The sequence below is a fragment of the Equus przewalskii genome, chromosome 31 (assembly GCF_037783145.1).
Source record: "Equus przewalskii isolate Varuska chromosome 31, EquPr2, whole genome shotgun sequence".
Taxonomy (NCBI): Eukaryota; Metazoa; Chordata; class Mammalia; order Perissodactyla; family Equidae; genus Equus; species Equus przewalskii.
The window spans coordinates 22351017-22495195 of NC_091861.1; the positions used below are offsets into that span (position 1 = coordinate 22351017).

Consider the following 144179-nt stretch of genomic DNA (forward strand, 5'->3'; position numbering starts at 1 on the left):
CAAATATTAACATATTCACTGCTCATAACAATCATATGAGGTAGATACTATTATTATCATTCCCATATTACAGATGAGGAAAATGAAGCGTAGAGCAATTAAGGAACGTATCCAAGACTGCACAGCTGAGTGGGCCGGAGTCTATCTTAGGCTAATTGAGTAGCAGCTGAGCATAATGGTTAACTAACGCCATTCCCGGCATATTCACTCATTCCGATGGTTAATCAGTCTTGGGTTTCTAAGCAATTTATAAGGGATGATGCAGAAGACTATTTAAAAGAACCAATAGCATCTGCATAATTTAGAAGAGAATTGAGAGCGATAAAACTGTCAGTGCCCTCTCCTGGGATGATTATGCAAGGCAGAGAAACTCAATTGCGTCCAATCAAACCTCAAACTCAATCTGTAGTGTGGAGTTTTCGTTAGGAGTGGTGAAGGCAGAAATACACATTCGATTTTTATACAAGGTTTTCGTATAAGAAATTAATGACATTAAAATAAAAAATTTAAGCAGCGCATTTTAAACCCTGTGTTCTGATTACTTTCCTCCTTATGATTTAACATTGGATATTTCTAGATCACTTACCAAGGAATGGAGTCTGTAACCTTGCAACATGCCAGCTGGCCTGGGGAGATCCCACCTGGAATTAATATTTTTCTGATATCGTTTATAAACATCTAAACTGTGGCATTTAATCTAAATGGAGCCTATGACATTTACCTTCATATACATAAACAGATTTAATGAATAAAGTAATATGAAGGAATTTACTATATGATGAACATACCATTTTAGATCAACGAGGAAAGGAGAAATTATTCAATAAATGGGACTGGGATAATTGGTTAGCCTCAAGTAATACAGGTAGGATCTCTAATTCTACACAGCCAAATATATTTTATATTTAACCACAGTTTTCCAAATGGCATCCTAGAACTTAGTATATAAAAAAATGGAGTTTGACCTGGTCCCCGGGATTCAACTCAGCGACATAGGTTATCCTATCATATTTTCTAATTAGGGTCATACAGCAAGTGGTTCCCGATCTAGGGTCTCTGATACTCTAGGCTTCTTGGAGAAAATATCATGCAAATGTGAGCTGAAAGGGTGGTAAGACCAACAGCTGTAGCACGTGGGTCCCAGCAGTCTCTCAGTGGGCGTGTTGACTAAGGTGGTGCTGAGGGAAGGGCCTGGATGGGGCATCAGAGGCCGTCCTCCAGGGATGGGGTGGAGCAAGCCAGGCATCAGGCTCATCAGGTGCACTGCTCAGTTTTAACCCCTCTCCGTTTATTATGACCAGTGGTCTGGATTGGTGGTGAATGACCACTGCTGTGATACCAGAAGTAAAACAGTGACGCTCAAAGTAACGTAGTAACCAGCACAGTTATTTGGGCATGGATGGAGACAGATTGTTAAAAGGTCTACATATGAGCTTGAGAAATTCTGGCAGAGTCAGCAGGCTCCCTAAGAGGGGGATTTTTCATGGATTATTCTTGTAAAGAATTCCCCCAAAAGTTCTCGACACTCTCCTTATTTGGTCATTGTGATTGGGTATTGAAGGAAACGTGATTTCATTTTGCCTTGCAGGATTGTATAATGACTAAGAGTAAAGCGTTTAGAGATGAATTGGAATTAAATTGAAGCTTCACCTCTTACTAGCCATGTGTCTCTAAGTTTCCTAAACTTTTGGAAATATTTAAAAATTTGGATCCTTGTTTAGTTAAATGTCCAGCCCTTCTCCTGTTACAAATGTGAATCATCTCAATAGTGTAGTCTTATCCTTTTCTCTTGCCATTCACTAGAGGAAACAGAATTCTGATATTTCTTTGAAGATCAAGGAGTCCATGACCCTGTTTATGACAAGATAAGAAACTGGTCATCTCAGTGCCACCTGAGGGCTTATGTTTAGTTGTTGTCCTTGTCCTGCCTGGACTCCCCCTTTGTCCACACCAATCTTGTTGGGATGCTAATCTTGGCTCCAAGCAGGCATAGGCACTGCCTCTTCCAATGATTGCAGAAGTCCACACCTGTTCTGTCTCTTATGACTTGTTCCCACCTGTCTCCACTAGGCTAGTCCATGGACCCCTCCCTGTCCCCACCAGAAACATTGTAATCCTTCCCATAATCTGGGTTCTTCCTGGACCTTGACACCATGGATCCCTTCCTCCTCTCAGTCCTCTGCCTTTCCTTGTAATATCAAGATTCATCATGGGTCAGGGTGACTGACCGTAGAGACATCAATTTCCCTTCAACGGCAAACATCATCATCATTTAACCCAATGGCTAAATCGTTAACTGTGGTACATCTGGGTACAAAACTTGGTAAGTGTGGGATTTTCAGTCTCATCCATGATTACCTTGTTATACTCAAATAATCACCTTCATTTGCTTATTAAACGTGAGATGCAGTGTGATGAGTTTATGTGCATGATGCCTATTCTCCTGCACGGGCGCTATTGTTGCTCCCATTTTAAAAGGGGGGTGGGGAACTGAGGCTCATAACTTCAGTACCTTGCCTAAGATCACACATCTATAAATATCAGGGGGAGAATTCGAATCAAGGTAATTGTTACTTCAAAATAAATGCACTTTTACTTATTATTTTTCTCACTTAAGATTAGGATACACTTTGGAGTTTTTTTTAATATCAAGCACTTATAAAAGCTTTACTCAACTTAAGTAGCAATCAATCGTTAGTTTCTTGTTTTACAGTCAGAGAAATTGAACTGAAAGTCACTAGCTAGGTTTACTTGACCAAATGACTTTCATTTTATTCTTTTAAATTATTTTATTGAGTTCACATTGGTTTACAACATTGTGTAAATTTCAGGTGTACTGCTTGGATTATTTTAACTGACCTTGTTGATTAAATAGAAAAAATAAATAGTAAACAAGTCTGGTTGTGAGAAAACTTGATTTTCTTTAGATTGATTAATCAAATCCAGTTAAAGGGACCCAGTCTTACAAGAAGAGCTTTAGTTTAAGAGAATGTCTCAAATTTGATCAGCATTAAATAATCTGAAAACGTTTTCAAATATGATAATATGCCAAAATCATATTTGTCCTATGTACATCAAAAGATTTTTCTCCTGCAATTATTAACACCTTATTCTAAGTATTTGTGTATGAGTTGTACGTGCCTTCCTCTGAAATACGTAAAGATGTTTTCACTCTAAGTGTATCCTGAATAAATCTGTAATGAATTGTTACAAACATATTTGATATTTTACATTATTTTTTACATTAATTTTACAGTATGTTCCTAATGAGAAATTTAAAAAATCTTTTGACCTTTAAGACTGCTGAGTGTAACAAAATGAGTGCCTTTGAATTTTAAATCAGGTTCAAAGGAATGGAACAAAGTTACATTTGTCACAGTTGAAAATATTCCAAAGTAATCTCTTCTGATTTATGGACACAAATCTCCCTGGAGATTTTGTAAATCAAAGTAACGCTCAGAGTGTTCACGTTTACTTTTGGGTTTCTGATTCAGATTTGTGAGATTTGTAATGTCACAATTTGACAACTTTTGTTTTGACCTCTCATCACAGAAGATATTCTGATTTGGTATGTGCCTTTCGATACGTGTCTACTCTAGTAAGTGGACAATTTATATGATCCGTGAAGCAAGGGCAAATACCTGCATGAAAGTAAGAAAAGAAGATATTTAAAAATTATATCCTAATACTCTGGCAACCAAATTTTGATCATCAAATGCCTACTTTTTTTTTTTTTTTTTTTGGTGAGGAAGATTGTCAATGAGCTAACATCAGTGCCAATCTTCCTGTATTTCATGTGGGATGCTGCCACAGTGTGGCTTGATGAGCCATGCTAGATCTGTGCCCAGGATCTGAACCTGTGAACCCCAGGCTGCTGAAGCAGAGTGCATGAACTTAACCACTACACCGCTGGGCTGGCCCCCATTTAGGTATTTTTTTTTTTTTTTTTTTTTTGGTGAGGAAGATTAGCCCTGAGCTAACATTTGCTGCCAATCTCTTTTTGCTGAGGAATACTGGCCCAGAGCTAACATCTGTGCCCATCTTCCTCTATTTTATATGTGGGACTCCTGCTGCAGCACAGCTTGAGGACTGGTATGTAGGTCTGCACCAGGGATCCAAACCTGTGAACCCTGGGCCGCCGAAGCAGAGCACACGAACTTAACCACTATGCCACCAGGCCAGCCCGGGGATTTTTTTTAAAGGTGGTTGATGCTTTTCCCCGTGTAGACCTGCTAGGAAGGGCGCTAATCCTTTTTATTCCCCCGTCATTGCTCTGTGGCCCAGTTTCATTAGTTTAAAGCAGAGATTAGCAGGAGTTTGCTGTTGTTGTCATCATTTGATTTTTCTGTCTTATAGTTCAGCATGTTTAGAGCCCACTTAGAACATTTGTAAGTATATTAATCTTTCTTCAGGTCCCAGAACATGATGAATATGAAAACAGGTTGAATGCAAAGAAATATGTGCTGTACTTGGGCAAATGTGAACAAACGCCATCAGGATGTACAAGAATAAGCTCTAAGCCAAACAACGGCTAAGCAGGTGACTTCCCTGAGACTTACGATCTTTAAAGGAAGTAAAGTCCATCAGAGAGTTCCATTATATGCTAATAAGATGCACATGCATGGCATCTGGACCCAGGATGGGAATGGAATAACTCTGATGCCAGTGAAAATATTGAACTTGGTTATGACTTTCCCAAACCTATGGGTGAGATTTTCTGCCATACGTACTACATGTACTTTTTGGTTATTTAAGAAAATTTCCTGAGTTGTGTCAAAAGCCAAACTTGATCTTGGTTTTCCTCTCAGGTAGCAGGAGTCCCTTCAGTAAAGTGACTTGTTGACCACAGTGTCCACCCCTCTCCTTCCTACAACATGGAAGTGGGAGATACAGAAGAAAGTTGCACCTTAACAGATGTTAACCACCAGTGGTTCTCAGTGAGGGTTAGTTCCATGGTCCCCTGCTCAGAATGTCTCTGCTACACTGAGCTTAAAACCTCCACGTTGGTTACTCCTTGGAATTAAAGCTTTGAAAGACCGTGTTCAGCTGCAAAGGACATTACACTCAGAGGGGTGACATTTAAAGCGACTCTAAGCCATTACCTCTTCATATGAAGTTTGTCAGATTGGCTGCTATGACTAGCACGGCCTTGGGCCGATGAAATGAGGAGTGGAACATTTTAATGGGAAAGGCACCGGTTTATAACCACAGTTTCCTATCACTCCAGGTCTTTCACTTTCCTACTCATCTAAACTTATTTTTCAACCACTTCTAATTTTCCAGTTTCTTCACACATTCACCCTCTTTTAGAACTAGGCTTCCATGGGCCAGCCGCGTGGCCGAGTGGTTAAGTTCACACGCTCCAGCTTCAGTGGCCCTGGGTTTGGCAGGTTTGCATCCTGGGCACAGACATGGCACCGCTCATCAGGCCAGGTTGAGGCAGCGTCCCACATGCTACAACTAGAAGGACCCACAACTAAAATATACAATTGGGTACTAGGGGGATTTGGGGGAAAAAAGCAATAAAAATAAATAAAAAAATAAAACTAGGCCTCCAAATTCTTCTAGCCACCATTTTCTTTCTTATTCTGCTGGGACTCTCCCCAAAAACACTCAAAAATACCCTCAACTCCTGCACTCTGTGGTCCTTCCATTTTATCCAAATTGCACATTTTCAATCAAACATCTGCCTTCTACTACTTCATTTGGATTCCTCTAAACTTTTTGAGACAATTCCCCCAAATGCGTGGCTATATATATATAATTTGTGGTTTCCAATCTCATTGGGACTCTTGGGCCCACTCAGCAATCCCCATAATTTTGTGGTCAGCTGGCTCTGCTGTTGTCTATGGAGACCATTCCAACTTTAATCACTTTTCTCGTTGTCCCTATCCCAACTCTTCCATCACTGCATGTTCTTGAACTTCATAAAGAACTTCTTCAATCACCTTGATTTATTTCACTTCAACCTCCAAATCTATCTATATTTGCTCCCATCTTTACCTCCTCTATTCAGTTTTTTTGGAAAAGCGTCCTTCTCCTACTGCCTAAGAAAAATCTCTTCACTTACATTCTTGTTCATATGCCCATCTATATCCTTGAAGATTTTTGTTCCACAAATTATCTAGTCTTTCATACATTTTCAAACTGTCTTTACCTGTTGGGTTTTCTTTCCGAGTGCCTGGAGTAGCTACCAGCCAAATACAGAGCTCCTCACAGCTGCCCAACTCTAGTCATCAACCCATTGCCCTCCTTCCCTTCCAATCAATACTTGAAAAGAGAGTTTGTGTCATCCTCTGCAATTTTCAGTGTCCATTTCAATAACTGTAATTTGGTGTCTCCTTTTATTACTGCATTAAAATTGCTCTTGCAGTGTCAATAGTGACTTGCTCATAGCCACTTCTTGGTCCTTGTCTTACTTGACCTCTTCATGGCATCTGGCCTTAGGGTCAAGCTCTTCCTACCAAGATGGATTTTATTTTACAAGCCATTCGTGATCCTTTAGTTAATGCTCAACCATCCAGCCAGTGAGGAACCTGGTAAAAATACTCAATTCTTTTCTCTTCATTACCACCAAAATTCAGTGAGATCCTAGGTGTTGCTGGCTGTACCCTGATAAAAAGCCTTTCACGTATGTCTCCTGTTCATCACCAATATTACTTTCTTAGGTAAAAATACTGCCATCCTTTTTATTTGCTTACCAAATTATTCTAGCAACTAGTCTTCTACTTGAAAAATGAAAAGGATCTGACCTCTAGTTGTATCATCCTCTAAATGCACACTGATCTTTTGAAAATGCCAACCTAATCATGTTTATTTCTAATTTAAGCCACTAATATTGCTTATGTGGTGGTTCCCAAATATTGGTCCAATGACCTTCTTTGAGGTAGACACTATGGATTGTCTAGCAGCAATATCTTACATTTTTATTATATCAGAACCCTGATTTTATTCATTTATTTTATCCAGATATTGAGTACTTATGTATTTATTTCATAGAAGCCCATGTCCTCCTCAGAAAGAAGGGATGAATATTGGTTAGCAGTCATGACAAATTCATTGCCCTTGACAGTGACTGTATTAAAAGTATGTAATGAAGTTTTGGATAATGAAACATGAGGAGGGGCACCTCTGTGATAATTTTTCTTGCCCAACAGAAGAGAGATACAGAGAAGAAAAAGGATTTCTTTTATTGGATGTTGTTGTATAAAGATATGAACCCATCTCAGAACACAGAGGTGGAGTAGCTGACAGACAGTAACATACAAAGCAGAAAAACAGAAATAATCTGAATCCTTGTTGACATCATTGAACAATTAAATTATTCAGCAACAGAGCTATTCTACCTTGAGACTACTTAATATATAAGAGAATACATCTTTTTAAGCTTCTTCTTGTTAAGTTTTCTCTTGCCTGCAGCCCCAAGCATCCTAACTGATAAAATTTATATCAGAGTTACCTGGAAGCTTGTTAAAATTGTTTACCCCGGGGTGATTCTGTTTCAGTAAGTTTGGAGATGAGGCTCAGCCATCTGTATATGTAGTAATTTTCACAGGAACTGTTGATGAGCAGTCAGTTTGGAAACCACTATTGGAAAAACTCCTCTCTAAAATATTTTGTATGGTTAATACCTTTTAAGATATGATCCTTGCCTACCTGGCTATCCTTCCTCACGCCATTGTTCACTGCTCCATAAAATGTATCTGCCTTCAAGTTATGTTGAGCTACTGAAAATTCATCCCTTTTTTCATCCTCTAACTTCTTCTGGAAACTCATTTTCCTCTTCTCTCATTTGGCAAACTTTGACTCATTTTTAAAGTCTCAGCATGAGCTTTTTTATGTCTGTGATTTCTTCCCTATTACACCCAAGTGCAGTTGATAACTCTGTTTTTATGTGACTCTTTTACCCAGTAACAGTATTTTTATTATTGCGTGTATGACACCATAGCCTAATTGTGTTTACACGCTGTATTTGCTATTAGGTTCAGAGTTCGTTGGCGGGGGGGTGGGGGAGTGGGTGATGTTCTATTTAATTTGGCTTTCTTTTAGTTCTAGTAAATTAATTGCATCGAGAGGTACTCATTAAAAGTTTGTGGGGTGGAATTAAATCAAAGAAGAAACCAGAGCCCCTTCTACATGTCAAGGAATGTGTTAGGAAACAGTGGTGAAATGACACCTTAGCAAATCCTTGGCAACCAGGAAATAGCTGGAAGACATCTTATCCTTTGATTAACCTATGCTCATGAAAAAGCAAAGGCGAAAACTATTTTTAGATACAACAGGATAAAAATATTACTATGATGATACATAGATATATTATATACATATATGTATATAAAATCACTCTAGGAAAGATTGACTTGGTTATTATTTCTTTTTATCTCTCTTCTTTGTTTGCTGAGGAAGATTCACCCTGAGCTAACATCTGTTGCCAATCTTCCTCTTTTCGCTTTAGGTAGATTCACCCTGAGCTAAAATCTGTGCCAATCTTCCTCTATTTTATATGTGGGTCGCTACCACAACATGGCTGCCAATAAGTGGTGTAGGTCTGCACTCAGGAACCAAAACCGGACCACCAAAGCGGAGTGTGCCAAAGGTAAACACTAGGCCATGGGGTTGACTCTTCAAATTTCATTTTTATCTGAAATTAACAGCTGAGAGCTTTTAGGAAAACATACTACTGTGTTGTCCATTTATGGTAGTATAGTGGACAAGTTATCCTGACCAACTTTTCCTCCAAAACACCTAAAGTTATAGAAAAACTATAAAAAATACATTGTTAAATGCATCAATGGGCTGCCAAGAATGTAAGAAATATACAGAACCCAGGAAAATATTAAGTCAATTAGGGAACCTAGAGTGGTAGGCAGAGCATAGAAGCCAGTTTTAGCCTCGAAGGTATTTAACAAATCTGGTGAAATTGAAATTCACTCTTCCTGATTCTCAGGGGTAGCAAGACAAGAGAGAAAGGCAAGTGCCCACTCAAGGACAAAACTCTAACAAGAGACCCTCTGTGAGAGACAGAATAATGACCCCACTCAAAGATATCCACGTCCTTATTCCTGGAATCTCTGGCGATGTTATGATATATGGTAAAGTGAGATTAACGTTGTTAATTAGCTGACCTTGAAATAATTATAAATTAAAATTATCCTGGATCATTCAGGAGGGCCCAGTGTAGTCAAAACGTCCTTAAAAGTGGTAGAGGGAGGCAGAAGCGTCATGGTCAGAGTAATGCAATGTGAGAAAGACTTGACCAGCCATTGCTGGCTTCCAGATGAGGGGAGAGGACCAGGAGCTGAAGACTGTGGGCAGCTGGAGAGGACAGAGAAATGAATTTCCCCATAGAGGCTCCAGAAAGGAACTTGGCATTGGTGATGTGGTTATTCTAACTGGGTGAGATCCATTTCAGAATTCACAGCTCTAGAACTGTAAGATAATAAATTTGTGTTGTTTTAGGCCACTCCATTTCCAGTAATTAGTTACAACTGCCATAGGAAACTAATATACCCTCCTTGACCCCAACCCCAATTAGGGCTTCAATATCAAGCATTTCTTCAAGTTAAAAATGAACTAGAATTATGCCAGCTCACTTAATGTTGGCAATCAATGAATGAGAATAATCATCTCCTCATTTATTTGGTAGCCGGCTCCCCGACCCTCAATAATGAATTCGTGCTACCTGGGGAGCTGGCACTAAAGCCTTGAAACCAACAAGTTAATTTTAATTGGATGTGCCATTGTGTGGCAGAAGTGAATGCATATCCTCTGAGGGAAAAGCCACCTTTAACTAAGTCTCAGAACCTCAAGCATAAAGTTCTAAGAACTAGGAGCTCACTATCAAATATCACAAAATAAACACACAAAAAACCAGATGACCATGCGTAGGAGTGAGCAGAGAGAGCTGGAGAAAGAATTAGACCCAGAAAGTACCGCATTATAGGAGTTATAAGATATAGAATACAAAATAAGTGGGTTAAAATATTAGAAGACGTAGGAGAAGATGTGGAATTCTGAGGATGAACAAGATGATATAAAATTAGTAGACAGATTTGAAGGAAAAAACCCAAATTGTCAGTATAGAGAAGTATATTGAAACGATGTAATTGAAATGAAAACTCAGTGAGGGGGCCAGCCCCGTGGCCAAGTGGCTAAGTTAACGCACTCCGCTTCAGTGGCCTGGGGCTTCACCAGTTTGGATCCTGGGCGTGGACATGGCACCACTCATCAGGCCATGCTGTGGTAGGCATCCCACATAGCACAACCAGAGGCACTCACAACTAGAATACACAACTATGTATGGGGGTGCTTTGGGGAGAAGAAGAAGAAGAAAAAAAAGAAGATTGGCAACAGATGTTAGCTCAGGTGCCAGTCCTTGGGGGAAAAAACCCCAAAACTCAGTGAGTTAGGTTAAGAGTAGCTTATGAGAGAACTGGTGAACTGAAAGAAAGATTTAAAGAATGATTCTATGATTCAGCACAGAGAAATCATGGAATGAAAATATTAAAGAAATGTTAAGATAAGTGGAAGAGAGAATAAGAAAGTTTAATTACGTCTGCAGCATGGTATGTAGTACAAAAAACTGCTGCCAACTTAGAATATACAAGGCAGTGTGATAAGTTTTGTAATAGGTACGAAGACACTCAAGACTTGCTTTCAGAGAACTTTCATAAGGACTACAATACAATTTGATATAACATCTGAGAGCACCATTACTTGGAAAGAGACTTGTAATTGAGGTAGCAATGTCTTCAACTGATTCAATATGAAGGATAAAATTTTATTGGGAGGCCAGCCCGGTGGCGTAGTGGTTAATTCGCGTGCTCCACTTCTGGGGCCTGGGGTTCACATGTTCAGATGCTGGGCGCAGACCTAGCACTGCTGGTCAAGCCATGCTGTGGCAGCATCCCACATAAAATAGAGGAAGACTGGCACAGATGTTAGCTCAGTGATAATCTTCCTCAAGCAAAAAGAGGAAGATTGGCAACAGGTGTTAGCTCAGGGCCAATCCTCCTCCTCACACACACACACACACACACATAAATATACTGGGTTTAAAATATCATTTATCAGTACATTTATCAACACATAAGTTGTGTATATGCCAAGAAATTTTCTCATCTATTATTTTTTTGTGTGTTTTTGGCCACTTTGCTCTTATTTCTGTACTCTCAAAAACGGTGGGAAGCACAAAGGGAAGTGATAAAACTTGTATAGCCATTATATGCTTAATTGCATAAGATATTGACTTTACTGACCAAAGCTGAGTATTTGAATTACACATTTATCTACGCTCTCCATGCTATTTGGTTTTTTTGTTATGTGTGAAAGTTGGAACACTACTAAAAATTTTGTACTCATTATCACTTTTGAAATATTCTTGGGACTATTGATTCAGTTACAAAGAAAAACTTATAAATATAGCTCCTCTAACTAGTTCAAGATTAATATGATTTGTACAATTTGGTTTTCATAGTAATTTGTAGGTATGAAGACGCATTGTCAGGCAGAGGATGATAAAGTCTATATTCCGAGTACATTCAGCCAGCTCAATAGAATTTCAGTGGGCTGTGTTTTCTATCCATCAGAATCTGTCTGCATGATATTATTGTTGCATATTGGATTCGGACCAGATTTTCAAATTTGTCCCTCACGTAATTAAAAAGACTCGTCAGGTCCTTCCAAGATAACACAGAGAAGGCTGCCTGTTCTTGATGGTCTCTTCCGACTTACAATGTGTTGCACAGGGTGCTCCTTTCACAGCATTGTGCGTTCCCTGACCACCCTCCCTCTCAGAATCTAAAATGAATGAGATGCTTTGCTTGCCCTCCCATAGCTGCTTCGGAGCGGTCCTTGCACACCCTTCACAAAGCATCGCAATTACTTGCTTATTTGTCTCTGTAACTAAACTGTGGGTGCTCAGTGACAGGAGTTATTTTTCTTCGACCTCCCTAGCGCTTGGTCAGTAAACTGGTACATCTTATGACTTATTTCCTAATACTTAAACCGGCTTTATTTAAAAATATTATCCTGAGAATTAAAATTCGGTAAAGCTTTAATTTGGGAAAAAGTATAAGCACCAGATGAGAGTAGTTTTCTAAGTAACAAAAATGAGAAATAACTCAGTTACTTTTTTTTTTTTTTTTGAGGAAGATTAGCCCTGAGCTAACATCTGTGCCCATCTTCCTCTACTTCATATGTGGGACGACTGCCACAGCATGGCTTGACAAGGGGTGCATAGGTGTGCACCCAGGATTCCAACTGGCAAACCTCAGGCCAGAAGTGGAACTTGCGAACTTAACCACTGCGCCACCAGGCCGGTCCCCCAGAAAGAGGTAAGAATGTCTCAAAGTTTTGGCTGTGGTCCTGGATGTTTAGTAGCAGATTTGTTTGAAGGTTGAAGCAATCCTGAAGCTCACACACTATTGTTTTTAGGATAAAGAGGTGATGTTGGAAAATTCAGGGCGTTGAGAGGAAAAAGAAGAAAACCCCTCCTTATTACTTGTGTATTGTATTGCAGTCACATGCCTGGCGACAACCTTTTGGTGAACCATGGACCGCATATACAACAGTGGTCCCATAAGATTAGCACCATATAGCCCAGGCACGTAGTAGGTTGTACCATCTAGGTGTATGTAAGTATGCTCCGTGATGTTCACACAACGATGAAATTGCCTGACGACACACTTCTCAGAATGTGTCCCTGTCGTTAAGCGACTCATGACTATTATGACACACCCTGCTTCACCTGCACCATACTTCCGGTGTTGAAGTTTGCTTTGTGTGCTATGAATATAGCTATACTTTATTTCTTAAGATTAGCGCCTGCATGGTTTATCTTTTCCATCCTTTTCATCATGTCCTTATATTTAAGTATGTCTCGTAAATAGCAGATAATTGTAAACAGCAATCTAATAATCTCCATACTTTAATTGGAATGTTTAATCTATTTACATTTAATATGATAAATAGATTTGGATTTAAGTCCACACTCTTCCTGTTTGTTCTCTGCTTGTGTCGTTTATTCTCTGTTTCTTCCTGCCTCCTTTTCTCCCTCCCTTGGGATTAATTGGATATGCTCCTATTTCACGTTATCCCTCCATTGGCTCTTTTGCTATTCATTTTTGTATTATATTCTTAGTGGTTACGCAGGAGATTAAATACTTATCTCAATCCACTTTGAATTATTATTCTACTTTACAATCACCATAAAAACCATGCAGCACTCCCATTCCTATTCTTTGAGCTATTGTTGGCATATTGTTACTCCTACACGTGCTGTATGTACCACGATATATTATCGCACTTGTTTCACACAGTCAATATTCTTCTAAATAAACTTTTAAAATAATATTTTATGTTTTCTCACTTACTATCCCTTTCTGGTTCTCTTTATTCCATTTTGCCATCTGGGCTCTTATCTTGGATCATTTCCTTTTGACAGAAGAACATTCTGTAGGGTTTCTAACAGTGGAGTTTTCTCGAGGCAAATTATACCAGCTTTTATTTGTCTGAAAGTTTCTTTAATTGCTCTCATATTTGAAAGATATTTTCATTGGGCACAGAATGCAAGATGAACATTTCTTTTTTCTTTCAGCATTTTAAAGTTGTAAATCTTTGATCTTTTAGCTGTATTCTTTCACCCTGAACATAATGTGACCCACCAGCTGCTCTTAAGTTCCATTATTTTTGGTTTTAAAACTATGATATGCCCATGGGTTTGTTGTTGTTGTTTGCTTTGTCCTACAAAGGGTTCACTGAGTTTCTTGAACATATGGGTTCATGAATTTCTTTAATTTTAGAAAATTGGAAATATCATGGCTGGACTCTTTCTCAGGCTCTGTCTGTCCTCTCAGTCTGGGGCTCCAATATAAACGTCTGTTGGAGATAATATAAATATTTCTCATTCCATGGATCTCCGAGGCCCTGGTTCTGTTTTTTTCCTGTGCTTCTATTTGAATAATTTCTATCAGGCCCTCTTTGCGTTCACTACTCCTTTCTTCATTGTAGCTAGTCTGTTGTAAACCCATGCGATGATTTCCTTATTTCAAATATGCAGTTTTTCTTAGCTCTAGAATTCCTTTTCGGGTATTTTTTAGGTTTTATAGTTTTAGAATTTGTGGAATTCTTACCTTTTAATACGCTTTGAAAAATATTTACTCAAAGTTACACAAACACACACACATAATTGTCTGCTAAATCCAACATCTGGGTCTGAATCTGGGTCATTCTTGGATCCACTTCTGTTAGCAGTTTTTTCTTTTGATTATGGGTCAGATTTGTCTATGCCTTCATAGGTCTCATAAATTTTTATTGTATGCTATTGAGTGTATAAAAAAGAACAATGGAGACTGAAGCAGATAACATTGCCTTTCAGAAAGATCTTGTACTTTCCTTGCCAGCTAGCTAGGGTGAGGGTTTGGTCTTTTTGATCTAATGAGGAGTTGAATTGCATCTGGGCTGGATTAATGACTATCAGTTCAGCTCTGGTCTCAGATGTCTTTGGGGTGGGAGCAGGCTGCTTCCATTTGCACCGTTAGATGGTAAGCTCTTCCTCTGCCCAGCCTTTCTATTAGGTTCCAGCAATGTCACTTATTCTACAAATTTTCTCTGGGGTAAAATTAGTGGACAAGAGGACAAGCTCTGTATTTGGGACTCCTTCAGATTTGTATCCATCATACCAGCAAATGCATGGCTATGAAAATTTTGCTAGTTCTTCCTTTTACCAGCAAAACTTTTTTGCTGAAAGAAGGCTAACTCTTTCTCAGTGTGCCTCGGAATTAGCTAATATTCCATGCTTAAAAGTGGCTACTTTTAAGAGAGAGCTCATCCCTTTCTGGTTTTCTTTATACCCACAGTTCTTCAGTGGAGTTGAAGAAATATATAATATTTTATTTTACCCACTGTTTTCTCAGAGTGAAGGCTGAAGTGATGCTCTTTTATGAACTCCTACATCCTAGCTAAAAACAGAACATTCAATGTAATATTTAAAAAGTTAGCCTAAATTGGGAAAACACTGACATTTCTGTTAATTAGTTCAAGAAACTTCAATGATCACTAACCATACCAAGCATTTTTCTAGATTCATGGAATATATCAATGAACAAAATTTGTAGTTATTGATCCCCTCAAATACCTATGATCCATACATTCTAGTGGACCAAAATGTTGAGTATTGAAATAGCCACTCAAATAGCATGTTTAAATTGTTTGGCCCTGGGGCAAAACTATTTTCTTTTTATAACTTTCACAATGGATCTGCAATATTCTGTTACTTGCTGTGATGTTTTTTTAAAATGCTCATTTAACCAGAAATTGTGTTATTCTTAAATGAACAATGTCAGTGCTGATCAAAATTCCTAAGCCACGAATTCTCTTATTCAAATAATATTTGTTACTAGAAGTTTAATATTTAAAGAAATAAAGGTGAGCTGCCCTGCTTATAGTGGGTCCCGGGGATCTGAATCCTCATGTGTTTAGGTTCCCTTTTCTGCCCTCCAATTCTTCCTGCCTCAAGGCTGCCTCTGAAGTAGGTCCAAGATTTCCCTCTCTCCCCGGGCGATCTGAAGAGCGCAAGCTGAAAACCATTTAAGTAGATCATCCATGCAGGTAAGGGATTTTTCTGTTTCCTTTTTTATGGCCATTTTCTTCAAATTTCTGAGACAAATTAAATGCTTAGATGAAGTTAATGGTTGGTTTGAAATTAACTGCTGGTATATCTATTGGTGATACAGAGTTATTTAATAGTTCTTTGGGGTTTTCTTCAAGCTCTACTTCAGTGAATTACAGAATCTCCAGAGTTGGAAATAGCCTTAGAGATAATTTACATAACCTCCTACTCAATGAAAGGCTGCTTTCTACAGCATCCCTGACAGATGGTCCTTTAGCTTCTGCTTGAGCACTTCCCATCATTAGAGTTCATTACTCTCTGAAACTATTTCATCTTGAATAGCTCTAATTATTAGAAATTTCTTTCTTATACCGATTCCAAACATACATCATGATGATTGCCAATAATTGATAAAATTATTCTCCCAATTTCCTTAACCTCTTCCCCGTCTGACCCGATTTATATATTTTCCTTCTTAAGATACTTATATGCTTCAATGTGCATTTTACTATCACAGCACTTCTTTATTCTCAGTGGGGAATTGTGAAGAATGCATTGAATTCAACAAATATACATGAGGAATCAGTGTACAGGTAGATTATTGTGAGGGCCACCATAGGAAGATTTCTTAGAAACTCAGGATCCAGCAAATCTGATACCCTGGACCCCTGAGAGGTTCCTAGCTCAGATCCTTAGAGTGGGCTTCCTTTCAGATTAGTCTTATGATTTTTCGTTTCTTCTTCCTTGTGTGTGTGTCTGTGTAAGGGAGATGGTCTGCTACATACAATACTTAAATAATAAATTATTCACTAAATAAATAGTATTAGCGTAAATTGTTAGCTGCTATGTTAATCTTTCTTATCCATATTTTTAATGGGGATGAAGGGAGGGAGGGACATGGAAAATATCCTGCCGAACTTCCATTTATAACTGTATTTACTACATTGTAAATAGTTAAGGAAAGCGAATCCTTCTAAATCCTCAGAAAAGTTTTCTTTATGCTTATATAGTCATCTAAAGAGAAATGAAATATCTAAAGGTTAGATAGTTATCCATGCTGGTGGTAGCAAAAGATAAAACATGCCATAAAAAATCCAGAGACATCTGACCATTTTTTAAGATTTCATCATGTGGAATGCCCTCCTCATTCACCTTGAACTATCCAAAGTCTAACTGTTGCCTATGAATCTATGCAAGCCAAAATAGTCCTTAATACTTTTCTTGACTATCATAATTTCCAATGAGCTGAGCTTCCCGAACTCCCATGTTTATAGTCCAAAAACATTTATTGAGTAACTAACGGTTTTCTAGGCATTGTGTCAAGTACTACCAATAAAAAGATGAAAACACAGTCTTCAGACAGCTTAAGTTCAGAAGGGCACGCTAACAAGGCAATCAAAAATTGAAAAATAGTATGGAACGTGCTAGAATAGCACAGGGCTATTTGTAAAGAGATAAGGGGCACTTAGCTTTTTCTCCATGTGTTTTGACAGTTACAGAGCGATCTAGTGCTGTGGTGCCAGGGAAGAAGTCTTGCATCTGGAAGTGGATGTTTTCTCATTGCATTGTAACCGTTTATTTTTATGTCTATTTCAACATGCTGTTGCTAGCAGTAGATTAGTGATAATAGTGATTAGAGATTCCCCACTCCCCCAAATAGGAATACAATTCGTAGATTGTCTTTTTATCTTTGGAAGTCTACAAACTATGTTTGCAAATGTATTAAGCGTTGGATATGCTGTAGAAAAGATAACCTTTGAGGTCCCTTCCAAAAATAAGCAACTATAATTTTTTGACTCTATATTATACCAGAATTATCTGTTACTCTTTCTAGTATTTGATTCACATTACCCTACCCTCTAGAGATTTTCGTAAGTTATAGTGAAGGATCATTCTTTGGGCCAACTTTTCCCAGCTTTGAATATAGTTCAGTTGTTCTATCTTTAAATGGTTTACATTTTGGTTTATGACCATGATGATTTTTCCCTTTCTTGTTGATATTTGTGCTTCTCAAATGTTTGTAATAGGTTATTACAATTTTAGACGTCTTTTATCCGTCATATCGAAGGATTTAGTCTGATGTATGAATCACTCATCCTTCCCAAAGTCATTTCGCTGTGTCTCTGAAATTCCTCCATGTCTTTCCAACTTCCTGGTTTTGAGGTGCCCAGCTGAATGTATTTCAGCTCATTTACACATACCAGGTATTTTGCATATTCCCTTCTGCCCTGGACTTGTTTGATGTGGTTATATTCGGTCCTGTGCTGCAGAAAACATTATGTAGTTGCCCAGTCAATATCCACAAGTAGACTCACATTTCTGAGACAGAGGGTGCCAAACAAATCCTTTACTTACAACAAATCCCAAGTTAATATTATAAAACCAAGTAGTATCCAATATAAGAAATTTAAAAATTAATTTATAGCCACCAGCTAACTCATGCATAATCAAATCATTATACAGAAATGTTTTATGTTATATTCACTGGAATTCTCAAGCAAGCTTTGATGAAATCAAACTGTATTTCCATAAATATGTGTGGTACTCATTTGACCAAATGAGAAATGCAAGTTCAGCTCAAATATATTTTTTCCTTATAGCATGATCTCTACTCCGGAAAGCCCCTTCAACAACAGATTTAAAATTTAAACCATGTTTGCCAACATTTGGGATTCCCCAAAGCTTGGATTAATTACCAAATGCTCCTGCAAACTCAGCAGCAACAGCACCCTGAGCTCCACAGACCTTATTTTGTACAGAATTGGCATGTTTTTGCACTTTGTGAACTCTCTGTAGACTTCATATTCACAGCATTCTGGCTACATCATGAAAAGTTCATTTTGCAATAATTAAATGTGAGTCTAGGTCCATAATCAACAAACTATAAGAAAGTGTTGGAAATTATCAAGCAAATTTGACCAATATAAATGAATTGCATAATTAATTTATATGACTTTGTTTAAAGGGAATTTAATTCATAATTAGATTTGCTCATTCACTCAATCTCATAATAATTAACATCGACTAATGTTCATAATAGCAAACATTTATTACTTCCTAGGAGTTGAGGAGTGTATCCTTTGCTGAGGGTATGGCAATGGTTAAGATGTGGTTCCAATACCTATGAAGCTCATATTTGTTGACAGCACCATGCAAATGTTAGGTTCTGGAACAGAGGCTTCCACAAGTTGCTAAAGGAGAATGGAGGAGGGGACACACATTTTTCTGAAGAGCCAGGCAGCTCAGGGAACATTTAACAGAGAGTCAAGATTGGAGCTGATATTCAAGAATAATTGTAGGCCTAGAAGGTTAGAGACGAGAGTATGGAAAGGGAAGCAAGAGAGGGAGAAAAAGGGACAACCAAAGTGCCCGGTGGTCTGAGAGAGGTTGGTATAGTCATCAATTGTAGCTAATGTGGTATGATTAGAGTTGAGAGTTTATATTGGAAAGTGCTAAGAGTTGAGACTAGGGCAGGATTCAGATAATACAAGACTTTTAAGTTCATGCTAAGAAGATTAACATTTTTATTTGATATGCATCTGATTCAGTGACATATTTTTCAAGTATAATTGTCTCCTTAGTGGATGGCAAGCTACCTACCTTTTCTCTCTTTCTGTCCACTCTGCCTTCCATCCCTCTTACTCCCTCTCCTGTCCTCTCCTTTTTCCCTCCCCTCCTTCTTCTGCTCCCTTCTGTCCTTTCTGTCTCTCCTCCTACTCTCTCTTCCCTTCTCCCCCTCTTCCTAATTTTCTCCTGCCTTAATGGATTAATTTACATTGCTTTGATTTTTTTCTATAAAGACCGCTATTTAAAAAGTATTTTAAACATTCAACGTTATGCCAACATGCCTTTTGAATTTACTTGACAGCTTCAAGTATTTTTGAACCTATAAAGTTTAAAATAAAAGCTAGTCGTGTAGCCATAGGAAAATATGAGGCTCTCCACCTATAACTAAAACAGAATGGAAGCAGGTCATCCGTCCAAACTGGTCATTTGAAAATATGGAAATAAGAATGACTTTTTTTTATTAAAGCGCTGTTTTTTCCCTGATTTTAGGCAAACAACTTAACAAAACTTCAAATAGAAATAGAATACATGACTGTTTCATATTCTTCCAGCATACTTTCCTATTAAATGCTTATTTTGGTGCTAAATATTTTGCTTTCTGATGGTTCTCTGAGATTCAAATTTAATGTACTACGGACTCACTGACTATTTTATAACTATCCAGAAGTGTTCTTGAAAAGAATTGTATTTCTGTATTGTACGAGGTTTACACAGGAATTTTTATATTGTTTGGATGGAAGATTATTCCACTAAAGGGTTGAAAAGTTAGAGTGATTTCTGTTAGAATTAAATCAATATGGGTTTAAAGATGGTCTCAAATACTCAGTGAGGATTTAATGGGAAGTTTGGAAGAGAAAACTTCAAGGCTGGAGAAGGTGAATATTATGGCAGGGAAACTAAGATTTTTTTTTTGAAAGATCGCATGAATTTCAATTATTTGTTATGAACTCATTTATTTAATTCTGCCTTCTTATTCAACTTGATGTCAGATTTTATACAGATAAATGCCATTGTGCTCTTGTTATCCAACAACCATTTATTTGTATGATACCTCTGCTCTGATTACTATCTCTGAGTCTTAGAGCAGGTTCCTTAGCAAGTTTGAACCCAGATATTTGATTTCCAAAGCCTCTAATGAAGTTGCCTGTTAATGCGACAACAGTGCCTGATAGGAACCAGATAATGTCTAAATATTGATTGTGATGTCTGTCACAGCTTTTGAAGAACTTCTATTTAATTTAGTTTAAAGAAATGAGGAGTTAGAAACTGCCAGATGAAGTGAGTGCATTTAATTTTTTAAACATAATTCAGCATATTTATGTGTAATATTAAAGAATGAGAGCTTAAGAAAATTATAGTCATATTATGAATGGTGTTGAATTGTAAAGCCATTGCTATTATACTCATATCATATGTGCTTTGAGCATTCTACATTTTTTATAATAGATTTTTTTTTTGAGGGATGTCAGCAAGATGGCAGAATAGTTTTCTGCCATTATCTACCCATACAACATTGATTTTATCAACCACTCATGGGTGAGGATACCTTTGTGGGAGTCCAGTGGAGAAATGATAGCACATTGTTGGAGCAAATACCCAAGAATAGACACATGGAATAGGGTAAGAAGAACAGTTTCACTTTACCTGCATCAACCGTCTTCCAAGGCAGCAAAGCTCAGTGCCAAGAGACCCTCCTTGACCCACGATACCTACAATGGGAGAAAGTGAGAGCATAGTGAGTGAGTGCCTTCCAGCTGTGCAGAACACTGCCCAAGAAGCCTACTTTTCTCATCCCACTCAGAATCCTGAGGTAATTGGCATGCTTGAGAGGTGAAGTGAGGCTGGGAGCCTAGCAAACAGGGCTTGGAACTCATCAGAGGGCTGTAGAAGCATCACGGCCATCATCAAGAAGCCTACCCATGAGCCATTTGGGACACTTCTCCTGTGTCCAACTGGCCCATGGGCAACCCCAATGCCTTATGTGCTTCACCCCCTCCTGCCTCATGGCTGGCTCCACACACATCTCTGCAGATGGGGAGAGCAAGACTTTGCAGATGGCTTGCGAGCTTGTGCAGAAAGCCTGCCTGAATCTGCAGGGTTGGGAGAAAACACACAAACTTGAGTATTTTAGGGAACTACCCTAGGGAAATCAAATGGGTGGCTCTCAATGTTTGGTCTGGCTTTGCAGAGCTGAGAGGTGGCATGCAATCTTAAGAATTCCCCCGCAAGAGGGGACAAGAGGTGTAGAGGAGGTCAGAAATGACTGAGGAGGGAGATGACACACATGGAAGGGAAGGCAACGTGAAGATGGAGGCAGAGATTGGAGTGATGGCCACAGATCAAGAATTTTGGCAGCAAGTAGAAGCTGGAAGAGGCAAGGAATGGATTCTTCCCTATAGCTTCCTGAAGACATGTGGCCTTGCCAACACTCCAGAGGAGAGTGGCTCTTGATTTTGGCCCACTGAACCTGATGTTGAACTTCTGGCCTGAAGCCTCTGAGAGAATAAATTTCTGTTTCTTAAGCCCCCCCCAAAAAAGATTTTTTTTTAAGAATCAGTGATGATGGGCTGGCCTCGTGACGCAGCAGTGAAGTTCACTTGTTCTGCTTTGGCCTCCCGGGGTTCCCCGGTTCAGATCCTGGGTGCAGACATGGCACCACTTGGCAAGCCATGCTGTGGTAGGCGTCCCACATATAAAGTAGAGGAAGATGGGCACGGATGTTAGCTCAGGGACAGTCTTCCTCAGCAAAAAGAGGAGGATTGGCAGCACATGTTAACTCACGGCTAATCTTCCTCAAAAAAAAAAAAAAAAGAATCAATGTTGAGTGAACAGACATAAGCCTTATAAGCATAGTTGTCTTGATGTCTGAATACATTCATTAGCCAATTTCTATTAAGCAATTACTAGCTCTACCCTTAGATTTCTAGATTCATGTAATTTATAGTGGTATATTGGCCTAAATAAATTAAAAGTACATTGAGCATCACTGGTATACACTGATATTGAAAGTTTCACTTCATCCAAAGACACCATTAGAAAGTAAAAAGGGGAGGCTGGCCTGGAGGCATAGTGGTCAAATTCACACGCTCCACTTTGGTGGCCTGGGGCTCACAGATTCAGATCCTGGGTGTGGACCTATGCACTGCTCATCAAGCCATGCTGTGGAGGCATCTCATATACAAAGTGGAGGAAGATGGGCATGAACGTTATCTCAGGGACCATCTCCCTCAAGCAAAAATAGGAAGATTGGCCACAGATGTTAGCTCAGGGCCAATCTTCCTCACACACACACAAAAAAAAGTAAAAAGGAGAAGTCATATAATAGGTTCATATTCCAAAATTATTAAGAATTATTATAATTCATTATTAAAAAAACACTCCTATAGACTGGGATAAAAATTACTTTATCAGAGGGCTGGCCCCATGGCCTAATGGTTAAATTCGTGTGCTCCACTTCTGTGGCCCGAGTTTGTGGGTTCAGATCCCCATCCCCAGTGTGGACCTACACTGCTTGTCAGCCATGCTGTGGCAGTGACCCACATACAAAATGGAGGAAGACTGGCACAGGTGTTAGCTCAGGGCTAATCTTGCTGAAGTAAAAAGAGGAAGATTGGCAACAGATGTTAGGTCAGGGGGAATCTTCCTCAGGAAAAAAAATTAGTGTCAGGATTTGGAGGTTGTTATAACAGAAATAATGAAAGTATGGATCATTGGCTTACCTGAAGCAATACATGTATCAGAGGCTTGAGTGGTGTTGACTCGTGTCATTCAGTGGCAAATCATACAGTAAAATAGTTACCTCTGGTGATATGGGAGGCAAGTCATGGACAAAATGAATTTCTGGCTTTGGGGGAGAGGTTAAAGAACAGAATATTATTTGTTCATCTTGTGTGCTGTTGGCCGTGTTTAACATAGTATCATAAGAAAGAGATAAATGTAGAAAGAATGCGCTAATTTGCAAACAAGAACTAAAAGAAATATAGAACATTCAGAAATGGGGCTCAAAAAGGCAAGTGCTTCTTAAACTCAAATGGCAGGAGACTATGAGAAACACTTGAGAAAACTCTGAGCGACCTTCAGTTGTTAAAGCTCAGCCTTTTGCCAAAGACCAAATTGAGAGTATGGTTTCCACACCTGTTGTTAATTATCCTCAATAGATTATTGAGCCTCAAGGCAAAGTTCAACTTAAGACAACGGGCCCAAACAAAAGTTCTTAATGACGTAAAACGAATTAAGGACAAACGCTCAAGGTTGTGGTTCGTCTACTGAAACCAAAAAGATCAACGTGCATGACCACTCATTTGAGAGGGCATGAAGGCAAGAGAGCAAAGAAATAGAGCAGTTTGGGGATCTATGTCCAAGAACCAGAATTCTGAGTTTGGTTATAGGCGCGGGGAGAAGATTGGCATTAGGTAGAAATGAAGCCTGTTAAATGCTTGAAAGAATTGTGCTTCGAAAAAGAAGGAGGATTCTGTGACTAAGACTTCAAATGATGCTTGGAGCCCCCAAGTATTTCCTACACATTCTTAAAAATATCCCTTTTTTATTACTATTCAAGAAAGCCTGTCTCAGATGCTTAGTTAGGGCATATACAGAAATGAAGTGCAAGTCTGGCTGTTCTCCAGTTTGACAATTTTCACAACCAAGTTAAGAAATTGGGTAATCAAATAGGAAGAGACGTAACTGTAAGGAAGTTGTAAGATACAAGAACTAGACTAGAGATCTGTGGTGTTATCTTTATGCCCCAATATATAGCTCTGTGTTCTTGGCCCAGCAATCTGATCTTTCTGTGTCACTTTGTTCTTTAACGGCAAAAATGCAGTAATAGTAAACCAATTAACCATTTTAGAATTTTGCTTTCAGAATAGAATGAGAGGAGTATTCTTTGAAAATGTTGCAGAGTGATATAAAGACAAATGAAGTCATACAGGAAATCAGAGGTCTGTGGCCTCTGTCAAGCTGACACATAATGTAGCTCTTCCTTCATCCCTAATTGACAGAATTTGCTGAGCTCATTAGCATAGCCACTGTTTTGATCCTATAATATAGGTGCACCTGATTATTTTACCATTTGGATTCTGAACATTTAGATAAACATCCTTTTTTTTTTTTTTTCTGGATAGCTTCCAGATCGAATGGGTTTTAACACCCAAGGTAGACAGAAAAACATGAGACCATTGTCTTTCCAGATTATATTAAATTTTAGTTGTGGCAGGTCAAATAAGTAGTTCAGAATAAAAGTGAAATTTTAAAAACGAGAGGTTCTTTTCTGGAGATAAAAATCTAAGGAAGGCTTGATGGTGCGTGTTCCCATTTAAAGAGAATTTACATTCTGAGCACAGCAAATGGTAATTGTTTTAAACCACAGACAAGTGAAGCATACGATGTGAATGTGTGTATTTACCCCGGTGCCCCATGAGTGCTTTCTAGGGCTCTCGCTAAGGTCGAAACCACTCTCCTCAATGCCGTGTCAATTAAAACCGTCCACATGTCGAAGTGCATTTAGGCCTTTGTTCAGTTACTCTGAACAATGTGAAATGCGTGAAACAGTCAGTAGTCTGCAATAGTCTGAACGGGGTGGGAGGGGATTTTCCAAGTTTGGTTTATTATTCAAAACAGAAGCTACGTTGTCTTGACAAATTTAAAACAGCAACAAAATTTGTTTCTCGCCCATGCCATACGCATGTATGAGCTGGCCTGGGGTTCTGCTCAATTTCATCATAGCCCTCACGCTGGGATCCAGAATAATGTATCAGGGGCTATGCGAATATTGGTGGTAAGTATAGCTGAGGGAGAAAAGAAATTGTCAAAGCATGTGCTGGCTATTAAAACGTCTGCTAGGAAGTGACACACAGTCCTTTCCTTTCTGCCCCCCTTTCTGTGACCACAACAACTTAACAGCCATGTCTGAGATATGCAGCACAGAAAGTTTAAGCCTCCTGCAGGCAGGAGAACCAATAAAGTGTAATTTGTTCAACCCATTTGGCTGCCTAGGATGCAGACTAGTCACTTACATTTCAAATGCCGACTTCTGTAAATATCTATTTTTCAAGTATGCATAAGCAGCTACGGCTGTTTTCCCCGAGTCCTAAACTTACTCAGCATTTAGCAAAATTTTGCGTTACTAAGTTAAAAAGAAAAACCAGCGTTGCAACAATCCATGGACTAAAATGTAGTCTTGTTCATACATAATTTTTGTGCTGCTGCCCTTCATTCTTGTGGCCTCCTTATAGTTCACGAGGCATACTGATTATGTAACAGAAAGTTCTGTGGGTGGTAAGGGGGCTTCTCATCTCTGCCAACAGCTGGTGCCATTAAAAGTGCTCACCTGTCAACACTCATGCTGTCTTGGCCAGGAGTGGAGTCCCTACAGCATTGGCTGGCAGGCAATGCCACTTTGGGATAGCTTGAATTATCGTTAGAGAGCTGCTGTATGAAAGATGAAAATAAGAAAGAGACTTAGGATGTCAGTGTGTGAAAATAAGTATGGGTTTTATTGAACTTCAACATCTGAGAAGCAAAGACAGTTTTTACATATTTTTATACATTTTCATTCCATGTTCAGTACATACCTACATGTTCACTAATTTTATATAATCACTAGAGACGGAAACTTGTATCAACAGCAAATGACTCCTTTAAATTTAATATTTTAAAAATGTAATGGTTTTTATCTTGAATCCCACTTTAGCTAATATTGTATTCACATTCTGCTTTCTTTGTATTTATATGTTTTGGGCATACTTTACACATTTTTGATCTTCCGTAAATTTTTATCATTGGTTTTTCTTGTAAATAGCATATATTTTTAAACTTATTGGGGAAGCTTGGTCTTTTAGAAAGGGAATTAGAGCAATTTATATTTATTTAAAGAAATGGAGAGTGATGTCAGCAAGATGACAAAATAAGATGTCCCCACTCATATCCCTCCTCAACAAAAATAATTTGGCAACCATCCATGGACCAAAGTGCCTTTGTGGGGGCTTTGGGATCCAGGTAGGGGACTGTGAAACCCCAGGGCTGTCCAAGACCGAGGAGAGTCCTTTTGAGAAGGCAGGCCTGCACCAAGGCAGCTGACACACTGAACATGGTCCTGGCTACATGGAACTGGCTTCAAATCCCTGTGGACTAGGCTATAGCCCCATTTGGCAGGATACAAAATCAACATACAAAAATCAGTTGTAGGGTCGGCCCAGTGGCACAGCAGTTAAGTTTGCATGTTCTGCTTCGGCAGCCTGGGGTTCACTGTTTCAGATCCCAGGTGTGGACCTACACACCACTTATCAAGCCATGCTGTAGCAGGCATCCCACATATAAAGTAGAGGAAGATGGGCCTGAATGTTAGCTCAGGGCCAGTCTTTCTCAGCAGCAAAAAGAGGAAGATTGGCAGCAGATGTTAGCTCAGGGCTAATCTTCATAAAAAAAAATCAGTTGTATTTCTGTACAGTAACAATGAACTATCTGAAAGAGAAATAAAGAAATCAATCCTATTTACAATAGCATTAAAAACAGTAAAATACTGGGGCTGGCCCATGGCTTAGTGATTAAATTCAGTGTGCTACACTTCAGCAGCCTGGATTTGGTTCTCAGGCATGGACCTACACCACTCATTGGCAGCCATGCTGTGGTGGTGACCCACATATGAAATAGAGGAAGATTGGCACAGATGTTAGCTCAGGGCGAATCTTCCTCAGCAAAAAAGCAAAAACCAACACAACAACCAGAAAAGTCCAATAAAATACTTAGGAATATAAATTTAACCAAGAAGGTGAAAGATCTGTATGTTGAAAACAATGAGACTTTAATGATAGAAATTGAAGAAGATATAAATAAATGGAGAGATATTCTTCATTCATGGATAGAAAGAGTTAATATTGTCAAAATGTCCATACTACCCAAAGCAATCTATAGATTTAGTGCAGTCTCTATCAAAATTTCAAGAGAATTTTTACAGAAATAGAAAAAAAAATCCAAAAATTCGCATGGAACCACAAAAGACCCTGAAAAGCTGAGGCAATCTTCAAAAGGAAGAACAAAGCTGGAGGCAACACATTTTGATTTCAAACTGTACTACAGAGTTATAATAATCAAAACAGCATGGTGCTGGCATAAAAACAGACACTGAGCAATGAAATGGAATCAAGAACCCAGAAATAAACACACATTTTTGACAAGCGAGCCAAAAATATTCAATGGAGGAAGGATAGTCTCCTCAATGTATGGTGTTGGGATAACTAGATATTGACATACGTAAGCACATTTGGACCCCGATCTTACACCACTCAAAAATTAACTCAAAATGTTTAAGGACTTAAATGTAAGATCTGAAACCATAAAACTAATAGAAGAAAACATAGGAAAAAAGCAGATTTACATTGGTCTTGGAAATAATTTCTTGGATATGACACTAAAAGCAAAGGTAACAAAAGCAAAAATGCACAAGTGGGACTATGTTGAATGAAAAGCTTCTGCACAGCAAAGGGAACAATCAATGAGATGAAAAGGCAACCCACAGAATGAGAGAAAATATTTTCAAATCATACACTTATAATAGTTTAATATCTGAAATATACAAGGAACATACACAGCTCAATAGCAAAAAATCCCAATAATTTTATTAAAAAATGGATACAACACCAGAATAGAGATTTTTCCAAAGATGATATTCAAATGGCAAAGAGGCACATGAAGAGGTGCTCAACATCACTAGTCATCAGGGAAATGCAAATCAAGACCACAATGAGAGATCACTTCACACCTATTAGAATGGCTATCATCAAAAAAACAAGAGATAACAAGTGTTAATGAGGATGTGGAGAAAAGAGAACTCTTGCATACTGCTGGTGGAAATGTAAATTGGTACATCCACTGTGGAAAACAGTAGGGAGTTTTCTGAAAAAATTAAAAATAGAAATATCATATGATCTAGCAATCTTCATATTCTGGGTATATAACCAAATGAAATGAAATCACTGGCTCAAAGAGATGTCTATACTCCCATGTTCATTGGAGCATTATTTGCAATAACTAATATGGAAATAACCTGAGTGTTGGTTGACTGATGAATGTATAAAGAAAATGTGGTATATATATACACCATGGAATATTATTCAGCAATGAGAAATAAGGAAATCCTGCCATTTGTGACAACATGGATGGACTTAGAGGGCAATGTGCTTAGACAGAGAAATCAGACAGAGAAAGACAAATACTGTATGGTCTCATTTGTATGTACAACCTTAAAAAAAACAAAAACAAAAAAGACAGAAACAGAGAGTAGATTGGTGGTTGCCAGGGTCAGGGGGCTAAGTGATCACAGAGGACAAACTTCCAGTTATACAGTAAACGAGTTATGAGGGTCTAATGTAAAGCACAGTGAATATAGTTAACAAAACCCATGGCGATATCACAACTAGAAAGACTAACAACTAAAATATACAACTATCTACTTAAGGGATTTGGGGAGAAAAAGCAGAAAAAAAGACCCAAACAACAACAACAAAAAAAACCCATGGCAGAGTGATTAAGTTTGCGTGTTCAGCTTCAGCAGAGCGGAGTTCACCGATTCGGATGCTGGGCGAGGACATAGCAATGCTCCTCAAGCCATGCTGAGGTGGTGTCCCACACAGAGGAACCAGAAGAACCTACAGCTAGGGTATACAACTACGTGCTGGGGGGCTTTCAGGAGAAAGAAAGAGAGGGAGATTGGCAACAGATGTTAGCTCAGGGCCAATCTTAAAAAAAAGAAGCAAAAAACTGTATGGCATGCTTGAAAGTTGCTAAGAGAGTAAATCTTAAATGTTATCACCACATGCCCCAAAAATGAATCTATGTGAGATTTTAGAAAACAAAATTCACCTGAGTAAATTTTAGAGATCTTATTGGCTTTATTCAACGATTCATGAATCAGGCAGCATCCAATCTAGCAGATAAGAAAGAGCTCCTAAAAGCTGTACAAAATGAGTTTTCCAGGCAGCAGGGAGCAAGATTAAGGAAGTTATACTCTGCAAAACAGTTTGTTATTTATTGCAAAGTTACGTTCTTTTAGGTGATGACAGGGGTCTATCAGGCAGATTACCTAACTAGTGTTGATCAGATGATTCCTGGTTGGCTTGTTTAAGATTCCCTTTCTGGGTGCTGGCCCGCAGTGGTTAAGTTCGTACATTCTGCTTCTCGGAGACCCAGGGTTTGCCGGTTCGGATCCCAGGTACAGACATGGCACTGCTTGCCAAAAAGCCATGCTGTGGTAGGTGTCCCACGTATAAAGTAGAGGAAGATGGGCATGGATGTTAGCTCAGGGCCAATCTTCCTCAGCAAAAAAAGGAGGATTGGCAGCAGTTAGCTCAGAGCTGATCTTCCTTAAAAAAAAAAAAAAAGAAAAAAAAAGATTCCACTTCTGGGAGAGCTGAAGCTGCAATTAAGTTAAGTCTTGGTTTGGCGATGTGGGGCTCAGCATAAGTGACTCCATTTTGGGCCTTTTGTCTTGTTTTTAACAGAGGTAAGAGACGTGTTACCTAACCTTATTGTGGTAATCATTTCACAATATAAATGTATATTAAATCATCATGTTGTACTCTTTAAACTTACACAATTTTATATGTCAAATGATCAAAATAAAGCTGGAAAAACAGAAACAAAATGTTTTTGGCATTAATTCTATCATAACAATCAATAATTGATATATTTCACGGCTCCTTCTTTCATTTTCTCTATTGTCCTTTATAAACTATGTTTATTTTTTTATTTAATAATTATTTCAAAGTTATATTTTTTAAAGATAAATTATGTTGTAGAAAAATTTAAATATTCTGAAATTACATTCGCTGCTTCCTTAGCATTTCCCATCTTAGATTTTCCCACTATTGGTAATTCCATCCTTCTAATTGTTCTAAAACTTGGCATAAACTTGGTGCATTCTATGACATCTCTCTTTTGTTTACACAGCACATCCAATCTGTAATGCGTTCTTGTTGGCTTTAATTTTATATTTAATGCAAAATCCAACTACTTTTTGACACTTCCACTGTTAGGATCTTGGTCCGGGCCACTGGCATCTCTTGTTGTGTCATTGCAACACCTCCTGACTTCTCTCCCTATGTCTACCTTTATCCCCCTGAGCTGATCGCAATGTTAGGATCTAGAGAAGTTTTTCTCATTTCTGTTAATTTACCTCACTTTTCTGCTCAAATCACCCAATGACTCTCCATTTCCTTAAAGTCCAATACTTACAGCGGCCTGCAAAGCCTCATGGGAACTCCATGCCTCTCATTTCCCTCTGGGCTTTTCCTGGGTACTATTCTTTCTCGTGGTCACTCTGCTCCAGCCAGGCTTTTGCACAGGCTGTTCCTTCTGCCTTCAGTGATGTTACTTCTGGAAACTTCATGGTTCATGCTTCACTGCCTTCAAGTGTTTACTGGGTTGCTCACCACCATCTCTGGGAGCTTGATTTTACCTGCAACTTGCGTGCTCTCCCCTCCCCTCTTCCAAACCCAGGCACTCCTCTTCACCTGTATCTCTTTATCCCCATATCATTTTTATCTTCAAATGCGCTTCTAATGCACATAGTTTAATATGTGATACATTTCATGTTTATTGTTGTCTACATTTGAAATTCTATGAAGGAAGGAATATTTACTGTTTCCTTTTCTCTGATATAGTCCAAGTACCTAGAACATTTTCTGGCATAGAATAGGTGTTCATTAAATATTTGTTGAATGAATGGATGAAAGGTCCTAGCCATTCAGTAGAGCAAAAATAAGAAATAAGGAGTATAAAGATTGGAAGAAAAGAAATATTTCTTATAAAAGATATATAGATGGTCTCTGACATGCTGTTTCAACTTATGATTTTTCAACTTTGCGGTGGTGTAAAAGCGATATGCATTCAGAAGAAACTGTGCTTTGACTTTTAATCTTGTCCTGGGCTAATGATGTGTGATCCAATATTCTCTTGTTGCGAATACAACCTCTCTCACAATCCCAGTAGAACTGTGTAACTTGACAAGCTTTTTCTAATGTACATATGTATATGAAAAGGTTAATAGTCATCAAGACGGTTGAAGAAAAACAACATAGGAAGACTTTCTCTGGTAGGTGTCAAGGCTTATTCTGAATTTGTTATAATTAAGACAGTGTAACATTGTAACATTGGCACAGACTACAAGAACAAAATACGAAACTCACAATCAGATCTACTAATATATGGACAGATTCACAGGTGACAAAGATGAATCACAGGTCATTGGAGTTTTGGACAGATGCCTGAATAAATGGTGCTGGCACAACTGAGTAACAATATGGAAAAAAATTTCAGCCTTACCTCAATACTACCACACATAAAAAGTATGCCTAAACAAATTAAAGAATAAAATATAAAGGTAAACCTTTAATGCTCTTAGGAAGAAATAGGGGAAAATATTATCATGACTTCACGGAAGTGGAGTAATTCTTAAAGAAGCAAACCAAAAAAGATCGAAAGACGTAAAGAGTACTATGTTTGACTGCATTAAACTAAAACTTTCATTTAGCACAAGCCACTATTAAAAAGTAACTGACAAATCATTCTATCCAAAATATACAATGAACTCCTACAGATCAATCAAAGAGTTAAGAAAAAATTTAAATGGAGAAACTGAATAGATCATATTAATTTTGATTGTTTATTTCAATGAAATTGCTTGTTTGACTACATCTGTTTTCTTCTGCGATGATTTGGTTCACTGAATATCCAAGGACAAAGAATGTGTCACCTTATCTTTATCTCCTAAATTTTTTCTAATTCCAATTCAATAGTTTATTAATCTCAATCCAGATATCATTCATTCTCGCAGATTCAAATTTGATAAAGCTGTGTGTTTACCAAAAACTAAGTATTAAACACATTGACGTACAAATAAACTTCGGTGAAGGGGTGGCAAAACAATATAAAGTGACTCATTATCAAGTATTTTTGAATTTAAGAAATTTTCTATTAATAAGAAATAATAAACTTACTCATTAAAATTATTAATATTATTTATGGAAGTTTAACACATTGCTCTAGCTCTGTTATTTTCCCAAGTAGAGAATATTAGGCAGGACCATTATTTACTGGTAATTCAAAGTAAATCGATTCATATTAAGGCTTTAGGAGATTGTTTTTACTTTATTTTCCTTTTCCTTTTAAAATGTTTGATTGCTTTTTGTTGTGAAATATGTAAATAAGAATATATATAATGTATATGTTGAGGTTAAATATTAATAAGTGAAAAATATGTACCTACATCCAACACAATATATTATTTAGATTTGCAAGTTTTTAACTTTATTTGTCAAATCATATTTTTTCTTCTATAACCTGTTTGCTAAGAATTACGTTGTTGGGAATCATCTAGTTATCCATACAGCCATAGTTCATTCATTTCTTTTTTCTTTTTCTTTTTCTTTTTTTTTTACTAGAATACATTTTAATGCCAAATGTTGGGTTATCTCCGGGTGGGGATTACAGGTGATTTTTTATTTTCTTCTTTTTATTTAATTCTAGCTTTAACATTTTTATAATGAACATATGTTAAGAAACAGAAATTGTTAATAAAAATGATCAAAGTTTTTTTAAGAAATGATGATATAATTAAAAATTTTTTTCTATGTATGATCTATCATGTCATTTATTTTGCCATTCTCCTTTTGAAATGTGAGTACCCTGAAAGATAGGCGATATTAATTAACACGTAATTTTTACGTGTTTTGGTTGTTAAGGATTTCTTTTAACAACTGAAACTCTTTTTCTAGTTATCAGGACCTTTTTTTGTTGTTTTTAAAGAGCTTTACTGAGATATCTTTGGCATGTAAACACTGTAAATATTTAAGGGGTACAGCTTGATGTTTTGATGTATGTAATCATTGTGAAAAGATCACCACAATCAAGCTAATTAACATATCTATCACCTCTACATAGTTACCATTTTGTGCTTGTGTGTTGAGACTTAAGATCTATCATATTTGCAAATTTCAAGTATACAATAACATATTGTTATCTATCCTCACCATGCTGTACATTACATCTTTATAACATGTTCAGCTTGCATAACTGAAACTTTGCAACCTTTGACCAACATCACCCCATTTCCCCCTCCCTCAGCCTCTGGCAGCCATCATTCTACTCTGCTTCTATGAGTTTGACTATTTTAGATTTCAAAAAGTGAGATCATGCAGTATTTCTCTTCTTGTGTCTTGCTAATTTCCCTTAGCATAATGTCCCATAGCTCCATGCATGTTGTTGCAAATGGCAGGATTTCTTTCTTTTTAAAGACTGGATAATATTCCATTGGTTGGAGATATATATATATATATATATATATATATATATATACATCCGTCTACCTACCTACTGACCTACCTGTCTGTCTATCTGTATCTCAGATTTTTTTAATCCGTTCATCCATCAATGGACACATTGGTTGTTTTCACAACTTGGCTAGTGTGAATAATGCTGCAGTGAACATGAGGGTACAGATATATCTCCAAGATACTCATTTCAATTATTTTGGATGTATATTCAGAAGTGAAGTTGCTGGATCATATGGTAGTTCTAATTTTAATTTTTGGAGGAATCTCCATACTGTTTCTATAGCACTGTACCAATTTACACCCCCACCAGTAGTGTACTGGGTTCCCTTTTCTCCATATCCTTGTCAATATTTGTTGTCTTTTGTCCTTTTGATGATAGCTGTCCTTATTTGGTGTGAGGTGACATCTCATTGTGATGTTGATTTGCATTTCTCTGATGAATAGAGATATTGAGCACCTTTATATATATACACCTGTTAGCCATTTGAATTTCTTCTTTTGAAAGTGTCTATTTAGGTCTTTTTCCCAGTTATTTTTACTAAGGCAATTTTTTAAGAGAAGTTTTGGCTTTACAGCATGATCAAGGGGAAGCAATAGAGGTTTCTCACAGATGCTCTGCCCACATACATGCATAGCCCCCTCCATTATCACCATCCCCGAGCAGAGTGGTACATTCATTACAATTGGTAAAGTTCACCCAAAGTCCATACTGAACATTATGGTTCACTCATCTACTCAATGTACACATTCTATGGGTTTGCACAAATGTATAATGACCATGCGTCCATCATTATGGTATCATACAGTGTTTTTTCACTGCCTTAAAGATCCTCTGTACTCTGTCTGTTCATTCCACCTCCACCCCAAACCTCTGACAACCACTGATCTTTTTATTGTCTCTATAGCTTTCCCTTTTCCAGAATGTCATGTCATTGGAATCATATAGTATGTAGCCTTTTTGCATTGGCTTCTTTCACTAGTAAGATGCATTTAAGATTCCTCCATGTGTTTTCATGGCTTGATAACTCATTTCATTTTAGCATTGACAATATCCCATTGTATGGATGCACCACACTTGATTTATCCGTTCATCTACTGAAGGACCTCTTGGTTGCTTCCAAATTTTGGCAGTTATGAATAAAGCTAATATAAATGTTTGTGTGTGAGTTTTTGTGTGGACCTAACTTTTTGGCTCTTTGGGATCACTGCCAGGTAGTGTGATTGCTGGAGTGTATGGTAAGAGTATGTTTAGAGAGCCAGACCACCGGTAGTGGTCAAGCCAGTTGCATCAGTGCTGGATCTCAGTGCTGGGTGCCTATGGTCGTACTTGCTGGGGCTTTTCTGGCCCAGGGAAGGGAGTTGTGCTGGCTCAGGCAGCTGGAATCTGTGAAGGCAGAAACTGTGGCACCCTTGGTGGTGAAAGCTTCAGGGGATCTGCAGCAGATGCCATGGCTGTTGGTTTACTCAGTGGATAAAGCTGCTGGGGGCCTCTGCAAGCAGAATGCTGGTGTCCACAACCGTGAACACTGCGAAGTCCTTGGTGGTGAACATTGCAGGGGGTCTGTGGTGGCTGTGAGGACTGTTCTGGCCCACAGTGGGGAAGGCTGCTGTGGTCCCCTGCAGAGCAGGCCGCTGGAGCCAGTGGTATTACACACCATGTGGCTAATGTTAATAGCCCTGCCCTCCTCTTTGATCCTAGCTGTCTCCCCATGCCTCAGCTATGCCGACCTCCCCAGTGACCTGGATAGATGGGCTGAAACTGCACCCGGTTCTCCAGGCAGCGGCTAGAAAGGCTGTGGGAGCTGGATGCTCACTGTGTTTTCCTTTTCCCCTTTGAGGAGACCTCATGGGTCTAGGAAATCCCTCTGGCACTGAGCTGTGCAGGCCCGGGGGATAGGCTGATGCAGATGAAATGGAACTCTTCTTCCTACCTTTTCTTTGTGGTTCTTCCTGTTTTTTTTCCTCACTGTGTTTCTGTAGCTCCTTGACTGGACTCCAGAGTTCTCTCAGAGCTATTTTTGTTCATGGATAGTGTCCAACTGTTTTTTTGTGGAGGGTGAGGGCTAAATGACCTATTCCACCATCTTGCTAACATCACCCAGTAGAACTTTCTTAGTTCATTCATTTTCAGCGCTATAGAGTATGCCAGAATTTGATTATAACTACAATTATTCATCTATTCTACTGTGACAGACATTTCCCTTTTTATATTTATTTAACTTTTGCTTTTATGAACAATACAGCTATGACTATTCTCTTGCCTGTCTCCTGGTGCTCATATAGAAAATTTTCCTTAGGGGATTCTTCTGCTGGCCTAGCTCAGGAACTCTCCTGTGGTTGGAGTCTTTTGACTGCTCAGTTGGGTCTGGAGAGTTGAGGATGGCCTCATGTAATCTGTCTGGCAATTGGCTGGGGCAAATCTGTTATCCTCCGCATGGCTTCTCTTCTTCCGGTAGGCTAGACTGAGCTTTTGCAAAGCAAGGTAATCTCAGGGTTCTAAGAAGTTAAGAGCAAAAGGTACAAGGCCTGCTAAGTTCTAGGCTCTGTAATTCTCACATGTTCTGTTGGTCAAAGTTAGGCAAAAGACCAGTCTGGATTTAAGAGGTGGGAATGTAGATATCACCTCTTGTAGCCATGTTTCCAATCCAGTGTAGTCCTCTCTCCAGCCAAAACAATTGTTTCAGTTATCTATTGCTACATAATAAACCACTTCAAAGTGAATAAAATAACAAGGATTTACTATTTCCTATGATTCTTGTGGTTGGCAACGTGCTCAGTTTTCCTGCCTTTTTAGCTTGAGACTACTTACGAGGCTGCAGTCATATGTTGTCCCGAGTGGACCTGGGGGATCCATGAAGACCTCACAACCTTCTGGCAGTGGGAGCTGGCTGTTGCCTGGGGCAGCGTGCATCTTCTCTGGGTGGCACTTCATCCTTCAGTAAACTAGATTAGGATTTTTCACACCATTGTGGTCTCAGAGTTCCAAGAAAGGGAGGGCAGAAGCCACAAAGACTATAACAACCTACCTTAGCAACCCATCCAACATCACTTCCAACAGATTAGTGGTCAAAGTGAAAGACGAATCCAACCCAGTTTCAAGAGGTGGGGGAATAAGCTTCTATTGGTAGGAGGAGTGACACCTATCCTGGAGATATTTTCAATCTACCATAGCTTGGAGGGCTGTTTGTTTTAAAGACTGCTTTGTCTGATATTAATAAAGTACATCTACTTTATTAAAAAAATTTTTGGTTAATCTTTTCCTGATCTTGTTGTGATCATTTAAATTTCAATCTTTCCTTTTCCTTCTGCTTTAAATAGCATATGGTTTAGCTTTTACAAACCATCTGAAAACACATTTGCTTAGTCACCTTTTCTTTATTACATTTAAAAAAATTAATATTTTTAAACTCTCTTTATTATTTTTTCCCGTGAACTAGTTTGAATGTGGGAACATTAATTTTATTCTCATGTTATGAGATGCACTATATCTCTGTTGCTGAGATTCACCAGTACTCCTAATCTGTCACTGGAATGGACAGAATGGCAGGATAAATGTCAATTTTGTTCTGAGATTCAGCCAACATCTTTGCTAGCAGAAAGTACAGAAAAACGTAGATAAGCATATGCTCAGGGAGCATTACAGAATTTCTCTTTTATCTAGGAAATAGTACCACTAAAAATTTTTGTTTGATGTTGACTGGCATTTATTGTTTCCCAGAAAGACGCATACTACTTTAATGCTATCCTCAATACTCTCTTCAATGGGAAATAATACTATCCTCAATAGAAATTTCCAAATTTCTGAAAGTTAATTTTATTGTGTTATACTTGATGACTAAACATCAGATTTTCTCATACTATAAGAAAGTTTTCAATGATATAAAATATCCTTGTTTAAAAAGTAATTTCTCCTTGATTTCTTTAAAGTAATTTTTACCTGGAATAGCTCTTCAATATTTATTTGACTAGTTTAAAATAAAGTCTTACTTTTGAGGTTGAATATATTTTTGCCCTTATTTCCTGCTACATTTTAAATTTTGCCAGGAATTTTAAGCAAACTATTTTCTAAGGTATTTATAAGATATTGAGCAACATGTTATTTTTATGATCAGAAATATTTTTGAATGTTTTTTGTCCTAATTTTCTTAAATTAAACTCATCTTCCTTAATTTATAGCAGTGAGTAAGCTAAAGTAAACAATTGTGGTTGCAAAGCTGAATCTGTGAGCACAGAACTGTCACAAAGTCATCTCATTTAGCAGGGAAATTAACTGAATAACATTTGTACCATAGACACTAACAAAATACCAGGGCAGAACGGCAGACTGGAGATCATAATTTGGTATTTCCTCTTGAATATTATTGAAAAAAATTGCCTGGAATTTTTTTCGCAAAATACACTTGAATATGTTCTTTTGTTAGATATTAGTCAGTAATAACAGTGAAGTCTTATTTAATGCGTGGACACAAGAAGACCATATATCATGGAGGAATGGCTGAAATAAAGTCAACACTTTATTTTTTGAGGACGCATTTGGGGTGGGTGAACAGATTTGTGGGTCGACTTTGGACAAGGCACAGCAGAGTAAAGGGAGTTTATCTTTTTTGGAGAAGTTCAGACTTAGGAGTGATTGACTAAAACTGAGATCCAGTAGTTGCTCATTTTCCTTCCTCTTGGAGACTTGAGAGGTATTAAAGCCAAACCTTTGGCTTTGGCCTCTCCAGGAGAGAGGACCATATAGAGAAAAGGGACCTAGGTAATCCAGCCCCTCCAGCTCTCACCAGAGAGCTCCTTACACGGCTCCGCCCCTTGTCTGTTGCCTACCAGGTGCTTGGAGCTTCATCAATCAGCCACCAGCTGACCACTAAGCAGCATGGTGAAGGCAAAGGGGTCCCTGCCCATTTGACCATGGTTAATTCATAAATCAATTAATCTGCTCAAGTACTTGAGAGTTGACAGTATTTACACACCTCCGTTATTCCTTTAGGCTCACAAAGAGCCTTATTAAAATGTTGCTCTAATAAACACCACCCTCGCTAGCTTCAAAAATACATCCACGAGAGCCAACTTCATTATCAGCAAACTCCAGGCTTTGCCTGAGCCCCCGGCGCAGGTGACAATTTGATTTTTAAGTGGCTTACTGATACTTTGCATTGATGTAGCACCATTCAAACCAAATCTCAAAGTGCTCTACAAAACATTAATTAATGACAGCTCATAGCATCCCATGGAGGATGGCGCATTTTACAGCTACCCTTCTAGAGACGGAATTTCCAGGGGTTAAGAGGCTTGATAAAAGTCACACTTCAAAAGCAGTTGGGAAGCTATGAAGTGAGTTCAGAATTTGAAACTATCAATTTCTAGCACTATCAACCAGGTCTCATTTCCTCTTTCTGTATGTTAATAACCCAAATAATCAGCATGTTGTTTTTGAGATTTTTAAAGCAAAAGTAGCATAAGTCAGAAAGTAAAAAGGTCAGTGCTTTGGAAAGGCTTTCTAAATGGGTCTGACAAGGGCTGTAACTTTCTACAGAAATAGCTGAATTTTTAAAATGGGGGTGTTTACTGTAAAAGACACCAACTATTTGAAAACTGCATTGTTGGGAGAGGATAAGGTTAAATTTGGCAAATTGGCATTGAATATCAATTTAAAAGTTCAAAACTAATATTTGCAGATATCTAGTTGTAACTAATCTTTAAAGAGCATGAATAATACAGTGGTTAAGACCACAGGTTTTGGAGTTAAATAGAATCAAATATGTCTTTAGGTGCTGCCGTTTAATTGCTATGAGACTTGGAGAGAATTGCTGAATCCGTCTGAACTTCAGTTTCTCCATCTGTATAAATGGAGACTGGATCTAACTCAGTTAAAACATACAGAAATGGGGCTGGCCCATGTGGCTTAGTGGTTAAGTTCAGGGCGCTCTACTTTGGCAGCCCAGGATTCGCAGGTTTGGATCCCTGGCTCGGACCCACACCGCTCATCAGCCATGCTGTGGCAGCGACCCACATGTAGAGTGGAGGAAGATTGGCACAGATGTTAGCTCAGGGCTAATCTTCCACATACAGAAACACACACATATACACACACTCATAGATGTATGAAGAAGAATGTCAGGTTCTTATCACAAATGTATTCCACATCTTTGAGTTGTGAATTAGAAAAATCAACTGCAGTCTTTGCCTCTCCAGATTTAATTTTTTAAAATGTGTTATCCATGTAAATAGTATAAAATTTAAAATTGACAAAGAGTACAATTGAAATCTCTCTTCCTTATTCCCAAGCTACTTAGATATCCTCCAAAGGAACTTCAAAATTTCTTAAGTATGTTTCCAAATTTAGCTATAAATTTGCAGACGTATTTTATTTATACACTTGCTCATACAACAAAATTGTTATATCTAATACATATTGTTCTAAAGTTTGATTGTCACTTAATATTATATATCAGAAATCCTTTCATATTAGTATATTTACTGCTATTCTTTCTTTCTTTCTTTCTTTCTTTTTGAGGAAGATTAGCCCTGAGCTAACATCTGCCACCAGTCCTCCCCATTTTGCTGAGGAAAGTTGGCCCTGAGCTAACATCCGTGCCCATCTTCCTCTACTCTATATGTGGGATGCCTGCCACGGCATGGCTTGACAAGTGGTGTGTAGGTCTGCACCCAGGATCAGAACCAGCGAACCCCAGGCCTCCAACGTGGAATGTGCGAACATAACTGCTGTGCCACTGGGCTGGCCCTTTATTGCCATTCTTTTAAATAGCTGTATATTATTTCTTTTTAATGAATAGTGCATTCACCAGTACCACATTGATGGGCAGTAAGTTTTTTTCCCTAGTCCTTTCCTATTGTAACTAGCTTGGAATGAATATCTTTGTATATATTTCATGTTGTATGTATGCAAGTATATATATATAATGTAGCAAAATTGCTATGTCAAAGTGTGTGTATTTTAAATTTTGACAGGTATTGCTGAATTGCATTATATAGAGGTTGTCAAATTTGACAGTCACACCTGTTTCTCCTTACCTCTGCCTGTACTGTACGCTATCACATTTTTTGACATGTGCCAATCTTATATGCATAAATGTGTTTCATTAATTAGAATGCAGAATAAAAAATATTAAAATTTGGAGACACATGCAGATAAACAAGAATATCACCACCAAGAAAAATAACTTCTTTTGATGCTTAATTTTGACTATTTTGTGTGTAAAGCTTAAAAACTTAAACATATCACCTGCCCAATATCATCACATGAATTTGGAGCCATGTTGGTTTATTTTAGAGGTAAATATAGTTTTCGAAAACCTCATCAATTTTTAAATACTTTTTTTCTAAAGGTTTAATGATATTTATGTATCATCAGACTGTTTAACTAATTATCCCTCAGCTATTAAAATGTCCCCAGTTTCTTAAAGAAGATTAAACATTAGCCTAAAGTATATTGTCAGTATTTATATTTGAGAGATTTGGTGCAAAGTTTTGAAGACTTTGTTGAATTTTTACAGGAAGGAAAGTTGGTTCTCAAGGGTTGTGTGTTTATTTGTATTTGAGTATTTGTTGAAAAGCAAATTATTTTTCACTTTGCCACGAATGCAAATACAACTGGAACACAGCGTGTGTGTGTGCGTGTACATGTGTGCAGTGAGCACTGTTTACCTTATTATATTCTAGGCTTTCTAATTGAAATAGTAGAAAAGATGTTCACCAATGTCACCTTTGTTTTCATGAGACAGCATTTTAATTTAACATTTTTATTCTAACAGATTGGAGCTGACATTTGTGAAATTGATGACTGTTTTACTTGTACATGAGATGAAAGTTTTAAGCAACTATTACTATAATTCTTTGACCTCAGTTATGCTGATAGTTCTAACATGTTGTTCTTTATAGCCAAGATAAGCTCTATAATTGAATCACTCCCCTACTTTTTTTTTTATAGTGGAGAGCTCCCATTTTTTCGTTTGTACCTCTATTGATAAGAGAAGCTTCATATGAACACACGGAGGTGGGGGTGGCATATGCAAGGGGGATGGGTGGTGACGCTCACAGTGGCCTACACATGGATGAGGTTTCTCTAACTCATTTAACTCTTACGTTATATTCCTTATTATCTCCTTGTTGTAAATACGTTTCCACTCACATCGTTGCATGAATTGATGCTCCAGCATTAAGTGCCACGTTTGTTGGGTGACTTCTCGTGTCCTTGCCACATAGAAGCCCGTTACACGGTTTGAGAAGGGTTAGAGTATGTTAGGCGAGTTAAATGGACAATTCACTGGATGATTTAACTGAGTTAGCCAAAGCCTTTTCGGGTATAGAGCTAACATGTGTTTTTCCTACTCAATCACTGAATCAAACACAATTGATTTGATTTAAAAATAGATTTTAAACCCAATATGGCATTCAGTCTGTTCCATTATACTTTGGGTCAAATTTTGCACATTAATATGGAGAAAAAAGCAAAATATCTAACCAATTTGCCTAGGTATTTGCCTTAACTAGTTCTTTATACTGGTTTTGCAAGGTCATTTATTGTGATGATCACAAGGGTTTGCCCTTCCCAGGTTTTGTACTTCTTTGAATGAGAGGAGTTTTATCTCATAACAGAAAGTAGACTCTCCTTGAAGACAACCACTGCTTGTTTGGATTTTGACTCCCCAAAGCCTGAGTTCTGAGAGAAAAGGGTGGAAGCAGCTAGGCAGACAGGAGAGAGGAATCCACAGTTTCGTTCTGTGGTTCTGGGTCAGTGACTAATTTGATGAGGTGAAGGGGAGAAGGCCTTACAATATACCCAAGGCTGCAATACTCTCGGCTCCAGGATCCTCAGACTCCCTGCACATTACTCTGGCCAGTTTAGCAGAGGAATACTGAAGTCAGAGCAATTCTGCGGAACCTGCGACCTTGGATAGTGGGTATAACTGCAATCACCAGTTGAAAGGCAGTGAAGGGAACTCCCAGGTGTTTTGGTCACCTGTAACATCTCTGGAATAATTAACACTCCCTGAAGGCATATTAACATTACTGTGAACTTTAAAAAATCTTAGTGCTTGGGCTTGCCCCCCTGAGATTCTGATTAATCAGCCTGGGTGAGCAGATCATGTGTATGTGGGCAGATATGTGCATATATACAAACACACATGCATGTCTACACACACATATATGTGTACATCCATATGTATATATATCCCAGGTAACTCTAATGATGGTCCTCACAGCAGCTTTTGCGATGGGTTTTATCACTTCCTTTGCTCACAGTTCTCAAACTTTAGGATGCATTAATTACCTGGAGGGCTTTTAAAAACAGTTTTGTTGACCCTCTTGCAGAGTTTCCCTTTCAGCAGATCAGGGTAAGCCTGAGAATTTGCATTTTTAACAAGTTCCCAGGTAATGCTGATGTTACAGGTTGGAGACTACACTTTGAGAACTGCATGTACGGAAGATCAAAGGAGCTCTTAGACTTGAAGGGAAATGATGACCCTTCCAAGCTCATACAGCTAAAAGAGCTGGCGCTTGAAACTAACACTCTAATTTTAAGTCCACCGATATATTTTTTTAATAGACTACTGTGTTAAACTTTATAAATTACTTTTGTATCTATTATCTCAAATGACGCTTGAAAGAACAGGGCTGACAGGGGCTGTTATCCTGTAATCATGAAGAAATTTAAGCTCAGGTAACTGTTGTGACTTCCACATGGCCACTTAGCAAGTAAACAAAAGAGAATAGAAATTAATCAAGATACCTATCTTTAAAGCCCATGATTTCCCATTATTCCAATCTAATCAGCTAAAATGAAATTATCTCATACTTTAGGGACTTTCTTTTTTTATTTTTATGACACACAATTTTGTATTAACTAAATTCTAATTTAATAGGTGTGACATGGTATTATTAGAAATACTTCTATGACTAAAATTTACAACAATATTTAGGATAAATATTTTGTCTTAATTTCAGATTCTGAATTATTAGAATAAACTATGCAAAATCTTCCCATATCCTGGAAATATGTTTATTTGAAAGATTTCCACCTTCTGAAATGTCTCTTGTTTGTGATAAGTTGATTGGAGGTATAAGGATTGCCTAATTTATTTAAAACATGGATTCTGCTTTTGAAATATCAATATGTAGATAAGTATTGGTATTTTTTAGGTTATTGTATATTTTCTTCTAAACATTCAAAGTATTCATATCATATAGAAGAGATGCTGAAAGACCATCAGGTCAGGAGGTAAATTTTTAATTATTGGGTGTTTTTCTCTTTTTCCCTAGATTTAGTAGAACAAATGGAGTGTTATTCCTTTGAAAGACTCTTTCATTGCAATGTCTGCCTAAGGCTTCATCTTTCTAAATACACTTTAAAATGCCCTTTTGTCCCTTTCAAGGGACTCTGTCTCTTTGCCAACATCTGCAGAATGCTTCAATGAAAATTGTCCAGTGGTTATTCAGACTTCTTCATCTGTGGAGAAACTGCCAGGAACTCAGCCAGACTGACTAACAGCTGCTTCTTTAACATCATCAAAAGGGAGCCACATCAGTGTATATTTTCACACACGTACACACACGATTGTGGATCTAGAAAGGTGATTATATTTTGATGACCCACAAGAAATATTTCTGGAAATAAAGTTTGAGCTAGCTACATATTTTATACAAAATCTTTTTTAACATTTACAACGTAAATGGATACTATATTGCCCAAAACAAAAATACCAGCGACAAATCAACCACACACTCAATAAGATAACAAATACCCCATTAAAAGGCTTGCAAACTCTGTAAGTGCAGGCTTTTGTGAAAGAGAGAGCAGAATAATTTTAACAAGATAGAAACACAAATATTTTAATTTGAACTAGATGGTGGTCATTTTTAATGTTGAATAATTGTTGTTATTATTTTCAACCACAAAGAAATAGCTGAATTTTCTTTAAGACCTAACTATGCTTCTGATATGCATTCATTCTATCTGGAGCTTAAATAATTCTCTCTAACCATTAATACCTTGTAGCCTAAACAATATCAAACTTAGAATAATATTCCCTACCTACAATGAGGTACCAGGGTGGGAAAAGCATGACCCTCACTATTGTAGTGATAAAGTAGATTAGCTTCCCAGTTGAGCCATCCTACAAGCTGAGTCATGAACTTACAGGGTCAATGACACCACTCACTCTCTCCAGCTATGTCTGTGTGGCTTGTTCTTCCATATGTTTTCTCTTCTATTTTCTATGGCATATAGACCCCTGTATCCCTCGTGACTTCATGTAGTCATCTTGTCATCTCCCTATTTAGATTGTCAGCCTCTTAGGTGACAGACTTCATTGCACATTCTTTGCACTATGCCAAATCTAAGAGATTCTTGGCACATAATAAACAACCAACAAGTGGGTAAGACAGTGTTCTGTTTTATTAGTATGGTCTGGAAAGTGACCGTGGCTTGCAAAAGAGTAAGCTCAGTAGTAGAAAGCATCAGGATTCTGTGAGAATATGGGTCAAATGTCTGCACATTTTTAATAATGTGTGAAATAAAATTTTATTTTAGAGTGAGATGGCTAAATCTGTGCAACAGGCAACTATTATTTGCTGTAGTTAGAGTGCCTTTATTTCAATTATTTTGCCACAAAGAAAACAAGATTACTAATTAGGGAAGTATCCTGTACAATGTTTCAAACTTACAAAATATTCTATTTAAAATTGATTAGTTTCGTAATTTTTCATTGATTGGAGCATTCATTTGAAATAACAAGCTTTCTAGGAATTTCTTATTTTCATCAGAGTAAAGAACTCAACCAGAGGCCTCCAAATGAAATTACTAATGAGCCTATCAACAAATTATCCTAATTGACCACTTATCTGTGGCAGCTGAGAATTAAAAGAAAAATTATCTGAGGACAATAGATGTGATTTGCAAAATCACTAGAACTGACAAATTCTGAGGCCTTCTCGCTAGGTTCCCTTTTTAGGCTAAGTTGTATTTATTTTGCTGTTATTATTTGAGACATCTTTCTCTCTAAAGCCCATGAAACTAATTTCTTTCTTTATTTCATTCTTCCTTCCTTTTTTCCTCCCTCCCTAACCTGAACAATACCAACTTTTGAATAATATTCCATTTCTACAGTGAGGTGCCTCATGAGAAATGCTAAGAAAGGCCCTAACTATTGTAATGATAGGGTAGACTGACTTCCCAGGACTAACTGGTAATTAGCCGATTTCTCCTTCCATCCATCCATCCCTCCCTCCCTCCCTCCTTCCATCCTTCCATTCTTCCATCCTTTCTTCCTTTTCCAAATTATTCTGATCCTCTGTCCAGGAGAAGAGAATTGTCTCTTTACTCATCCTTAGCTCTTGCATTAATAGGCCCAAATTTTTAATTTTTCAGTTTTCTTTGGAGTCACTTTAAGGGAAAGGAGATCACAGATATTGATCCAAATGACCTACTTAGTAGTTTGGAATGAGGAATGTTTAGCTAAACTTTGGGAAGAGTCCAATTCTCTACGCGGGATTCCTCTCATTCAGTCATCTCAAAGTGTGGTCCCCAGACCAGCATCATCATTGTCACCCGGGAACTTGTTAGAAATACAACTTCTGGGCCCTCAACCCAGAGCTACTGATTCAGAAACTCTGGGCATGGGACCCAGGAATCTGTTTTCACAAGCCCTCCAGGTGATGCTAAATGTGTGCTCAAGCTTAGAACCTAGTAATTTTCTCTTGGCAGAATAAAGCACCTGGAAGTCCTTATTCTAAGACTTCTACTGTTTTTCTCAACATCACAAAAAATGGCAAAAGTATGGTGAAAATACAGTAAGCATGGCTGGTCATAGAGGAAAACTAAATAATACAATTTTGCCAGTTCAGGTCAGTCTCTTCCATTTTGTTCCACAAGATGCTTACGGCTGATTCTACTCATCCTCTAACAAAACTAAAAATAATGTGTTGCTGGATTAATTAGAGTCTGATGGCACTCAACATTTATTACAGAGCACAAAACAATATTCAAATAATTTATGCTTCTATAAAGTTATCTTTGGATTCTAGTGTGAAAAAGTTTGAGAAGGGAAGCAACATGGCAGAAATTTTTCTAATCCTTAGGTAATTGTTGCTAGAGGGGGAAATATATGCAAGCATTTCCAAATTGCATTGAAATATGAACACCGTTTCTTTTTTCCCCCAGTACATTTCTGTAGTTATTTCTCCAAATTCCCTTTCTGTCATGGACTGTTCTTTGATTTGCAAACATGTATTATGTACAGCCAAGAAGAAAGGCTTTCAGAAATTGTTGATTCTAACAAACAGACTTCAAAGTTCTTAACATATGGTTGTTGTTGATTGAATTTATCTAGCACAACAAGAAACTAAGATAAAATTTCATTCAGCAAAGAAGAATGGAAGCATCGCATTATGGAAAGCCATTAGCTAGAGCTCTAAAATATCAAGTAACATGAGACATGCAAATAACAACAATATAATTAAACTGTCAAATGTGATAGAGAAATTTATGTGAAAATGCATGTAGCCTCAATATTCTTTACTTCTTTTCCCCCTGTTTGGAAGGCAACATCAGAACAGTTACTTCTGAGAATATTTATTACCTGTCAAGAGGAAAGACTAGAGACTATATGGCTATGTATCTCTGAAAGAAAATGTTCATTTCAAAGCACCATTGATGTAAATATTGCCTCTTTTCTATTTTGTGGAATGGGTTGTTAGGCTAACATGTTTACTTGTGTTAAAAACATAATTATCTAAAAACCACTGGCAATAAAAACACCAGTGCATTTTTGTAATAGAATTATAGGTACAGGATCATCTTTAATAGAGGAGACATAAGTCTTAATACAATAATTGCTTTTTGTGTGAAGAAAGAATAGCACAATAACAACAAAAAAATGCTTAAGAAGAAGTTTGACGTTGTCATTGAGAGGTGGTGTTAAGAGATTCTTGCAGAGAAATATTGCTATTTCTGCTAAGCTGTGCAAAAATTGGGACATGTCAATCTTTAGTGTCTTAGATACACATGCATTCTTACACACACATACACACACACACACGAAACGTTTCCTCTCATTGGTTCTCATTTGGTAGTATATATGTACACTGAGAATATTCTATATATGAAGTGGGAAAATATCTCTGCAAACAAATGAAACAACTTCAATAAAAATGACCAAATTACATCATTCATAACCAAACTAATGTGACAGGGAATGTGAATGTTCTGAAAAGAAGGACTTATTCCTCATGAATGGGAGTTAACTATTGTTTATCCAAGGAAAGAGATGAGTGTCAAAGATGAAAAAGGGGCAGTTTGAATAGCTATAGATGTAGGAGAGAGAAAAAGGATGTGAACATCTGTGATTATGTTGTTTATCTAAAAATAGAAAAGTCTTGTATGGATCTGAGAGAAAATTGCAGTGTAGCAAACCATCAACTGTTTTTACGGAATGAGTGCAAAATCTGTAGTTTCAATTTCTTCACTAATAAAAACTAAATAATAGCTACTTTTACAAGGTATTGTGAAGAATAAGTAAGATGTTTTATATACGATATGTGATATGATTTCATATGATCTGAAAGTGCACATGTGAAGTCTATCATCTCCAAGCTTTAGAAGAAAACATTTCTCAGTATTTCTAGGTATGCGAAATGTCCCCAGTGCAATGGTATGACAAGTGCCCAGTAGATGGGCTTGTTTTAGTTCTGTGTCTGTTACATGCCAGAGGCATTTACTCAGATCACATATATACATGGATTCTACTTAAATGATCAATGATGCTGCACAGTTTCCAGAAGTAATAGCGTGTGTTTATTTTTTCACAAAGACTGATGATGTAAAAAAAAATAAAGGGCAGGAAGGAAGTGAGGGAGAAAGGAATTTCATTGCTCCACCACACCATGATTAAAAGGAAAACCTGGGGCCGGCCTGGTGGCACAGCGGGTAAGTTCGCATGTTCCGCTCCTCGGCAGCCCGGGGTTCGCCGGTTCGGATTGGACATGGCACCGCTTGGCAAGCCATGCTGTGGCAGGCATCCCACATACGAAGTAGAGGAAGATGGGCACAGATGTTAGCTCAGGGACAGTCTTCCTCAGCAAAAAGAGGAGGATTGGCAGCAGTTAGCTCAGGGCTAATCTTCCTCAAAAAAATAAAAATAAAAAGATTAAAAAGAAAACCCCACTGGGACCAGCCTGGTGGTGCAGTGGTTAAGTTTGCACACCCTGCTTGAGTGGCCCAGGGTTCACCAGTTTGGATCCCAGGTTCAGACCTAGGCAACTCTTATCAAGCCATGCTGTGGCAGGCATTCCACATATAAACAGAGGAAGATGGGCATGGATGTTAGCTCAGGGCCAATCTTCCTCAGCAAAAAGAGGAGGATTGGTGGTGAATGTTATCTCCGGGCCAGTCTTCCTCAGCAAAAAGAGGATTGATGGCAGATGTTAGCTCAGGACTGATCTTCCTCAAAAAAAAAAAAAAAAAGAAAACAATGTGGATGATCTCCAGATGTTGGGCCTATTTAGCTTATTCAAACTCCGGAGTCATCTTAGCCTCCTTTATACCCAATCTCCATTGAATTTCCCTCACACCCCATCTCCATTCCTTAATAATCCTGCCTAAAAACCACCCAAAACACAAAAGCTTAATACAACACACTTGGTCATGAGTGCTTTTGTGAAAGTAATTTCTTGTGGCTCCAATTGGTGCGTCTTTTTATTTCTCCCAGGAAAGCTGTCACTGATTCTCTTCTCTCAGGGACATTGTCACTGAACACACCTTTATTACAAAGGAGGGGATAAGAATCTTTGTGGTGTACTTTTCCATATTTTTCACGAATTTCATATTGACTTTATTCTAATCAACACACAGTTGCCATATGTGAGAGGACTGAGAATCAGGATAAGGGACCAGAATCTGAATAGGTACCTTCAGCCAGCTGAGTAAATTCATGTCCTGATAATTCACTCAACAGCTCACAGATGTACAGCTTCCCCTCGCTACACGAGGAAGAGGAGGGGAAGCTCAGATCCTCTGAATAAAGTGTGTGGCTGCGTGCACGTATGCTCATCCCACTATCGCCATTCCCATGGGGCACACAAATGTAAAGAAAGAATGATTTAGGGGCTGGCCCCGTGGCCGAGTGGTTAAGTTCGCGCGCTCCGCTGCAGGCGGGCCAGTGTTTCGTCAGTTCGAATCCTGGGCGCCGACATGGCACTGCTCATCAGACCATGATGAGGCAGCGTCCCACATGCCACAACTAGAAGAACCCACAACGAAGAATACACAACTATGTACCGGGGGGCTTTGGGGAGAAAAAGGAAAAAATAAAATCTTTAAAAAAAAAAAAAAAGAAAGAATGATTTAACTTACCCACCCAAATAGGTCTTATAATTACTCTTCATATTTACTGTGATCTGTGGCTCAGCACTTTAGAGTCATAGCAGAGTGATTTTGGGGCTTTTATAGGATTCCAGATCCTTACCACTTACTATACACATATTTTCAATGCCAGTAGGACAGACAGCTAAAAACCTTGCCTAAATGCTAATTTGAAGAGGTCTGTTAATTTAGGTTTGTATATTCTTAAAACTCTCTTTTGAAACTGAAATTTTAATGTACTTATAAAATGTATTACATTTCCCTTCAGGGTAATATAAAACCAGTAAGACCCAGGTAATGAGCCTCCAGCAATTAATGGCATTCGTAGAGGTTTTTTGAAATGTATGTTGGGTGATAATGTTCCATCTCCCACAGTTCCAGTATTAAGCCTGAAACTAATAGTACTGTTGAAATGAAATCCACAAAAAAATAACAGGATTCTTAGAATTTTTGGACAGTGTATTTGACATTTTAGGGAGGAAATGTTAAGTTGACTTACAAGAAGTCAATCCCTTTTCTCTACTCTGTTCATTTTGTTTGTCTTCTAAGTGAGCCAAGATCAATAGGATCACTATGTTCATCTAATTCAAATCCGAGATATTGACCTGCAAATAGATAATTCCATTATCCTCATGGGCCTGGCTATACTGTTGGTGTCATTGGTACTCACTGAGCCTCCTCTGGATGTCTACTGAAAGGTTGTGACAGCCTGTGTTCAGCTCCGTGAGGGTTTACTAAATTCCTCCCACCATGGCCAGATAGACTGCACAGGAAGGTGTAGTAATAAACTCAGTGTTGCTGAGCAACGTGAAAGAAAGGGTTACAAACTCCGGGATGATGTCGGAGCTACGCAGAGCGCTCACTGCAGCAGACAAGATCAGATAGCACTCCTGGTTTGGGTTCATACACAATTTTCCAAACAGCAGGCTTTTGTTCTCAGCGCTTCAGTTCTCACAGGCCTGTGAACTCTTCATCAAGACGGGAAGTCCCATCTTCTTGCTCTCTCTGAAAATGCGAAAATCTTTTGAAGCTGAGTTTGCTTGTAGTGGATGAAAATAGTAAGGTAGAGAAGTAAAGGAATTTAGTCGTGTTCTTTGCAAAATATTATGTAAAGAGTTATTAGAGGGATTGCTTTGCTAGTTGATGGGTCTTAGGAGACCACTGGAAGATTTTATAAAAATGACCAAAGTTAAGCTTGAGGAAAGATAGCAATAACCCATTAGGTAAATCACATAATTCTATAACGAACTTTCACGGAACAAGAGAAGGTTTTTCACCCCGTATGTGTTTCCATTCTGGAAGATCACCTTGATGTTGGCTCTTAAAAAAAAACAGGGGCCAGCCTGGTGGCATAATGGTTAAGTTAGCGTGCTCTGCTTTGGCAGCCCAGGGTTTGCTGGTTTGGATCCCCGGTGTTGACCTACACACCCTCATTGGGCCATGTTGTGGCGGCATCCCACATACAAAATGGAGGAAGATTGGCACAGATGTTAGCTAAGCGACAACCTTCCTCACCAAAACAAAAGGAAAACAAAAACCAATTTCCAGGGAAATCTAACTACACCGAGATAATACTTATGGCCTGAACAGCAAGAAGAGCAAAATGTGTCTTTCCAAATTTATTTTCAGGTCCTAGTTTCCTGTGGTTTCTTTCGGCAGCCTGCAGATCAAAACCTCTACTCACACCAAATTTGAAATCATGAAAGTGGTGGATATACCCTTCTCACACATTTCTCAACACCAAATTCAGTATGTATTAAACATTAATTCTCTTTATGCAGAGATACTGGAATTTTGTGTTTTAGATTACAGATTTAGAAACAGTAAATTTACTGGCTTGTCCCCTTAATGAATCAAACGATTATTTTCATTTCTCTAATTTGAGGGGTGCCTCCAAGGAAATGTAGCTGATTATAAGAAGGACACAAAGCTTCTAAACTTCAAGAGTAATGCATTTTTATGTATTTTAAATTCACAATTATTGTTCTAATCTCAAATCTTAAATATACTGCTGTTTCCGTAAGTATTTTTTGTGGGACTATGTAAGGGACTTTTTGCTATCGACTACTTGGCAACTATTTACAGTTTATGTGACCTGGATATAGTTCTGTATCCTTCTGTGAAATTTTTTTTCACAGAGGGATTATAGAACTGCTTACTTGACCTGGGTTATTGTGAGGATTTGTAAAATAATTCATGCGAAGTACATTCGCAAAATGTATTCAGTATGCTATCAAGAATTTAGCTTTTACTAGCATTTATATTGCACTTTATACTCATAAATTTGTCCATAAATATTTTTGATCTTCTCAATGGCTTTATGAAGTGGACAAGACTGAATATACTTATCCTCATTTGAGAGTGTAAGAACTGTTTAGTTTCTTTGTTTTTAGAGGAGATGAGTAATGTTATAAAAAGAGATTCAATAAAAGAAGAGTCAGCAACATTACAGGATTTTCAAGGTTATAGAATTAATTAGTGACAAACATAGGGCAAACCTTAGGGCGCCTTGAGTTTCACTCTAACTTTTTACTCTACCACCATCCTTTCTAGAAAGACGCTACTCAATGGATATAACTGTGTTTCATCCTAAAACCATAAGAAAGGTTTTGTAACTGTAAGTGAATTTTGATAAAACTTTGTGACAAAAAATTCTCACTTTTATACTTTGATCCCAATAAGTACTTGAAAATACTTTTGGACTAAATCTCCTTAATTGAGCATTAATGATTATCTTTTAGGTGAGTGGAGAAAAACACAAAAGTTTCTTGATTGACTATAAATTAGTCAAGATCATATTCCCAACTTACCTATAAACAATTTTTTCCTCAATCTATTGGGGCTGGCCCGGTGGTGTAGTGGTTAGGTTTATGAGCTCTGCTTTGGCGGCTCGGAGTTTGGATGCTGGGTGTGGACCAGCATCAAGCCATGCTGTGGCAGGCATCCCACATATAAAGTAGACGAAGATGGGCATGGATGTTAGCTCAGGGCCAGTCTTCCTCAGCAAAAGGAGGAGGATTGGCAGCAGATATTAGTTCAGGGCTAATCTTCCTCAAAAAGAGAAAACTTTTAATCAGTTCACCTAAAGGAAGTCAGTTCTTCCCAGTATGGACAAATTTCAATGATAAATCATATCTTATTATGGTTCCTGTGTTCTTAAATAGCATACAACTTTACAGTGCACAGGCAAGGATTGGGTGCTAATGTCGTATGAAACGACAAACCTAACATGAAACCCATAAAGCACAGATTCTTTTTAATCTCTTTTTTGATTGCAGGGCAGAGGATTTCCTTCATTTTCTGGCAGGTCACTCAGTGTAACACGGAAGCTCTACAGATCGCTCACTAGAAGAGCAAGATCAGTAACCCAGTCGGTTGATCTGAGTTACCCATTTTGCTGGCTACTCTTCTGTGCAGCGTCCATAGCACCTGGGACATATAAAATAGGAAATGGCAAAGATATGCACCAAACAAGACACAGTCCCAGTTTAAAATAGGCATCTCACGCTAGGCAGAAATTCCGCCCAAAGTAAAGATGGCTAGAGGTCCAGCCTAGTGGTGCAGCGGTTAAGTTTGCACGTTCTGCTTCATCTGCCCGGAGTTCACCGGTTTGGAAGCCGGGTGTGGACCTTTGCACTGCTTGTCCAGCCATGCTGGGGTAGGCGTCCCACATATAAAGTAGAGGAAGGTGGGCACAGATGTCAGCTCAGGGCCAGTCTTCCTCAGCAAAAAGAGGAGGATTGGCAGCAGATGTTAGCTCAGAGCTAATCTTCCTCAAAAGAAAAAAAAAAAGTGAAGATGGCTCGTGCATGACAGAGGATTCATGAAAAAGTAGAATATAAAGTGTTTTAAGAGTGTCCTAAAGGAATTTCAACAATTGCATTTATAAACCAGCAGGATATGTCATGTATAGATAGAAAATAGTTTCATTCATTTTCTTTTGGTCCATTTAAATCCATTCTGTGACTAATTATTTTTATTCCGTTGGGCAGACTCAATGCATTTGTGTGTGTGTGTGTGCACACACATGCACGTGTGAGCATGTGTGCGGGGGAGTGTAATTCACTCACAGATAATCAACAATTCTCTGGTTACTTGCAGTTCTATAAAAAAAATTTCCCAGTTTAGTAATTATGATATAAGTTTCAGTAGAAGAGTAGACTTCTTACTTCATTTAAAGTTAGGATCTTCCCTCTGCCCCCTCTTGCGGGCTGGAATCCTCTAGTGGGAAAGCACAGCATGGTAGACTCCCTTCCCATGTTCCTATGTGCCATTTCTACTGCTCTGTCCCCAGTGCATCAGGCTACTTGAGACTCCTCCAGGATTCCGAACGAGGAAAGGGAAGAGATACAAGAGGCAAGGAATGGTCTCCATCAGCTTGAGTCAATCTACCATTGGTTGGTTTTTCCTGGTTATGGCGAGTATTGATTCTTTTTCTTCTCCCTCCTCCCTCTCCAAAAAGACATCTTTTCTGGAGATCTCATGTCTGCAGTTCATTTGGGACAGTTACTTTGGATCTGGTTCTTCTGGTGTCTTAAGATATGTCCCTCAGCCTTGGGACACCTGGTAGGACTTCTCCAGCTTCTCTCTTCTGAGGTGTGCTTTTCCGTCAAGCCAGCCCTCTTGAGTGTGATGAAAGATAGTATCAGGTCAGTTTGTTCTCTCTCTTTCTGGCCTTCACTTTCTTACAGCGTATATACAAAACATGCATTATTTTGCTCCTGAAAATTCTGGAGGAATAAAGACTTTCCTTTTCATCTGTCCACTATGAGAGAAACTGGCTTGTGGCAATCATCATTTTTTGCAAAGTCTCCGTTATAAAACTTTTCCTTTTTTTGATCTCAGCAGTATTTAAGAAATAGAAGAAAAGTTCATTTTGCAGGCAGCCATTTGGAAGGACTAAAGCTTTGTGTATTAGGAAAGAAAATAGAAATCTTTTCTAGTATGAAAGTTTCCATTATTAGGTTATCTGAAAAATAAATTTTTCTCTTCACTGTAGAAGAGAGCCAGGAATTTTATGGTTCCCTTTACAATTATATAATCCCTCATGTTCCAGACCTTCAGTTCCAAAGAATAAAATGCGCCAACTGTCTTTCATTGAGTGTTCTCAGTAGTATTGTCTGTTTCATTCATGTCACTGCTCACAGGAGAAAAAGGTTATTCTGTCAATGAGACCTGGTGCCTTGTGTGCTCCCAAGGTGAAGTGGGCTGTGCTTTAAGACATGTCCACCAGGGTTCCAGCTAGGCTGAATTTGGTTATATGAGATGGTATGCAAGGCAGGAAAAGAATATTCAACAGATCTCATTTAAGTAAACACTGGAAACTGGAGAGAATGATCCTTAAATTGTGCCATCCAAAAATATTCTCCTAAGCAAAAGCACAAATTTGGAGAGTCCTTTGTGTTTTGAGTTAAAAGATTAAGAATATATTAACGAATTGTGACTTTTTTCTCTCCACTGAACACCAGTGAAGTAGTTAATCAGGAGTCTGAAGGAGGAGGTGTAGCATGACCAATAACAGGTCTATGAATATCTGGACTCTGGTAGGTCTGGGTTTCAATTCTAGCTCAGCTACATACAAACTGAGCAACACACCTAAGCTATTTGAGCCTTATCTATCTTGTTTATAAGACAAGTGGAATAAGATTAATTCATTAGGTTGTGGTGAAAATGAGTTAAGACAAACGGAAAATTTTTGGAATACAGTAAGCACTTAACAAGTGACAGCTATCATCATTATCATCATTATTTTCAAAGTTCACCAAGAATAAGATTGAGTCATGTCTTTTATGACTATCCATCTATCTGTCTATCCATGCATCCATCTATCTATCATGTCCAATGCTGACAATAATTAATATTCAACTCTAATGGTATAGAAATATTTAGAGACTAGAGGCCAAGCACTAGTTTGAATTGTATTTGTGTAATCTCAAGCTATAAAAATATTAAAGAACATTGAACAATAGTTTAAATACATAGTTAGGATTTTTTTTGGAAAATACATAATTATGATTTTTTTTGGAAAATAATAACAGAAAGAACAATTGTATTACATGCTATAAGGACTTGAAAACTGGATATTTGGCAAACAAATTTCAAAGTTTAAAGAAAATTTTCCCCTGAATTAGTGTCAGTTTTTCTGTGTGGAGACTTCACTCCTTTTTTCCTTCTCCTTGAGAGGTCTTAGTGACCAGAAGTAACTGGTCATTAACCACATTCCTGCTCTGTTGATTTCCAGTCCTGAAAACAGCAACTTCAGTAAAATGAAGACAAACCCAAGATTTTACTGAAGATTAGCCTTGTTCTTTGACTAATTCTGATTAGACTTCACACACATTTCTTTCCATTGTACAAAGGTTTTTGAGTAATATAGGTTTAAGAAAAATTTGTTAATAAACTTTTAAGATAATAGCTGTAGTCTTAGATACTAAAAGCGGAAACAAGAAATAATGGTCTATTTGACTGGTCTCTTTAATCAAACACACTCATAGTTTATAATCAAAATCAGTAACATTATTTTGGGGGAACAGAATTCAGTTTCCGAAAGCTTGATAATAATGGATTCAGCAGGAGGACTAAAGCAAAAATTAATGATCCCAATCCGAGACACGAAGAACTTATACTGAACCTTAGTGGAATTGGTCGTGAAATAATTCTATACAGAAGAAACTTGTCGGACCATTTGGCTATAATTATCTTTTGATCATAAAAATATTGAGTAGATTTGCTCCCTTAAACATATTTAATTAAAGTGAGAAAGAACACACAGATGTGCTATGATTACACTGAGAATATATGAATTCAGTTATCCAATTTATTTTAGATAATGTTTTCGTTGAGGATTACTTGCCCAAAGGGTGAGACCCAAGCAGTTGAAAAGTTTAGAACTTTAATGATTTTCTGAAAATGTTTTCACACAATCTAGGTGGGATGACGCATAGAGAGTTAATGTTGTGAAAGACAGTTAGTGATGGATTCTGTTCTCAGAATGACTCTCATGTTGACCAGTGAAATAAAGAGGCTAGATTATGGATGGTTCATTTGGAAAAATAAGAAAAACAAATCACCATGAGTATGAGATAAAAAAGGATTGAGGACTCTACGAAAAGAGGAGAAAAGTGCACCCCTGCCCCAAGACAGGGTCAGATATAACTGAGTCTCAGGTTGGAAGAGGAAGAGAAGGAATTTGGAACAGAGTTTTTGAAGAAGCAAGTGGGTTAACTGCTTCCTCTGCCTCAGATAATTCCTGGAGCAGGTGGCAGGCAAGAGAAGGGAGGAAATAGAAATCATTTATGTTGGGGAGACTGGGGGAGTATAAGATCCTGGGACTTTGCTTCCTGGCTAGAGTTTGAAGACAGAAGCCTTGCAGATATGTCCAGCAACTCTAACACAAGGAGAAAGAGCAGTTTGGAATCATAATGTTTTTGAGCAGTTTCCCTCGGGAATGAGAATGGTATGGATTAGACGTGAACGTTCTGTGAGCCCAAATCATGAGGAGGATGGCAGAAGCAAGAGGATGGACAAATCAGATGTGTGCTATCTGTGTAAGCACAGCCAAAACATCAAAGCGATGGCTTTATTGAGGGGTCTGTGAGAAGTCTAAAGGTGTGACTACTGAAATGCTTGTCATCCACCAGAGCCAGCACTAGATACCAAGAGAATGGACTACAAGTGTCATCAGCTGGGGATTATACCAGGAAACAACTGTGGACTGTGTGAGACTCACAGTAACCCCCACTCCATCGTGCGTGATGGTCGATAAACCTCACCTCCCAACTTTGAGAGAAGGAAGAGAATGCTTGAATTGAGCAATGATGAAATTTGCCTTTTTTTTTTAATAATCCTAAATGAGCTTTTTATCAAGAAAACAAACAACTAAGAAACACTTAATTTTTCACGACTGACCTGAATTCCATACAGAGAGATGGAGACAGGATCATTTCTGAATTCTGTGGACAGCTGTAACTGAAAACCACACCTACTGCCCATATTTTGATCTCAGAAAGAATTGGAGCAGAGAGAAAGAAAAAGCAAACAGATAAACAAAAAAACAAAACAAAATAAACAAGCAAGCAAAAAAAATCCCTATTGTTATAGATACTAAAACTGACTTTGTTAGCTGCATCTGTATTAATCATCTTAACACATAATTCAGAGCAGTATTCTGTCTTTCCTTGCTGTGTTTATAGTTTCAGTTATGTGAAACTCTAATCGAAACCAAATCCTATACCTTAATTTGTTTGTAATATGGAAGCGAAAAAAGAGAATAATGTATATTTCCTTTTTACAAAAACTACTAGTAATAAAATTAGGAAGAGAATGAGCTAGTGAAAAGATTTATTTGAGAAAATATTCTTCATATTTCAAAATTCCATTGGACTTATGCTAAATATTTTGAAAGTAATATATTGATAATAAATCCTGGTTTTAATTTCTGAATTTATGTGCGTATGCAAAGCTACGGAAGTTCATATATATGGCTCTCTATATGAATACATGTATATGAAGATCAATTAATTTTTTAAAGTCTGTTATGATACGTTGCATTTATGTTTTGCCTTCATAGGCTTGGCTCAATTTTTACTAATATTCTCTTGAGGCTTTATAATTTTCTATCAATAAAGTCAAAATCTAATGTATACTAATACAATGAAATTAACATAACCATTTTTTAATAAATCTATATGAGAATTTGAATTCTATGGTAATCTTTTTTTAAGTAAAGGTAATAAATTAGTTATTTATGTGTCTTTTTATGCTAAAATTTTCATCATATGACCCTAGATTAGTTGCCTTAATATTCACAGCTCCTATATTTTGCTATTACTCAGTTTATGAAGCTTTAAAGCAGCTTAGAATTTTCTTAAACCATTCTTCACTTGGGATCCATCCCTCATTTCCCACATTTGTCTATTAATGTGCAGCCTTTCCAGTATAGTAAGATCTTGGGAAATTCACACCTAAGTGTCTTCTTTTCTTTCTTTCTCTCACTGAATATAAAAAGCTTTCTGAAATTTTCCACTTAAATAGGTAGCTAAATTAAGTCCAGAGCTGTTGAAATGTTGATGATGACTTAAAAAATAGATACTTATATCCAAAATTCTTCTTTCCTGTGTCCTATGTACAGAAAATTAGTAAAATCAACATATCTAACTTTAGCAAGTCCATTTACAAAATTTCAACTTGTAAGATTTGAATAACCAAAATCTGTTCCTAAAGCACATTGTCCAAGTTAGTGCTTTTCTCCCTGTCAGCCTTTTTTCCTTCTTCCTGATGCCAGAGAAGAGAACTCTCATTACTTGTCACTATCAATCATTCAAATATGATTTTAAAATCTCTTTGCCTGTGTTATTCTTTTGCTCAGTGGTATCCAAATAGACTTTTCCAGTAGCAGGAATATATGTTCCTGTGGTTGAAATCTGACCTAATGCATACTGAAAATTCATCAAAAGTGTAAAGAAATACAGACTGGAGAGTTGTGTTTTATAAAGGCATCCTAGGGAAGTAGATGAGAAAAGGCTTGGCTTTTGTATGAGTGGTGTCGTACTCTAAGGTCGTGCCCGAGAACTCTTCCAGTTTTGGCTTGACTCTCCTCTGTCTAGAACATTTAGGTACCTCTCTGCTTTTAGAGCACGTTAAGGGCAGGGGACATTTTAGTCATTTTGTGCTTGGCTCTTAACGGTTGTTACATAAATGTTGAGTGATGGCCGAACAGACTCTTGAATGTGGGGAGGCAGAGCAATTACCAGAGGGTCAGGATCCAGGAGTGCTTTGAGAGCTGGTTCACCTGGAGTGCACCGAGATTTGGTCCCGGAAGACAGAGCTCTCTGTCATTTTGCTTGAGGTCAGCACTGGTTTTAGAGATGAACAGTAGAATGCTCCCATTGAATGAGAGTGTTTATACCTGGCTAGACTATTATTGTGTGGTATTTCAATTACAACCTATGACCTTACTCAATAATGATGATAATCCCTAATTTACAAAGGAGAAAATGAAATCATGAGACTTGCACATAGTCTTGGTGGTGGAAAGGTCTTTCAGACTGTCTTCATTCTTCTTCCATGGTGTGGTGCTTCCAATTGTGGAAGTTCCCTCACTAAGTGATGGGAGACCTCTCTGTCTTGGGGAAGATGCTTAACAACACTGATGCTAATAACATAATTACTTATAGGAGTTCTACACTGCTTACTATTTATAAATAATGTTTGCAAACTTTTCACATACATTATCTTAAATTATATAATAACTCTATGAGGTAGACAGGACAGGTGATACAATTTTATATGTAACAAAAATTAGGTTGCAAATTATTAACAGAAATGACCAACCTTATATGCTGATAGTAGAAGATATTGGACTCAAGCTAATTTTCCAGCTCTAAATTCAGTGCTCCTTCTAGGATACCAAGATAATTAAAGTAATTAAAGTGTAACTATTAATTGTAGGCTATTAATTAAGTGTTCTCATCCTGCAAATCATCTCCTAGGATGGTCCTGTGCATGATTCCTGATTTGATGTTTGATTTCTTTCCTGACCTCCCCCTCTCCTTCCTTGGAAATATTCTGTCATGTGGATCAGTAGCTTGGCTAATGTCCATTAATAGGAGGCATCTATTAGAATACTTATTGAATTTCAATTTTTTTGCTTGAATGAGGATTTATGCTTTCTAAAGTCAAATGCCTTTCTGTGAGTCGAGACAATTGCCAAGGTTTACAAAAACGTACCCACTATACTTTTAAGACCTAAGCTACTTGACAGAAATGAGTGACTGTAATTCACTTGAGAACTCTTAGGAAAAGGTGATTAGAGGTGACACAAAACATAAGTGGGGTCTCATTATTTGTAGTTGTTTCCTATATACAGCCATTAACCTTTAGCGCATTGGTACAGAAGTGTGTTATGTAAATAGAAAGGAAAAAAGTGAAATAGAATCAGAAAAGGTTAGAAGTGAAGTATTCATATATACATGTTTTGTTGAAAGACTACTATATGACAGGCTGTGGTGTTAGATAATCATTTGTGCTTTATCCTATCTTTAAAACACAGATACCTTAATATTTTACAAATGATAAAATCAAATCCCATTGAAGGTATATGACTTTCCCAAGACACTCTAGATGGTGTTGCAACTGTTATCCAAACCTGGGGCTTCTGAATTGCAAGACTACTTTATTTTTGTTACGTTGTATTTTATCATGTAATGGGAAGATATAATAGTTCATTTTTCTGTTATTCCCCCAGCATTTTGGGACAATTTGTGAATCTGAATATTTCCCTCTTCCCTCCTCTTCTTAAGCATAAGCTCTTATCTGTTCTTTATCTCGTGTGTGAGAGTTAAGATGCCTGAGTGAGGAGAGGTTTGCATTCCTGTGTATTTTTCGCTATACACTGTTCGTGATATTTCATAAGACTGCATTCTTATAAAACTAAATTATGCTGATAGAGGAAAACAAATTTATTTTGTCTCTTGCAGAAGAATATACAGTAAATACTGATGAAATTACTAGACCTGTCATCTGGCTGCTGAGGAAATATGTGAGAGATGCACGCTATTTTCTCTCTGAAAGTAGCATTTCTCATTGATTTATGGTTAAGTACATCACTAATAGGCAGCTGCCAAATAAAAACACCTGAGTTGATAATTTAAGAAAATATTCAGAGCGAAAATAAAGTCACTGAAGCTTCACAATTAATGTAGTCATGGCTGGATACATTTAAAGTAGAGAACATCACACGTTTGGTTGTTTTACTTGAGATCATGCTGGGCGCATGGTACCGACTGAACTCTACACCAGTGAAATAGAGGCTTCTGGGAGAAAGACATTTCACACCTGAATAGCTTTTTGCAAATTGAAATTGGTGTTTCTCTCTGTCAGAGAATTCTGGTCCTGAAGGTTTATCCTTGCCAAAAATATCCCCTAAATGATTTTGTATCTTGATTTTGAGTTCAGCTTCCTACAGAGATTTTAGGGCTGCATTTGCATTAAATTATTTATTTTCTTAATCTTATTCTTTTAACATTTAGAAAAATTCTGAAGCCAATACCACAGAACATTTTGGGGTTTTTTTTCCGATGAACGGAGGAGAAACGCTTCTGCTTGCTGGTGATCAGCAAGAAGAGGCCCTCCCCTTGTAATTCTTAGCTTGAAGAATTTATTTGAGTATTTCTGCTTCTATTCTTTAGGAAATATTTCCAGCAAACTTGCTGCCCTTAATAGCACTTTGCGTAGGTAATCACCGACATTACCATAGAAGCTAACATTAAATTTGTAGCAGTAAACAAATTGATCATTCTTATACAAGTACTTTTGGTCTGTTAAAAGTCTCTTGCAAGTATTCTGAACTTGAAATCTAAGCTATGCTTTACTGGGAAGAACGATGGGAGAATAATTTATAACATAATTAAGGCCTCAAAACTAGTTTAAATAAAAATGAAAAGAATTTTGGACTCTGATCTTCATCTGCAAAATTACTTCAGCAGCCAGAAGGTCATTTTCTTGGGATTTCTTTCTAGCAGTGGAAGGGGCGAGGGAAGAAAGAAGCAATGGAGAAAGACTATATGTTAATTAGTGAGAATGGTTAGAAAAGTGCTCACTGTATGCAAAATCTTAGTGCTAATAAGCACTTCATGATCTGGCTTTTGTCCCAAATTTCTTTATGAAATGATAGCACTGTGGTATGTAGAAATTGAATCTTAAATTATTTTGTGGCAAAAAATACCCTCCCTCTCATTGTTTTTGTACACTTCCAGAGCCTTTAAACTTTAAAGACTTGTGCTCCAGCTCTCTCATGATCCTTTGTGCCCCGTCTCATCTCAAATCTCTGTTAAGGACCATTTCTGTGTGTTGGCTCTTTCCTTCGTTCCGTTATGATCATTTGATGTGACTTAGTGACTAGTCTAATAAAGATAATTATGCGATAATGTGTTATTATGTAAGATAACCTTTCTAATATAATAGTAATTTTGAAGTTTTAGCAATAATCAGTTAGCGGAAACTCAGGCTATGGGTTTTCTCCTTGTCTCTTAAAGCACACCAGGTAGATGAGGTAAATGAGGATTTTGTATAAGCAATCTTGCATTTTAAAAATATTAGTAAACATAAATAATAGCACATTATGGGGGCAAAATTCAAAACAAACAAAATTATATATTGACAAACTTTCCCCTCCTTTTGGGTAACTGCTCCTCACAACACTTTCTTTAGACTACTCCATCTTCTTCTATAGTCTGGGCCTTTGGTGTTGTCCCTTGATCAAAGCCAGTTATTCTGGACTGTCCCACATAGACCTTCTTTTGTCCTCAGCCACCCTGCCCCCTTCAAGTTCATGGTCTGACTGCTACCATATTCCAAGGCAATGTGAAAAGACTTGTCAGGCATGCAGAGCCTGTCATGATCTTATGCAATCAGATCCATGCAGATCAAAGCAGGAGCGCAGGACTTGGCGAGAGTTAGAGACTGGTAGGTGATGTTTATTATAAAAATTACAGTGATGCCTTTAAAAGTGATAGTGCAGTTAAGGTAATTCAATATCAGTTGGGTTGGTGAAAGGCAAGGGTTATGCAAGCAGGGACAGTCATAGTAATGAAGAGGTCTTTTCTGTACCATTTTAATACCCTGGGAGTACATCCTTTATAGCACTTCACTCTACTGCAGGATAACTACTGGATCGCTTGTCTATCTCCTTCAAAAGACAGTGAATTCCTTGAGTTCGTGGACTGTGTCTTTGGTCTTTGTATTCCTAGTGCTTATCGCATAACATTGTCAAGTAAATACATGCATGTTCCATGGTTACAAAGGAATTATTGTTTAAAAGCTTTCTCTGCTGGAAAAATTCTTTCGTTCTGGGCTCTTCAGAGCCATTCATTGGTCCACTTCCTGGAAACTTGACTTACGTCAGTAAGTCTCAAGCATTCCTAGTTTATATATCATCAATCATACTATGTGTGTGTTGGAGATGAGGAAGTCTGGGAGAAAAAGGGTCTCAAATCACATTTGTCTAATAAGTTCAAACCAGAGATAGAAACTAAGATTTGTCTAGAGTTTGGTTTCCCTGTTCTTCTATAGTCAGGTAATACTTGGTATTAATTAACTTTCTGCGTAAAAATGGTTAGAATGCGGAATTGGAAGTAGGAGGAATGAGTATATTCTGATAATCTGCTGGAATTAGATTCAAGAGTCAAGATATGATCTGTCAGGGTGACCCCTATATTCCTGTACTTGTTCCCACTCCAGTGACTCAGTTCTCTGGACTCCCAATCTCATTCACTTAGGACCAGGTCACTCATGTCTTTTAAAGTAAAAATTTTGTTACTTTCAACACATCCTTCTAAGTTTAAGATCGAGACAATTTCTTTTTTGTATTTTTTATTTCTAGCAACAGATAGTACCTGAAATGTAATTCAATGGCCATAAGGGAATTGCAGAGGCCTTTCAGAGGATCTTCTCATCTCAAGTTAGTATTGACTTTCTTGTGCAATTTAGTACAGTTACACTAAAAGAATTCAGTTCTGGAGAAAGAGGGACTAGGGCCTGAGGTTTAAACTCTTCTGGGTCAGTGCTTTTGGGATAACAAAAAAGAGCTCTTTTGGGTCAGGGCTGTTTATATTAAACTATGTAGTTCTGTCATCTCTCTACCTCTTTACCTTTTTATAAGGAAAACCATATCACGATTAGTGGTGGGAGAAAAGAAAACAAAATATAATGATCAATCAATTTTGAATATTTAAGAAACTGAGTGATGAGGATAACAGGCAAAATATTAATATATTAAAATTCCTTAATGAAATTGAATTCTGATTTTTTTTTTCTCCTGCTGAGGAAGATTTGCCCTGAGCTAAGATGTATTGCCAATCTCCCTCTTTTTGCTTGAAGAAGATTGTCACTGAGCTAACATCTGTGCCAATCTTCCTCTATTTTATGTGGGATGCACCCACAGCACGGCTTGACAAGCAATGCTAGGTCTGTGCCCAGGGTCCAAACCTGCAAACCCTGGGCCGCTGAAGCAGAGAGAGCAATCTTAATCACTGTGCCATCAGGCCAGCCCTCCAATCTCCCTCTTTTTGTTTGAGGAAGATTCACCCTGAAAAACGTCAGTGCCAATATTCCTCTATTTTGTGTATGGGTCTCCACCACAGCATGGCCGCCAATGTGTGGTGTAGCTCCATGCCTGGGAACTGATCCCTGGCCGCCAAAGCAGAGCATGTCAAACTTAACCACTAGGCAATGGGACCAACCCCCTGATTTTTAAAAAATTTATAAAATTGAATTTATTTGTCCTACTTACCAGAAATTAGAAGAACTTCACAAGGAGATTATAACTTTAGGGTGTGATTGAATATTTTCTAACATATCTCCTTGAGATACAATCTTGGATGAGGACGTTTATATTAGATTTCCTGCAAAGTCCCTGCTTTCCCATAATAATGCTACTGTGCTGCTTCTGTAAGATTGATGTAAGAACTATGTTATTTATGTAAGAACTATGATTGAATAGGAACTAAATTCATAGTTAATGTATTTTGATTAAGGATATGCCTTCCTAACTAATTTACAATCTTCCGTGCCTGAGTTCTCACAAACACATAGGTACGTTTTCATATGCTTTTTGACTCACTGGGGATTTAAGCAGAAAAGACCATTCATGGCCTCTGAAAACATTATTTTTTGTTTAATCGACATGTTGAGTACTACATTTGTTGTCAGCTCTACAGAGTAAAATGGAGGGGTGGTTCTGCCAAAAATGTAAAATGATTAAAGAAAATTTTAAATGAGCCTATAATTTTGGCTTTATCAGGGAAAGCAAAACTTCAGACTTATGTGTCGGGGGGAAAAACATACTTAAATAAAGTTTCTCACTTTACAAATCACTGAATATCAGATTTTTCCAGGAGATGTAAAAGATACTTTATCTAAATGCTTTGGGTATTGGAGCAAAGAATGATTGAAAGGGAGAGTTTTATTCAACTTCCTACAATATGTTGGTGCCCTGGGAGACTTTTCTATTTAGAGGAGAATCCATTAAAATATATCTGGATGGAAGGCCAAAGGGGAAGCGGAGGTAACTAAAAATCCATTTCTCGTGATTTTTGCATTCAGAAGGCTGCTCTTTTTTTCTGCTCTCTTCCTTCTTCTCTTGCAATTGTTTTTAACTTTCAATCTGTTCATTCCATTCATTGCAACTACTCTAGGTCTGCCAGCTTGTTAAAATCATATTGACTACCTTACAGGAAGACCCTTTCGTATCGTCGCAAAATTAGAGTTTCATGAGATCCACAAATTGTGTCTCTCTGTAGAAAATATTATCACATGGTAAGATCTGAGTTTATAGATAATTGATAGGTTATTTTCTCCTCTTCTATTCACTTTTTTATTTGCTGACCAGTGATCGTGCTCTAAACATTTCCCATTTAGTACCATAACTTTCCATCTTTAAAAAATTTATGTGTTAGAAGAATTCTGGTGATTTGTGCTTTAAAAAAAAATCACTGTCTTTTTTTTTAAATGGCGTATAAAGCATGAAATATTGAATACCTAGTTAAGTTAAATTTATAATTAAATCTCTTGAGATTTTCCTATTATATTTGCATGCCTACTGTATGATACACGAATATAAAATGTCTGTGATTAAAATAGGTAACTTAATATTGAAAGTATGTCTGTGTGTTTTTTAAAATAATTTTAGGAAATAAGATACTAAGTATTGCAGATGTGTTTACACATACATACACACACACACACACACACCCCCCTTTGGTTTTGCTGATGTTTTCGCTGTCCCTTATGCTTCACTCACATGTGGAATTTTCCTCTCGCCTTTAGTTATCACTTGTTGTCCCTGATTAGGCTATGAGCTTATCAAGGGTAAGGATCTTGTGCTATTCCGAGGTTATCACCAATGCTTAGCAGTCTAGCTGGAACATAGTAGGAGGTAAATAAACGCCAAAGGGAAGAATGGATTTGCACTCCTGTGTAGATTGAACATAGCAGATCCTGCAAGTGGCTTGCAGAGCACGCATGGATGGGTAAGTGAGCAAAGGGCTTGAGTTATGCAAGGGGAATCTGATCTTCTGCAAGAATGATGGCTGTGATACCCCATTTTTCCAGGGCAGCTTTTGTGAATTTCTATTACTCAGTGCCAGATATCAAATGTCCTGAGTGACAGGGATGCTGCAGTGGTATTTAATAGAACAGTCCTGTATCATGCTTGGACATTCTGTAGCTACTTGATATATTTCCAGAGACACTTTTCTGCTTAATTAGCTGCATTGGATTCTGTTGTTTGCAAATGTGAGCACTAATCCATAATCTGAAAAAATGCAATAATCTGATTACAGCCCATCTGTAGATCACCCTTAACTATGAATTATTTTAGTTTATTGCAAGATGTGGAAGATGATAGAAATGTATGTGAATGAGTGTGATTTAGTTTTCCATAAATTTGACATCAACCAAGTTTTAGTTCTAAAGTACATACATACAGTTATGTTGATACTCATTCAAGGTATTTTCATCACAGAGTATAAATAGAAATCCCTTATATTGTGCTGCATTTTCAACATTTCTTAGGTGCTTTCACATGTTATTTCATGTGATAATTATAATAACCCTAAAAAGAGTAGGTATTGCCCTTGACTTCCAAGCTAATCAGAGGAAAATTCAGGCCTCCACATAGGTGTCTCATTCTTAATTCATGCTCTGTCTAAAGGTTACTCTCTGCGCACTTATTTAAGCTATAGTTGGCCTTAAGTATGCAGACAACCTTATGGAATTGACATCTCCTCCTGTTTCTACTTTTATTTAAGGGTCAGAAATATTGAGTCTCTGGGTATTTTCAGCTTGAATGACAGGTAACCTGTATAAATTGACTAAATTATTAACTAGATGTGTCAAGTCATTATCTCTAATATGTGGAAGCTGCAAGAGCACTAGATATTGCTCAAATCTATTTAGTTTTCAGTATATTCCTTGAAAATTAAAAATACATTATCTAATTATTTTCACTTAGATCATCTTATTTTAAAGCATCAGAAAAATGATTTTTAAATCTTGTTTGTTTGTAAAGTCTCAGAAAAGGACTGAATTCATTTCCCACAAGCAGTGTCTTTAAGAGAGATGATGATATGACATAAAACCTTCATTAATAAGATTTACACTCATCGTTGCTACAAAATCATGATAATAAGATACAGGTATGGTAGTAGAATTCTGTGCGTACCTGTGCATTATGCTATTCCATAATAATTTGACAAACGCTTTTCCCAAATTCTAAGCTCTAATTTTGCAAAAATGTTTCTGTAACTTATATGTATACTGTGTAAACAAACAAAAATCTAGAAAATAGAATGTGGCCAGATGTCAGATTTTGGTAATACTTAGTGGTCTTGTGTATATTCATAAAGTCAAGAGGTATTTTTATGACTAATTCAGGCAATGTTTGGAAAGCCTACCAATGATTACTCTTTATTTCTCAAAATTTCACATTTAAACCTTCAACTTTGACCTGAGTGGTATTATTTTCAGAAAAAAACATTTGGTGATGCTGAAGTCATATGTATAAATTTCTAGATTATGCTTCTGAATAATTAGTTTCCCAGGTTAGTGGGGGGCATTCAGAAACACATTAATATTCTCATGTCACTAAGATGTAAATGATACATAGTCATGATAATTTCATAAATGCTGCCCCAGGGTGTTCAAGGAGCTAAGGCCATCCAGACAGTAATTAATTACATCCCAAAGAATGTGAAATATTTCGCTTGATTATAAACTATATTTTAAAATGTAATTACTTCTGGGAAACTATATGGAAAAATACACCATTGATTAAAAAACACCTAAAGTCAGACATCCTGAATTGTCATCATGTTAAACAATTTTGAAAAAAATCTGCAAACATTGGCCCTGAATTTGTTATTGTTTATGTGAGTCTAATCTTTTTCAGAGACTTGTCTAAATTTTTAATGGCTAACACAAGAATTTTCATGTTTACACACAGTCATATGCAACACAGGCGATATAGGAAAGAGGATTGGTTTACTCAGGTGAATTCTGGTTAGATTACACCATCGTTTGGCTGTTTCTGAGCATTAAGAGGAAGGGTGATGGTCCATTGCAAATTTTAATTTTTGAAATGTTCTATTGTACCTCATTTCTAAAGAAGTGAATTAAGGGCTTATACCATATGACAGAAGTTAAAGCCCCCTGTAACTAGAGTGGGAGAGGCATTTCAAAGATGTTGCTGAAACTATATTGGCCGTTTTATTGTAGAGCAATCTTTTATCACTCTGTTTTAGTGAAATATCATACTCTCAATTAGATTGATTCTTTAGTGATGAACACCACCAAAACAAACAAAATAATGTTCACTGGCTCATGACATGAATAGTAGACAGTGTCCTCTGGCACAGGAATGGTAATGTGGGTCATTGCTTACTCTATTAGTTGTATGGAAACAGGCAAACAAGATAAAGCTGAAGGGGTTGTTTCTCTCCTGGGTAGATGAACTAGGGGTAGAATACTATTAATGTTTTTAGGATCGTCATAATTCCTGGGCTTCCCTGTTCACCTCTTCTCCCCTCATTCTGTCATATACCTAAAACTCATCCACATCTCTTACATGGGCCACTGATTTCTAAAAATTAATAGTTAAATATGTATTTAGCTCCTTTGGTTAAAACCTTTGTTATTTCTTACTAAGTGGATATCATTGGCAAAAAGTAACACATTTTCTCTATTAGGCATTTTTATCCTCACTTTCGCCAGGATGTTAGAGGCTTAAGAGATTGAGACAGGAGGCCCATGTTTCTGAGATGGCAACAAATGTTCCTGGAAAAATCAGTGTGAAGGATTTGGGGTTGAGGAAGAGAGAAAATGAAGAAGAAATATTGTGAGTGACAGAGACATAATTCACAAGTCAGCCCAGGGCTGTCCAGGAGGGAAGAATGTCTGTGTATTCACTATGGAGTAAATGAGAACATCCCACCTGACACACCTATTTCAAAGAATATTTAGATTCAAATTGCTTAATACAACAAGACTAGGAGAAGTGTAGAAAAGAAAAGGGAAAATAAGCAAATTAAAAGGATTCTTTTTTAGGGAAAATCTCATTAGCTTATTTATTGGCCCTCAGAGGAAGTAATAAAAGCATATAAAAAGTAGAATTAAGGGGCTGGCCCCGTGGCCAAGTGGTTAGGTTCGCTTGCTCCGCTGCAGGCGGCCCAATGTTTCGTTGGTTCGAATCCTGGGTGTGGACGTGGCACTGCTCATCGGGCCACGCTGAGGCGGCGTCCCACATGCCACAACTAGAAGGACCCACAACGAAGAATATACAACTATGTACCGGGGGTCTTTGGGGAGAAAAAGGAAAAAAATAAAATCTTTAAAAAAAAAAAAAAGTAGAATTAAGATGGAAAATATAAGACAATGATAAGAAGAAACTTTTCCAAATAAACAGTCAAGTATTTTATTCAATGCTTGTCATTCCTTATAATACTTGTATATCCTTTCAAAATTTAAGGATCTGGTGAAAAAGGAAATAATAATCAATATAGCTAAGAACTTTTGACTCCTTGAGGTATCTTAAGAAAGACTGACTCCTTGATACATTCTAAAAGAATCTGATCTACGTCCTTGCCTTCTGTTTTTGTACTATCTTTTAATGAATTCATTGTAAATCCACAAGGTTGCTGAGACCCAATTATATTTGTCAAAGAAAAATGGTAGCTAAATTATTCATTGCTATTCACCTATGCTTTTTCTTTTGCAACTCCTGAATCCTTTCTAACCTTTGAATATATTCTCTCTGATTTCATTAACTTTTAACTTTCCTGTTATGTTTAGGCGGTTCTATAGTTGCTTCTGTGAGATAATTCTTTGAATGTAGGGAATATGTGTTGAAAGATTAATGTTCAGTGAGTAACAAGATTTATTGTACATGATAAATTATTTCAGAATTAAGACAACTGGAAAGAGCATGTTAGTGGAGAAAAGCAGTACTAGTTGAACAGAGAGATTTCTTTAAATAGCTATCTCTTGATCACAAAAATTGATTAGTTTGATAGAGACTTTAATGAAACCAGCCAAACTGATGGACAGGTGAATAAATGGATGCTGTGAGCATCAGAGAAGCCAATAATCCTTAAAGGTGACAAGACTTGTTATTATTTAGAATTTCTTAACCTTCTTTGGCACCATTGATGTTTAACATGATTTTTTTTTACTGATTACTTGTTATATGCTCTTTCTTGTTAGGTTTCTCATTTAAAGATGAAAACATGAACATTTTTGTGGAATACAGTAATAAAGCTACCTCTCTGTTTCTTAGACATCTTAAATTTTAAGGCTACATATAAAGTTATATTCCACCTGTTCTTCTTAAAATAAAAGAATATGTTGAAAATGTACTTAGTAAGGACTAATTACCTTCAAGAGTGTAGTAAGTAATTCAAGCAAGCAATGATATCAAATAAGCAATTCTGCAACTTTTGCAAGTATGATTAACGTGGTAAGAGTAGGCATATTTGAAGCTGACTATATCATCTCCTTTTCTCAAGCCTTTGCTGTGATTATTTTTAATGTCACCCGAAATTCACTTGGCTCGCTATTCTACCAGTTCAAGAATAAGTTTGAAAGTGTTTAATAAAGTTTCTTACTTTAGATCTCTCAGGAATACGTACTAATTAGATTTGTGTCTGGAAAAAAAGCAGCAGAAAATGCTTTAAGGCATCACAAAATAATGAGTGCGCTTTTCCTATTTGAAAAGCAACATATTTGAAATATTAGACAATGATCCATTGGCATGAAAAAGTAAAGGCACCCTCAAAATGACCATTTTATAGCCAAACTGATTGCTTTTAGGAGAGCAGATTCATCTTGTTGTTAGGTTAGAAATGTGAATTATTCTTCCCAAGTCAGTTTTTGTCTCCGAATGTTGCAAGTAACTGATTTCAAGAAGTTTATATATAGCCCTAGGCTGAGAGTTATAGCCAAAGGATTTGGACTTAAAATTTAAAGAGATTCAACACTGATTTCTTTGAGAGACTCATACAATATCTACAGGACCAGGAATTACTATTAATTAAGGGATAATCAAATTATTGGATTTCCATATATAACTGTGATATACAAACCCTTTTGAATATCAAAACAGACTTTACTCTAAAAGAAGCAAATTAATCCTCATTTTATCCTATGATTTTAAAAATCCAGTTAGATTAAAGAAGTGTTTATTACATTCCATGTATGGACTAAGCACTGTGTAAATCTTATTCATTAATTCAGTCAACAAATATGTATTAAAAGCCTACCAGTTAGTCGTAGGCATTCTGTCCACGCTGAGAATATAACAGTAAACAAACTAGACAATGTTTAGAATTTATGATGCCTAAGTAAAAAAGAGCAATTCGAAATTATGATAAATATTTTAAAGGAAATGGAAAGGATGACGAGAGATGAACAGGGGTTTAAGAGAAAATTTCCTTAGGATATTGTATTTCAGCTGAGATGGGAAAGATGAGAAACAAGACACAACATGGGAACAAGCATTCTAGAAGGCATAATGTGTGAAGGGGCCTTAAGTATCTGAAACAAAGTCAGGGTGATGGAAGGACATGAGCAGAATGGCCAGAATGGGATTTGAGGGGTGGGCAGGGGCCAGCTACTGCAGGGTTCAGACCTATTAATACCAGACCTTACTACACAATCATCTTCTCTACATCTCCCCCTTATATAGCCCATGGGCCCCTTAAGCTCAAAATGTCTGAAACTAAACTAAATATTGCCATTCTCCTCCTCCTTTGTTCTTTATACCTGATGTACCTGAGTGTCTCGGCCCAAGGCATTTTTGCAAGTTCTATCCTATGCTATGAGTTCTCTCTGTTCTACTTCTTTAGAATCTCTGGACTCTGTCCTCTGCTTACTCCATCCTCTTTCATCACAGTGATTTAGAATGCAACAGTCTCTATTTTTTGGTCACCTTGTGGAGGGCAGAATCAAACTCCCAAACTCAAACTTTGGTTTGAATGTAGATGCTGATGATATCACATATGTGCCAAGAGGGTATGAAAAGGGTTATAACTCACGTATTGAGGCTTTCTGAGGACAGCAGGGCAGGTTCCCAAGTAGGTACAAAAATGGCTTCAGAGGGCAGTGAAAGGAGACTGCCTTGGGTTTCATTGTCCTCAGGGGGTGGGACAGGGGCAGGGGTTCCCATGCAGGAGGCCAGGATTTCTTGCATGATGGAACTCTTTCTTTCTGGCACCAAGAGAATGACCATGGGTTTTATCAGCTTCCTGAGACAGAAGGGAAAGAGGAAAAGGTGGGACTTGAAAGTTTTCAGTGATCAAACAGCAAAAATAGAGTCAGACACTTTCTTACACTGGTCCTCGTGACTCAGTATTGATTTCCTCAATCTATTCCCATACTTCGACCTAAGTGACTATTCTAAAATTTAGATTATTTCATGTTTCTTCTTTGCTCTAACTCTGTTGTCATGAACAAAAGTCCAGATTTCTTAATGTGCCCTATGAGGCCCATCATTGCTTGTGTTCTGCTTCCATTTTCAGTTTCTCTCACTATTCCCATCCCCATGCTCCATTTTCCAGCCACACTGGATTAGCTGAAGCATCTTGATGCGTCTTGCTTTCACACTTCTGGACTTTTGTATGTATTGTTCCTAATGCCTGAAAGGCTGTTCTCTGTTCTGGGCCCACATACTTCTTTTGAATTTCTTAATTTCAGGTTTATTGAGGTATAATTTACATAAAATAAAAATTTCAACCTTTTTAAGTGTACCGTTCAATGAAATCTGACAAATGTGTAGAGTAACAAAACTAACACTATCAAGATACAGATGGTCTTGCCCAATGCAGAATGTTCTTTTATGCCCCTTTGCAGTCAAGATGCTCCCCTTTTCCAATCCACTACCGATCTGACTTGTGTCCCTCTAGTTTTGAATTTTCCACCATGTCTTATGAATGGAATTATAAGGTAGGTAGTGCTTTGTTTCAAACTTTTTTCACTTAGCATCATGCTTTTGAGACTCATCAGCATGCTGATTTTTAAAAATTTTTCCTTATTTAATTAATTGTTTAATGAGGTCCCATTGGTTTATAACATTATATAAATTTCAGGTGTACATCACCATATATCAATTTCTGTGTAGACTTCATCTATTTACCACTCAAAGTCTAATTGCCATCGTCACTGCACGCATGTGCCCCTTTAACCCTTTCACCCTCCTCTCTCCCCCATATTTGAATATATCAATAGTTTGTTCCTTTTTATTGCTGAATAAGTATTATGGTATGGATATACCACAATGTGTTTATCCATTGGCCAGCTGGTCAACATATGTATTAATTCCAGTTTAGGTCAATTATAAATAAATTTGCTATAAACATTGCTATACAGTCTTTCTATGTAGATATAAGTTTTCATTTTCTTAGATAGGTATGTAGGAATGGGATTGCGCATTCCATGGTAAGAATATGTTTAACTTTATAAGAAATTGCAAAACTTTTCAAAATGGTTGTATCATTTTAAATTCTGACCAGCAATGTGTGAAATCTCCACTTGCTCAAATCCTTGTATTGATATTGCTAGCTTTTTAAAAGACGTTTATCCATTCTAGTGGGCATATAGTTTGTCTTATTGTGTTTTTTAAATGACTAATGATGAGGAGCATCACTTCATGTGTTTATTTGCCACTCATATATCTTCTTTGATGAAACAGCTGTTCAAATATTTTTGGCCATAATTTTAATTGGGTTAGTGGTCTTATTATTATTGAATTGAATTGTCAGGGTTCTTTATATCCTTGGAAAGATCTTTTGGATGGCGTAGGTGTTTTGCAAATCTTTTCTCCCTGTCTGAGGCAGATAACTTTTGTTGTCAGTCTTTGCCCAGCAGCAGTGGTCCTGGGGGTTCCACCCCAGCATCAGAAAGCTTTTGATTCTACCCCTCCATAAGAGGCAGTGGGTTATTCTCTGCGACCACAGAAATGGGTTTTCCTGTCTGTTGCCCAGTGGGTTATTGTTTTTGCTTTGTATGCAAGAAGGAACCATGAAATGTTGGGGATTTGGTGTTTTTGTACCACGGAAGGAAGGAGATACTCTTAGGTCTTCTGTCCTGTCTCCTGCCTTTCTCGCGAGCATCAGTGAAGCCCTTAGAGAGAGCTGGGGAATGAGTGCAGACACCTCCTATGTCTTGGATTCTTGAGAATTCTAAATTCTCCCTCCAGCCTAAACTTGGCTTTTATAAATTTGTCCACAATTAGTCTTTTTCTTCTTCCCTGATTACGTGGTGACTGTTTCATCCTCCTTGACTGTCCCAAAGGTAAAACAGTTCATATATGTTCTCTCTCCTCAGAGGGCCTTGCTGTCTTTTGGAATTTGGTTTCCAAGTTGCTTTGGTCTTGCATTCTTGGTCTCATACTGTAGATTTTTTTGATGGCTTACAACACAAAAGTCTCAGTGGTGATGGAAGAGAGGTGAGCTGAGCAGATTATGTTACTCAAGAACTCCTGTGGTTGTAGGTGGGTAGGGGTATATCATGAAAGGAAATATAGGTTGTTTTTGTCTGTGTAGACATCTTGATGCATATATATATATATATTATCTTTTTTTGAGAAAGATTAGCCCTGAGCTAACATGCGCAACCAATCCTCCTCTTTTTGCTGAGGAAGTTTGGCCCTGAGATAACATCTGTGCCCATCTTCCTCCATGTTATATGTGGGATGCCTGCCACAGCATGGCTTGATAAGTGGTGCATAGGTCCGTGTCCAGGAGCTGAACCAGTGAACCCTGGGCTGCTGAAGCAGAACACATGAACTTAATCACTGTGGCACTGGGCTGGCCCCTTGATGATATTTTTATATACTGCTAATAAAAGAGTGAGACTATTTATAAAGGTCTTTGTATAAGGCCAAATCTCTGTGTTATACCCTGGTAAATTCAGTATTTTAAATTCTAAATCAAAAGTTTATTAAAAAATATATTCATAGTTCACTTGCTACTCATTTAAACTCCAACATCTGAAAGCTAAGAAAAATAAAAGGCCCAGTGGAACACTTTGTTCTATAGATGTCTCAGGAGTTTAGTTGTTATTGCACTAACCAAATAAATTTAAACTGAAAATTGAATCTCCAAATTACATTTATATTGCATCATATTTATTAAATTTATACTTAGTAAATGGCATATGTATATAATTATAGTCATAAATTCATTAAATTGATATATAGAGTTAATTTCTCACTGAAGTCTGGTAAAAATAAATGTAATCTAATTACTGAATCAAAGTTTATTAAAAAATTCATCAACAGTTCACCTCCACTCTTTCCTCATGATATACAATCTTGAATCTCTGTGACTTCTTAGAATTCAGTCAGTTATTAAAATGTCTGATAATTTGAATGGCTTTGAGGGATTTCTCTCTGATCAGCCTCAAATCAGTAGTTAGCTTCAAGTATATTTTGCTGCTGTCCATCCAAATCTGTTTTTTGTTTACAAAGATGAAAAGATCAAATAGAATATATAAACTTAGACACAGAGAAAAAGACTAATCAAATGTGAGTTAACACGTTTGACCTGGAAGAGAACACAGATTATAATTTGTTTCTGAAAAGAAAAAGATAATAGCCAAAGCAGCTATATAACACTCTAAACTTAAAAGGTAGGTTATAAGGACCACCATGGAAACCTCTTGTCATTCCAACAACTATCTTCTTCTTCCAGGATCTCTCATCCTTTATGGATGGAACGTATGGGCACCACGTGAGCAGCAGGCGGCTACATGTTGTTGTCACAAGCTATTCTCCACCCTTCCCAGTTCTCCTGGACTTGTGTTGGACTCCTGGACTGTAATTCCCTTGGTTTCTCCATGACGGCATTGGCAGATGATTGAATGTGGGCCAGGCCACATTTGCTTTGATAGACTTCAATTCTCTACAATAGTTCAGGAGTATTCAGTTTTACTGAAAACTTGGTGAATAATTTTTAAAAGTTGCAACCTAGGAGTGGAAGATTTGTCCAGACTGTATATTACATATAAGAGTAGTTCAAGCAAAAGCATGTTATAACTAATAAGCGTGTATAAAAGCACGTATATTACATATAAGAGTAGTTCAAATGAAAGGCGTGTTAAGTCCTTCGTAGGTTGTACCCCTCATAGGCATCTGCTAATTAAGTCTCATTTCTCCTCAAGTTTTTCCCTCACTTGATCCAGGAGAAAAACCCTATCCTCAGCTTTTGGCCTTGGGCTAGGATCCATTTTATTTCTTCTTCCCAGCCACCAGTGTTATGTGTTCTGAGGTCAAGATGGCTCAGTTTACCTACTCTGTAGTCATGGGGTAGGGAATGGGAAGAAGGGAAGAAGAACATGGGAGGATGAGTGAGGGAACACTGGCTGCAGCAGAACCATCTACAGTGAGGTGTAGCACTCCACACCGAAAGAACATTCCAGGGTGGGCTTTGTTATGCCAAGTTTTATTTCCTTCAACATCTACGATATACCACTGCAAGGTAGAGGGTAAACATTCTTCCTGATTCAAGTGGAACCAATTTAGTTACACAAACACACTGATCCACAAACACAACTGCCTATCCCCACCACCACCCCTACACACAAATGCACACATCTCCAAAAGAAAACACTAATTGTCCTTAAGCAGACAATCTTGATCAGTAGGTTCTAGTTGAGATAAGCACAACACTGCTAATAGACAAAATAATTTTGTGTGGTATGAACAATATTTTAATTCTATTTTATTAGTTATATACCTGTTATAGATTTTTTCTCTTTTTCCAGCTTTATTGAGATATAATTGACATACAACATTGTATAAGTTTCAAGTATACAATGTGATGATTTGATACACATATGTTTTGCGAAATGATTATCACAGATAAGGCCCTGGGGGGGTCTTTCACTTATATATACTGTCTTCCATTCCAAATTAGTTCTGTGTTTCTTATCTAACCGAGAATCTATCCTCTAAATGTACTCCGGTGTGTAGGAATGGAGCACAGTGAGGCAGCCAAACAGGAGCTGTGCTCAGGCGACGTCTTGTGGTGTGTTTGTGTGGTCTGGGCAATGAGAGGTGTGCCCATTTGAAGGAGAAAGATCCTCACTTTAGCCATGAACTCAGGCACGCAAAGAGTTCAGTGGTTTGGTAATTGGTGGTGGGGGGGGGGTGCATAGGAGTGCAGGAAAAGATCAGAGAAACATCAGATGTGTGATGCAAATCCACTAATTCCTCTAGGTTAGATTGCTAGTTAAGATCAAAATTTTAAAGTCAAATACTTTTAGTAATATAGGACTATCTACCATATCTTCAATGAAACAAATATAAATGTACTGCCGATTATAAACAACTGCATTCTTCTCATTGAAACAATTATTTTCTTTTAAGAATTTGCTTTATTACTTTAATTTTTAATTTAAGCTTTTCAAATGGAATAACATTAGTTCTTCTCTGTGTATTTATATTTATGGTTATGTTCTATTTATCGTAAGTGCTACCAGCTTTCCCTTTGTGATAGAATGTTTAATTTGTCTTAAATAAATTTGTTCAAATGTAAAAGTTATTTGAATAAAAATATTAATTAAATAATGTAAGCGAATCAAGATATGACAAAATTATGAAGGTCGTTTGAGAATTATATCAACTTGAAAAACATTGGCTTTAGGGGGAGAAAGGTTTAACTGCGAGGTAGTCTGAGTAGAATTCTACACACACTTGGAAGAGCCCATCACCTGGTTCTGCAGGCCAGGCCTTTACCAGGCATCCCGGGCCTCTCTGGGTTAGACATGGGGCCCATTTCAGAGGCATCCACCCACTGGAGTGCTCACAAGAGTCTGCACAGTTCGCACATAACCATTTCTCTGTACCTTGGGTCAAATTTCATTTCTAGCTAGGTGTCTTCAAACTATTCTTCCAAAGGATTTCGGGAGGAAAAGTCATTGGATAAACTGTGCATTTTCCTTGGAAAAGTCTGCCTTTTAGAACAGAAAGAGTCAACTTGGAAACGAAACCACTTTGGGTTTGAGTTTCAGAATTCTAGTTTTAAGTCAGCTATGGGGGAACTTGAGCAAGATTCTCAAATTTTCTGTGCTTCCTTTGTGCAAAATTAGAACAGTGATTCCAAAGGAAGTTATGAGTATTAAATGAGAAGCTACATGTATATGCATGTGTGAGATATACATACAGATACATAGCCTCTGACCTGAAGAACAAAGGGGTTGTTGATCTGTTATAGTCATCTTCATGAAAATGGGCTTGAAATTCAGCCTGAGTGAAAGAAAGAAGAGATTCCCTCTTCTTTTGATTCTTTACGAAGAGGGTCAAATGGAATAATCATTAAGTTTCTTTCAGTATGGAAATGTTGACCTTACTATTCTTAAGGTTGAATATGAACTAAGAAAAAGGAAAACATGATATGACAGAAATCCTTGCCAGAGAGAAACAATACGTGGAGAGCTCATTGCTTTCTAGCCAGGTGGATTCAAGGAAAGGGTAAAGTAGCAATACTGAGTGGAAGCAGGCAGAAATACATATGACACATGTCTAAGCCAAAGTTCTTTGAATGGGGGCTGGGAAGTGAGGATCTTCAGTAACTTGAGGGGAAATCCGGAAGAAAGGGATTATGATGCTGTCTGTGTGGCACACTGGGAGGAGGCCACAGATGTGTTCTTTATCAGTTTGAGTTTGGTAATATAGCAGTGGTGTCCAGGTAGATGAAACAGAGACAGTTTTCCTGCTTTCCTGTGACCAGCATATGTTGGACAGGAGATGCAGTTTCCCGTGCATCATTAAGCAGCTACAGAGGTGCTGGAGTCAGGACAAAGAGGCTGCCTTGCTTGCTTGACTTTATGACTTTATGGGAGGCAAATGCCATGTGTGATGCACTCTACTGGGGTGGGCTTAGCTCACATCTAAAAGGACAGGTAGTAGGACCATAACGCCTTCACTGTCATTATTTCTGGGACTAGACAAAGACAACCTTTTAACAGGAGCAACTGAGATTCCAGAAAGTACTCAAGAATTCAAAATTCACTCTTTCCCACTGCTTAGGGTTATGTAAGTGACCCTCCCCCCATACATTCAGATGCCACGTCTAAGAAGGTTAGGAAGAAGGGAAGCAAGTCAGAGAAACTGAGTAGTTACAAAAATAAAAGTCTTTTTTTTTTTTAAAAGAAAGTATCTAAAATAGCACTGAGAAAGCATTGAACTTTGAATTGACTGACTCACAGCATAGACTATTTAAGTGTGAAGATACCGAGATAATATTAATTGGCAAACTTAAGTTTCTGTTCTTCTAAAAATGGTTGTGAGCAAAAGATCAGATCAGTTATGGAAAAATACAGATGCTACGTTTTCTCGGCAAATCTGAACAATAGTATTATCAAATTTTGACCACACCTCACATATATCACAGTGCTAGATTTATAATAAACTGCTAATTTCCTTTACCCTATACAATGCTTAAAGAGACAAATGAAGGTATTCTAATAAGAAGCTCATATGTCCACAGCACAAGTTATAAAGCCATGCCCCTTATATATCCTTCTTATAGTATTGTTTCAGTGCATAAGAATAAGATTTTATAAATTGAAGAAATAATAAAACAGGTCTTAACAGTTCCTCTGTAAATTTCAAATGCCGATAGACCTTACTCGCTGACAAGCAATCCTACCGTGTTTTTCTGGTTATTTCTGGGGAAAGACTTAACTCCTTCCTGTGGAAATGAAGCTGGGAGGATATGAAGTCTCTCCTGTAATCTCTCACCCATGTAGAGAGAATAATCTGAAAATGGGGCATCCATGATAAGAAACAGGAAAATCACGTCCTGGTGACATTTTCTTTGAGCCACTGATCAAGCTGTGTTTAAAGCCAGTCCTGTTGCTAGAATTTTCAGTTATGTGAAATAATATATTCTCTTTGTCGATAAACTGGTTTAGGGTAGGTATTTTTAAATCTTTATCTCAAGCAAAACTCACTGATAACAGCAACAACAACTATGGACAGAGTAAAGGGTCTGCAGTGGTGGTTTTAGGAAGATGCCGAAATTGAAAAGATTACATGGCCTTAAGGATGGTATTTCCCCAAAGCATCCTTATGGCAGGATGCAACCTTTATGGTGTACCTCCAGGAAGGGAACCTAGGGGATCTGGACATTAGTCCTGTCCCCTATCATCTCATCTAGATTTATACACATTTTATGGAGTATTGAAGTTCATAATTTTAAAAGAATCAATGAATGACATTTGGTGAAATTTACAGAAATTAAGCAGCCTGGGTTTCGCTCACTTACTTCAGTTTGCCAAAAAATAAAAGCATAAACATCCCCATTCACTCTAACATTAATAATGTTTTAATTTCTTGCATACTTTTCATTAAAAAACTATCGTTTTCCTTTTAGTTCCATTGTTTTCAATCCTTTTTTATTTCTTATTCTTCCTAACCTGGCCTGCAAAAAGCACTTAGCTAAGAGATTTATTCTGTGTTTGTTTGAGAACATTCTGAGACTAGTTACAAGCAATCACTCTTGAAAGAAGTGGAGAGAGCAGCCATATGCTAAACATTCAGTATTTCCCCATTAAGGAAGGGAACAGAATGGCATTTCAAAGTCCTTCATTCTTTCTTCCATCTCAGCGTTATGTGCTTCCATCCTAGGAGATTTAATGAGAATGCTAATTCAAGAGAATGCTTCCAATTAAGCAGTTGAAGACAAAAAAGCAATACAAAACACTTAAACTCTTTTTAAAGTCAACTTTCATTTCTGCACTTCTTACTCTATACTTTTTTCCTTAGGCTACTTTATGAACGCCCATGGCTTCACTCGTCACTGACAACTGATTATAAAATTATTTCTCTAGCCCAGTGTTCTCCTCTAAATCCCAAACGTATTTGGCCAGCCACTAATTTTATCTCTTCTTTTAAATGTTTTAAAAGTAATGCAGACCAGGAATGTCCGAAGTTGAAGTGATTTCCATCCTCTTCCCATGACTGACTCTCTCCATTTATTTCTGTTCAGGAAACTGAGGGATATCTGTGTTACAACCCCGTGTTTAATCCATCTTAGCTCAAGTTTACCACCTATATATCTCACAAATCTGTTCAGTTCTCTCTGTTCTCAGGGTAGCTAGTGATCTGTTCAAAATACACATCTAAGCATGTCACTACCATCCCCTCACCCCACACATACTATGTTTGAAATAGTCAATGTCATGGCAATGTTACCAGGACAAAGGTCACTGTCCTTAAAATTGCCTAAAAAATGCTTCATGGTCTAAACTTGCTCTGTCCAATATGGTGGCCACAAGCCATATTGTTTTGAAATAGGCCTAGTCCAAATTGAGATGTGCTGTAAGCATAAAGTAGATGCTGAATTTTAGAGACTTTGTATGAAAAAAGAAAGTATATAAAATACACCAGTAATAGTTTTTATACTGATTACATGTTAAAATGATAGTATTTTGGAAACATTAATTTCCAAACCTAAAAGGTACAAATATCCTGTAAAATACTGCATGCTATAACCTCAGGTGTCATATGCCTATAACTTGTTTTAATTCGATTTATTTTCCCACCAGCAAATAATTTTGTGATGATCTGAGGTCATTCATCCAGATAGCAAAAACTAGCACTAAGATTCATATATCTAAATATTGGGCTTAGAACAGGAATTTTTTTCCTGACTTGCAATTTCACTTTTAAAATGAAACTTTTTCCTCCTAAATATCAAGTCCTTCTTTTTCTTAAGGATGGATGCCATGAGGTGTTGTACAATTGCTCTCTTGAATCTTTCACATTCTGTTTAGATATGCGGGTGTATATTTTAGTTCATTTAGGTGTTTTCCTTTTATTGCTCTCAACCATTTTATGTGTCAACCAGAAAAAGGCAAAACAATAGAAAAATGAACAAGCGATGCAAACAGGCGATTTTTAGAGTGGAAAACCAAATTTCTAACTATGATGAAGAGGTGCTCAAATATATACTCATTTAGAGAATTGCAAATTAAGACAACAAAGTCATATTACTTTACAGCCATCAGATTAGCAAACATTATAAAGCAGAACAATATTAAATGTTGGAAAAGATGCTAGAACGTAGGAATCCTCATGTATCCTCTTGGGGATGTAGACTAGAATAGTCATTCTAGAGAGTTAGCTGCCAGAAGTTAGTCAAATTAAGTGCATGCACACTCTATGACCAGCAATCGTGCTCCTGGGTATATAGGTGAGGGAAATTCCCACACAGAGGCATACAGGAAACTCACAGGAGGATTGTTATCCCAGCATTAGCCTTAGAAGCAGGAAGTTGTGGGCAACCATGGTGTCTATTGCTGGTGGTGTTGATAAATACAATGTTGTGGATGCACACTTTGGAAGCAATTGACTGAAATACACAAAATAACACGGACCTGTCTTAAAAACATAGTGCTTTACGAAAGAAGAAAGAAAGGTAGTAAAGTCTATGGCACAAATCCCATTTATGCAAGTTAAATATACACAAAACAATACACATGAAATAATACAGTGTTTTAGAAGGAGAATACAATGTTCAGAATAATAAAAAGGTATGCCCAAAAGAATTTAGACTAGTTGTCTAAGGGGGTAAAGGAATAAATAGGGGGAATTAGGACCAAAAGTGAAACAAATTCAATGAGAGAGGGGCTATCTAGCACAGTCAGTGATGACAGTATGCCATGAACAAAAGAGAATAATTAACTGAACCTGTAAATCATGTTTAAAAAGTGACAGCAAACTAAATGGGATTTAGAAGATCAACTTCAGGAGTCATTTCCTTGCCCTTGAACAAAAATAAGTAAACAAACAAGCAAATATTTAATAAGAAAATAGTCTTTTATTATTAACTGAAAAGATAGATTCTGGAGGATATACCCTGAAAAATTTGCCTAACTAATAAGGCAAGAAATGAAAGATTTGGAAGAGTTCCTTAATCAAGGAATTACAAGAGAAATTGTTTCTGAGATAACCCGCAAATGATCTTATTAGTTGATAAAAACAATTAATGCAGATACAGACACAGACAGACTCTTGTAAATTTTCTGATTTCCAAGAACATCATAAGAATAAAGAATCTTACTACAATAGAAAATAGAATCACCTCAGCTGCTGGCTTTTCTTCTGCAATGTTGGAAACCAGAAAATCGTTTTCAAATGACATAATTACAAGGAGAATACATGATATTCCTCAAATTCTCAAGAGAAGCGAATGTAAGACAATTTAGAAATGCACAGGTTGAGAATTTTCACCATGTATACCTTTGGTGAAAAATACTCAAAGAAGTACTCCTGCCAAATGAAAATTGAAACAAAAGTGTAGAAAAAAATTACCTGAATAAAACAAAGAACTGATTAATTCTTTTTTCTTTTGCTGAGGAAGATTTGCCCTGAGCTAACATCTGTGCCAGTCTTCCTCTATTTCGTGTGTCGGTTGCCACCATAGCATGGCCGTTGATGAGTGGCATAGGTCTATGCCCGGGAACTGAACATGGGTTGCTGAAGCAGCATGCACTGAACTTAACCACTAGGCCACGTGGCCAGCCCCAGAAAAGATTAATTTCTAACTGACAAAAATCCTTGAAATTGTGACCCAGAGAAAAAGAGAGAGGTGAAAAGTGTACAGTATTAGTTATGAAAGGAAAGATGGAATCACAGATGGCATAAATAGGATGGTGTGTCTGCTCCCCTTGCATAAGAATGCGAGGAGGCACTGAATAGGGAGCTGAGTCTCTCCTCCATGGGGTTTAGGACGGTTCTGGGACAATGGTTTCCCTTTGCTGCTTTGCTGGGAGAGTGGCATTTTGCCTGCTTCTAGGCCTGCGGACCCCAAGGATGAGGCCCACAGCGCCCCCTTCTCAACCATGTTGCTTCTGCTTAGACTACTCCAGAAGCTGGACCTGAAACCTAATGATCAGACAAAATAAAATTGCAGAACTCCTGAAGGAACCCAGTAATTAGAGAGAGGGAAAAAGAATATTCAAGGTAGAGACAGCCCTTAGCAAAGTGGTCCTCCTGGAACAGATACAGGACTCAAACTTAAAAATGAAGAATTAAAAAACAATTTAAGAATTAAAGCACAAAAAATGGCTTCCTAGAAGCAGCAAGCATAATTTTCAAACTAATAACAACAAAAAGCCAAGTTGAGGTCCAAATTAGGGACATTGAAAATCATGTAAGAGGAGTGTCAATATCATTAGTCATTAGGGAAATGCAAATTAAAATCACAATGAGATACCCCTACACACGTACTAGAATGGCTAAATTAAAAAGATTGTACCAAGTGTTGATAAAGATGTGGAGAAACTGGAACTTCCTAACACTGCTGGTGGGGATGTAAAATGATACAGACACTGTGGAAAGCAGCTTGGCGATTTCTCAAAAGTCAAGCATGCACTTGCTGTATAGACAGTGGAGAAGGCACACCTGTTTCTTAAATACCTCAGTCAGGAAGTAACATATCACTTCCGTTTACATTCTATTGGTGAAAACTAATCACATGTGAGGCAAGTGAGCCACCTATGCACAAAATTTAAGGCTGCACTCACTCTCAGGATTCCATAAGTGCAAGGTCAGCATTAGCAAGACCTTGAGAATGAGTGCATCCTTAAATTTTGCCTCACCCTCGTTGTCCTTGCCCTGCACAGCGCCATATCTGAATGCAAGAGGGACTGGGAAATGTAGTTCCCAACTAGCCAGCTTCCTCCCAGTGACAGTGCCCCACTGTGGAAGGAGAGCATAAAGTTTCATGAATAGCTTGCTTTCTCTGCCATTCCCAATAGTTAGAGAGGTCTTTAAAGCAGGGTCTATGTATTACTCACTGTCTTATCCCCAGGACCGAGGATAGTGACCACTGAAAGAAAAAAACATTATTTCCAGGGAAAAGAGAGAAAAATAGAGAGAGAGGAACAGTGGACGGGGAGACTTTTCTCTATCATTGTGACAACAAAATGACTGAAATATATTAAAATTATTCAATGATAAAAATAAATACGTTACATGTATAAAAACACTCTTTCTAAATTATTTCATTTGATTCTTACAAAAATCTCAACAGGAAGAAAAGGCAAACATTTTAGCATAATTTTACAAATAGGAAAATTGAGATCTACTGCAGGAAAGTCATTCTTCTGTCAGAATCTATGATTGTCAATTTAAATTCCTTCGTGTGATTTACTATGTCTATATAATTATGTTTTTGAGCAATTACAGTAGTCACTTTATTTTTTCTATACTATAGTTGCTGACAGGTAGCCCAATCTTTTGACTAAAAATTATTTTTTATGCCTGAAAATGCAGCTATTAAATATTTTGAAAATGACATTATGTTTATCGTGAAATAAGTTTATTGTAAAATAACTTTTCAGTAATAGGCTTTTGTTTTTATTGTCATCACATTTAGTATTTCTCCAGGTACTACATTCCTTCACTTTTCCTCAAATATAAAAAAAAAATTGATTCTAATTTTACTTGATGGTTATAATTTAGATAATTAGATGTAGCATTTACATAACAATTATTTTAGTTCTACCATTTAAGTATGCACCTTCCTTTAGTGTTTTATAGATGTAGAAATGTATTCATTTAAAAGAGAATTGGTAGGTTTCCTGGCATTGTGGTCAAATGTATTCCATTTATTCTGCATCAAAGATGACCCCAAACCTGTTATGTATCAGAACATCCCTGTGTCTCTTTTAGTCATATCGATTTTAACATGAGGGCTTTCATTTGTTTGCATTATGCTTGTTTCCTCTTGGTTTAGAATAATAAGCATGCTGGGAAAATGTGCACATGCATATATTATGAAAAATGTGCGATATAGACCTCATGATTAGAAATACACTATCTACATCATCTATGTTTGGGTTTATGTCGCTTTTCATACAAAATCCTTTACCAGTGATTTGAAATCTTTCTTCTACTAGCAACTTTTGTACACTGTGGGGAATTTAATTGTTATTGTCTTCTCCGGTAATTTATTCATCAGTGGGAGACATTCTTCTAAGGATCTTGATTGAAAGCCTGCCTATTTTCTTAGCTGGAGTCTAGTAACTAAAATGTGTTTGTGGAGTAGCTTAGGGAGAGACTAACAGGAGTGGCATTTTAGAAAACACTTGGGAAAGGAAGTGATTTCATGAGCCCTTAGCTGTGGACTACGTGCTTCACCGTATAAATAATTGTTTATGATTGAACCGCTGCAGTGGAAGGAAGCAAAAATTTTGAATATACACATTAGCTTTAAAACATATTCTGCCACACAGGACATTTTCACAGAGATTTTTGCTGTGACTACACATTAAAATGATATGCATTTGTGTGTGTATGTGTGTGTGTGCATGGACATATATATGTATATAGATAATGCATAATTACAGAGTAGACTTCTATATATTTATACATATGTATATGAGAAAAGACATTTTGTTAGGTGCTATACAGATATGTAAAGAGATAAAAAATACACTGCTTATAAGAAGTTTACAAGCTAAATAACAGAATATACATATAACCAAGTGGTTAATAACAGTGTAAGGCACTTTAGGATAAGTGTTGAATTTGTGGTATGAACACAAATTGTGCAAGAAGAAGCCTTAAGAAAGCAGAGTTCACTGTAGGGTAAAGCGATTTGAAGGGAGGCTGGATTAGGTCTGAAAGGATGCCCAGCACATGGGAAATAAGAAAGAAGCAACATAGTGGTCTTGGAATGAGCGTGGGGTAGGAATGCCGGGGACCAACGACCTCAGGCAACATGAGTGAAGCTCCGTGGCTAGAGCAAGAGTTTTACATATGTTGTAGAGGCGAGCTGTGGACATGCTGTGGTCCAGTATAGTACCATCTAAATTCGAATGTCAGAAAATCAGATAACCATAACACTCTCCTCTCATCCACGGTTCCTTAAGTACACCACTGGGGCAACATGAAAGCCAGCTGTGGATCACAGCACCTATTCCAGATTTTTCTCTGGCAAACCTATGTGCTTTGTGGTTAAATGGTTTCCCCAGGTCTCATGTCCTTCTTAGCTTTGCTCTGTGCTCTAGATTTGGTGTTCTCATCTTGGCCTTTGCCACCACTGGTGATTGATTTTAAATCCTTCTCTGACTTACTCACGTCTGCTTCCTGCATGGTCTGAGTGAGAGGAAACCTTGCTGGCCCTGGGCTCACAGATTCTTCACTAACTGGTTCCACTGGCAGGGGATCCATAATACCAGACACACAAGTGATGGCCCCTTCAGTCTCCTGTGTCTATAACTATAATCTAAGTAACCAGATGAGTAAGGAATTAGGCACCCCCCTCCCCATTCAAGCTTTATTTCTGTGTTTATTTTTAAAAGACAAAGGATGAAGCATAGAAGAATCGTTTGCCATTTTTTAATGCCAGTCCAGAGGCATCCTTGGTGTCTATTTTATTTTCCATTCTCTCATTTTCTGTTCCTCCAAACTATATTGCTGACAGGACTGCTGACTCACCGGAGCTCGTGTTTTCTGCCTGCTCCCATTCCAAGCCATTTCACAAATCATCACCTCTCTCCAAAGAGCTTTCTCAATCTTCTTTCCAAAAATATGTCACTACTCCTCCAAGAACTTACTGATCTTCCTTTTTCTTTCTGACAGTTTCTAAAAACCTGTCCAAAAAAGTTTGACTAACACTTCATTCATTCCAGCAAAGACTTTCACTAATGCCTTGCCAAACTCCCACAGTGCCCTCTCCTATGCCCTTTTCCAATCTGAAGTTTATCCATTTATCCAGCTTCCATCCCAGTTCACATCTATCTTTATGGACCCGACCACTCCAGCCGGAAGTGATCCCTCTCCTGAACGCTTGTAAAATTTATTGTCTGAATAATTCATCCGGCAATGAATCGTCTTCTTCCTTGTGACATCTCTTTTATAATTGTCTGGTACTGTTATTTAAACATTTTGATTTTTTTTTGTCTCTTCACATGATTATGTATTCTGTTTCCTCACAAAACAGCATTTGTATATTTTATATTCTCCACAGTTGCTGGCTCACAGCATTGAAATGTAGGCATTTAGTAAATATCTATTGATTTGAGTTGATTTCCATCTTATTAAAACTTGAACAAAGGCATTCCCATCATTTTGCACTTTTTTTTTTTATTTTACTTAAGGACTAAGAGTGATTAATTTGGTCTCTCAAAGTGCTCTTTCTACTTGAATCTATCCCATCTACAGATGGCCCGATTCTGAAGAAAGTGACATCAATGAATGCAAGTTTAGAACACTAACATTAGCAAAGTTTCTCAGAGTAGCTGGATCATGTAACAAGGTAAAGAGAGGTGAGAAGATAGTTGTGAAGTCATATGATTAATAATTTAATGAAAATCCACTTGAAAAAATACCTATGCAAAAAGGATCCAGCAGACATTTAAAAGTATCAATGATTAAAGGGAGTAAAGATTATAACATTCAGAGTTGCACAATTGCTGTGACAGCTAATAGAGTTAAGCTTTTATAATATGGATGAAGAACAAAGCCAAGACTGGTCATTGCAATGTTTTTTCATATTGGACAAAGGACAGCCAGTCACAGAGGTGTTGTAGACATGGTCTATATCAAATCTAGCATAACATCGAGTATGACGTTGAGATGAATGGGGAGAACGACAGCAGTTAGGTGGTTTCATAATAGGTGATAAACTGTACCCAAAATGCTCGCTGATGAATCAGTGCCAGCCTGGATAGAGGATTCTGGAGACTTTGTATAAGTCTCCTTCACAGTCTTTGTACTTATGAACGTTCATTCATTGAATTGGGCATCCTGAAAGAGAGGTAGTAGTTATCCAGAAGCAAGGAGATATCGAAAATATGGGTCTGGGGCAGTCAGATATAGTGCAGCTGTTGGATTCACTCACTAGGCCCAGAGTTTGCCAGTTCAGATCCCAGGCATGGACCTACCCACTGCTTATCAAGCCATGCTGTGGAAGGCCTCCCACATATGAAATAGAGGAAGATGGGTACAAATGTTAGCTCAGGGCCACTCTTCCTCAGTAAAAAGAGGAGGATTGGTGGTAGATGTTAGCTCAGGGCTAATCTTCCAAAGGAAAAAAAGGAAATATGGGTCAAACAGTTGGCACTTGTGCCTAATTTTACAGAAGGAAATTATATGTATATATAATGTATATAAACCATATATATGTAATTGCACAGACATAGTACATTTATATTGGGGAACTATATTAGATATATGTGTGTGAATATATATATATATATATATATATATATATATATATGGAAATTCTGTGTCTATTTCCCCAGGACAAGTTGCCCAGGCATAGGCTGGAGAATGGGAAAATGGAGGGTACTATGGGGCTGCATATAAAAAGACATGGAGCATGGAGTTTTAGTTGACTAAAGTTCGGTATGAATTAGACTATTGCCTTGAATTATTATACATACTGCATTAATTGTGGGGGAGTTTTGTTCTAATTTGAATTTATTATTTAGCTCTGTTTTAATTGGAATTTATTTATGGGAAATCCACTCGAATATCGAGGGGACTTAAAGCTGGTCCAATGGGAGACAGGGCAGGAAGTGAGGTTGTGGGCTACTGATCTCTAAAAGGAGAGGACTCTGCAGGCCTGCACTGGCTGCCTTCAGATGTTTGAAGAATTGGCGAAGAGAAGAGGGATCACGTTCATTATGCTGCCACTCTGGAAGGCAAAGCGATAATCAATGAACAGAAGTTATGAGGAGATGGATTTTGGTTAAATATAAGGAGCGTCTAACATTTAGAGCCCAAATCAGAGGAGCTAGCGAGTGGAAGTTCTTGCTTTCACGGAGAAATGTCACTCAGGGAATCCATTTAACAAAAACCTATTAGATTAAGCGATCCTCACATCAACTCCACATTTGAGACTGATTCCGGACTATTGCGGTTTTCAAATGCATGTTGGATGGTGTCACCTTTCAATGGTGAGTCTTATTGTATGAAAACACAGAAAACCAGTCACATCCCTAGTGAGGGTGTCCTCCTACCCATCATAGAGGCTCCCTACAGAGTGTGTGAGAAATGTGTCTAATTTGTGGTTTTACTTTAAAATTGCTTCTCTGTCTTTTCTAAAAACAACTGTTTTTAGTATATAGTGATCCATTAAAAAATATAAAGTGAGACTAGGAGTAAGATAATCTCTCTGAGTTATCTTCAGGAAAATTTCTGTTGGATCTTAAGGCTCTGGTGCCCCAATCCACTCAGTGGCATCTGAACTTAATTTCAGAGAATATTGTTAAAACCTGTCCTCTTGAATGTTGGATGCCCTTCTAGCTGCTGCCATTGTAGCTCAGGGCCTCATTATCTCACATTATTAGTTTTCCAGTAATGGCTTGACTTCAATTTTTCCTTCCTAAATTGATCTTCTTTATAACCACCTTGCTGACTGTCATTTAAATATCACTACAGAATAAATACCCCCCAAACGAGTGGCTTAAAATAACACCACTTACTACTTCTCATGAGTTGACCAGTTGGCCAGGTGCTTCTACTGACCTGAGCTGGTCTGAGAGAGACTCACTCGTGTGTCTTTTATCAGTTAAGGGTCAGCTAAGTAGCGCTGTGCATCTTTGCTGGGCTTGATGACACGGAAGGTGTCTCACCTAGGCAACTAGAATGACTTGGCTTGGCTCAACGTGGCCTCCCATTCCTCGGTAGGCTAACTTGGATATATTCTCATGGATGTGTCGGGGGTCAAAGGAGACAGTGGAAATCTGCTTAAGGTTTAGCTCAGAACAAATATGTAGTCACTTCCTTTGCATTTTACCATCTACAAAAAGTCAAAAGGCCAGCCCATATTCAAAGCTCCATTGCAAAGTCACATAGCAAAGAGTATAGTTATGGTGAGAGAGTGGATAATTGGGGCCATCTTTTACAAGCCACCTACCCTATAGATCTCTTGAGAATATACCAATTTTAAAGTAAAGAATTCAGAGACTGCCAAATGCCTAAATTGAACCAAATCCATACTTTCTAACCTAGAGGCAAGGACTCAGCATTCCCACATAGCCTTCTCTAACAACTCTCAACAATGGGAAGGCTCTGCCTCTAGAAATTGTCATGGTTTGATAGAAAGAGAAGGAGCTATGGACTCAGACAAACTGACTATAACTTATTAGTCATGTTAGATATCATAACCTATAATCTATAATTTGCACTTAGAACTATCTCATATCTTTCTTTCTTTCTCTTGTATTTCTGCTATATGTCTTGTTTACTAAATTGAAATGCATGGTAAGAAAACTTCTAAAATGGCCCCAGTGGTTCCTGCCTTCCTAGGTATTCATGGCTTTGTGTAATCCCCTCCCCTTGAATAACACTTTGATAAAGCAAGCTGACATTTTGGAGCTGCTGAGCTGGCGAGGACCTGAGTTCAGCTTCTGACAAACAATCAGCAAGGAACTGAGGCCCTCAGTTCCACAGCCCATTGGGAACTGAATCTTGCCAATAACCATGTGAATTTGGGAGCAGACCTTTCCCTAGTTGAGCTTTAAGATGACTACAGCCTAGCTGACACCTTGATTGACAGATCCTGCAACAGAAGACCCAGGGAAGCTGTGCTCAGATCCCTGACCTATAAAAGCTACGAGACAATAAATGTATGTTTTAACCCACTTTGTTTTGGGGTTATTTGTTACACAGCAAATATAACTAATACAGGTTGTAAGTATTTTGTATTAGGAACACTCTATTTTCATGAAGAGAAGGGAGTGAGTCTGCCACGCACTCAATTTTTAAACTTTCTAAGTGTGTGGCTAAAAGGCTAATGTCCTTACCTATTTCGTAGAATTGCTGTGAAAATTGAACAAGATGACAGATGAACTGTACCTCATACAAAGTTGTGCAGTGAATTTCCTCTCCCTTCCCTTCTTCTTTCTCTTCACGATGTCCTCTTTGCCATTTTTCTCTGAATATCTCTCTTTTATATTCCATATCTTTCAGTATTTTTGAATTAATTGACTAAAGAAAGATATAAAATACAAGTAGAGGGTGGTGAAATGATTCTTTTTTCCCAAAGGATGGTAAATTATTTGTCTTAGCATGGGCTCATCAGATAGCCGAGTCTGAGGCAAAGGCTTACATGCTGACACTTTCTTAAAGAGTGTGATCAGGGAAGCTGGGGTGAGTGACAGGGGAGCCAGGTGGAGGTGTGTTATTGATCTGGGCTCCACCACAGGATTTCAGTCCAAGAGGCAGGACTGGTACGGGGCAAGGAAGGAAGAAGGATTGATTTGCCAGCTCCTGCCCCCGCTGATCCAGATTTTGTTCCATGGAGCACTGACTCACACATCCTTCTGCTTGCACTTGTGTTCGAGTACCGGGAATCCTGTGGCCTCTGAGTTTAGGCACAAACAAAGAGGCCTCAGGGCTGGAGGTGAGAGGTGAGCAGCTTGGGCCTGAGTTCAGGCACTCTTAGACTGTGTTGCATGAAGGTCATCAGAAGCCATGCCAGAAGAGTTGGCTTCACCTGCGCCTTGGGTTGGAACTGAAGACAGGAGAGCTGAGAGGACCTGGAGAATAACAGTATACACATAAGTGAAGAGAGGTAAAGAGTTTAGGAGGACATTTTCTGAAAAGGATATGCTATAGACTGAACGTTTGCGTCCTCCCCCAAATTCATATGTTGAAACCTAATCTCCAATCTGATGGTATTAGGCGATGGGGCCATTGGGAGGTGATTAGGTCTTGAGTTGCCCTTTGACAAGGGACCTCTGATAGCTTCCTAGTTCGTCTGCCATGTTGAGGACACAGTGAGAAGACAGCCCTCAATGAACCAGCATGTGGGCTCTTACCAGACACCCAATCTACCTGGCACCTTCATCGTGGGCTTCCAGCCTCCAGAACTGTGAGAAATGTTTCTGGCATTTATCAGCCCCCTAGTCTATGGGATTTTGTCATAGCAGTCCGAACAGACTGAGACAGGTTGTTCAGACAATCCAGTTGCAGGCGAGGGGAGGCAAGGATGAATTACAGAAAGACCATGAAAACGAAGATAGGATTTTCCTAGAGATTGGGTAATAAAGTGAAAGATGTCAATCACCATTAAGATTGGAAGCCAAAGGGATGAGGAGCTGTGAAAACCACATACTCTAAAAGACTCAGAAGCGCTCCGTGTGTGGGGGAGCAAAACATTTTGGAAGAGGAGGAGAATTTGACACCAATCTGGAAAATAATACCAAATTAAAAATACAGAGCCTTCTCAGCTAAAATTAATGAGGGACATAGCTGCTACTAATATCTGAAGGGTGTTAACAGGAAGAAGGGAGCATAATTACTTAGCCCCACACCAGTAAACATAATTAGGAATAATGGTATGCAATTAAGAAAAGAAAAATTTAGTCACAACATCCTGAAAGTTCCTCTGTACTAGTGACATCTATTAAACTACAGCATCATTTTCCAAAGCTGTTGGGAGGAGTCCTGCTCCCTTAAGCACAGACAATAAATGAAACTAGGCTACAAAAGGAACACTTCATAGTGTCAAAAAAAGAGATACTGAGAAGGCAGAATAGATCTGTATTGCTGATTTTATGAGTCTCTTTGAATTCAGGGCTTAGGAGAATAAAGTACCAGGGTTTCCGTTCTTAACTCATGTTGTCATTGGCTGTGCCCGACCTTGCTGTTTTGTGTACCTATGAAAACCAAAGCATTTGCTGAACAGCCATTCATAAGGCCATATCCCTCTCAGCCCAAGGTTTTGAGGTCTTTTCTGTGCTTCTAAGGTGAAACTGACAATGGAAATAGCAATTTTAGGGCGATTCGACTGTTTAGTATTCTCTTCTCCCACCTTAACCGTCTCGGTGAACTCCTTTTAAAATAGATGGGGATTAAGTAGCGATTTGTTGCTGGATAAAGAAGGGCAAATGAGGGTGACCGCTCCCAGCTTCGAGATTCCTAATGGTTACTGCCAAAGTGGCAAAAGAAAGCAGGAATTGAAGGTCTCTTAGAGAGACCTCAGGTTGTTAAACCAGGAACTAATGGTAGGGAGAAAAGGGGAAAGGAAATCGAAGGGTAATTTTTTATAGTCTGCTTTTAAAAATGCTAATGCTCCAATTCAGTCTTGACGCTTTAATAACTCATAAGACATTTGGGCTCTGCAGCCAGGGTGCACATTCAAGGAACGGCAGTTGGCTGCAGTGTAAATATCCTTTCACTGATTAGTCTGAACAGAGTCCTTCCTCCTCATTTCCCTTTGTGATGCTGACAAGAAAGTGACCTGATAGATGCATGAATTATGTATTTCCAGAAGACAGAGCTACTAGAAATTGAAGGAGAGAATGCTTATTTTATATTGTTTTCTGCTTTCCCTACAGTGGGTATCTGCTTAAATTGACTGTGGTTAATTTATGAGGGCTGCCATCTCTCTGTGTAATCTCCGGGGCACAGAAATTTGTTCTTCACACCTTTATTTCCAGACATTTTAGGATATTTCTGCAAAGCCAGCTGACCTGTGCCTCTTCAGAGGAGTAGAAAACGATCAGAATTGGTTATGATTTGGGTAAATCTAAAAGATATATACCCCACTCAAATGTCTTTCCCATCCAGAATGTGACAGTACTTAAATCCTACAGCTTAAATTCAATTCTCTTGGTAAAGCATAATTTACTAGTACACCCTTTTAATATCCAAGTATTTTGTGGATAATATTAATAATCTCATGGGATTCTTGTAATGGTGAAATTAAATGACAATGTCTATAAAGTGGTCTGCATACTGCTTGATACGTAGTGAGCATTCAATAAACACCAGTTATTCTGTTATTGTTATGAGTACAGTTGTCCCTCAGTATCTGCACAGGATTGGTTCCAGGACCCTCCATGGGTACGAAAGTCCACAGATGCTCAAGTCCCTTAGACAGTATTTGCATATAACCTAGGCACATCCTCTCATATACTTTAAATCACTCTAGATCACTTAATAATGCCTAATGCAATGTAAATGCTATGTAAATAGTTGTTATACTGTATTATCTAGAGAATAATGACAAGAAAAACAGTCTGTACATGGTCAGTACAGACAAACCGTCATAGCCTTTCCATCTGTTTGGTTGAATCCACCTAGGTGGAACTCATGAATATGGAGTGCTGACTGTATTATGATTATGATTATTAAATTGTCTGTATAAAGTACCAACCTCATAAAGTTTTAGTGCGACAGCAATCATTGACTTGTGACTTTTCTAGCAGGCATTAGGGCTTGAGAAATAGGAGGCGAGGTAGGAAAATTATCCTGAGGATGTGCCGTGACCAATTTGGATAGCCCTGGAGGCTGGTTTCCTCCCCACTTTGCTCCGTTAGCCAAGAGCTGGCTCTGCAGGATGAGTTAGCTCAACAAAAAATGCAAGCTAATTTCAGCTATTGGGTCCAAGACTCCCCTTTTTGAACAAGTCCATTTCCTATTGTTACTTTGTAGTATAAATGCTTCTTGTCTTCCCCTGCCCCACACCCTCACATCTGTTCCCATAAATATATCAAGCGTCACAGGTTTGCGACCTCTTTCTCCAGGACTGTTGACCATGCTGCTTTCAGACCATCCATGCTCAGCCTGAGCTATAAGAGAATGAAAACTTTGTTGTTGTTGTTAGGAGTCGATTCTGACTCCTAGCGACCCTGTGGACAGAGGAGTGGAACCTTGCTTGGTCTTTTTGTGCCATCCTCTCACCTTCCGGCGCTGTGTCAGACAATGCTCTTCTGCTATTTATAGAGTTTTCATGGCCGATTTTTCCGAAATGGGTGGCCAGGCCCTTCTTCCTAGTCTGTTTAGTCTAGAAGCTCCACTGAAATCTGTCCACCAGGGGTGACCCTGCTGGTATTTGAAATCCTGGTAGCAGAGTTCTCAGCATCACAGCAACACGCAGCTGCCACAGGATGACAACCAACAGATAGGTGGTGTGATTCCCTGGGAAATGAATGCAGGCCGTGGAGGTGAGAGCACCATATCTTAACCACTACACCACCAGGGCTGGCAGTGAAAACTCAGGGAATGGCATATGCTCCACTCCTTCTCTGCTTGTGAGTTTTGCCCAAGTAAACCGTATATCTGTACCACATGGCATTAGTAGTGCGGCTCTACCGATGCTTTGCAGAAAAGGTGGTTCGTGGGCAGATATCCTAGTAAGGAAAGAATACAGCTCTTGGGTAACTCAAGAGCATTGTCCCCTGTAGGAAAAAGCAGCAGACAGTGGAAGGGACTCAGAAAAGAGAAATTATTAACTCAGCATAAAAGTCACAGTTTTATCCAGCCCTTGTTACAAGTAACATCAGCATTTTCAAAGGAAAACTGATGAAGGACATCTTAACTCCATTTATTTCTCTTTTCCTTTGATCTCTGTGCTCTGACGCAGTCTGCTCATTTCTATCCCTTTTGGTTCAATTGTCAGTCAAAGAGGGCATCAAAAAGTTGGATTAATAATTAGTGCTTCTGATCAAAATGTTATTATAGTCATTAAAAATATTACACACAGAGGCATATATTACTGTTATCTATTTCTAATTAGAAGTTAATTATCTACTACTAATTAGAAATGAATGCCACACTATTAAATGAGGATTTAAAGATAATGAAGTCATCCTAAATAAAAGGTAAGAAATGCCAAAAAAGGTCTCCACACCCCAAAAATACTTAAATAAAAAAAAAGAATCCAGATGATCATGATTCATTAAAGAAAGTGTGTTTGAGATAGAGAGAAGAAATCTTTATTTCAAAAAAATCACTAAAACAGAAAATACAGAGAGAAATAAAACCACTCCCAATTGACATTGAAGAATACCCATCTCTTAACAGCAAGTATTAAAAATAAGTAGGTCATAAAGATGAGAATGTAAAAATGCTATGATATTGGCTCCTTATCTTTAAATGAATTCTAATTTGACTCTAACACAAAGAAAGGGAATGAATATGGCGTGTTTCCCCATGCGAGCTGTCAGAATGATAAAACTGAATGCGCTCTAAATCAGCTTTCCATGGGCAGCTGGTTCATCATCATTAGCATGTATATCCTTATTAATATCTAGGCCACTCAACTTTATAAGAACTAGATTGCTGCTCTTCGAAATTTAGCACTACTCTGATCAATTGCAAAGGTCTGTACACAAATATCAGGCTATAATGAACAAAGAAATATTATTTGTTCTTGCTGGTTTCTTCTGCAGAGGAAAAATATTTTGTTACACCATTCTGCTTTAAAAATACTCTAAAGAGCTTGTAATAGTATAGACTGTGCCCAGGTGGAAGCCTGCATATCTGTGTATTCCACCAGGAGCTAAACATGCCCCTTGAGTTGGAACCCTTTGTCGTTGGCTGAAGTGGCCTGCCAAGGAGGAGAGGTCCTTTAAATTTCAATTGGATTAAAATAATTGCGCATGAGATTTGAGTTCCTATCTAGGAGTTTGGTCGTGTTTTTTGTGGTCATTATCAGACTATATTTGGAAGTACAAACATCACGTAAAAGGAGCTTAAGTGATCAATTCCAACATTCCTTACAAATGTGGAAATTGAGGCAAAGACAATTAAGTGAATTAGCAAAGGATACAAAGCAGAGCTGGGCCAAGAATTTAGGTCAAAAATCCAGGACCCTTCCCTAGTACCATACTGGATTCAGGAACTTGAAAATCTTTCCTGATGTCTCTTATCAACATGCCCGTATGATTTTCCCATTGTTGGAACAGAATTTGTGATATCTGGGCTCCAAGAATATGCAGTGGCTTAGGCACAACAGAAAGTTTTTCTGTCTTCCTTTCTCTCTACCTTCTCCCTTCCTTCCTATCTTTTGCCCCTCCCTTCTTTCTTTCTTTTTCTCATTCACGTTTTTTTCTCAACCAAATGATGGTTGAGGCCATTTGAATAATAGGCTATGCCTTAGGAGTGCATTCCTCTGATAAATTGTAAAGTCAAAGATATTTTTCTCATCCAAGTGCTTTTTCAGCCTTAGTTCCTATCCTTGGGTTACAGAAGTAATTTATTTTTCAACGTTTAAAGATCCCAAAATTCTGGACTCTATTCACTTGTATTTCTGCTGTTAAACCAGGAACTCCTGAGCTCATCTTTTTATTGTAATACCTGAATATAAGGAGCAAGGAGTAAACTAAACATGGAACATTCTAGCTCTTTCTAACTACCTCTCAAAGCAATTGGTCTGTATTCAGAGTTATTGGAGTTTTACCTAATGTTTTGACATAGCTTATCACTGGTCTCCAACCTTCCTGCCTGCTGAATCTCTTTTCTTAAAAACTCGACCTGTTACCTGCCAACCCTCTCAACAGCTGTGTCTATGTTTTTTCAGGCTTTTGTTACTGCAGCACCCCAATTCAAGTTTCCAATTTCTGTACCACATATAGGCTCCCATCATTTTTATAGTAAAATAAAGCTATATAAAAATTTTATAATTCTAAAAAATCATATTTGTAATAACTCAAATAAAACAGGTGTTATTTCTCACATAACAATCAAAAGTGGTCGATAGGGGCTGTCAAAGCAAAAATTGCACCAGACAAAGTTAGATGGTATGGAAGACTTTATTCAAGACTATTGCAATAAGGGAGAGAGACTGAACTCAACTCCACTGGAAAAAAATGGTGGGAGAGTTTTTAAGAATTGGGGTAAGCTATTGAAAATTATTGGAGGATGTTAGGGTGGAGGTTGATCTATGGGATATGCTGAGCACATTGAGGTAGTCTTGAGTTTGCAAATGATTTTCTCTGAGATTAGGCCATCTATGTTTGGTAATTGGCCTCCCAATGAAATTAGGCTTCTACCTCTTCACAGAGGCTGAGAGAGAGGGATGTTACCCTTTTCCATCTTTATATTTCAAGGAGATGGTTTCTCGGTCTTTAGAAAGATAGTTTATGAATCACAAACCTGGAAGGAGTCTGGGAGAAGATTTATATACATTTCAAAGGGGCGGAGGAAGAATTTACAGAGCTTCTGAGGTCAAACTTCATCACGAGCTGAAGGGGAAAGATCAGAGAGAATGACAGATGCAAGATATTTATTGGCCAAAATGGTGCACAACACTCGCTCACAGTCTCTTCACACTAGTTCCACCACACAGTTCTTTTATCTTCAAAGGCAGCTAGCAGTTGTGGTCTTGCTCTGATCTGAGGGAAGAGAGAGCACAGATTTTGGTGAATAGCTAGCAGTTTTTGCCACAACTGGGTGTTTACCAGGCTTTGTGCCAAATCAACAAGTAGATGCATGATGTTAATTAAATACTGTGACAACAATCTGAGAAGCAAGTATTTGTGTCCTTATTGTGTAAAGGAATGCTAAGACTTAGAGTAGTTAGTAACTTTCTCAAGGTTCATTCATATAATCAATAAAGATTCAGATTAAATCTTTAAAACTAAATAGTCTGTGATCTTCACTGCTACCTACAAACACACACATGCAGAGAAAGAAAAACAGAGAATGTATATGTATGATAATGTGTAGAGAGTGAAAGGGAGCTAGATGAAGTTTTCCATTTCATTGTTTGTTCCTCATAGGGATGACCATCTAGCACAATAAGAATGGCATTAAAATTAATCTCATGTATTCTATCATAGTTTTCCCTCAATTCTTGCCCAACACAATTCTACCTTCCTAAATACTTCTCTCCTTCTTTCTCTCTCTTCCTCCCATTCTCTCATGCTAGTAGTCTCAGATTACCCCAACCTTATTGGAATAGTACCATTTTAGGACCCTTTTAAGTTAAAATAATAAACCTTCAGCAATTAGACATTATGTAAAAAAGACAAAAGGGGTATCATTTTTGGAGATGAATCTCAAGCTTACCTATTTAATTTGTTTTGTAAAAAGACTTTTGTCACTGAAAAATAATGGGCGAGGACATAGAAAAAAGACAGAAGGAAAAGAAAAAGGAAGAAATATTTTAAAAGCCAAGAGGAAAGGAATTAAGAAGGCAGAATAGAAGAAAAGCGAAGGGAAGTTACGAATTAGATGAAGAGAATAATAAAAAGGAGAACTTTGGTCTTTGGTTTGGACTATAATGTATATCTCTAGTAAATTAAAAAATGAAAATAAATGCAATGTTTCAAGGATTTTTACCCTTTAAAATAAAGATGAAAGGTGTTGACTTACTCAAAGGTGGGAAAGAGATGTACTTTCCAATTTGTCCTCATTAACTTTACCTTGGAGGTATTTTATGTGATAGACTGGGATCCATGCGATCAAATCATATGAAGGCCCTTTCTAAATTGCGTATGGTGGTCATCTGCCACAGAGGGAGGATGTACTGTACAGCTCAAGAGAAGCTTTACTTTTTATGTCCAACCAAAAGTATTTCTCAAGTTTCCTATCTCTGGGGCTGATTGTATGTATGGCTCAGAGATACTTGAGCTCAACTGCTAAAGATAAACATAAGAAGAAGCTGTTGTTGATTTAAATGACAGACTATATCTATATCTGTATTTATATTTATACACACACATGTTCTCAGTTATTTCTAATTCTAATTCCCTCTACAGAATGTGTTTACTTTTAGCAATAATGTGAGTCTATATTTACAGAAATCCCATGCAATGGAATATTATGAAGGTATGTTTCAATGACAACCTAAAGTTAAGTATCAATGAAATATCAATAAAAAAGAACATGATATAGAATTTCAGTATGAAAATACTTCACAGAGAAATTATGACTCCAATTTTGTAAATATGTGAGTGTGCATTCATGTAAAAGAAATGATTGATCAAGCCCTGTTCTAGATGAGGAAGAAACAGTGGAGGCCAGAACAGACAAAATCTTCATGGAGGTTTTATCTTAGTCCACATATAATTATATGCCTATGCTTTAAAAAATACACATCTATTTAAGAGAAAGAATATTAAATTTGGTAAGTTATCATATATGTGTATATTTTGTGCCTTATAAAAATGTCAGTTCAGTGAAAATGATAAGGAAACAAAAATGGTATTAACCAACAGTGATAAAAATAACAGGAAAGACAGCAAAGGAATATAAATCTTGACGATATTTTCCAAACTGATAGAGGAGTGGTATTTGAGTGAAGTAAAAATATATGTGTCTTCCACTTCAGGGGTGGGACGTTTGGGTCCTGCAGTTTGGGGAAAATGTTGCTGCAGAATTCCTGAAAGACTGTGCTGACAGGTACCAGATAGTGCAGGAGGCACAAGGGATGAACACCATTGAAAACAGGTGACTGCTCTGAAGTCTGAGTGCAGAATCTTAGATCCCCCATGCCTTCCTTTCTCCAGGCAGCCAAGCAGCCACTCCCTCCACCTCCCCAGGAGGTGAGGGAAGCTTTAGTCCTTGGAGAAATTGGAGCAGAGATGTTCTCAGCTTATGGGCACTGGACATATTAGAGGCAGGAGTGAAACCAGCTGTGAAGATGGAGAAATAAGTGGAAATCTACAAGCAGGACTATGGCATCCTCAGTCTTTCCTGTTTTTGCTTCTCAGAGAGAAGGTGGCCACTATCCTCTCCCCTTTCCCTAGGAGATCAAATGCTTCTTCTCTGACGGACCTTAATCGCCCAGTGAAAAGACCTTGGCATTTGTGGGTTTCCTAGTTCTCCAGGGCTGCTCACTGTCTGGTTATAGGGGTAGGAATCAAGGTCAGGCTCTCCTCTTCCACTACGTTATAACTCATCTTCGTAATAAAGACATTGGGCTCGCTATTCTCCAAGTATCTTCAAGATGTTACATTTTATAATTCTAAGTTTTCTGAATAGAGAGGGAGTATACAAAGACATTGTGTAACATTGTGCATTAAAAATCTCAATTGAATTCAAGCATAAATGAAACAGTTCTGTATTCTTCCTCAACTGCCATCTACCAGTTAAACTAGATTTGAGGATTCACATTTTATTCCAGGCATTTACCTTTAGAATTGGAGTAGAGCTCTTCCAAGAAATAATTTTGAAGTTGATGATGTTTTGCCTTTATATAGAACTCTCCACATTCAGAGTCCTGAAGACCCATCATGAAGGTAAGTCTATGAAATAGAGTGCAACTTAACAAACAGCTGCCCCAAGTTTCAAAGTGCAGAGGACAAGAGAACATAAGATTAAAAAATATTTTGGTTACTTAACCAAATGTACTTATATGTTTTATTTAAAGGTTTTTTTTTTTCTGGATATTTAAATGTTTCTCTGAACACTCTAATGATAAAATGCAAATGATGGCTTTCTTTTCTCATTAGTTTCTCTTTCTCCTATCCCCTGAGGCAGATAGGGTATTATTAGTTAGAAGTATTTTGATTAAAGCAAGAAGAAACTTTTACAGAAAGTTCCAGAAAAGACGTCACTGAAAAAAAACTTGCTTTCCAAAATCTTAGGGAATGGTCTTCTCCTAACTAGTAAATTTTCCAGTTATGACAGAATGAGCCTAATTTTTAAAGCTTAAATACTTGACCCTTAATTTCTTCCAATTTTGCTGAAAATTAAAGAGAGGGAAAACTCTTATAGAATGTACTGCTGTGAAAAAGAGGCTCTTAGTTCTAGCTTTTTGGACATTTTAATTGGCACCCATTTATTCATGACTATCATAACCTCACAGCTATCATAACCTACCTACTGAGAGATTTTCTGGTTGACTCCATTACCTTGTCTGAGCACATAATTTATCAGCTCATTTGAAAGCTTCCTTTACTAAGACTGTGGCAAAAAAAAAAAAAAATTGTCGTCTTCATGTAAACTCTCCTACATATGATGTCATGTTCTGGCATGTCCTGTTCTGTTTAGTTTCACTTAAAATAAAAGCCCCAACCTAGAAGGTGGTTAATAACAGAATCTTAATTGACATGAAATAGACATGAAATAGAAGATGGTTACTTTGATCTATCAAAACTTCTGTTTTTGATCACAGTTTTCAATGTAACCTTAGGTTCTTTTTCAAATGATAGTATAGAGCTCCTATCTGTAAGAGAGAGCACATTGGTGCTATTTTATTAATTCTGAGCTTTAATGGGTAATGTCGAATAAAGCTAGGATCCAACTGCATTATTCGACTTATTTTTCTTATATTTCTTTCTGGAGCCAAATTTTCTACATAGTGCATATTTTCTTGTATAATCTCTTTTTAAAGGGTGATTTCTTTGTTTGCATATTTATCTACACATCATTCTTCAAGATGTCTCTTTGTTGAGATGCATTCCCCCTTGCTTTGTACATACGGTTAAAATTGAAAAACAATGGTCAGTCTTGACACACTTTTAAAATTCTTCAAGAATCCTATTAAGTAATCTGTACCATCTGTCTTTCACCTAAATGTGATTTTTCAGAGCTCTGTATGTTTATCTAAATTTAAGTGGCATTTTAAAGCACAATTCAGGGGGTTACCCAAGGCAGACATAAAATTGGGCCAACGAGGGTGATGGCAAATCTGGGAAACTGACTTTGTCATGTAGTATGAATATCCTAGGGCTTTTATGGTTCTTGGTGAGGGCGAGGCATAGGATGAGTTATGTAGCCAACCGCTCAAGCACAGTTAGGAGAAAAGAGCGAATAAAGCCCTGCGAGGATGGCAGGGGGTGCATCTCAGAGAACTCAGGATCGTCACTCTGATCAGGTGTATCCCCACAGGGATGCATGGCCACACAACTTCCATTTATTTTAGATTTATGAACATATTTAAATAACTTCAATATTCCCCTAAATATTATGAGTTAAATGGAAACCTCTGGTAAGTAATATATAGACATAACTTTTGAATGCAAGTGGAGAGAAGGAGGAAAGTATCTAATATAACTATATTTGGAAGGTGTCAGCTGTCTGTATTCACCTGGCCTTCACCATGACATAAGAGACACTCAGGCGACTTACCATCACCTTTTCTGATAACCATTTTCTTGTGTGTTTCCTTGCATATTTCCTTCCCTGCTCTTCTTACTTTAGGTTTTCAAGTGTTAGATAAGTGGTATTTGACTAAGTAAACCACTTTTGATTTGATTATTTCTGCTGATAAAATTAAGTACAAAGTAAATAAAGCTTAGAATTAATGGAAGAGAATAGCAACGAAGAAAACTCCATTTATGTAATGGAAACATCATAAATTAACATATCCCTATTTCTTAAATGGCCCAGAACTACAGGTTTGTTTGGGTTTTCTTTTGGGGAGGAAGATTATCCCTCAGCTAACATCTGTTCCCCATCTTCCTTCATTTTATATGGGACGCCACCACAGCATGGCTTGATGAGCGGTGTGTAGGTCTGTGCCCAGCATCCAAACCAGTAAACCCTGGCTTGCTGAAGTGGAGAGTGCAAACTCAACCACTGTGCCAGCAAGCCAGCCCCTAAATACTCTTTTGAATACTCAAAAAGTGATGAGACAGAGGACAGCTGTGCAGTTACCTGAAGATCAGGTAGTTACTTAGCATCAGGGAGTTGAAGTCAGTGAATGATTCAATGTTTTCACTCTTTTGGCAAGAATATTCCTATTATCAGATGGATGAAATGAATGCTACTAAGCATCTATTGCATCCATTTCAAAGTAAAAAACCATAAGGTGCTCTTAAATATTTCTTTTACCTATTTACACTTGTTCTAATTGTATGATTATAAAATCTTTTCTTTCATTTGTTCTCCAATGTCAGCGTTCCTTTAGGGAGGGTATGCTTTTATCTTTGATTGTTATTATTCTAGTAATTTTATAATACTTTTAACTTTATATTTTCATTCTGATTTTATATATACATGTGTGAGCTTGGCTAATGAATCTTTCCTGGGTATGTTTACAAGGAAGATTTCTTATATTAAAAGGTTAAGATCTGACATTGACCACGGCCAATTTACCAAGGTCTTAAGTGCTAGTGTGAAAGGTTAGATGGCCATTTATTACATTTGTGATCATCCCATTGTGGGCATATGGGTTCATGTATTTTTAATTTTCAGTGAAAGTTAAAAGGAAGTCAAATGATAGTAATATGCTGTATTTCTGTGGGTCTTCCCCCTCCTTGCTTTTTATAGGTTCTAAGATTGCAAGTGCAAGATCCCCTTGCCAAGTGCTCCACCCCACATTTTTGAGAAGTTCCCACTGGGTGTATGTAAGCTTCGGACAAATCCTATCAGCTACCATGTTTTGCTTTTTTTTTCTTTCTGTGTCTTTGGCTCCAGCTTAGGCCCTCTTTGAAGGTGGCTGAGAATGGGGACCGTTTGAGCAATTCTGTGGACATCTTGAATTTATTGAAACCATCATTTTTACTCTATCCACCACTCCCTCCCATCTGCTCTTCTTTTCTAGTTTATACAGTCCATCATTTGTGAATGATTATTGCTACAATAACATTGTATATTATTATTACTAAGACTTATTATTATCCTATACTTATTATTACTATAGTTATTGTTATAACTATATAACTACTACGTATTACTCCCTTGCAAATATACTCAAATGTCTTTCCTCTTTCTCTTTCCTCTTCAATTAGAAACTCTTCATGAACCCAAACCTCCACCTTCTCTACGTTTACACTCATGTTGCTGAATATCGCTAGAGACAGAAAAACACACCCAGCCACGTTGATGTCATTCTAAACAGAGAATTATTAACTGTGAAACAAGACTAAATTTCTCTATAAACTCCCTTTCCTACCAAATCCTATCAAATATTCTTTCATAGATCATGAAACTTCTTGCTGTATATTTTTCTATGATTTTAGCTGATGCCCTTTGCTTCACTGTGAAAACAGAACCTCTCATATGTAAAGGCTCTCGCCTTGCCATCACCAAATCTACATATATGTAAGCTCGAGTGTCCGTCTCCTACCAGGGTCTTAAAGGAGAGTAGTGTCCCTCTTCTTATCAAAGGCCAGTGTAGCTTCACTTGATTCTAACCAAATCCGCTTTCTTTTTCCAGACTTTTCTCCTGCAATTATCTCCACTCTTTCCTGCATCAGCTGTTTCTCTCTCTCAAATTTTTTTTTTTTTTGAAGATTAGCCCTAAGCTAACTACTGCCAATCCTCCTCTTTTTGCTGAGGAAGACTGGTCCTGAGCTAACATCCACACCTATCCTCCTCTACTTTATACCTGGGACGCCTACCACAGCATGACTTTTTGCCAAGTGGTGCCATGTCCACACCCGGGATCTGAACTGGTGAACCCTGGGCTGCTGAGAAGTGGAATGTGCGAACTTAACCGCTGCGCCACCGGGCCAGCCCTCTCTCTCTCAAATTAATGGTTGTCTTCAGAGTCCATATATGCACCAGTGTCCACCAATTTAAAATTCATTTTCTTAAGGGAGGCCCCATGGCCTAGTGGTTAAGTTCATGCACTCTGCTTCGGTGGCCGGGGGTTCGCTGGTTCAGATCCTGGGCACAGATCTACACACCGCTCATCAAGCCATGCTCAGGCAACATCCCACATAGAGGAACTAGAATGACCTACGACTAGGATACACAACTATGTATTGGGACTTTGGGGAGAAAAAAATAAAATAGGAAGATTGGGAAAGATGTTAGCTCAGGGTCAATCTTCCAATAAATAAATAAATAAAATAAACAATTTTCTTAACTATATACCTTTCTTCATCTATTCCTCACTTTTTTTTTTTCTCCTGCTGAGGAATATTCACCCTGAGCTAAAATCCATGCCAACCTGCCTCTATTTTTTAGTATGTGGGTTGCCTGCACAGCATGGCCACTAACAGAGTGGTGTAAGTCCACACCTAGGAACTGAACCCAGGCTGCCAAAGCAGACTGCGCTGAACTTAACCACTAGGCCACCAGGGCTGGCCCTATTCCCATACAAAAATTTGTTTGTTTTTGCACCTGCGCTTCCCCAAATTCCCTTACGTGCTATCTCCATCTCCAGCCCTTTTCTGATCTTTCACTGGTAGAGTCAACAAGGACTCCATGTTGCCAAAATCAGCAAATTACTGCAAACTTAGTGGCTGAAATGACAGAAATTCATTCTCTTGCAGTGCTGGTGGTCAGAAGTCCAAAATGAGTCTTATTTAGTCAAATCAAAGTGTCAGCAGTCTAGTTCCTTCTAGAGGCCTTAGAGGAGGATCTGTTCCTTGCCTTTTCCGTCTTCTAGGGGCTGTCTCCTTCCTTGGATCGTGGTCCCACATCACATTCCTTTTCCTCCTCCTTCTGCCCTCCTCACATGGCCTTCTCCTCTGACTCTGCTTCCTCTTGCATCCTTCTTTTGAGGATCATTGTGATTGCTCAGCCCAGATAATTCAGGCTAATGTCAGAGCTCAAGGTCCTTAACCACATCTGCCAAGTCCCTTGTGCCATATAGGGTAATATTCACAGGTTCACGGGATTAATACCTTGTATATTTGGGGGGTCATTATTCAGTCTACCACAGTGTTCTTGATAAGAAGATGCTTTTCCTTGAAGAGGTGATTCAGAAACTCAGTTTTTTTCCTTCCTTTTCTTTTTTTGTCTCTGCTATCTCAAACATGAATATTCTAAAGTTACCATTCTTTCTTGCATCAAATAGGAAGGGGAAAGAGCACAGAGGACCACAAATGGAAGATGTTTAGGGGTGAAGCCTAGAATCGATGATTACTTCTTACATTCTATTGACTAGCAGTCTTATATATCCAAATATAACTACCGAATCAAAATCTAAACAAAAATGGGAAATACAGTTTCACTGTGTGTCCAGAAAGAAAAATGTGCAAGTTTGATGATCTGTTGAAATCTCTGCTATATTATTCTAAACATTTTTTTAATGATCTGGAATGCGAGTTTTGGATTTATACTGCCCTTCCCCCCAATAATGAGCATGTGCGCTCAGATCTATTTGTTGTTTCTTCTATTTCTTAACATCTTGTGGTTGTCATCATCACTTGTTTGTTCACTCAAAAATGCTGATCACTTACCAGATATCAGGGACTATAGCATAATGCAAGTATTGATTTGCTCTTTAAGTCTAAAGGACAATGTTGGTTTAGTGTGAAGTTGGGATTGGAGAGAAGAAAGACCATACGTAGACAAACAATTAAAAGATGTTTCAGTAATTCAGAGAAGAGATGAGGATATCTTGGGTTAGAGTGATATATTGGAGGAAAACTACAAGGATTTGAGATGATATGGGCCAGATATGGGAGTGAGTGAATGTATGATGTGGGCAGAAGGGGGAACCAGCAAAGGTTCTTCTATTATTTTTTAAATACGTTTTTTAAAAACAGGTGGATAGTGGTTTGACATTTGCTGAGAAATGAAAACAGAAGATTTGGTGGAAAGAGGTTGATGAACTTACTTTTGAATGCACTGAGTAATCTGTAAAACATCCAAGTGGATACTCCCAGAAGTGTGTTGGTCCTGGGAGTACGAAGGTAAGAGGAGAGGTCGGGTCTGCAGCTATAAATCTGAGAGTTGTGAACATAATGAAGTTATTAGAGTAGATTAAATTATCAGGGAGAGCATGGAGAATAAGAGTGGAAGGCTCAGGACAAAACTGAAGACATACAGAACTTGAGGACCAGTATAGGGCCAGACAGCAAATATTTTAAAATTTTTCAGCGTGTCTGGTATATGTTGTAACTACTTGGCTCTCCATTGTAGCGTGAAAGCCGCCATAGACAATATGTTAACACAGAAGCAGGGCTGTTCATTTTTGAAAATAAAACTTTATTTACAAAAACAGGCCAGATTTACCCCAGGGGCGATATTTGCCTGCCTTGCTCAAGAGTATGGGAGAGGAGCAGTAGAGCTAATCGAGAAGAATGAGAAAGGAAAACCAAGAAAGCATGGTGTAACAGAATCCAAAAGGAAATAGTGCTTGAAAATGGGAAGGAGTCTAGAATGCTAAATGTAACAACAGAAGGTATAGGACTTCCAGATCAGTCTAACATTCTTTGCCTAATAGTGGACGTTAAACTAATTATATTACACCCAAGAATAAATCAATAACTTTTGTCCGTTATGCAAAATCGGAAACTCAATTATCCCTGAACTTCCATTTTGTAAAACTTGTTACTCTATTATTGTTACTCAGATTATTGGATACATTTAAAAATTGCATTCTCTTTTATAAACCCTTTTCTATCTTTGGCATTAAAAAAATTCACAATATCTATTTAGAGATATCTCATATTTTAATAGAATATCCTCTTTAACATGTTGTCAGCTCCCAGTAATTCTTGCAAAAAATGTAGAAAACAATACGTTGTCCAAGATTTTAGGTTGTTATTCATCACTTATTTCTACAGAGTTACGTGGGCTACCCAACCACTCAGCTGTCTGGAGCTCTCTGTGCACAGCATGGTGCACCCGGGTCCCATCCACGCGCACGAAACGTTTCCAGGGTACAGATACGTAGGGTTCCTTCTGTACGCAAGCACAATTATCACAGACTTCCTTTATGAGGAAGTGCCGTGGAGAGCTGCATGTCTTTGGATGTTCCTACATTAGTTTGAGCACTTTTAGAACTTTGGGGTTCAGATATTTTCTCAAGTTATCATTGGTTCCTCCTGTCTTCCAGTTACTACTAATGTTTTGCTCTAAAAGTACACATCCTCATCTCATTCCTTTTACTTTTTTCTTCCTTTTCCTAACTAAAATATACTTAACTGGTATAAATGATTACTCTAGTCTTTTTTAAGTCTTTTATTGATTCATTTCCAGATTGACAGAAGGGCATCTTTCAGTGATTTTCACGGAGTCCATGCATAGGATATTTTCTGAGTGTTTACATATCAGCGAATATAATTCCAGTACCTTCACAGCAAGACGAGAACTTCATTTAGTATACTTCTTGCCATACTCTTCTCTCTCTGTTAAGCATCACTCAATTTTATTTTTTATCTTTTTGGATGCAGTATTAAATGCTTAAAACCTAAGTTTTATTCCTTGTAAGTAGCTCAATTTTTTCTTTCCTAGGACAGTTGCAGAAATTTATTCTTTAAACATGAGTAACTCAAAAAAATTTACCTTCAATGTTTTTCTTTCAGCTCAATGAGGGTTTTTCGTATACATTTATGGTGATTTTGGTTCACTTTTTGACTTCTTTCTTTTAAAATGCCTATTTTAGGGGCTGGCCTGGTGGCATAGTAGTTAAGTGCACATGTTCCACTTCTGTGGCCTGGGGTTCGCTGGTTCAGATCCAGGGTGCAGACATGGCACCGCTTGGCACGCCATGCTGTGGCAGGCGTCCCACATATAAAGTAGAGGAAGATGGGCACGGATGTTAGCTCAGGGCCAGTCTTCCTCAATGAAAAGAGGAGGATTGGCAGCAGTTAGCTCAGGGCTAATCTTTCTCAATAAAATAAAATAAAATAAAATGCCTATTTTGTCCCATCATTTTAATCCCATTGTCCATTTTACTCTGCATAACCGATAGAATTTTCTGTAGTGAGATTCTAGATTTTTAAAACTCCCAATAGGCAGATTGAAATCTAATTTAAAACTTTAGTTTCTTTCCAATCTCAGGTTATTTCAGTCAGCTTCCTTTTCATCTCACTTTATATACGAGTCTGTTACTTTCCATTTCATATTTTTTCTGTTTCTTGCAGTCCAACTTTTTATTTTATATTTTTCTGATAACATGTGCAGATGATTTGAATTTTTCTTTAGATTTTGATGTTAAAGTTTTTAAAAAATTATTTTCCTTTATACATAGGATTGCATAAAATTATTTTCATATTCTCCTTTCTGTTTTCTCTTCAGTCACCCTTAATATATCCTCATTGTCTATCTGAGTTTTAACACATTTTTTCAGATTTAAGCTGAATGTCAGGTTTATATGTAAACCCCTGTTTCAGTTAGAATTCAACTAAGCTGCTAAGAGAGACCCCAAAATTCAGGTGCTTAAATAAGACAGAAATTTAGTTCTTCTCACATTGTAGTCTAGAGGTTAGTTATTCAGACTGACAGAAGGCTCCGCTTGATAAGACCATTCAGGAACCCAGTTCCTTCCATCTTTTCAGCTCAAAGAATCTTTTCCTTATCTGTCAAGTCAAAGCTGGGCCACCACCATATCATGTTTCCATCTGAGAGAAGAGGAAAGAGAAAAAGTGAAGGTCAGGCAATTTTCTTTTAAGCTAGTAACTCAGAAGTTATAAACGTCATTTCCACTCACATGTCATCCTTGAGAAGTTTATGACATCACCACCACTAGCTGAAAGACAGGCTGGATAATGTCTTTAGCCACGTAACTATACGCTTAGTTAAAGTCATATGACTATGGAGAAAAGAGAAATGGATTTGGATGGAAAATGGCCCCAATCTTTCATGGTTCTGTTCACAATTCTTGCTTTTATTCTATAAGAAGAAAGTTTTCCTGGATCCTATGTATCAGTCGTCGTTCTTCTTTTCCTGGAAGCAGTACAGTAAATGTTTCCCTAAGCTCTACCTATCCTTGTCTCATCTTATTGTTGACTTCACATCTCAGAATACAAAGCATTACTTTCTGTCGCCTTACATCGTGCCCCATCTTATTGTGGTCCCTGAATGTCCATCAAAAGTAAGGTTGGTAGACTGAAATTGTCTTGAGCCCATTCGAAGAATCATTGAAAAGTTTGCAGCAGTGACAATGGAAGATGGGAAATGGGAGCAAAGGGACATGTGCTTCTGTGTGTTGAATGACAGTGAAAAGATACTGTACAAAATGGCTCAAGTTATTGTAGGTTAGATAGAAAATAAAATTGCTTCCTTTCTACTAGAGATGAAAACACATATTGGAGTCACTGGTGAAAGTAAGGAACAGATTCAAAACTTCGCATCTTAGTGTTCAGATGGTGGAGTATTTTTTTCACACCATACCTGATCAGTCACTCGGTAGTTATTTCTCTCAGCATTTAGAGGGCGTTTACTGCAATGAGGACGTTCAGAGTTACACATTTTGTTCATGCGACTGTTGTAGCTGTGGCTAGTAGTTGTTTCATTTTCCCACGTAGTCGTTTACAAGGAAGAGATTGTCAGTACCATGTCAATCTACAAGACAGAGGGCTACATATTGTGAAGCAAAAAATCACAAAGATTTCCATGTATTTCGTGTTTAGATAAAGTATATTACTATCCCAGTTGTTGTGGGAGATACAAAGATATATAAAGTGTAACAATAAAGTAATTTTGGTTTTCTCCGCAAGCATGCCAATCTGTGTATGGTGACATAAAAGAGAGTCCATCTACAAAGTAACTTCCTATGGGGAATTTAGTATAGATAATTCCAATAGTGCTGTTATTTTAAAAATAACATTTTAGTATATTTTGGTATTGATTTTTTCTTAGGAAGCATATGATTATTCTCTAGTGGTAGCTCTTTTTTTTTGTTGGCAGTTCTGAAATCTACAATGTCTATTATTAATATAGCAACTACAGCTTTTATTTTACTGGTGTTAGCATGGTATATCTTTTTCTCTCCTTTTCCTTTTAACATATTTATGTCCTTACATTTAACACGTGTTTTGAATAGGCAGCACATAGATAGGTCTTGCGTTTTTACCCCATCTGACAACATCCACCTTTTAATTGGGATGTTTAGACTCTTTACATTTAATGTGGTTTTTGGCACATCCAGAGAGAACTCCTCAGAGTCCATTCTCACTTGTGCAAGATGTGCTTTGTCTTCGAGTTATGAATAATCAAGATATGTGTGAGAAAATATAATGTTAGAGAAGCCTGGAACAAAGTTTCCAGCACATTCTTTAATACCCCAGTGGTCAAAGAGTCAGCCCAGACTGTGTCATCAGTTATTCTAGATATAAGCCATCAACCCATACATCCCTAAAAAAGTGTAGACAAACAGCCCTGAATGCCTCCAGGGGGTTTCAAACTTTAAATAGCACATTAAGTGACCCAATATTCCATCCCATCCTTACCTTGGCCAGGGCCAGTACCAGACTCACAGTTATCCCCAGGGACAAACATAGAATGCCCATGGATTTTTCATTTTAGATATTGTTAAGGGGTAAAACTTTTAATCTTTCACCATAAGGTATAATGTTATGTAGATGTCCTTTTCTATCCTTAGGATTTTGATTTGGGGACGTTTTTGCTTTTTACATTTGTATCTCTTGTTTACATGTATATGGTTCCTTTTACCTAATTGAACGTGTGGAATCATTGTAATCATTGTTTTGATATCCGTGTTTACCAATCCTATCATCTGTATCATTTGGGGGTCAGTTTTAATTGATTATTTTTTTCTCTCTATTTTAGCTCATAGTTTCCTTCTTCTTTGAATTCCTTTTAGTTTTTGATTGGATGCCAGACAATGTGAATTTTATCTTCATGGTAACCCTAAAGAATCCACCAGAAAACTATTAGAAATAATCAAGAACTACAGCAAAGTTGCAGGGTACAAAATCAACTTACAAAAATCGATTGCATTTCTACACTCTAATAATGAAATAACAGAAAGAGAATTCAAGAATACAATCCTGTTTACAATTGCAACAAAAAGAATAAAATATCTAGGAATAAATTTAACCAAGGAAGTGAAAGACCTATGCAATGAAAGGTATAAGGCGTTACTGTGCTAGAAGGATATTTTTTCTTGTGAGCTTTGCTCTGGGATGCAGTTAAGTTACTTGTAAATATTTTATTCTTTTGAGGCTTGTTTAAAGCTTTGTTAGGTCAGATCTGAGCAACCTTTTGTCTAGGCTAATTTTGCCCCCTTCCTGAGGCAGTGCCCACGTGAGTTCTCTATCCTCTGCCCTGTTTATTACATAGATTCTTCTCCATAGTCGGGGAGGAATAAGAACTATGCCTAGTGCTCTGTGAGATCTGGGGATTGCTCTGCTTTCTCTTCTGGTTCCTTCCTGAGCCTGGGATCGTTTTCTCACACACGTGTGTGAAGCAGGACTCAGCTGAGGTCTGGAGGGGCAGCCACTGCAGATGGTCAGAGCTGTCTCTGCGCAGCTTTCTTTTCTCCAGCTCTCGGCTCTGAAAGCTGTAACTGTTTCTCTAACAGAGGGCTCCACCTGAGTTTCCTCTTTCTATGCTACACCTGGAAACTGTTGATGCAAATAATCCATAACCAATCTATAAATCAAAATTTAGGTGAGTTTACTATGAGCCAGATCTGAGGACCATATAGCCTGGGAGAGTCCTTTCACAAAGGAATGGATCACTCCAAAGAAGTGGGAGTGTACAGAGTGGCTATATACCATCAAAGAGCATGTATCACATATGACAGGAATGTCCCTTTTACAATAGTCATGAGCTTGGTTTGCCAGCACAGCAATTTGGCGAATACAGCAGGTCAGTGGTCTCAAGGTGGATGGTCACAAGGTGGATGCAGCAGGTCAGCAATCAATCCTTAGTTTAGGGAGAGATGCTTATCCTTAAGGAAATGCCAATGTGGGGGAAGTTACACACTTATCTTTAAGGGCATTGTTCTTGTCTTTGGGCTACAGTAAATACGTAAAGCAGATAGATGTACAATTCAAGCTCAGCAGCCATATCAGGCTCTTTTGGAAAAACAAGTTCAGGCTGAATTAGTTTTACACCAAATGGCTTCCTCACATACTCCAATATATCCTATTGTTTCTCATTTATTCATCAAAACCTTGTTCAGGTGTTATCTGGGGCAATCCTAGCCACTTCCTTTACTTCACTTCTCTCAGCAATTACGCACAGTAATGTGCTGTGTGTTTAATGTCCAAAGTCTATTTCTCAAGTGTTTTGTTTGGCTTTATTGTTTTTTAAGGTAGGAAAGTAAAACCTGTGTCTGTTACTCCATCTCAGCCAGAAGTAGAAATCCACAGTGCAGTCTTCTGATCTTTACTGTTTGCATGCTATATATTTTTTCTTCATTATTTACTTTCACCCTATTTCTTTATATTTAGTGTGTTTCTCTTTTAAATAGTATATAATTGGGTCATTTATGTATTTTGACAATTTGTCATGCAATTGGATTATTTATAGCATTAATAATTTAATTATCGATCTGTCTGGGTTGTTATGTATAATTTCCACTCTTTTCTCCATTTGTAACTTTGTTGCATTTTTCTGTTCTTCCTTCCACTTCTTATTTTGATTTATTTAAATATTTGTAGAGTTCCACTTATTTATGGCTTTTAGCTATCTCACATTTCCGTTTGGTTTTATAGTGGTTACTCTATCATCATTTTTGTATTGTTACTAATCTAGTAATTTTTATATAAACAGTAAAACAATCACTTTTCCTTGATCCTTGATTAATGTTTGATTAAAACTGAGCTGATTTAGCAAGTAGTCTTATTTATAATTTTGAATAATTAAATTGCCTTATAACACTTATAATTGCATCATGAATTTAATGATTTTAATTTTTTGTTTAAGTACTTCAAATGTCAAACAGGTCTATCTTATGGTTCCTACAAGGAAACTTTACCTAAATATTTAGGCAATTCTTTTAAATTGAATAAATTAAATTCAGGACATTAAATTCTAAATATTCTAATACTATTTACAAAATTAGACCCATTGTCATACGTATGTCTTTTTCAACATCGAATAAGAAATATAAAGTCATTTCCATATGTCAAATGAGTCACAAGTCTCATCTCTCAGATGCTCTAATATACCATATTCATTTTAATTTTGCCACAGTATGCGTAAGTACACACACGTATATCCTGACTCTGACATGGCAATATTCGCCTTGTATACGTTTTCATCTTTATAGTTAGGTCTTTATCTTTCCAAGATTGGAATGTTACTAACTCAACCAACAGGACTAGTTTTATCCTGTCAATTGGATGGAAGGTGAGGTTAAAGATCTGGGTTGGTATATAATGGTGTAGTAGGCATAGATTTTGTATCAGAACACAGGATTTGGAGACCATCTGATTTCAGGATGACCCTACCTAGCCAGAGATGTTTACGATGACTCTTTTATTGTCTTAATAAATGCTCTATAAACAAATGAATCCTAATCCACTTCTTTCCATTGAGATAAGTTTTGCAGTGTTTCCTGGTTACTATCTAAAGTTGCAAGGCTTGATTGGGTTCAATCGATCTCTTTATGCTTTATTGAAATTTAATAACATTCTATTTTTGACATATTCCTTTTTAATGACATTCTGTTCCAATTTTACACTTCTGTTCTGTATTCTTATAGCTGAATGACCTTGAGCAATTATTTAATTTCACTCAATCTCATTTTGTTGGTATGTACCATGAAAATGGTAAGAGAACAGGTTCAGAAAACTGCCATGAGCCTTAAATGAAGCAATGCATGTGGAGTGCTTAGCTTGGCGGCTAACAGATAATAATTTTAGCCAAAATTGTTATTATTACAAGAATGCTGCTACTGCCCTTCATATTAACACTCGGACTTTGAGTTTTCTTTTCTAACGAAGGGACTGGATTTGTGATGGTGTGCCCCTACACTCTCAGTCAAGTCACAGGGTGATCAACAGTATATTTATAGTGATTTTCCTTGTTAAGTTGCACCCCTTCTTAGATAAAGCACCCTAATATGATCTGAAGATACCCTGTTGCACATGTATTTTATTACACTTCATTCATTGAATCTGTCATATATCTACATTTGTTTTTCCTACTTAGTTCTAGGTGGTGCTTTCACACAGATAAGGTAAAAATGACCGTATGTCTTGATTTGACCTTTTGAATTTAACCCACGTTGATAGAGCACCATTAGTTAAAGGAGTAAAAGGCTGTGATGTGAAAGACTGTATTTATTAGGTAGCACTAAAGGAACAGTCAGAGAGATCGACTTAGTGAAGTGACAAGGCTGTTTATACTATAGGTGGACTTTGTGAGATGCCCAAAATTACAAATAATAACTACTCTAAAATCATATTTAACATTTGATGTTTCTTATTCTTCATAATTTGAGGTAAATACAATATTTGATTATTTTTTGATCCAAAATAGTAGTTAATTCCTCTGGCTAGTACATTCTTCTCATTTATTAGAAACTTTAGTAATTTTTTCTGGTGCTACAAAATTGGTCCATGGACACACGTATGAGATGTCAAATATTTAATTTGTTAAAGCTCTCAGAATCATGGACTTTTGTCACTGGGCAGGGCATTTGACACCAAAGCCAGGCTCTTCATTTGTCATATGAGCTAAGAGAGAGAACCTGTCCAGACTAGCTAACAATGAAAATTCTACTACAAAGAAGCATGCATTAATTTAAAAACGTTTCCAGCATAGACTGTTATTAATTCTGTGGGAATCAGCGAGGTGGAATACCTATAAAAGTCTTACCAACTTTTTTATTAGCATTCTTTCTTAAAATAAAATTATTATTTAATTAAAAACTATGGCAATTCGGAATATTAATGAAACTTTATATTTAAATAGTTCCATTCCTGTTTTTTTGGCATCTTCGGCTTCATTGGAACAGAGCCAGGAAAGGATTTTCTACATTTATGATGTGTGCTTTTCTGTCCCCACATTTCCTTGGCTTCTGCTTAAGATTTCCACATTTTATGTTTGTTTTCAAGCTATTCTTTTATACTCATTTAACATATTGAACCTAATAACTCAGCCATAGGAATCCATATTTGACTAAAGACAATGGAATTGAGCTCACAGCTGAAATTTAATTTTATTCCAATCATTTTATAAACAAAGCAATAAAACTTCCAAGTCATTATAAAACTTGGCAAACACACCTATACAAAACATGCCCTTCTGTCATGTCAAGATATGCTTTTTCTTTTAGAATTAAAAACTTAAGTGAGTGTTTATTATTTATTTTAAAAATAAACAGAGAGAAAAAATAATGACACAGAAGCCCTTTTCCAGTTCTTTGATCACTGTTATTTTGCTATTTATGAATCTTTCATTCTAATGTTTCTGAATGCACACCAATTAATAATGCTGTTTAAACTTGGAGGGGCATTTTTCTTATAAGTCCAACTAATTTGGGCTAACTGTATGGTATCTTTTCCCAAGGATGTCTGATCAATTTTTGCTTAAAAATAGAATGAACTGATCATTAATTCTCTAGAATCTATCACCCTTAGGCAGAGAATTTATTACTAGGGTTGCATTTCCACTGAAACAGTCATGCATTCACAAAGCTTCATCAGTGCAGATGACTGAAGGCAACACTGCCTTAATTGTTCTAGAAATGGAATTCTTCTGCAAAAGTGATTTCCGTAGCTGCTGTCAGGAATATCCTTCTACCATCCCACAGTAGGAAAACAGCATCCCGGTGATTTTCTTATGTTAATTTCGTAAAAACAGAAACTACTCTGACTTATGGTTTCTTCAGAACATACCTCTACGTGCTGCACTGATAAAGGTGCTGAGGAGAGGCCATGCAAATTCTCACTCCAGATCCCATGTGTGAACTTTCATAAAGGTGTATATAATTTCCTTACGTTAACGTTCACCGTTTCACATTGTACATCCCATGCCAGTTCAGTGCCTTCTTCATCTCAAACACACATTCCATTGACGTATTCTAAGGGGTTTTAATCAGCAGAGATGGGAAGAGCAAGCTCAGTTTGGAGGTTCTGCATTTATTTTCCATGTTTCAGTCCAGCACATGCCTTTTTGTAGGCTGTTGGTATGTCATGATGTAAAAATTTGCACGAGTGGCTTTATCTAAAAAAAAAAAGAAATGTGGGATGTTAGAAAATAGTAAAATTATACGCTGACACAAAAAGATCCTTCTTATGCTGGGTGAATATTTATTGACTCTAATTAGACTGTATTGTTCATAGCTACTTTCAAAGGTATACCTTAACATTTCCTGACTTTTTGATCATCTTCCTCATCTGGCACAGAGCTTCCTGACCAATAGCCTGTGAGCACATTTCAGGTCCACTGTTTAGATTTACTTGTATTGCTTTTTAAAATAAGTCATTCAGCTATATCTTTTGGGATGCTTTACACAGCAAATAATCTTGACTCACCCTGGTTTAAATGATGAGGAAACGTATTCTTTCTCATCAGCAACAGTTCTTATGTCCTATACATGTTTCCATCCTCTGTTTGTTGACTTCATCCTCAGAGGGTTTACAAGATGATAACACCAATTCCAATTCCAGGCTTTGTATCTGGCTATAGCAGCATTCCTAGGAAGATGGAACTGAGCTGTTTCCCTCTATCCATATCTTAGAAACAATGGATACTTTCCCAGAAGTCTTACCCTACAGACTTTCTCTTATGTAATTGACTGGGTTCATAGGCTTATTATGGAATCAATCACCAACCACAGAAATGAGAGTCCCATGATTGACACTTAGAATGAGAGAAATCATTTTGTTGAATTCCTGTCACCCACCTCCAGGAATATAAAAAAATCTTAAAATATTGAGGCAGCAATTACAATTCAATTCGTATATTAATTTGGGAAGAACTATTATTTTAGTAATATTATATCGTTGCATAACGGAAGATGACCCATTTCTTCATTTATTTTGGTCCTGTTTTGCCATTTACCATAATTATGTAGTGATTCTGCATGAGGTCTTTTGGCATTCTTTTTTATTTACTCTGACATATTTTATAATTTTGCTATTTCCATATCTCTTTGGTTAGTGGTAATAAAAAGAAAATTATTTATAGTTGTATTCTTATTGTGCAGATATTTTTAGTAGAGCCTCTTAGGTTCCTAATGATATAATGTCATCATTTATCAAAAACGATAATTTGCACTCTCTTTTTGTGCAGGATTTTGTAATTTAATTTTATTGCCTCTCTCATTGCATTAGTTAGAAACTCTAGATCATTGTTCAGTGTCAGAAGCAATAGTGGGCAGCCCTGTCTTTAATGAAACTGAATTATGAACATTATTGAGCAATGTAATAATTTTATATCAAAATTATGCATATATTATTTTCTTGAAAAAATGGAAACAATTTACAAAATAAACTATAATAAACTTCTCTTTTAACCTTCATAAGATTGATAATATTGTTTAAAAAAAGTTTTTTCTAGCTTAGAAGGTATAAATCGTCACTTTTCTTCATATTATTGAGAGTGAACATTTTCCCAATTATTTACGCACTTTGAATTTTCTCATTTTCACTCTCCATTTGTATGTTTTCTGAGTTTATTATTGCAACCTGTCCCTTTTCTTTAAACTTGCATGAATTCTTTTTATAAAACGTATACGGACTCCATATCACATTTGATGAAAATGTTTCTAGAATATTTTTGTTTTAAATTATAATCTACAAAGTTTTAAATTCTATGTAAATTTTATGTCAATAGTTTCTATTTTCTTTTATTGCTTAAATAAAGAGAAAATGTTTATGTTTTATTTGAACATTGAATTCTTGGAATGAATTATTTGAGTTAATTCTTACTTGGCTGAATTCTTTTGCCATTTACCTTAAGGCCTGGAGAAAATGGTTCAGAGCAGGCCTCCCTTTCATTCTCTCTCTTTTCTATGAGGATGCCCCTAGGAAAAAAGAATGAAGATGTCCTGGTCAAGTACTCCTGTGAACACACGGACAGAATTCCCGTTAGATACATTAATGGTATTTGCTATTGGGAGAATACTCTTCTTTGACATGCATTTAGCAAAATGTACCTGTTTAATTAACTATTTCTTATGATCGAGAAACCAGAAATCTATGAATTTGTGGAGCACTGCTCTCTAGAAAATGTCCTGTAAGCTTTGTAACTCTCTGAGTCTAAAATGGAGATATTTCAAGACTGAAATGACTCCCTCTTGTGTATTGATCTAACGGTGTTTACTACTTAGAGATTCCAACATTGATTTAGTGCAAAGGAGATAGGGATCTGATTCTGCAGTGCCAGCCCACTCTCTGTTCTGCCTGAGCCTTGAGATTACTGGTATTATTAAAATTATTTAGTAATGATTGATATCACTTAATCGGTGATAGATATGAGACTGATGTGACAATCTGATCCTTTGTGTTATCTCAATGAGGTGAATTGAAATTATTGATGTTCATTTTATTAAATATTCTCCTATTTCCTCACGTTTTCAAAAACTTTCATATATATATATATATGTATATGTGTGTGTTTGGGGCACATGTATGTATGTAGTCTACCAACAATATTTCTTTTTTTTACCCCTTTCAGTGTTTTAAATATTACTGATTTCTATTGCAACTCATCATTTTTTAAGACTGAACTTTCTGATTTCTCTCCTTTTAGCTGAAAAAATTATTCATGGTTGACATCTTTTTAATGTTTTTTGTTAAAGTGAATGGAGTCTTTTTATCACTATTTTTTGTGGTAAAACGTATATAATGTAAAATTTGTCATTCTAGAATGTACAATTCAGTGACACCTTATACATTCACAATGTTGTACCACAATCTCCATTATTTAGTTCCAGAACATTTCAACAGGAAACTTCTCACTCATTATGCAGTCAATCCTCATTCTCCTCTCCTCCCTGTTGCAGCCCTTGGCAACTGCTAAACTTATTTTTGTCTCTATAGATTTGCCTATACTGGATATTTCATATAAAGGGAATCATACAGTATATTTCCTTTTGTGTCTGGCTTTTTTCACTTAGTATAATGTTTTCAAGGTTCATCCAGTTGTAATATGTACTTTATTCCTTTTTTTGACAGCACAACATTCTATCGTATGGATTTACCACAATGTTTATTTCATTTGTCTGTTAACAGATATTTGTTTTGTTTCTACCTTTTGACTATGGTGAATAGTGCTGCTATGGACATTCATGTATAGTATTTGTTCGAGGACCCCTTGTCAGTTCTTTTAGGTATATAGCCAGAAGTGGAATGGCTGGACCTTATGGTAATTCTGTGCTTTACGTATTGAGGAACTGACAACTTTCCACAGCGACTGCACCATTTTACATTCCCAGCAGGACAGTATGGGCTCGAATTTCTCCATACCCTTGCTAACACAACACTTGTTCTTGTCTTTTTGGTTATAGCCAAGGTAGTGGGTGAGAAGTGGTATCTCATCGTGTGTTTGATTTGAATTTCCCTAGTGTACTTGTTGACATTCTCATATCTTCTTTGGAGAGTTGTCTGTTCAAGTCCTTTGACTGTTTGTTGTCTTGTGTAAAAGCTCTTTATCTGCTCTATTAGGCTCTTTACAGAGATATGATTTGCAAATATTTCCCCCCATTATGTGGGTTGTCTTTTCACTTTCTTTCTAGTACCCTTTGACTTGTTGAAATCAGGTGTGCGAGTCCTACAACTTTGTTTTTCTTTTACAAGATTGTTTTAGCTACTTGGGGTCCCTTGCAATTCCATATCAATTTTAGGATCAGCTTTTATACTTTTGCAAGAAAGACTGAGTAAGGATTGCATTGAATCTGTAGATTGCTTTGGATAGGATTGCTATCTTAAAAATAGTAAATTTCCCAATCTATGTACCTGGGATATCTTTCTGCCTATTTAAGTTTTCTTTAATTCCCCTTAGCAGAGGTTTTTGTTTTTTTTTATACAGGTCCTCTTTGGTTAAACTTAGTCCTAAAAACTTCATTCTTTTTGTTGCTATTGTAGATTGAATTGTTTTCTTAGCTTCCTTTTCAGATTATTCATTGCTAGTGTAATGAAATACAAGTGATTACTAACTTTTGTGTGTTGATTTTGTACTCTGCAACAATGCTGAATTTGTCCATTAGCTCCAGTAGTTATGTTTTGTGTGTGTATCTGTGGAACTTTAGAATTTTCTATATATAGGATCATGCTATCCTATAGAATATAGGAGATATATATATATATTATATATATATATATATATATATATATAGAATATAGAATATCCTATGAATAGAGATGGTTTTACCTCTTCCTTTCCAAATTGGATGACTTTTATTTCTACTTGCCTAATTGCTTTGGCTACAACTTCCAGTAAAATGTTGAATAGCAGTGCCAATGTGGGCATCCATGTCTTGTTTCTGATCTTAGGGTAAAAACAGTCAGTCTTTCACCATTGAGTATGATGCTAGCTGGGCATTTTATCATAAAAGTGCTGTATCATATTGAAGAAATTATCTTCTATGACTTGTTTGCTGAGTGACTTTCATCATGAAAGGTTGTTGGAATATGTCAAATGCTATCTCTCCATCAATTGAGACAATCATGTATCTTTCCCCCCTTAAGTCTTTTAATGTGGTGTACTCCATTGATTTTCTTGTTGAAATACCCTTGTATTCCTGAGATAAATCCCACCTAATCATGGTGTATCCTCCTTATATGCTGTTAGATTCAGTTTGCTAGTATTTTATTGAAGATTTTTTTCATTTATGTTCACAAGGCTTATTGGTCTGTGACTTTTTTTCCTCTAGTGTCTTTTTCTGGCTTTGGTATCAAGATAATGCTGATCTCATAGATAAATTAGGACGTGTTCCCTCCTCTTCTATTTTTTGGAAGAGTTTGAAAAGGATTAGTGCTAATTCTGCTTTTAATGTTTGGTATGATTCAGCAGCAAAGCCATCTGGCCTTGTACTTTTCTTTTTTGGAAGCATTTTTTATTAATGATTTGAGCTCTTTACTTGTTATAGATCTGTTCAGATTTTATATTTATTCTTGAGTCAATTTCAGACGTTTGTGTCTTTCTAGGAATTTGTCCTTTTCATAAAGGCTATCTATTTTGTTTATATATAACTGTTTATAGTATAGTCTTATAATCCTTTTTATTTCTATAAGTTTAATAGCAATGGCTCCACTGTCACTTCTCATTTTAGTAATTTCCACTTTCTCTCATTCTTTGTAGTTAATACAGAAGTAGTTTTGCCATTTTTTTTTTTATCTTTCTTAAGAACCAACTTTTGGTTTTATAGATTCTCTCTATTATTTTTCTGTTCTTTATTTTGTTCATGTACTAATCTTTATTATATCCTTTCTTCTACTAGCTTTGGGTTTAGTTAGCTCTTCTTTTATTAGTTTCTTAAGGTGGAAGGCTATATTATTGATTTGAGAACTTTCTTCTTCTTTTATTTTGTGAGGAAGATTAGCCCTGAGCTAACATCTGTTGCCAATCCTTTTTTTTTCCTGAGGAAGATTGGCCCTGAGCTAACATCCATGCCCATCTTCCTCTACCTTATATGTGGGAGACCTGCCACAGCATAGCTTGATAAGTGTGCATACCTTCCACACACAGGATCCATACCAGCAAACACTGGGCTGCTGAAGCAGGATGTGTGAACTTAACTGCTACGCCCCTGGGCCAGGCCAGAACTTTCTTCATTTTTAATGTAGATATTTACAGCCATAAATGCCCCTCTTAACACTGCTTTTGCTGCATTCCATAAGGTTTGTTATGTTGTGTTTTCATTTTCATTTATCTCAGAATGCTTTCTAATTTCTCTTGCGACTTTTTCCTTTCACCCATTTGTTGTTGAAGAGTTTGTTGTTGAATTTCCACATTTATGTGAATTTTCCAGTTTCCCTTTTATTATTGATTTCTGGTTTTATTCAATTGCAATTGGAAAAGATAATTTGAATGATTTTAATCTTTCAAGTTTTATTTAGATTTGTTTTGTGGCCTAACATATGATCTACTTTGAGAATGTCCCTGAGGCATTGAGAAGAGTGTATATTTTGCTGTTGTTGGCTGGAATGTTCTGTATTTGTCTGTTAGGTCTAGTTGGTTTGTTAGTATGCTTATTTTAACAACCTCTTAATTGTATTTTTCAGTGTTTTTTTTCCTTAATCTTGACAATCTGTATAATATTTGACAGAAGACCTGATGTGAATGATGAAAATATAAAAGAAATTTTGCTCCATACACTTTTCATTATTTTTGATATGTGAAATAAGTATATCTAAAGCTTCCTTTGAGGTATAACTATAATTATTTTAAATATTAATGTTATGCTAAGAGCCTGATCTTTTCTTTGAAATGATTCCATAATATTTGATGCACTGATATAGATTGTTTACTCCTTTTTTGCTTTTCCCATCAGTGGACTCAGCAGCTGTTTATAGTGTATAAAATCACAACACAATAGTTTAGGACAGCAAAGGAAATCTACCATAGTTAAATGAAACCACATGGGAAATTTAGGTAGGCTGAACACCATCACCCAAGGTGGAATATCTCCAGCCTGGCAGCACTAATGCCTACAGCTCTGAGACGTCTCTGTGATCTAGAGGAAACTCAATCAGTTAGGTGTTTAGTTTGCCCTCTTTAAAACTTGCTTATTCAGTTCTGTGTCATAATAGAAAGTTCAAAATCATTCAGAGTGAAAATATTTTTCATCCCCCCAGAGCATTTGCTACAGGAATTCAACACAAATAATGGAGGCATACGGTATCATTTTTCAGTTCCATAAGCAGTGCTTCAGTTGAAAATATAACTTTATGATTTAAGAGTCAAATTATCACAAGCTAATGCGATATTTTAGAATATATACAGTACTATTTCTTAAGAGTAGGGACACTTTCAAATACTTTTCAGTGGGGATAATTAACATGATGTTGATGCTTCTTAGAGTACAAATACTGTGATTCAGTGGAACATAGAGTACACTGGCACTTTCTTCCTACACAGCTTATGACTGAAATCAGACATGCAATTATTTTCTTTTGGAATAGAAAAGATTTGCCAAATTGAAAAAGAAATCTTATTTTAATGTTGGAGAATTAAGTAGGCTCTTATCACAGTGATAGCTAGAAACTATTAACAGATCCCAACTTTAGATCATGTCACGAATGGGCTATATTTAATTCAATTTTAACAGACACCGCTAAGGATGTATTTACCAGTGCCCTCTCATTGACAGGAGAAGAAGCGAACCATCTGTTGATAGGTAGGCATAGTCTTAAATGTTTATATCTCATATTCTAAAGAAACACAATAAATTATAGTAGGAATAAGAGTGCGATTACACAACAGGAAATGATGACTGAAATTTCCCTTTTATTCAAGAAATTCTATGTCATTTTGTACTCTTGAACTTTTTATATCTCCCCAGTACTTTTGGTTCAATTCTTGTTCTAGTTGGCCAGTCTTTGCTTTGTCTTATCTTCTCTCAAGTCTTTGCAAAAGGTAATGATACCAGTTGTGGTATAATAAGAAAATTTCCAACTTTTGTTCAACCAATGGAAACCTTTCTTCTCCCCTAAATGAAGTCTTATTCAAAAAACCATTGATTATAATAAAAGGAGAACCCAAGTGATCCTTGCTTAGCCTTCCCCTTGCTTCCTTTAACAGCCTTTCATGAGCTCTAAAAGATGAATCCATTACTCCTGGTAGTCAAGAAAATAATGTATTTTGGTTTGTTTTAAAGCAAAGACTTTCTCTGCAGCTAATTTCAGCATTTAAATATGCATTTGGAAAGACATGTCTGATTTCACTTGCTACCCTTTATTGATTTACATAGATTATATATTGGAGATCATGCCTTTTGGTGTAAGTTAAAGTGTGGCATAGTAGCTAAATGCATTTAACACACTTAGAAGTATGTTAACTTCTTTATGCAATGCCAGCTGCTTGGTTGTTTGGAAATATCTGCATTTGGGTGGCTATGAACAGAGAATTTGAATACCATTAAAGACTCAAGCTCCATTTTCCCCATCAGAGATTTTTAGTTATGACAAATAGAAGCACCTTGGTTGGTGAGATGATTGACAGTTGAAGATCTCATTACTTACAACTATGTCATCAACATATTCCTGTCTCATGCATAGTATGGTGATATTGACTTAAACCTACCCTGTTCTTTATAAACATTGGAAATGAGTTTTAATTTTCGTTCCTACTTTTTATGATTTAAAAAAATATATCTACCACCATTACGGATCATATTTTGATTAATAGATGGTGAACATTGCTAAAACAACATGTTGTTAACATACAGTTTTAGCTAGGAATCCAAATCAGTAAGTAATAAATAAAATTATATCAAGTTCCAAGCTCTAAGATGACTTTCATTTTCAGTTGGGTTTGTTATGACGGAATCTCAGGGTCAGGTATTGGCTCATGTTTGTTTTCTGTTTGAAGTATGGAGAAGGTACACAGAGTTCAATAAAGCAATGACTCTAGAATCAAATCCTTTGATGAATGACATTTGAGAATTATTGTGTGTTCTCTTTTCCTCTTGATCCACATCAACTCCTCTCCTGCCAGTTTTTAAAGGGCCTAAATCATTCATAGAGCAAACAGAACAGCCTCAATTTGGCCTTTTCCTATGTCAGATGATTTTACATCAAGACTGATGAGATGAATAGTTTCCTCCAATTTATTCTTAGTGCTGCACATCCTGTACTTGAATTGGTTTCATTAATTATGCATCCAACATTCAAGAGGAGATAAGATATCCAGGAAAATAACATGATATTTGCTTTAAAAACTCATTAACTCAATGTTGAGTCCAAGTGAAAGCTGTTGTAAGGCCTATTAATACCACGTTACCATAAGGTTTGTTGACATTAACTAGATCCTCTTTATAATAACGGCATAAACTATAGTGTACTACCTTCTCTAGTCTGCTAATTTTAATAGAAATTGAGATTCTGTGGTTCTGTATTCATTTCTTATATTTGATTCCAATATGTATGTGTGTGTTCTTCCAATAAGAGGAACACCAATACTGTCTTGTGTGTGTGTTTGGACATGGTGTAGTTTATACACCCTTCTTCAAATATCAAGAGTTGAAAATTTGGAAAATTTCATGAAATACTAAATCCATTATTGGTTGGCTATCAGTAGTGCTGATATTTAAAAAAAAAGCCTTGACTTACATTAGCTTGATATTTACCTGGTGTAGGAAATACCTCTCTTTCTTGAGTTTGAATGACTTTTAGATACATGGTATCATCAGAAATTTAGGTAAGCTCATTAATTTTAAATACTATAATACAGAACATTTGTTGTTTTCTTATAATTTAAGCTTCAAAAAAAGGCAGAGGTATGAAAACTGTAGAGGGCATTTTTACTTTTGTTTATTTTTCATATGAAGGAGATATGTTGGAGTTTTCTTCTTGTTTATGAAGTTGTAAAGTTTTGATTCTTTAGGAATAATTTATTAAGAAATATCTGACAGATGTTATCTTTGTAAGATTGGTAACACAAGGGTCTATTTTGTCTTTTGTTTGGTTTTCCTTTTGTTTTGCCATTAGATAAAATGAGAGCTCACCACATGTTGCCAGGGCCTAATTTTGTCCAAATAAATATATTAAATCTGCCTAGAAAGCCCAGAGAAAGTGAACACTTGATTGAGTCTGTGGGGAACAGCTCCCCACTGAGCCTTCACTGAAGAACAACTGTTTAAAGAAGAATGGAAAGTAGAACAGACACAAAGTTAAAAGACAAATGTGCAGACTCCTGATTTTAGTGGTATTCAAGGGTTTAGCAAGCCATTAACTTTAGTGCCATGGGATTGCTGAAAGGAAGATTTAAAAATAAAAAGTTGTGGCTATCCAGGGACTAAGCTGCTGGAGGATCCAAAAAGACTGTTTGCTGTTAGAGAGGCTCTCCAGGCATGGAAGGTCAGAGTTAACTGAAAAGAAATATGGAAATGGTAATGGATTCCCCCTGAAAAGCTGGTGGCTATTGCAGAGAATGAAGATAAGTAAGTTGGTAAATTGCTGATGTTTTAAATGTTAGGAAAGACACTTTGTACATCGTCACAGCCTATCTCCAACAAGGACACTTGCCTTTATGGAAATAAATTATCAGTAGTTATTAACAAGTGAAAATTGTCAGCATTATTGGAGATTTGCTTATCAAGTACCAGAGAAAGTGCCCCATGAAATTTCATATTTTGTTCTGCCAAAGTGCCAATCCTTGGTCCACGTCTAGATCATGTAGAATAAGTCACCTTGGTATATAATCCCCAACACCTCTTATCACGTATTTTGTCACTCTTTCTCCATCTCTGTCATATAAATTTTAAAATATCATAAAGAACCAAATCTTTTTTTTTTTTAAATTGAGACATCCAGTTTTAATCCTGGGGTTGTGATCAAATTTTCTACTTATCTAGCATGCCCTTAGTATTTTTAATTTTTAAAAAATAGAAGGAAGATTTGGTTTTCCTTTAAGTTTAAATCTGCTATTCATAAAGCAGAGGGAGAAGTTCTATCTAGGTTTGATTAATTAGAGATGACGATGGTTTGTTATAAAACTCGGCCTGTGATTCTTCTTGATGTGAAAGGAAACTGACTCGGAGCCAAGTTAGCAGCAGGAAATGAATGCTCTTTACGGGTATACTTACTCAGAGACAAGTCTTGGGTCGAAGCCACCTATGGAAAAGCTACCACACAGGGTTCGTGATGGAAGAGAGTGCTAAGGGTGGAAATGGAAACTTGCATCCTACCATGAAAGTTAATGTGAAGCCACAGGACAGAAATGAAAAACAGTGACGTAAAGCCTGCCAGGAGGCAGATATTTTTATATACACTAACCCATTCACTCCAAAGTTAAACACTCTAAAGCACAAAGAAAATAATACCGTGTATACAGCATGATAGCTTAATAACCTAAGAGTAGGGTTCTGGAGTCAGGCTACTTGAGTTTGAATCTTCGCTCTGTCACATACTGGTTATGGAATGTTGGGCAAAATCCTTATTTTTCTGTGCTTATTTCATTATTTGTAAAATAATAACACTGATAAAGTTTGTGGGGGTTAAAAGACTTAACAATCGTAGGGCTTTTAGAACAATGCTGAATACATAAGTGCTGGGTGAATGTTTACTGCTACCATTAATAAAGGATAAAGACAATATCGTGAAGCACTGCCTCATATCTCATCATAATCTTAAAAGATGTTATTTAACATAATTGAAAAGCAAATGTATCTGACTTAGTAATAACATTATTCTCAATATTATCAGTTAAAATTGCTATTAACTAATGATTAATAACGTATTTGCTTTAATAAAATGATATTTATAAAATTGTTTTCAGTATTACAAAACAATGTATCTGTGATTAATTGATTACTTGTTATAGCAAGGCAATGCAGGTCATATGGATAATATACCTAAACAACTGACTGAATTTTTTTTGGGTGAGGAAGATTGGCCCTGAGCCAACATCTGTTGCCAATCTTCCTCTTTTTGCTTGCGGAAGATTGTTGCTGAGATATCATCTGTGCCAATCATCCTCCCTTTTGTACGTGGGACACCACCACAGCATGACGTGATGAGTGGTGTGTAGGTGCACACTCAGGATCTGAACCTGTGAACCCAGGGCCGCTGGAGCAGAGTGCGTGAACTTAACCACTATGCCACTGGACTGGCCCCAACAACTGACTAAACTTTTAATTACATTCTTACCTGATTTTCAGTTTGCTTCATAGTACATAGAAGTTCTAGGACATTCAGGTGCCTGTGAAAGGGAACCAGGAAGCTTTGCCACATCACTGTTTCCCAGGTACTTTGGGTTTACAGATAAGCCCTGGGAATCTACATTACTAAAAATTCCTAAAGATTGGATATCAGTAGTTTAGGACATAAAATATATTTTTAAATAAACGTGAATGAGAAGAATTTGCAGATGAATTTCAGACAGTCTTGAAGCAATAACGTTGCTTCCTATAGACATTAACATAGAACTGGAAACGACCTGTGTAATAGATACAAATTGTAAAGCCATATTTAAATGTCCAGCGTAAGAGTTTCCATTCTCTAAGTTGTTCGAATTCTATAAGAAATTACATTTTCTGTGATTAAATGCCTTTGAATACCAATGAATATTTAATTTCTGTTTTGTTGAACTGCTGTCATATATCATATGAAAATATCTCTTTTCACCTGTCACGTTTATATTCTTTTGTTTGAAGTCTATTCCTGTTTTTTATTTTAAGCCTTATCTATTATTTCTAAAATGGGTCAAGAATGACAACTTCAAATAAGTTGAAATATCGTCTCCTTTTGATGCTAACTGCTGACATACCATTTTATAAATAGACTTTATTTTAAATATGGAAATTCATGGCTTTGTAGTTGATGAAAACGGGATCTTAATGTTTTATAAGCAGCTTTTTTCATTTGTGATAGAATAAGTACGCAATGAATTGTTATTAAATTTCTTCAGTATATCTGATATTTAGCACATTTGAACATTTATAACTTACTCCTTTAATTATGCTGTAATAGTTTATGCTTATAGATTAAGTTCTTAACTACATAAAAAGATAATAATTATTTTAATAACAATGTATGTGTTGATATTTTTCTTGACTATGCAGCAAAATAAAAAAGGGAAGTGATTTAAAGCCTTTAATGAAAAATTATGTCTGGATTTAATATTCTTCTGCTTGTGCACTAGTAATTGCATTCATTAAAGTTTTAATTTCGAGCAATATTGCCTAGATGAAATTAAGTAAACATCTCCTGTTAGTATCTGTTTATATACTGAACAGCACTACCTTCTTCCCTTCATTTCTTGCAATCGGCATTCAATTATAATTATTTTTTCTCATTTACTGCTTACCCATATTGTAATAATGCTCGATGTCACACAAAGTCATATACAGAGCTGCTAGAAGATATGAAACATTTATTATACATAAAAAAATAAGCTTTATACATTCATCTGAGCTAATCAAGTTTCAGTTTGATAAGAACCATGTCTTCTTTAAAACATTTAAATTAATATCCCTTGGGATAAAAAGCCCTTGAACAGCTAGCTGATTTAGATAAAGGTTTACATTTGCCAAATTTAGTCAGCAATTTTTCTTACTATACAGATAATTCTTGATGTATAATTCTTAATATTGCATTCAAATATTGCCAAAATAGGTTTTAGATTTTTTTCCGTGGAGTTGAGGTTGGGGTATGATCCCAAGAAAACACAATTCATCTTGAAAAATAAGTTTGGCTCAACTTTTTTAACCAATATAAAGGAAGGAATTAAATATATTTAAATTTCTTCCAGAATCTTCCCCATGTTGCCTCTAACATTGACATTCTTATTAGATATTGTACATTCTGCACTCTGATATGTGGAAAGAAAGAAAGAAAAGATGAGAGCTTTAGAGGGGGGAAGAACACCCCATAATTGTAATAATGAAAGCTGAGTATCACCTGTATTGATTTTTTAAATCAGCTTAATTTGGAGAAAACACAGTTAGGAAAACTAAAAGAGACTAGCGATTTGCCTTCCCAGAACTTGCTCAAGCAGGTCAGTTCATACCGACTTTTTCCATTCAATTCTGGTTTTACCTTTCCTATCTAGTTATGACTTAACACCATCTTTAAAGGTGATATCTGCATTTTGCTACTGTTTTCAATGTGATCATTATCAATCATTACAACTGTTTTAATTATGTGGCAGTCTAAATGAAATGTGAGACGGAGTAATTAATCATATTTACTGTATTTCCTTAGCTATATCATTATTAGTATTTTTCTTTTGTACTACAAAGTCAACAGAATATGGGTAAAGTCAACTCTCTAAAGAGTTTAATCTTGTCTAATGTAAGAAATTAGATCTCCAAGATGAGCAATATATGTTTGTTTTCACTTTCACATGATTTTGAGTATTAATCAAAATAGAAAAAAAAATTTATGATATATTTGTAGATAGGCCATTCCCAGACTAACAAGGTAAATATATTAGTCACAGATAATGTAATTATAAGCCAGAAATTAATGTAAAACATCTTTTGGAAGGTCCACATTTTACATGCAATGGGGAAGGTAAGAGAATATTACAGAACAGAACCCTGTGGGTAAAAATAAACAAACAAAAATTGTCCTGCTAGTTCAGCTCCTATGAAAGAGGTGAAGACTCTACAGAAGTTTGAGGTTTGACTAGCCCAAAAAGATGGCACGTATGAATTCTATTTGCCTACTTAATATTTGTTCTATTTTTTACAATTAAATTATCTTCAGAGTGCCCTAAATATCATATTTTACTAGAAATGGAGATAAATTAACATGCCCACTAAGAAGAATATAAATAAGTATTGTTAGAAATTATAAATATAGCTAACATAGGTTTTTAAAAGCCTAGATTAGGATGTGGTAAGAAAAAAAAAGACAGTGATGTTATAAAATTATTGGTTGCACTATGGAAAAAAAGATGAGCTAAATACAACTAAAAGATGACAGAAATAAGGCAATTCCATGAGAGGAAAATTATACCAGATTTTATTTTAAATATATAGTATTTGGCGTGATAGGGCATCGAGGTAAACATATATAATAGATTGTTAGATAATTGGGCTCAGGAGAGACGTCAGAGTTACATCTATGTATTCATCTATCTCTATCATTTTGTCTTCACACATATCCTCACATACACGTGAATAACATAAATGGCATATCCACATACACCCATGAGAATATCTGTGCATGCATATATGGGCATTCATGCGTGTGTATGTAGACGTAAGTCTTTGAATATGTATATGTTTCTATGTATTAATGTGTCACACGAATAGAGATAAAAGTGAAGCTGTAAAATTTGCTGTGATTTCTGAAAAAGAAATATAGACGAAGACACAGAGCGCTGAAGACAGCTTGAAGCATGTTCATATTCAAGGAGTATAATGGACAAATGGAGAACGAGAGCAGGTGACTGATGATGTGGAAGGAAAGTTAATATAGTGCAGCAGTCCAGTCTCGTGGAAGCCAAAGGAAGAGGAATTTTCAAAAAGGCTAAATGTGTCAAAGTGGGAGCTTAATGGAGCCTTCACCACCACTGTTAGAGTAGGTTATTGAGAATCAAATTACAGAGCATGAAGAAACAGGAGCTGTGAGAAATGGAGGTGGCTGGTATGGATTACCCAATTTAAAAGTCTGCCAGTGAAAGGAATGAGTGAAAAAGTGCTTTTAAATTGTTTCCTCAACTTCTTGTGTTTATAATATTGTATGACTTATGTTTCAGAGGAAATATTATACATTTCTTAGGGTAACCACTGGTCTGAGAACTTGGAATAAATGATTGAACAATATACACGGAAGCAAGAGCTATAGTCTAACTTGACTTTGTCATGAGCTCCTCCCTTGTCACGTGGCTGTATAAAGTTCATGACCGTCTCAAGGCTCAGATTTCTCACGTGCTAAATGTTAAATATGTCCTACTTTATTGCAGAACATTCATTAAAAATGAATTCTACAGATGAAGTTGAACATTAAAATGAACTGCATTGATAACAAAGAAATATACATATCAGGTAGTGTCTACAATTTTAGGAAATTGTGCCAAAGTAAGGAAAAGAGGATAATGGATTCAGGAGGTTGTTTTTTAATTAGGGAAGGCACGACTCAATTATAGGCAAGCCAGAAAGAGCCCATAATGTGAAAAAGATTACAGCTTCAAGACCTAGATGGAATTCTAATGGATTAAGGTCACAGAGAAAGCAAGAAGACGTGAGATCTGCAGCATATGTTAGGAATTAAGACAACTTTCATTTTATTAATTCATGTTATTTGCTTTGGAAAAATATATCTGGAAAATACAGGCAGTGTCGAGAGGAGAACAACGAATGAGATGTGGGATTGAGACAGGCATTCAGGCTGCTTAATCTTGGATTTTCAGTGTTACAAGAATACGAAACAAAATGGATGGCGCAAAATGTTATCTAGGTCATGCAACTCTGTTGTTTTCAATGAATTCTAATGAATTAGGCTGGCTGACCTATACAGTGAATGTTTGTTCATGTGCTGTTAAAACACGGTTCGAGGTGGGTGGAATTGCTGAAATTTAAGAGAAAAATGAGATCAGGGATAGTGATGTTTCCTTAGAAACAAGAATAAATGTGAACTACACATTTGTTAAGGGCTACTTATGTATTTACTATAGAGATACATTTACTAGAATCTTCTAATAATTGGTCATTTTCATATTAATGAAAGGGAGGCATAGCAAATACTGATAATGATTCGGAGTGGAGATAATGGAGAAACTCCGCTTCGTCATGAATTTACGCATCTCCTCCTCCTACTCACGCAGCACAAGAAACGCTAATAAACAGTCAAATGGACAGCTTTAAATTTTAGACATGTCTGTCTTTTGGAGATATTAATCATGAGGAATCAAAGATAGAGAACAATGAAGAAAATTTAAAAAGTGACCTGGTTACCAGTGAACTGAGCAGACTCTTTGCTGATCATGATTCCGTTGCCTTTTTTTAAAAAAAAATTATTATGAAATTGTTCATTTAAACTCAGTCAGTATTTGTTGACTAGGCATATGTCTAGCTCTGTATTCCATATCTACCAGATATCTTTATCTGTATCTATATCAATTACCATTTACTCTTTATTGTATTTCATTCTAAATCATGGGGTTTTTTTTTTCTCGGCTGATTCTATTTTTCCCCATATAAACTTTTTCCAGTTGGTGTTATGTTAAAATATTTCAACCGAGGGAGGTATTCAAGTTTTACAGTTATAACAGACTGGAAGGAAGAGCTCAATTCAGTACAGTGATTTTTACTTAGAAGGGCCCCTTTTCATATGCCCTTTACCTAGAACCAATATTGTAAAAAATTTGCATTGAGTTTTGTTTCTTCACCATGTGTCATCTAATAGAGGTACATATTCATAAATTTACCTTGTTGTTTTTATTCTGCTTATTAGCAGAATAAACCTATTAGGTCTTATCCTAAAATTAGAAATCTTACAAGAACTCAGAAGGATAATATTCTGTTTATCTTGTTTACTGTATTTTCAACTAGTCACAAAAAATCAATTGTGTGTACTGTATCAATTGTATTAGTATATCATTCAATGTTACTTGCTTGAAGTTTTTTACCATTACTCCTACGTATTGATTATGAACAAATCAAATAAAGCCTTTTTAATCTTAGTATTACATTTTTATTAAAACCTATCCGTTTTAGGAGTAGGTTTTATGGCATAAATTAAAATGAAGTCTATTTTATACTATACCTTTTCATCTCCATTTATTAGACAAACTTCATTCGCAAAAGAATCAGTGAGTTCCCTAAGAGCAAAACGATGAGTCATGAAATGCACCCCACCCCTTAAAATTTCTTACAATTGCAAAGTTGCCAAATTCATGGCATAACTATTAGCTCTAATTTGTAATACATTAAATAAACATTACATGTCCCACAGACAAAATACTATTTTCCATGGATATCTGGGGTCCTGGAAGACAGGAAGAAATTTAAAGAGAGTGAAGATGGTAATTGTGATATATTGTAAAGTGATTAAGTTGAGTTGGGTATGGAAGGGGCAGAAGGGTACCCCTTAGCATATTTTAGCATGTAAATCTTTGTGAATTAGCACTCAATCATTACTTCTTCCATAGGTTAAGCAATTTCTTAGATGGGACAATTAAGTAGTTGGTTTATCTTTTGTCCATAACTTTTTACTTGAAAAGCTGATTCTTTTCTCAAAAGATCAATGTCATGTTCCTCTAGAGAGTGAGTTTGTCCAAGATGTTTATTTTGGACAGCGCTGATTTAGAATATTATTTTCTTTTGTGGCAAATAGGACAACAATTTTAACAGTTGTAAAAGTTGCTTGAAGTGTTGTGATTTTTCATATAGAAAATATACTATCTGTATCCACGGTTGATAAAGAATGTAAATAATTTTGTTGCATATTACACATAAATTTTTTCCATGAACCCCTTATTTTCCTCTATTTAGCACTCTATACTCCTCTTTCTCTTCATAGTCATATTTCTTCAGTCTCTTTGCTGTTTCCATTTTCTTCTGTCTCTCTCAAATCTCTACCAATTGCCTTCTGCCCTCCAGCACAATCATTCACTAAAACACCTCTCTCTGAACTTCCAATGATTTCCTTCCTGCCAAGTCCTATAGAAAACATTTCATTCCTCTATTTTGAGGTGTTCATTTATATTGAGTTGTTTTTCTCCCTATGTTTTAAATTTTCCCTTCCACTTCTTTTAGTTGGCAGTGTGTCCTGAACTAATACCCTCGGGGAAGAATCTGTGACATAATAGGGAAGAGAAATATAGCCTTTACCTCCAAATCTTGTCTTAGAAAAATCTGAGAGATAGAAGAAAATGGATCCACGGGATAGACTTCTCCATGCTTTGGACAAGTGCTTGGGAAAGATTTTGCCTCGGTTTTTCAGAAGGGAAAAGAGAGACAGGTCTGTGGTCTCGAAAGCCCCCAAAAAGAGGGAACCTGTATCATATTTTCAGCAGTACTGGAGGGAATCAGGAACACTCTGGATAGGAATACTTGTTTGGCGTTTCTGGCTGATTTATCCACAGGTAGCTTTGCAAAATATTCCCATATTCCAAATATGGCCACAGTGTAGCAGAGAACCCATCAATGAGTCATGTGGAAGGGAAAGGTAGGCGTCTCAGACGTATAGTGTGTGAACAGAAGACCCATCACAGGTGGCTGCTCCCTTAGTGCTCTAACACTGGATCTTGGAAACCAAGGCCTAATTTTCAGTGTTGAAGAGAATGGCTGATTGACAGTTTTGCCAATCTAATCAAATTATGATTTGGCATTAGAATACAGTTTGTAGAAAATCTTTCTTGCAGTTCTCAGGCGTTTTGGACCGAATGTTTGTGCCCTCCCCACCCTCCCAAATTTATATATTGAAGCCCTAACCCCCAGAGTGATGGTATGAAGAGATGGGGTCTTTGGGAGGTAATTAAGGGTAGATGAGAGTGGGGATTAGTGGCCTTATAAGAAGACACACCAGAGAGCTTTCTTTCTCCCTCTGTCTGCTTGTGTGCACAGAGGAGGTCAGGGGCACACAGCAAGATGGTGACCAGCTACAAGCCAAGGCCTCAGAGTGAAACCTACTTTGTCAGCATCTTGATTTTGACTTCCTAGCTTCCAGAATTGTGAGAAAGAAATTTCGGTTGCTTAAGTCACCCAGTCTACGTTATTTTGTTATGGCAGCCCAGGCAGGTGAATTGAGGACACGGTATTTAGAAATAAACTCTACTGAAACATAGAATTAAATTGGAGATAAGATCTTTCTATCATTTGGCAGATGCTTAGTGTTTCCAAGTTGTTTGTCATTTTTCTTGCAGGATATTATATCTGCGTATTAAACTGATTCCAGCAGTGCAACCTATGTCTTTAAGCTGAAGACTGAACATTTTCTACCATGTGGTATTACCTCTCACTTATACCTCTTTGACTAGACTTAAGAAAATAATATATGCTTATTTTAGAAAATGTGGAAAATAAATCAAAATAAAAAGAATTTATTTCCATAATTTCTCTAATAAAATTTTGAATATTTCGTTCCAGAGTTAAAAAAATACACTCATTGTTATTAACATCAATGTGAGAGATAATAACCAACACTTGATAAACATCTACTGGGTGGCCCACTCCTATAAGAGCTCCACTTGGATGATTTCAGTGAATACTCATGACGCTATGGGGGAGTCTATTCCTATTCCTGGTCTTACAATATATAAGCCGAGACACAAAGAGTCTAAATAACTTACCCACGATCATGCAGTAAGGTATGGGCATGTATTTGATCACAGGCAGCCTGGGTCTGAATCACTGTAGAACTTTAGACAACATGTGGCTTAGATATAGATACAGATGGGGAGGTGGTTGTAAAAGCTAGTGTAGATGTGGAGGCTTTCATTACATGTTTACACTGTAAAAATCATGCTTTACTGTACTTTTGTTCCAAGATTTGTATGTAAATTTTTATTAATAATAATAGCTCAGATCATACTGTTCATCTAACATATAAATTGTCAATTTTTTTAAATTAACGTTTTGTTAGAATAATTTTTGCTAATATTATAGTGGTTATTTAAATAGATAAATAATACTCTATATCATAAATATCCAATCATGTACACAACACCTGCCTTATTGGCAGATGTCATTTGAATCTTATGTTTGATCTTTAGGGCTATAAGAAGTATCTTTGTTCCTAAAACTTTATTGACAATTCTCATTATTTGTGTAGGATATATTCTTAGGAAAAGAAACCATTGGATAAAGAACATGATAAATTTCACAACACTTAAATTTGTATTGCCAGATCGTATTCCAGAATATTGGATTGATTTATGCTTCCTCTAGGATTACATGAAAGGATATTTTTTACTCTGTCTCTGCCAATAAAGGTTTTTATTGCTATTTTTTAGTCTTTGAAAATATAGGTGTCTGGTAAGTTAGGAACTTCATCCTAATTTGAAAGGGCAATGGTGTGCTATTCTTTATGTCTGTATTAAATGATGGGGGTCTGAAAATAAACACGCTTTGTTGATAATTCTTTCAGTGTGTTCTCCAGAGGTAGACACTGTTACAGTCTTATTTCCTTATTCATTAATTAAATAGAAATAAATCATGGTAACCTCTGCTCTTTCTTTTCTCTGAAATTATTTATCTCTTTCCTAATTGTTAGGAAAGGTCTGAAAAATTTTGATATGTGTGCAACCTGTTATTGCTGGAAAGGAGTTAAGTTATGACACTGGTGACAAGATATCAGGAGTAGCCTTGTTTAGACGGAAAGTTTCTAGTACTACTTGGATGACGCTGAGTATCAAAAGCGGAGCACATTTCCAGCTTCTCCTGTTCAAAACACAGGAGTCATCCTTGATTCCTCTCTTTCCCTCCCCACCCTGCCCTCATTCAATCCATCATCAAGTCCTATCAAAGTGGCCATCACAACTTATCCCAAATCTGTCTACTTCTCTCCATTTCCTCTACTCTCATTCTGAGTCAAGCCACAATCATCTTTTGCCTAGACTGCTTGCAATTGGGCTCACTGCTTCCACTCAAAGTCTCTAATTATCTATTTTTAGCCCCTAAAATTTGGCCCAGCAACCGCGATAGTAGCTGATTGCTTTGCTTTTCCAAAGTATTCATTGCTTCCACCTGTAAAGGATTATACTTCCTTATCTCACTCTTTAGACTTTGCCATATGACTTGCTTTGGTGATTAGAATGTGAAGAAAAGTGACTTGTGTTACCACTGAGAGGGAGCCTTAAATGACATCCCGTGTGGTACCGTTGCCCTTTTTCCTTTGTGCTAGAGCAGTGATGTCCTAGATGGGGCTCATTCCTTTAGTCTGGATCCCAGAGTAAAGACGAAATGTGGGGCAGAACCACGGTGAACCCATAGCACTTCTGTAACAGAAATAAATTTTGTGGTTGTATAGAAAACAAATTACGCTGCTCTCCTGTTCCAACCCTGCAAAGGTTTCTTGTCGTGTTTAGAATCAACTGAAAACTCCTCACCGTGACCTTGAAGACTTTATATTATATGGACCCTGCCTACTCTCAGATTTCATCTTACACCATCCTCTCCTTGGTTCTCTAGGTACAAGCACAATGACACTCCTTACAGTCCTAGAACCACTCAATCATTCCTGCCTTATGGCCTTGGCAATTACTGTTCTTTCTTACAACAGTGTTCTTCCCCTGTACTTGTAACTCTCTCTTAGTTCATCCCATTCTGTTTTCCTCCTAACGTTCGTTACTATCTGAATGCATTTGTCTAATTGATTATTTTCTTTCTCCTCCCTCTAGGATGGAAATCCCTATAGAATCTAAACTCTATGAGAGCAGAAACTTAGAGTATCTTGTACTCCTAGTGCCTATAACAGGGCTTGCCCTGCAGTACGTGCTGAGTAAACGTATTTTAAATGAGTAAATGAATCTAACGCCTTTTGCCAAGTCAAACTTGGTGTTAGTAAAAATGTTATTTCCCATTGCTCAGCTTTTTCCCATGGGAATTCCTTTTCATTGAATGTTTTTCAGCATGTCCTAAATTAGAAATATGACCCATTGTTTAAAAAATGTGAGTGTTTCTATAACACCATGGCCACAAGTTTATTCTAACGTATTATATTATGTACTAAAATTGTTTTTATAGTCCCTCCACTGGCTTATGTGTTTATGGAGGGACAATGAAAGTCTTCCCTCTGTTACTTATCAGCTGTGTGCCCTTAGGAAATTCCCTGAGTCCCCTTGAGCCTCAATTCCCCCATCTGTGAAATTTAATTTGAGCAATGATAGCATGTTCCTTAAAGGTCACTATGAGGATTAAGAGTTAATATTTGTAAAGCATTTTCATAGAGTAAATGTCTTATAAGTTCTGATAAATAAAAAAATTAAACAATGTCATATTCGTTTTATTTCTATGGTCTCTTAGCACTTAACTGCTGAATAAATACGTCTTGAAATAAATTAAACAAAAGTTCAGCTTTTAGGTCTTTGGGCAGAAACTTTGATTTTCCTAGTGATAAACTATGTTTTCAGTCAAATGTCCGTGATCCACACTGAACAGCAAGGAGGACTGAACTAGAAAGGGACAGCAAGAATCTGAATTTTACATACCGTTTTGGGGGGTGGAGCTGATAACATGCTAATGAACAGAATGTTGAGTGTGAGAGAAAAAAGATATCAAAGGTGACACCTAGGTATTATTTTAGGTATTAGGATTGTGATGCCTTTTACTGAAAAGGGGAAATCTTGGGGTTAGCAGGTTTTGGGGAATGAGCAAAAAATATGATTCTGTTTTGGCAACATCAACTCTGAAATGTCTATTTGATTCCATGTGGGGATATTGAGTAGCCTATTGTATACTGTTGTACATAAGATGCATGGACTCAACAGAAGAGGTAGGGGATTAAAATCCATGAGACAGAATGAGATCATCTTGGAGGAGAAAACAAATACAGAAGAGCTCAGGGTAAACTTCTGAACCCTCAGCATTTTATACATTTAAAGGTCCATTGGAGAAGATGGAAGAGTCATCATCCTAGAATAAAAAAGAATCCCAGTGATGTTTGGAGAGAGAGTGTTAAAAAATTAGATAAGATTTTGCCATCCCCTTCAAGGAGTTAACAGTTTAAAATGGAGCTCACCTCCAAATCACAAATATTTTCAGAACATATAACACCCAAGATTTGCCAATAGTGCTAACTTGTCAACTAAATTCTTTTATGTTCCTCCTTCACCAGTATTCAACAATATAGTTTTCCAAGCAGAGAAAGTTCTTAAAACTTATTCACGTGAATTTAGTTGATAAAGAATTTTCACATGTTTAGAAAGTTCTACATTTTGCAATAGTATACAATATTAGTTTTCAGTGACTAATTTAAATCTGGGCAATAGTAATTATTTTTCCATACAATAAAAAAAATCCCTATTTCCAGAAAAAAGCCCTGGATGCTGCATGCTCTTAGCTTGTTTTCCAGGCCATCACCTTCCATTTTTACAGCTTTTAGTGCTCTCATTCTTAGGTAAAATTGTGTCATGTCTATCAAGTGTAATTTCCATATCTTTGACTTCCCACTTCTGTAATCAGTCTCCTGTGAATTTTTCAATTTCAATTGAGGTCATTGTGGCCTGGATCACATCCAATTTACTACAAATGTCTCCTGCATCCTTTCTATGTAAGTCTGACACGTTGAATAATCTGTTTTTTTGCCATTGAAGAAAAAAAGATCTTCAGTGTTAAATGCCTTTAATTTTTCTTTCTGATTTGCAAAAATTTGATGACAATTTCAAAATTATGAATGATCCGGATTATTCTTTGCTTAATTTTACATGTTTTACTTCTCAATAATAATGAGGTCTTAGACCCAAAATAGAAAATGTATCAGTGTCTATAGAGAAAAATAACTTAGTTATTTTAAAACAAATAATTATATTCCATTTTATGGATTGTTGTAGACATGAATCAATTCTTATAATTAAGGACTATGAATCTGGGTCCTCATTCAACTTTGAATACCTTGCAAGCCTGGTGTAAAGTCTCAGAATAAATAGAAGCATTTTGTTATTTTTCCAAAGAGCCAAGGTGTTAGACGTGTAATATTTTGGAATGCTTTTTTTTTTTTTTTAAATTGTGGTCATAAAAGCAATTAAACCTACCCAAATTAAGCAATCTTGTCTCTTTGCAAGGTTATTATGTGAAACAGGAAATCTCTTAAATTAATTTGTTAAGGATTAGCTACCCAGAGGGAATATTGTAAACTGTTGAATTAGCTTTCTCATAGGAGCTGGAGGAAAGTCAGATGAGTGTGTTTTTATTTATAAATCAAAATCTCTAAACAGGATTTTATTCCTTTTTTATTATCCAGCAGAATTTCTGATTTGCAGAGATTTAATAGACAATTAAGAAGCACAGTGTTAAGAGAAATCATAAGCATGAAACTACATCACACAGACTTTAAGATATTGACTTTATGTAAAATATATATAATTTAGTGGGAAACTAAATGACTGCCAGGCACTTTATAAATAGAGATCTGCTGTCCACAGTTTAAAAATTGTCAGATTTTATTTTGGGATTGAATTTTCCAAGATTAATTTAAAAATGAGAATAAAGTTGATAACGTAGCATTTTTACCAGACAACTTATTGTTTAGGGATTTTAACCTACAGGTAGATCTTGCAATCTATCTAGGCCATGTCGAAGATAAAATGAATTAACTCTAAAGTGCAAGGAAGTGTGTCAATTTTGCTCATCATTATATCTTCAGCACCTAACACAGAATTTGGCCTATGGAAAATATACGAACTATATTTGTTGAATAAAGACGAAAGCACGTGTGCACAAACACACTCTTTATATAATTATTCTTTCTCTATAAAGTCATATCAAAGATACCCAGTTGG

General features: G+C 36.9%; 1 long non-coding RNA gene across 1 annotated transcript; it reads left to right on the forward strand.

Annotated features, from left to right (window-relative positions):
• Positions 1–12153: 12153 nt before the first annotated feature.
• On the forward strand, positions 12154–78502 carry LOC139080626 (uncharacterized). Its single transcript, XR_011535274.1, has 2 exons — positions 12154–12335; positions 76621–78502. It is a non-coding gene; the product is annotated as an uncharacterized lncRNA (long non-coding RNA).
• Positions 78503–144179: the final 65677 nt, after the last annotated feature.